General features: G+C 21.6%; 1 protein-coding gene across 1 annotated transcript; it reads left to right on the forward strand.

The window, feature by feature from the left end:
- Positions 1-30108: 30108 nt before the first annotated feature.
- On the forward strand, positions 30109-112901 carry 5-HT2B (5-hydroxytryptamine receptor 2B). The gene is made up of 5 exons (XM_011500872.1): positions 30109-30268; positions 32638-32933; positions 43429-43672; positions 48163-48366; positions 111972-112901. The coding sequence occupies exons 1-5, from the start codon at positions 30137-30139 to the stop codon at positions 112692-112694; spliced, it is 1599 nt and encodes a 532-aa protein (XP_011499174.1). The 5' UTR covers positions 30109-30136; the 3' UTR covers positions 112695-112901.
- Positions 112902-144179: the final 31278 nt, after the last annotated feature.

The following is a 144179-nucleotide window of genomic DNA, read 5'->3' on the forward strand; positions in this document are numbered from 1 at the left end:
TTATTACGTCTATATAAATAAATGTTAAATAAATGTTTATGTTTATGTATATTTACAAAAATTTAATAATTTTTTATTTTAATTTTAATTATTATTTTAATTATTATTATTTAAATTCTATTTTAATCTTTTCAAGTTGTTTATTCACTTTGAATACATTCTTATTACAAATATGTATAAATATAAAATTCCCTGCAAACATTCATAACATATGATTTCACAGGACTTATATAAAACAGAATACATCCACTAAGTTTTTTCAATACGATTTTGCCAAAAAGGTATATTTTAATGCTGGTATTTAATAATATAATTTTCGGAAAAAATATGTGAAGCGTTTTAGACTTATAAAGTACTAAACGAATATAAAGTTTGGGGTTCGATGCTAATTTAGTTAACTAGGATACAAATGGAAGTTTTTTTTACGATATTTTATATTTATATTAATTCACGTTTATTTATGCTGTCAAATAAGTTTTCAGACCAAACATCTATCAAATTTTCTATCAATTATCTGTTATTTTTCCGATAGAATTTCTCTTGAAGCTTGAAAAATTTTAGCTAAATATTTTTATTATTTCTCAGATATTTTATTTTAATTTGGAAATGATTTATTTTAATTAGAATCTATTATAATTTTGAAATTAAAATTTATCATCATTAATTTGTGTCTGTATTAATGATTATACATCAGATTTTAACAAATGTTAATTATTAAATTGAAAAGTAGTTACAAAAAAAAATCGAATGAGCTTTTAACAATTAAATATGGAAACATTAAAATAACTTTTAAAAATAATTGTATTGAATATATACGTCATCAATTTATTTAAACATTTTCCAATTTATCCAATCATAATTTTGTTTAATCTTTATAACTGCTTATTGCTTGAAATAAAATCAATTTGTGCAGTTTTTGTTAATTCTGAAAATTAAAAAATAATTCAAATAGATATTAAGATAATTTTTCTTATGAAAAACTGTTATAAAAATGGATAAAAACAGAGAATGTTGAGGATAATACACAAATGAGGATTCCCTCGTATAAATTGCTCTATGTGCACTATTATAAATACAAATATTTTTGTTTATAATTTCTATGTCATTGTTTTACTCATTTAATGTAAACAGTAAATTATATTTATAAAATACAAGTAATTATTCTTTTTAATTTTAATGATATTTTTGTTAAGAATTAAAATAATTTTTAAAAATGCTACATATAATAATGGCACTTATGTAGCCATATAACAACTAGCTTATTATTAAAGAAGTTAATAAAAATTCTGTCTGATTTTCTTTTGGAAAGCCTTAAAAAATTACTTGTATATGTACATAATGATACTCATATAAATTTGAAAGAGATATTAATCTCATTAAAGACAGAAGTACATATAGAATTTTTGAAAGCATTTAATGAGTAAAGAAAATAATTAAGAAAGGAACCAATTGTGTAATTTAATAAGAATTGTATTCAAGGAATCACTATTATATTAAAGATATCTTTGAAAACATATCTATTTATTTTTATAATTTTACTTAGTAATTTAATTTGGAATTAATATTACTTGTACCTTATGAATATTTATAATTTCATATGAATCTTCATATGAATGTAGGGTGTATAAGGCTGACACTTGTTCATTCAAAGTTTTGTTCCCATACAATTCCTATTTGTATATGCATTTAATTAGAGATTGCTACATATACAGAATATTTACTTTGTAGGGCTATGGAGTATCTACGCTATACTATAATACAGATTAATGTCAAGAAAAGAAGAGAAGGAAGATCGGGACGTATACACAGATATTCAAATGTGCGTTTTAGCCTTTTTCGTAAAGTTATAATGATATTACTGATAATTCAACAATAGACTCATAATATCACGAACCATCATATACAATTAAGTACCAAAAAATATTAAAAAAAAACGTAGTGCTAACACCACTATAGAAATTATCTTTATCAAGCTTATGAAATAATTTATATTTGATAATTGTAAATATTTCAACAGATTAATTTTTAAAATGAAATCGTTAACAACAATTTTTGTTATATTTATAACAAAAAAAATGTTAATATCTTACTTATAACTGAAACAAAATCAAAATAGAATTAAACTCAGTAAAGTTTTACTTCATTAGGCTCAATTATTTCGAATATTCTCATAATACTTGTAAAGTGTTATTTCTTTTAAACATTTTAATTGCACTAATGATTTTTTTGAAAATTCAACCTCAGTATCACGTTTACTAGTGTAAATTACTTAATATTTAATTTGAAGCTAAATAATTTATTTTAATATTTTCTCTGTTTACGACACCAATCATTGATATTTACACTACTTTCGTTTATGTTTTATATCAAACTACTCATAAGTTTAAAACATTGAAAACATGAAGGTTATAATTATATATATTTTATACACATATTTCATTATAATACATTAATACGGAAACAATATATTATATATTTAAACAGCAACGTCTCATTATTTTAAAAAATATAAAATGCTATCTTATAATATTATTTAATTAAATGACAATTATAATATTTAAAAATAATATTTCTTATAAAGAAATCAATGCGCCAGTTTGAGATTCCAGTATTTTGAAATTAGTGTTCTATAGTTGTGTTTTATGACATATTCGTTATTGTATTAATATACTTGTAATTTTTTTTCAAACTATATTATAAGTAGAATATAAAAAAAGTTTTTTAATATTTTATTTTCCAAAAAATTAATCTTAAAATATCTTGTATATTAATTAGAATATTTATTTGTTAAATTATTAATAATAAATTATCAATTTTTATACTTTTTATATATCCTTAAAGTGTGTTTACAGTGTAAAAATTTGTTATTTTATAATTTTCATCAAAAAGAGAATTTTATCAATTAAGAAGAGAGATTTCTATATTAAAGATTAAATTTGAACTTTCGATTATGTTCTTTCATTTTATAAAAAATAAAGATATAACGGCATGCTACTATAGATCTATTTAGCAAATAAAAATTGAATAAATTCAATATACATATATCATAAAAAATTCTAAAATAAATGATAATAACTTAAATAGATTATACAAATAACGAAAAATAATTAATAAATGAATTACATATTAACGGTATTATTTATTTATTTATTATTGTTAAATATTAAATCTAAATATTTGTTAAAGTAAAAATATGTAAATTTAAATGAATTAACTAATATATTAGATTTTTCTTCATAATACGTATAACTTATAAAAATAAAATTACGAAAAAAAGTGTTTTAAAGCTTTAGACTATCTTATGAAATACTTTGAGTTTTAAAAATATATTTTTGTGTACTTTATTTACTCAATTATTTAATTATTTCAATAGTACTAAACTATATACCTCTTTTAATCATTTTAGAAAGCCCTTTTTTAATAAAATGTAAAATTCACAAAATTTATAAATCTTTATAATACTCAAGGATGACTTGAATAGTAAATCTATTTGTAATAGAAATGATGGGTGATTTAAATATATAATGTAATAGCTTCATAGACATATATATACATATATATATATATATATATATATGAAAATTCGTATTTGTTTAAAATGTACACATTTGTTGTGTATATGTATCTAAATTTTATAGAAGTAATTATGTAATTATACATTTATATATATAATATAATTCTATAGATACGTATATTAATAGTTATATATTTTGATATCTATATGTGTTTTTTATTTTAATTATACATTAGTAATATTTATTTTATATTTTAATACTTATAATATAAAATTATTAATTATACCTCAATATTTATGAAAGCATTTTCTAAAAATAGGAGGAATATATTATATAAAATATGTAAAATAAGTTGAGTATATTTTTAAATAAAATTTTTATAAAATATTCTGTTAAATATAAAATCTATTCTATAGTAAAAAGAAATTATATATTTATAAGATATCGATAAGTATTTCAATTGATCTTATTAAAATATTTCGGTTGAATAGATTTTATTGAAATAAAATAAGAATTACAATTCAATTCATTACGCTTTCGTGGAACAACAGTGTAACAAGTAAGGCTTTTTTAATTTGTTATATCTTACATTTTTTTTAATTAAAAAAAAATTATAAAGATAATTTTAAACTTTATTACATATTTTATAGTAATTATACTAATAATTATTGATTATAAATTACAGTAAAATTAATTAATCAAGCGAAGAAATGTAGGTAATTAAAATAGAAATAATGATTACAATATATATTACATAAAGAATAAATAAATATTAATAAATGTACTACTTAAAAGAAGTGTGAAATTTTTTTATTGTTTTCAAATGTAATTATAAAAGTCTTGTATTTCACATATATTATACTCTTTTAAAAAATAATATTTTGAGTTACTTTGTGACAAACTACTAAACCAAGTGCATCCTCCCATTGATTATATTCTTTCAATACCAAGTTTTATGTATACAATGAAACCTCAAAAATGTTTCGATCCTAAATTGAAAACTTGAAAAAGAATGTGAAAAATAAGTAAAAATTTAAAAATAAATTCTAAATTGCATGTGAAAACTTTTCTATTATAAGTATTTAAGATATTAATCTCAATTTCTCAATAACATTATTATATTGAGTTTTAAATTATTATTACTTAGGCATAGAATTAAATTACCATATGCTTGTATGTTTTCCTTTTTATAATGTTTCATGCTTATATATAATAAGCTAACTATTATGCATTGCTTTTCTGCTTGTTTTAATACTTAATAGATGTGTAATATCCTATTAACTCTGAAACAGATACATACATAACTAATAAGTATAAATAAATATCTCAATACTAAGGCATATTTATTGTAGTAATAAATAATCATAAATACAAATCAATATGATAATATAAATACGAAATATACATAGATAGTACAATAAAAGTGTATATGATTCTAGAAATATATTCTGATATTGTGCATTGTACATTTGTAGTGCCCTTAATATAATGAACAAGGCATCTTGTATGTGCAATCGAGAAAATCTAAAAGACATAAATCAATAAAAAATCGATATAATACAGATAACAGGCATATATTTAGTGAATATAGAAGGGGCAGATCTATAAACTATAAACACAAATATCTCTTATGTCAGTTTATAAAATTGTATTTAAATATAACAAAACTGATTTCTAATTTACGAAATTTTTGTTCTCTTCTGATTTAAGATATAAATAGTATACAACGATGAATCACAATTAACATGTCAAAATTTTTTTAGAAGCCAAAAATCAAGGATAGAACTGCTTGAGAGAAATTATATTATTAATTCTATAATTATATCGGAATTATAGTGAGTTGCATTCTGCATTTAGATTGTTTTGTATACAAAACTTATTAGCGAATGACAACAATTTTAATTTTACAAAAAAATGAAAATATTTAAATTTCATATACAATACAATAAGCATTTAATTTTATTTGAAATTATTAGTAGCACAAAGAACGCTGACCTTTTGCACTCGTTTACGTTGCGTAAATCATAATATTCGTGATAGAACTTTCGCTTCTATATGCGTTATCTACCATTTCACCCATTATTTATCACCCTTAAGCCTACTATCATAAATTAGGTAATCAATTATATTATGTTCATACAAGCTGTAATATTTAAAAATGAAAAATATAATTGACAAACCACAAAAACTATAAATATTACATATTGATCATATGTGATCAGAAAAAGCAATGAACAACAAACGTAATTATTGATAATATGAAAAAATTCTAAAAATTAATTTTCCATGACAATACAGTAATACATGCAGGATTTTCGTGTGATTGGCAATAAGAAGTGCCTGGATCTTGTTTTTATAGTACTGACCAGATTACTGCAGAAATAATGTACCTTATCACTTATCGAGACGGCTTCACTCCAATCGATTCTGTTGTACGAACTTTCAAGTATAATTATACGTTTTCGAAATTGTTTACCACAGATACGTATGATACTAAAATATATTGCTTAATCATTATAGATAGTTAAAATTATACTATATTTTATTAAATTTCTTTAAGGTCCTTTAATATATATATATATATTTTTTAAGTTTTTTACTCTAAATTTTTTTTTATTTATTAATCAACCGTCGTCGAATAATTATTATTTTTACTTTAAAAATTACGATGACCAATTTTCCTTTTACAATTTATTTCTTTTACATGCATAAATACTTTATAATAAATCGCTACAATTTATAAGATGTTTATTTAAATTTGAACTTTAATAATTTCTCTTCAAATGTTTAAACCATATATATTAAATTTAATTTTGATAATTCACATTATGTGTACAGAATTTAATAATGAATTAAATTTACGGCACTATATTAATTTGCATAAGTTTCATACAATAGGGTAGTGCGTTAGTTACTAAATATAATATATAACTTGTATCTACTTGGAGAACCATCTCAATAAATAATAGTTTCTACTATAAAATTATAAATTTATTTTGATCCTAAAAAAATCAATAATATTACAAATTTTAATTTTGATACAGCCTAAGCAAAAATCATCTAAGCTTGCTAATAATTAAAATTCTAATGGAATCTAATTAAAACTTTTTACGCATTATTTTATTCGTTAAAATTAAAATATTTAATAGTGAGAAAATGTTTGTCGACTTAGGTATAAATCTATATTTAATTATTATAATTTTAAAAAGACTAAAAAATGCGTTGAGACACAAATAGGATTATATTATAAGTAAAGATAAAAAATATCGACTATATTTCTCATTAATTAAACAAACATTAAATAAATCAATGTTTCTAAATCAAAAAGGAATTCCTAAACATATGATAAAATCATACAGTCCGAAAAACTAAAACATCTCAATAACACATAAATAGACTTGTGATTGACTATTTTTTATGAAAAAGATACTGGATAAGTACTTGTGCAAGATTTACTCCGATAAGATTTATTTAAATGATAATACGATAAAGCCTTTTTCTTTATGCATAATTAATGGTTGGCTTAATTTTCTTTCATATTTTTATTTCTATAAAAATACACGACAAACGACAATTAAGCAGTGTGTAATGAGAGACAACAGGCCCTCTTAGTGAATATCTTAAAAATTTAACTGTTCGTATATTAATAAAATTGAAATAAACCATTATCTTTAATTATTATAAATATATCTCAATTAAATGAATAATAATATTACATGATAATAAATGGCCAAAATCGTGCAATAATAATAGAAATTATTTCTTATTTCTATCATATATTTATACGTTTGATCGATACTTTATTTTGTAAATGTGCGTCTTTTTTGGTTTTCAGGATATCTGTATAAAACAAATAAATATTTAAACTAGTCGTTGAAATCAACTTTTATTTACTTATAAATTACATCAACAAAATTGGTATTGTACTTTGGTATAGTACTTGTATACATATAGTAGACGTAGTTTACATTGATTTTTATTACTTGAAAAACATGCACTACAGTGGCGAACATGTTACCTTTTCGAAGGTCAAGGACAAACACTCATTTCCCGACCCACACTTCAACTCAAGTAGTGGAACAAGCATTTAAATCTCTATAATCCACCTTATAATCTACATAAGAGTTTACTAATATGCTTTGAAAATAAAAATGTAGTACACCTTAAGAAATTAACTGTACTCCATAAGAAAGTAAAAATAGGTTAAAATATAAAAATATAATTAGTATGTAAATATTAAAGTTAATTTATTTTTTAATTAATGCACATTTCTTAATTTGTTAAATATAAATTAACAATACTTGTATTATATGGGGTAAAATTATCCATAAATAGTGATTTTCATAATATTTATTTGAAAACCAGTATTTTTTCATCGTGTATACGCAACATCCATCATAAAAACATTATATATAGAAAGGAGGATATTTTAAAAATTATTCTTGTAGATTTTTAAATTTATTAACTTGAATGAAGGATTATTTTTAGTAACTTATAGACTAACTAATTTATAGCGTAAAATGTTTAACTTTCTAAATTTTAATTTATTTAAATATTCATTGTTCAACGTTCAAAATATAAATCATTATAATATTATTTGTTTTATTAGACCGAGACAAAAATTGTAAATGATTCTTAATATTTTTATGCCTAACATTTATATATTACATTATTTCAATAATTCAATAAATATTGAATAATTCTTATATGTAATAATGTAACAGTTAGTATTTTTACAGCCGCTTAATTTCAATTATAGATTTTTACATCTTATAAATTAGATTACAAAATAAATTTTATATTCATTTATATTGTTTGTGAAAATCAAGTAATAATATCAGATTACTTTATCTTATCCAGTTTTTAAACTATTTTTAATTTAACGCAAATTGTATTTCAACTTATATCAATTAGTACACAATTTGGATTCCAAAAAATGTATGCGCTATAATTATTATGGTAAATAACAATTGCATTTGAGTTATTTGGTAAATACAAATATATAAAATATTTCTTGAACGTTATACATGTATTGAAAAATTAAATAAATGAAACATTATCCTAACTTTAATTATTCTTATAATGTAATCGATGTATTATTTTCTAGATTGAATAATAATATTTTAATATTGTAAAACTCCGTTCATTTTTTCATGGACAAATAATATTATTTTTAAAGAATTATAATTACTAATTTAATATTATACAAATAAAATATAATAAAAAACAGTGAATTTTTAAATATAATCAAAAAATTCTGCATTATATACAAAAATCTATGTAACCCCTGTTACATGTGTGTAGTTAGTTACAAGTATGTATATTAGAAATAATATTAAGTTAGTATGTAAATCTTCGATTTTTATCGGAGATTATGATTTAGAACAAGCAACGTTTACGAAATTAAATGTATTTGACAATTTTTAATTATTTATAATTTCTTAATTATAATGTATAATTTCTGAACTATTTATTAATTTATATGTAAGTATATTTAATTCGATGGTATAAAAAAAACCGACGAATTTGTTGTTGAATTGACATTTGAGGGATAGATAAAATAATATTTTTAGATGAAATTCAAAACATGATTTGTAAATTCAAACTTTAAAGAATAATTTTTATTAAAAATTAGTCATTTTTAGTGGACAAATATTTTTAAACTAAATATTGAAATTCAAATTTCTCATACATTTCATAATATAAATATCCAGATATTATTATATAATAATATTTTTCTGGATATGAAAAGTAATTCAGATATTTTACTTTCTTCAAAAATAATTATTTTTAAGTTGATGTACTTCGTTTTAATAATATAATTATTTTTATTTCATTAATGATAAATAAGTTTCAACTTTATCGATTTTCTATAGCCATCAATGTTAAAATATAAAGCTATTATCTCTAAAATATTAAAGATATATTAGAGAAATTGAAATGTACTTTCTAGCAAGATTAATACTATTAAATTAGACAATTTATTATTTAATTTATATAATTTTTTTGGATAAATTTTAAAAGATTTTGTTTTACATTGATATATATGGCATTACTTAGTATTTTATTATCTAAATAATGTTGGGATATTTCTTTAACAGATATATTTGACCGTAACTATACCAACCGTATAAATATTACTACAAACGTAAAATTGTTATAAAGTATACAAATAGATTTAAAATTTAATAATTTTTGTATTTTAATCTTAACAAAAACATAAAAAAAAATTTGTTTTGCATATAATTTTGTAGTTTTAAAAATGCCATAATTTGTATAAAAACTTTTACCTATTTTTATTCGCTTAATTATATTTAACTGGCCATGAATATATATGAGTGGAAAAATTCTAAGCGCGGAATGACATTGGATCATAAGAAAGCATGACAGGATGTCATAGTTATTTTTTTAATCAACTCGTGACACCGTAACCTATTCTGCATAGGTGTACAATGTCTCAAAAGAAACACCGTGGCAACGCCAGAAACCAGGACAGCTAGTCGACAGAGCTGACGGTCACGTGATGTTCCGGTCAGCATTATAGGTCAAGAGAAGCCGGGTGAAGCTATAGGGACTGCTCATCCCGATTTCAAAGATGGAAGGACCACTACGTAGGGTGATTCCGTATAATATGAGATCCAGATAAATCGAATTCGTTGAGGTCCATATGACCATGGAGATCAAATTAACGTCTAAGTCAAGAAGATAAGGCGATGGTTAATCGATATTATAAGCCATTTGCCTGTATAAAGTGAAGAATGAGAAGTATCTAATATGTTGATCATTAGATAAATGAAATTATTAACTGGAAAACTGCGATCGCTCATAATGGAATTACGCAATTCAATAATCAATATGATAATTATGACTTTTATTTTTTGAATATTATTATTACTAAATATGGAGCAATGCATTTAGAAGTATAAAAGTTGGTCCCAACATTGGAAAATACTTCTTTATTCTGAGATTTACCATTTCGTATTTTACGATTGTATTTCGATATAAATATTCTATATTTTTAACACAATGCATTCTAAAAGTGTATAATTTATTAATTTGATGTTTTTCATGATTGTCAATGATTTGAGACATACATAATTTATATTTATTAACACTCATTATCATCTAAATTTTTTATTGATATTTTGTTAACTTTATATACGAATCCAATATTATATTCCTCTTGCAAAGAAACAAATTATATTTTAAAATGTGAACAAGTTTACAATTTTCTTCTTTAAAAGCAAACCATGTATTTTGACAAGGAAAATAATAGTTAAAATATTTACTTGGTTAATATATTATTAATATTAATTTTACATATATCAACTTAAATTATAATTCTATAAGTTCTAAAATGCTATGTAATTCTTTAATTAGTGTAGATTATATATATTAAGCACAATTTAAATTCATAAAAATTAATAATTTCGTAATAATAATATAATGTAGTTTATGTTTAAATAATCAGTAAAAATATCATACGATGAACAATTTACCTATAATATGCACGTTTTTTTAATCCAGTGTCATTACATATGAATATATTACATACAAATATATTAGGCCTTAATATTTTGTGTTTAATATATTGATTTAGTAAAATGATATGACACTGTTTTATTTTTCTAATACCTACTTGATCAAATATAAATATTTCAGCTTCTTCAAGCTATATTCTAAATAATAATTCAATAATTTAACAAATTGATTAAAATTTAAATAATTTATAATTATAATCAAATTTATTTAATTTTTTTTATTAAATCTAATACCATTCCATTAATATGAGCTTTACAATTTCATCAGAATAAAAAAAAATTTTTATATATACATTAGGTATTTTCACATTCTTTATTAAATGATCATAAACTACCAAACATTATTCGTAATATATAATAGATATTTTTAATTTTTAATTTCTATGTAATTTTAAGAATATAGTTTGTAGTTAAGTTTATTTTCCTATTAACTTTTTCAAACATGGATTTGAAACTTTTAAAACATTTTAATTAAAAATATTCTAAATTGATTATGTTAATATATCCTATACTTTATATTTCGTATTATGCACAATGGAAATATATATGTGTACTGACATCCACCATATTAATCAATAATAAAATTCTTATTAATCAATAACAAGAAATTAAAAAAAGATAAGTCATATATTTTTCCAGTACAATATTTTTACATACTTATAGAAGTATATTCATTTTATAGTAAAATAATTTATGTATTTAATAAATATTGTATTATCTAATAATAAGATGCTTAAAACGAACAAATAATATGCAATTCAAATTTCTACAAAACTAATTATGGATAAGTACGTTTACAGATCTCAGATTTAATAATGTTTGTATTTGATATGGTTTTATATTGTTATTTATATTAATTATATTTTATATTATTTAGCGGAATAATAAATAATATTCTTATAAAATTAATTTTTTTCCTAGTTCATATTTATTTGAAAGACTATATGGTATATTTAAGTCATAAAAAATTGTAATTAGAAAACAAAATTTATTTATTAAACTGAATTTTTATTTTTATTTGCTAAATTTTTAGTGAATAAAATTAACATTATTTTTGCCTGTTTTTTAACTTTTCAATAAATGATTTTCGTTATTGATCTTATAAGCTTTTATTTTAAATAAAATCATTAGTCCAACATTTCTGTAATAAAATATAGAGAGAATAACATAAAATTGTGTAAATTTTAACGATAATGCCACAGGGAAATTATGTGTTAATTATATGTCATCGTAATAGATAATAGTCTATCAGAGAGATATGTAACCTTTTAATCGAATACGCAATTCAATGTTTTTTAAATAATTCCAATATTTTGTATTAAATAGACTTTCCATGAAACACTATATTGATTTTATAAAAATAGTTTTAAATTCTTGATCGCCATTACTGTGAATTTTTTTATCAATTTAATGTAGATTATATATTGGAGTTGCAGCAGATAATATATTAATAAATTGGGATTTAATACATAAAGATACAGCTTATCTCTATCGTACTCTCTTTTAATTTGAAAAACATTGTTATATTTTAATGATAGTAACGATAAATTTATTAGATTAACTTTAATATATGCGATATACTTCACTTATGGAGTAATATATTTTATATGCGTGTTTCTATATACATCTTCTAGGATGTTATATACACTAATTTAAAAAAAAAATTAATAAAACAAGAAAATCATAGTTAACAACTAAAAACAAATAATAACATATGTTTTGCTCTATTTCTCTATACAAGAAATAATAGACCTGAATCTGTACGAGAATTCAAGGGCTTCTGGAACAAGCACAATTGGATACGCGATGTAACCTCAGTGTCTCACAATATTATTTATATCCAGTAATCCTTTAATTCCCGTATAAATTAATCCTTAATTCATAACAAATTCCATAGTACAATTATTGTAATTAAAATTCACAGTGATTAATATAAGGATAAAATATGCTCGTAAGAAAAATGTAACAAATCAAGAATAAAAATGTAATAAATCAAGTATAACAATGTATTTGTATTAAAACTTAAATAATTATTATGTTATTTATATTTTATTAAGAAAACATAAGTAAAAAATTATATGCAGAGGTTTTAAATTAAATATAAAATAATACATAAGTATACTCATGATACATTTTGCACAAAATACCATTATTAAATTTAACCTAAAAATATTATGTGTTACTTTAGAAAGAATTAAAGTACCGAAATAATACTGTAATATCACAATATCATATTGCACTTTACGTAATCATCACATTTTATTATCAAATGTATCATTTATAGCATCATAAATCACCCACCGAATGTACTAATTATCAATTAAATAAATACAATAATTCGCTTAAAAAAATTGAAGTGACACAATGTATACAATTAATTATTACGTCTTTGGAAATATTAATTTTTAAAAAATTTTTTTTATTCCTTTCATTAATTAATTATTATTATGAACCGATTATAATAATAATGTGAAATTGCAAAATGATCATATATATTTGTAAGATATATCAAATTTTACACTTTAACGTATAGCAGAAAATTTATTTAAAACTTATGTATTATAAAATTTTAATATTCCGAATATTAATATTTTTAGTACTATATTTTAATAAAATAAAATTTTCATTGTAAGTTGTTAGCTTGAATAATATCTATTTATCATAAACTGGAATTTAAACGGTCTTTGATATTATTTCTTTATTCTACATTTAATCAAAATAAAAATGTATTTGAAATCATAATAATGTACAGTATATGTAAATTTTGTTTAATTTACGTATAAAGTAGATAAAGTTAAATGGAATATATAAACGGTAAATTTATACAATCAATTGACTATGTATTAAAATAAAACTATTTTATTTAGAAAAATGAACACAAAAGGTCTAATTTTTCCTTGTATTTCTAAATATTCACCAAATCATAAATTATCACATCTTTACATGCTAAAATATATCGATCAATCTAAATTATTTCTACGGTAATATACCGATAAAAAAAATTAATCCAAAATTACATGAAATAATAATATTAATAAAATTAATAATTTAAGTTACTTTTAAATTTAAATGATAATTTTATTAGTACGATCAATAATCTCAACTTATAACAATAATCACATTACCTATTTAATTATATACAAATAAGTAAAATATAATTAGTAAAAATAGTTTAACATATTTAATTTTTTTTATATGAACATTTATTAAAAACAAATCGATTTTTAATAAGTTTCTATGAAAATTGAATTTTTTAATCCGAAATTTGTACAGTTATAAATCGAATATTTTCACACATGTTTATTTAATATTGTTTGATATTTTAAAAAACCCTAATATCTTAAAAAGGTATAACTCACTTGAGTATGACATCGTGATATGAATAAGTGTGCCCAATATTCGAACATGCTTATACTGTTATTACATTTCAATAATAACTATTAACGTAAATTAAATCTTTCAGAAGTTTTAAATTTTAAAAAATAAAATGATGTAGTTCTTAATACTATTGCTTTAAATATATATCTCACTATGTTTAATCTTCAAAAATAGAATTCATGATTTTATAAAAATTACTTATAACGTAATAGAATATATTCGATTAAAAAAGTTTTCTTGTTCAAAATTTTTTGGTACATAATTTATATCAGTTCCCCTATATTTCTCACATTGACTATTTTCACTTGTTTCCTTAATTTTATCGGAATTCACTTATCAATGCATACGTAAGGTTTACAGCTAGAAAAAAATAAGTTGGAGCAGTTATAAAAGTTGTTTTACTGCGCTCAGGAATAAACGTCGCGTTTAACGAGCCGAGAGTCTTTTATGTTATACGAAGGACAAAAATATTCTTCTTATATCATATCTCTTTAAAAATTCTTATATATGCATAGGATCATTCGTGTGTTTACGTTCATTCTACTATACCGTGAAACTTTTCTGTATCTGTTTTTTTTTGTTTTTTTTTTTTTTGTTTTAAATTATTCCCACCCTGTAAGTATACATAAATAAGTATGCTCAGAAAATAAAATATAAAAGGACCGTTATTACATTATAGGTGATTTACAGATTTTCAGATTTTATGTTAAGAATTATTTTGTCTAATGAAATATTTAAAAATTTGAATATTATTCTATAATTGAAAAACTTTCAAATATCGAAAAAGAATCAATTATTAACGGATCAATTATTTTTATCATAGTCTTTAAATTACAAAATTAATATATATTTAAAATAAACTTATTAAAAAAATTAATTTGTCTATATACAAATTAGATAATACTTTGATTGTATTAAAAATCTTTCAATACTTAAATTAATCATTAAAATTTTTTCTTTTATGAAGTTTTTTTTAAAATAAATTAACAACTATAAAATGCATATAGAATTTAATCTATTTTTTTTTACTTTTTTTAAAGCAAACGACAGAGAAATAAAAAAGAGTTTAAAATGAGCTAGTTTAAAGATTATATTTCAAGTACACTACTATCGGACAAGTTAAAAAATGGACATATTATGCGTTAATTTAACCAATGAAAAATGAGGGCTATAGTTAAAAACAAGAGGCAGAAGCTAAAGTATAAAGAAATACACTCATGAGCGACGGACAAAGGAAGTAATAGTAGAAAGTAAAGTAGGTCAAGGAGATTTTCCACGAATGAAAGAGATAGAAAGGGAGAGAAACAGAGAGAACAAAAGAAAGTAGATCCGTTCTGGCAATAACGCACTCTTATACTACTCGTGTGCGCCATCTTATATTATCTATCAGGGCTCCCTGCCGTGGCTTGACTTGTACCACTGCACGCAACCCGTGAGAGTCTCTTGAGTCGAAGAGAATAGAGAAGGAATGGGAGAGAGAGTGAGAAAAAGTTTAGCTGGATGGCGTGTGTGCGTCAAGTAGTTAGCATGTCATGCCTGTACTTAAATTCGCACTAGAAACTGACAAATTTACTACGTGATCATTTTTACTTCATCGCTCTTTGCTAGATGGGACAGTTGACTTTTTTTTAATTTATATGGATATTGCATCAATTAACATAGTCTGAAATCACTCACAAAATACTTTTCTGAAGTAACAACATTATTGAATTTGCATTTAATTTACCGAATGATTTCTTATTCACTTTGCTAGTCTTCATCGAAATTTTCTTAATAAATAAGCTTCATGAGTTTTTATGTTGGGTAAACTTTTTATGTAATAAACTTAACTCTTTTAATATTATCATAAAATAAAATTATAGAAGATTTTTATAAAAAAAAGAACTAATTAATTTCGTAAAGATCGTTAAATTTATAATTTTACTAAAGAATAGTGATTAAAAAATGCACAAACTTTTCTTACCAAGTTAAAGAAATTTTAAAGGATATAAACACGGTATAAAACATAAATAATAATTATATGTTAAAATCTTTATAAATACGAATTTTTAAACGATATTATCTAAATTCTCACTTAAAATACACCTATAGGATTTCTATTAACTTATGTATAAATATATATAAATAATATATTATTTTTTTACAAAATATTTGCAGGTAATACATTAAAAAAATTTTGTTAAAATATTATAATTGTAAGCTTTTGAAAATACTATATTATGTTTATAAAATTAAATATTTTCTTTGCTCAATAAATGATCAATATAAAAAAATTCTGTTGTACATAAAGAGATTTTTTCTAATTTACTTATTTGATGATTCATAAATCTAAACTTGTAAATATAACAAAGATATTGGATAATCTATTTCTGTCATTCTATCATTGACTTCTATTTGAACTAATTGCTCTTACATAAGTGTTATACGTGACCGATTTTCCTATTAAGGGTAAATGAACAGAACGCATTGTAGGTGATTTAAGTAGTTTACCTTAATATTTGTTCTAAATAAAACAGCGTGTAAAAAAATAATAACACTTTTAAGATAGTTTATATCACATTATCTATTACTATAAGAAAAGTATTTTTAAGAATTATAATGAAAAATTTTTAATTTTAGTATAAAATTAAACTACCTTAAAAATTGCAATATAGTGAAAAAAAATCTTCTTTATATTAAATCTATTATTATATTTATAAAATCAATGCTATATATCAAATCTCAATCAACTAGATGTAACTATAGAAATTTTATATAATTCTTTAATATATCAATGTAAAGAATTAACTAAAAATGAATAAATACTTTGTACGTTATTTATTTAAAAGTAATAAAAAATGAAATAAAGCTTATTCTTGATAAAGTTACCGTCTAACGTAATAACGTTGTATTTACCAAAATAAAGTAAATATTTGAAACATATAAAGTTTAAATGAAGTTTCATTTTCTTTAATAGTAAGGTTAACTTTAGATATAAAAAATCTTAAATAAAAGAAAAAATTTTTAAATAAAAAAATTTAATTTAATTAATTTGATTACATATTTAATAGTATAAAAAGTAAATTGAAAATTCAACTCAATTTTTCAAAAAAGTTATATCTCTTACTAATTGCTGTCTGATGACATCATTTTAATATATTCATTAGAAAGTTCATCAAATTATTTCATTTTCTCTGCTGTAATTAGAAAAATTATATTTTTAAGTTGTAATATTCTAGAAAACCGGAGAATTAAACTTCTATTTTGTATTCCAAAAATGACTAATATCTTTAATAAAATTGAAATAAATCTGTAGAGTTTATACTACCAATATTTAACAGATACATTTCAGTATTTTTAAAGTAATAAATAATTAATAAATATATCACAATTTTATATACAGGATATCACATGAAAATTTAAAATTAATTACAATAAGAAAACATTGTTTAATAAAGTTTAACTAACTGTTTAATCAAACTTGTTTAATAAAACAAAGATTATAATACTACTATATGGACTTTAAATTATTTTTAATACTAATATAATATTAATGTTGAAATTTATTTCAAAGTAATCAGTAAATTGTGAACAAAAAGTAAATATACACCATAATAAATAATTATTAATATTTTACTTTATTGTATACTGATAGAAGTGTATAAATACTCTGAAATAATGATATAACTCATACATGGCAACAACAATATAATTTTTTCATGAATTTCAAATGCAATTTATACCATGAATAATTATAATCGATTGCAGCTGATATAAATATTTTTATTATGAAACAGAATCAATTGATTACCTCAAAAGATAAAATATTATTAAATTAATATTATTTATATATTAAAAATTAGATATTTTCTATAAATATATTAAAATCTACAAAAACTATTCTAAAAAGTCGCCTGGAACTAAGAATCTAAATCTACAATACATACTCGATAAGTTTTGAAGTTTAATGAATTTGAAAAAACAAATTATACATCAAAATTTATCTCAATTCAGTTTGAGTAAGTGGAAATTAGTAATTTATGAAATATCAGAAATTAATTATAAATGATAATAATAATATTATTACGACTGGTTTTTATTTAATCAATATGCATGATATTTAATATGATTATTTTCTAACATTTATTCATTATTTTTATTTTATTTTATTTCATTATCTGCGAATATCCTATATAATATGAACTAATCAGTAATTAGAATAACAAGTAAATAAAAAAAACGATCAAGTACTTAATATTCGTATGCAAATTTAAAAAGAGCTAACGTTGTAAATACGGATGAGTAATTACAACTTTACAATAAAATTTTACTAATTACCTTAAGTTTTTCTACTATTTTTTTATTATAATACTATGAAACTCTTTTTTTCTTTATTTTATAATTAGCTTTTGTTATTATATTTCTTTTTTACATATCCATCTAATAACGTTTAATGTAAATTTTTTATTCTTATTTCGAATTTCTTATTTCGAATATCATAGACACTATAATATTATAAATTAATAATTGCCTTGCTTGTCTCCACCACCGTTGTATATTAATCAATTATAAAGATGTCAGCAATCATTTCATGTTCAAATATATTTATAATAAACGGTTTTATCAAATTTCTAATCAATAAAAGAATAGTTTAAAGAGCAATTCTATTTTTAATATCATAATTATAAATTAGTTTGTTTCATAATTTTTTCATGTATATCTTGTAATTATTATAGAATAAAGTATAATTATTATATGGTACAATTGAAAGTTATAAACTTGATATTAATTAAAAGATTATTAAACTTCATTTATGTCAATATAAAAAAAGTGATAATCTAATGTGAATAGAATTGTGATGATTAATCGTGTGTAACAATAATAAGATCGTTGTGTTACTGTAAAAAGCTTTGAGTTAATATTTTCATTAATACTATGTAAAACTGTGAATTACTGCTAATTTATATGTAAAATATCTTACATAGAATAAAGAACGTTTCTTTGTAGAATTCATTTTTCCATCCATTTTTTAAAAAAAATGTCCATACTAATCTATATAATCTAGATGTTGGATAAAACAGGCTTACCACATACCACATCACTTACAGCCCTGATTGTTATGACTTTGAAACAGTCTACTCTAATAGTAGAATAGTGAAGTCCCAAAGGAAGCATTACAAAGCGTAACCACATAACAAAAAGTACACTGCTAGTTCAATGCACATAGACATTGCAAACTAACGAAGTTACTCATACTACTTGTGTAAGCATTTATAGGCATGACATGAAGTTTTCATAGAGAGTCGTGCAGCTCATGTATCGACCGAACGATAATCAGGCACGTCACTAAAAGTGTGGGAGAGCGAATTTCTGTGTTCTCTCTCTCTCTCTCTCTCTCTCTCTCTCTCTTTCTCTCTCTCTCAATCTTCCTATGAAACTATCTCTCTACCTATCAAGGTTGTGGTGACAGCCGTTAATGTCGTGACGCCTGGCCTTTGTGCATATCCGCCATTAATCCGATTTCCGTCTTCCTCCGAGACATCTTGCCTAACTCAATAGACACTCTGTATATGGGGAAAGCAGGTTGACTTGTTGCGCAAAGCAACTTTGAAATGTATGCACGCGACATTGGTGTATCGCTCCTGTGAACTAAAGCTACTATTACACGAGAATTACGTACGGAAAGCAGAAACATTTCAACAACACTCGAATTTAAACCAGAGATGATTAAACCTTAAGGACAAGTATATCTCTTAAGTAAACTGTGACTTATCTACGGTTTCTTTCTACCCCATTTAAAATGTTCTTAATAAGGTTACAAAAAAATTCATGATACTTAAAATGTAAGTATCTGTAAAATGCAAATATATTATGATCAATAATTTGAAAATAATTATTAATCATATTTCTTTTTTATATATACATCGCGATATATAACTGAATATAATTTATTTAAAACATTCGTAGTTACACTTAAAGGTCAATAGGTCATCCATATAAACGATAGTTAAACTGTTGAAACATTATGTATTTTAAATCTCCTATTTTATCTTTTAATTTTAACACCTAAATACCGACCTTTTAAAAACTCGATACTAAATTAAATAGCAGATAAATCAGAAAAATATTTAATAAATCTCAATTAAAATAAAATTAATTAAATGATACCAATATTATGATGATGCTAAAATAAAATTTCTAAGTAAAAATGATTAATATTTACAAATGTTTATTTATGTAATATAAATATTTATGAAGTCTTATTACTATTATAAAGTCTTTTTATTAAAAATATATGAATTTATACATATAAAAATATAATAAATATTAAAATACGTATTTCATGGTCCATTAATACTAAATTTAAATATAAAAACAGTTAGAATTATTAACGTTATTTTTTATATGAATGCTTACATTTAAAACATTATATGCGATGTAATATTTTAAAAGATTTTATAGCTTTCAACAAAAATAAAATTTAAAATGTTAATAGCACAAAGTAACATATCGAAACATATTAATTAAAATGGTCAGTTAGTAATTGGAACAGTCCATTTAATTTTAAATATTTGTTTTTAAGGCGCAATCCTACAGATTTACAATGTTTTAATGTATAAATTATATTTCATTTATAAGTTGAATCTTTTATACAATTACCAAGCTGAAATATAATTATTGGCAACTTGATATATTTTTAAAGTATTATGTAATACATAGCGTTAAACAAAATTGTGCCAATCGCTACTTAAAAAAATGAATGGTCTTGATGTATGAATGAAAGAGATAAATATTTTAACTTAAAGAATACGTATCTCACTTACATTCAAAAACAAAAATTGTAATAGACAGTATTTAAATTTAATAATTTTACTTATTATATTATTTTCTGATTAATCAATTGTCATCTTTTTAGAATGTAATATAAATGTTCATATAATACGTTTGTTGCACAAAAATAATCTATTTTGTATAAAAACACTTATTTTAGCGATAAAAATTTTTAATTTAAGATAAAAATTATCTGTTAATATTAATGAACTCATAAAACTATAAGTATTACTTTTAGTTATTTGAGGAATGAAAATGAAAAAGATTTATTGTTAAATTTTTAAGAACGATTTATGTTTATATCACGAACATAAAAAAACAAGTCAGTTGCTATTTATTGTATAAAATTCTTATATAATTAAAATAAAATGTATTTACTAAAAATTTAACCATATAATTTAGAGTCATAATTACTTTCTATATTTGTAATTATTGTAAAACGTTATCTTATAATATATATAATATATTATATATATATAATAATTTGACAAATAAAAATTTCTTAGAAAGTCATTATTTCAAATCTCATAAATTTAACAATAAGTTTTAGAACTAATGAAAATTACAAAGAATATTATTTACCGATTTGTTATATAATAAATAAATTAATCTAAATATAAAAAAAAAACAGAATAAATTGACAAATTAGACATATTAATAATAAATAAATAGAAAATTATATAATAAAATTTATAATTTTGTGAATATTTAATACATATTTCAGAACTTCTAGGGGAAGTTCACAGGGACACGAGTAAATTAGGTATAGTAAATGTGGTATAGTGTGGTACGTTTACGCTGAGATATAACATGTATATTGCTTGTATGGCTGCAAAATTGTGCAGAACAGTAGGTGTACATACAAAATAAAAAAAAAATAAAAAAAACAGATAATTTGAGAAAGAAATTACCTAGCAAACTAGAGGTTATATTGTTTTTATCATAACAATACTAGGATATGTTGCGCCACCTTAGCAACATACATATCCATTCGCAACTACAAAGAGTTTTTTTATAATTGCCCATACCTTTAATTTTCAAACACGTACCCCAGCTATATCAATTTACTTTTTCCATGTATTTGTAAACATATGTGGTTTTTATTTATCGCATTTTATTTACTGCTATAAATTATTATTTTTCAAAATACAAAACCCCTGTGAGTATGACGAAATTGTCTTTTATTGTAACGATGAATAGCCAAAGCTAGTATCTGTAAACAGCAAAAGCGAAGCAAGAAACTCACGATAAGAACAGCGGATTTCACGATGCAAGGTTTCATGCATTGCATTTCACTTTCACGCATTGTACTTATATGTGCGATGGGTGAAAATATAAGATCGACGTTGCTTGCCAAAGCAATCATCAAAGTTAAGAAGGAAAGTCCTCTTACAGCATACCTGTATTATTCAATATGACATGTATGTTACAGTGATGAAAGAAAACATAGCAATACCGCCAAAACAATAAAATACAAAAAACATTCTCTCAGTTATATTGTTTCATTTAAGTATATTCTTAAAATAAAAATATAGATGATATACGTGTACAAAATTCACAAATTCATTGATTTATATACAAATATAAAAGCAATGCCTTATTGAAAATAAAAATTGCAATAGGATTACATTAATTACTATATGCTCATTTATTTCAAATTTATATCATGTTATTGTATTATTTGTTTATACTAAAAAGTACTGCATACCACAATAATAATATTAAAATAACTATTTATATATAAAATATGTTATATGACAGAAAGATAATACTTTTTCAAAATAGCTATTAGAAATAACAAATATTAAATTTTTAAAAATATAAAATTGAGTTCAAAATTGTTTCTTGTTATTAATGAATCTCGAAGTACAAAACGTTAATACATATATTTGTTAATTATATTTTTAATTTTAACTATACAAATTTTATTCCTAAAGACTTAAATTGACTTATACTGTATAATTTAAATAAGTTATATTGTTTAAAATTTTTATTTAAATTTCAAATCATTTAGATCTAATCAAAATCCAATTACAATAAAAAAAAATTATTTATTGAATCCTAAAATATATATTAATTGGTGGATATAAAGAATACAAAAATACTTAATCTATAAAAGTTTGATTTCATATACTCGTATATAAATAAATTTTACTTTATTTAATATTATTTATTTTTTTTTTTTTTAATTATTTTAATTTATTTAATTTTATTTTATTTATTATTGTTGGAATAAAATTTTATGAGTCCTTAATTTTGAAAATTATTTAGACTTATAAATGTAAACAGATATAAGAACTAATAAATGCAATCAAATAAAAATATTCTTCATTTTTATTCGTGTATTTTAATTTGTTTCGTTATACTCATTCAGCCAAAATGTAAATCAAACCCAGTTACTTTAAATTAATTTTAATAATAGAAACATATGTATGCGGCTAATAATATTCGGCTATCTTGATACAACTTGACTGAACTATTCATAATTTATATGTAGATTCTTATATAATTAATTGTCAACTCGTAATCACAGCACCAAATACGATAATTGGATACTTTACGATATACGATAATAATATAATTTACGTTATATTACACATGGAATTAATGGTTTAATTAATTAGGAATTAATTTGACTCCAGAATTGTAAAGGGAAAATAAATATTTTTAATTATTACGTAGAAAATACACTATAATTCGAAGAACTATTATATAAATTTTGAAAATTTAACCAATCTATTCAATCACATGATGTCATTTAAAAATAAAGGTTGTTAGGGCAACTATTTTTCAATTTTTTCTACAAATTACATGCTTTTAATTTTTATCACATAGTTTAAATTATGAAAGATGCAAATATTTTTTGGTGAATAAAGAAGTTAATTAATATTTTTCATTAAGATACAATTTATATCTTCCTACTTTTATCGAAATTAAAAAAAAAATTAGCTACATATAATGCACTATGAACAATTATTATCTATTGTGTTGATGAGTAAAGAATAATTTTTTTTTTAATTTCATAATTTTTTTTACTGAAAAGAATAAGATATTTTATTTCCATACCAAATAGCAAAACTTTCTGAAAATGAGAAGTCGAGGTATTAAAAAGAAGAAAATTATAACAAATACTCTAGTATATACGTTATTATGTTCTTCTCTAATCAAGAGAAATAAAAAAAATTGATATAAATAAATTGAACTCTAGCATATATATTATTATATTCTTCTCTAATCAAGAAAAATAAAAAAAAAATGAGTAAACAAACACCAATAAACATTACTGTTACAACTTCATCTCGACATAATTTTACACATGTATAACACTTTTACATTTACACACTTTGCTCTACGTCAAATGTTCCAATATTTTATCATTCATAAAATTATAGTAATACAGCTGGATAAAATTTTAAATATAAAAAATACTAAATAATTTTTAAAACTGAAGAAAAACTAAATAACACATATATTACAGCATTTATTCGATCAACAATATAAATGTTATTATTTGTATTATAAAAGATGATTGTAAAAATTACAAACAAATTTATTATTAGTTCAATGGGACTTAATTGATATTATTAAATAATTCAAGAATGTGTATCGATTTTAATTTATTAATTCAAATTAATTTTTAAAATTTGTATAATACATAATATCGAATTACAAGTTGATTGCGTAAAATACACTGTTACAGATACGTATAATTCAATTAAAAACTAGATTATCAAATCGTTTTAAACATTGATATAATAAAAATAATCATTGTTATATTTAATATTTTTTGTTCTCTTCTAATTCTGAGCTATACAATTTTTTTGCATACATTATTAGATATATTTAGATAATGTTTTATTTGACTAATATATCGATACTTCCTAATTATAGAATATTTTACAGTTGAAGTTTAAAAGAATAATAGGCTTTTGTCGCTTTTCCTAAAAAAGTATTATTTTTCTTAATAATACTGTTGTTATTATTTGTGTTTCTCTATTATCAATATATTTAAAAGTAAGATAAATTACTTTTGAAAACATTATCTTTTGTATATATATTTATAAAAAAAATCTAATACTTAATTATTTATGTAAATAATTCAATATTAAGTTCATATGATATATGAAAACATTGTAAATATGATTATAGCCACAGAATATAAAGATAATATTAAAATACAAGTATTTTCATGAAAATAAAAAAACAGTGAATAATAAATAATAAGATTTTATTTTAATTTATTGTACAAATGAATTAAGCCTCATGTACCAACAAATAATATTTTTTGCAATAGAGTTTACCCTGATGAATAATATTTAAGTATATTTTAATGTGTAATATCTTGAACACTCTACCCATACACATAGTTATTCTTAAAATACTATGAAGCTTTTAATGGAAATTAAAAAGATATTTTTAGAGAAGTGTCAGCTCTATGTAAATTTAAAAATTTAAAAAAATGCTAATATTAATGTAGGCTACTTTCTAGTATGAATAAGCTTTATTGATTTGAGTCTAAGAAATTATAATAATTGATTTCAATATCTTCAGTCTTTAGTGTATATAAAATATATTTGGATACAAGAAAAAATATTATTGTTTCAAAATGAGAATTTACTCATTTTTATACTATATATGTTATATAAAGTATTAAGTTATAGTTATAGTTATAGTTATATTAAGTTATATTAGTTATATAAATATATAAATACTATATAAAGTAACTTTAAATTTATATTTACTTTTATTTTCTATTTTTTGTTTTTTTAATCGTATTGATCATTAACTACAAATTGAATGTTAATTTTAAAAGAAATTGCAAATTGATGTTTGAAAATGTAAGTTGTAAATATTAAAGGATAATGTGAATTTTTAATTAAAATATTAAAACGAAATTATAAAGAAATTGATTTATATAAATAAATTATGTATACGATGAAATTTGCAAATATTGTTTTTGTTTATAACACATATTATAATATATATAACTTTTAAATATACTCTACACATTTATAATATTTAATATAAGTTAGTTAATTATGAAATATCAATATATACAATAATTTTTCTATGTGTAAATGTAAATTAAAATTTATTTTTGTGTACAAAATATTCTTGTAAAATATTTTAGTAACCGATATCCTTTTAATATATTTGTTTTAATTTGTGATCTACTTGGAATGATCTAATTTCTGTATTTCTATTTGTGTATATATATATATATATATATATATATATATATATATATATACACAAGTATTTATAATTATATACATTTATTATATATTATTTATTGTTTATTATATACATATTTATATTTTGTATTTATATAAATTTGATATCTTTTCAATTTTACTATAATTTACGTATTATTATTATTATTACAAGTTAAATACCTACTCAAGTAGTTTTCCTTAAAAATAAAAAACCATAGAAATAACTGTGATAGTTATAATTACACGTAGTTACTAATTCCCCACTTGCCGTTTTATAAATTGCTTTAATGCTGATTTACAGTCACATCATTTTCTTGCTTATGATACCATTAAAGAATATATTTCACAATAATTAATCATATCCAGTGATAGGTAATTAAAAATAAATTTTATTCATATAAAAAATTTTTATAAATTTGATTTTATATAAAAAAAATAGAAAATTTCTATTGTATTGTATGAAATATAATTTTTTCTTTCTTTCAACTACACTTCTTATACAGCTTGTTACATATAAAAATTGTATCACATCGAAGCAACCGAGGAAATTAGCTAAAAATGCATGAAAAAAAAAATATAAATAAATTAAATACTGTATGTGGAGTAAAATACCCAATTCCTATTGTTTCACGTTCTATTGTAATTAGTATATCTATGTTTTTTATGGATTTTTACTTGTCATGACACGTAGGTTTAACTGCTTTATTTCTATTTCCCTTAACTTTAGCAAGCCATTAGTTATTGGTGATCACTGATGTCGAATATTTAGAAATTATTGCCATTTTTACGAATATGAATAATTTATTAGTGCAAAATTCTTCGATTTCTCAAACAGCAAAATTGAATTATTCAACAACTTAATTGCATGTTTATTGTCTCATATCCTCGGTGACTTAGTCAGTCAACACTTATAATTAGTGATCATTGAGAGTCGAGTGTTCTCAAATTAGAGAGATATCGATTCGTTACTCCTTTTTATTCGGTTAAGAGAAACTCGAGATATTTTATTCATAATATTCATGAAATGTCAAGTATTCGTCAAGATAGAAATATTTGATGTTACACATAATAAGATCATCCATAATTATTAAAAAATTAGTAACTATTAATAATAAAGTAAATTTATGAATGCACTGGTAATACATATAAGTTATAAGATATAAATTATAAAATAATTTATATGTATATACATATACATAGCTAAAATATATAAAATAATTTATAGGAAAACTATGTTACAAAGAGCAAAGTTTAATTAATCAATTTTTCATATTCCATTTTTTTCCCACATTATATATTGAATTTTGTGAATAGTGAATTTAATCGTGTGCTCTTGACAAAACACTTTGAAAATTATTCTACTTTTAGTTTAAAGATAAATTTATGTTTTTTAATATTATAAAATAAAATCATTTATTCATATAGGTAATTTATAGAATTTATATTTAGACTCTTGAGACTAGAGGAAAGAAAATGTCATAAATATATGAAAATAGCTCAAAATACTTATTTAAATACCACTATTTTTCGATTTTCAAATAAGTTTTCAAATAATTTAAAATAAAAAAAGTCTTAACCTTTGTTATTTAGATTTTTCAGGTACCTTTATATGTTTGCAACTATAAATTCTATATATTACTTAGGAAACTTTATATTATTTTTATATTCAAATCTTATTTTATTTTATTTTCAAATTTTGTCGTGTTTTATTTTATTTTCAAATTTTGTCGTATTTTATCTTATTTTCCAATTTTGTCATACTTTATTTTATTTTCAAATTTTGTCGTGTTTTATTTTATTTTCAATATTGATTTTCAAAAATAAATAAGTTTCGAAATGTAAAAAAGCTTATTAATTAGAAACTAAAAAGAATTTGAATATTATATTTTTTTCATTTATGTACATAATTTCATTCCTAAGATTAATGTTTGAATACTTTTATTCCATTTAGTCCACAAAATTCTAAGTAAATATTTTTAAAATCATAGCATCATTTTATAAATTTTTGTCAAGTCAACCATTTAATAGTTTACAGTTATTTCACTGTTATTTAACTGTTCAAGTTTAATTTTACTTTATTTACATAATATTATTTATTTTTAATATATTATGTGACTGCATTGTGTGAATTTTACAAGAAATATTCAAAAAATATGTTTAAAAAATAATGATAATACACTATATTGAGTGTACTTTTCTTATATGGAAAATTCGTACTCACAAATTTAGTATTTCGTAAACAAAATTTTACAATTAGAATAGATACTTAATAAATATTTCCCAATATATTTAATTAATAGTTAATAAATTGGAAGAATGAAAGAGCAGGAAAGGGTTACACACATAGAATAAAAGAAAAAGAAAAGTGAAAAACAAGCGCATACAATTTAAATATACAACACAACCATATGATATTGATTCATGTATCGATTACGTAACCTACACATATTATATACGGAATATTGTTAGCAATAAAATCTATTTAATAATATCGATGAACATTTTTTCAAAATATGCTCAAATATATTAATTGATAGAAGATGGCGATATAAGAAAACTTTAAAAGAAGAAAATATTTATGGGTAATATATATATATATATATATATATATATATATATATATATATATTTCATCAATTATAAAGACTTTTTACATATTACTAAGGCTTTATATTTTCACTATTCATGTAATGAATTAAAATTTTTATTCAATATTAACAATAGTAGCTGCTTATTTTGCTATTATTTTAATTCTAAAAGTGACTATGCGTATTATTGTTTTATAAAATATTTGCATTCTTAAATGTATTAATATTAAAATCAGTAATATCAAATAGTATTTTCATTCATTTTCGAAAGAAATTTATAAAATATAATAATATATAAAGAAATTCGGAAAATTTAATGAAATATAAATATCTTAAAAACATGAAAGGGTAAGAAATGAGATTGTAGTTCCAACTTCAATTTTCAAAGGAACTAAGAAATTCATATATTTCTCTGTAATATTTGTCAAGTGCAAGTAGAAATATAGTAATTCTTTTAAGAAAAATATTGTTAATAAAATTTTTCAATTTTCTCCTATTGATCTCAACATTATATCCGTTAAAAATAAATTCCTATAATTTTATATTACCTTTTGTTTAATAAATTTGATTGCCTTACGTCTGCTTTTATCAGCGATACTATTCAAAACATAAAAATGCAATTTTGATGTATTAAAAATATCTTTCTAACGTGGCTCTTAAGGTACATATTGTATAACGAGAAAAATTAGAATTCATCAAAATAATTTGAATTTTTTTATTAAACTATTGAGCTCATCAACATAGGTGACAATTATATGTCATCATAGATGACAATATTTATGTCAATTATTGCAATTGAGATGCAATTTTTTTCGGGTTTCAGAATTAGTTAAGTTCAAGTGCATTAGAGACACCAACATAAGGATACGAAAACACATGCCGTTGGCGAAATCGTTAAAGTTACGGGATTCGACTTGTGCTCTAGGACGGGGTTGAACTACAACGGCGTGTTCTCGCATCAATGCCCATCAGTAGCTTGCTAGCGAGGCTCGTCGTGTCGTCTTGGCCAAGATGCCGCGGGGGTACAAGGGCTGATGAAAATGCGCTTAGGAGCCGTTGGGATGCTCCAGTCATCTGGTTAGAATCGTATGGAGGGGTCGGAAGTAATAAGTACGGAGAGCACCTGGTTTCTGAACCTGACGCCACCGAACATCGACCACAGTCCCGACAGCTTCTTCCGGGGATTCCCCGGCAAGAACTCGCCGTACACTACTACAAGGGTATGTAAATAATAAACTTATTTATTTGTAAAAGATTTTCAACATTACTTACTATCGAATCACAATATAAGTAAAGTTCGTAAAGTTTTATTCCTGAAACTATTCGTTGTACTTTTTTTTTTTTTTTTATAAGTATTATTATGTAGGCTAATGTAAGTATAAAATTTTCGCTGTATGCGCCGTAAATTAATACTCAATAGGTACTTCTCATGTAATTTTATCGATAAAAATTTAAAAAGAGAACATTTCAAGTATTATTTTTCATCGTAATTCAAAAATAAATTTTTGAATACTTATTACACTTGAATAACACTTTTCTACACATTTCTATGATTATAAGATGAAAAATGTAAAATCATTTCAGATATATTTATTATTATTCACGTTTTTCTAGTTAAATAGTTAAAAAGTATTATCGAGTCACAAAAATACAAAAATTCTCATTTTTACTAAAATCTTAAATAGAAATTTCCTCTTAAATAGAAATTTCATTAATGATTCCAATCTCCATAGACCTGATTCTCACAAGATTTGCTTTATACATACTATAATAACATGGCTTCGCTACGGCTTGCGAAACTGTTGAAAAACATCATTATACAGTAATGAATATAGGATGAATTAATAGATAAAATTTATATTGATGTACAATAGATGAACAAACATAAATTTCAGTGTTTTCATATTAATTGATAATTTTAACTCAAATTACAATTAGCTCTTTCATTAAAAATCAATTTTATATTTTATATTTTTTATAGTGTAATTACAATTATTTTACGATACACGCACCATATTATTGAGTCAATATATCTACCACAGATATAATATTAATAAATTCTATTTAGTAATAAAAATTTTCTGTATCGTAATCATTTTCACGTAATTTTATTTTTTTGTCTATTCATGCAATCCTTTCGAAATGTTCGCTTCATCACTATGCAATAAATAGTCAGCACATCGATTTATTTATTTTTTTTCTAATTTTTAATCTTCCGACTTAACATAATTTTTTTTATTACTTATTATAAAATAATACATCTTTAAAAAACATGAATTTTTTAAAACTTTATAGCGGTTTAATTTTTTATAACAATGCAAATATCAAAAACTTTTATAGTAACTCAATTACTTGAATTTATAATATGTTCAACAGTATGTGCGGAATTGATTGTTATTAAGTATTAAAATACTGAATTGAAAAAAATAGCTTTAAAAAATAAAATAGAATGTATAAATACTTTTAAAATAAAATTTTAAGTGCCAAAATATTAATTTTATTATTATGTTTCATATAGATTTTTGAAATTACAAAAACAAATCCCGGCTAACATTTCCTTTTCAAATAAATGTTCTTATAAGTTCGCATGAGATTTAAAATTAAATTAGCATATAATATTTAAAATTTTAAATACACTAATAATATACGAAAAAAAAATTATTCTATTATGATATTGCCAGTAATAAAAACACAATTTCAATCATGAAATAATTCTTTAAAAACATTTTTGAAAATTAATTTATTTTTTATCGCATCCCTATTTTGATGAACAATGTTTATATATATATATATATATTTATTTATTTATTTAAATTTTATAGGAATAAATCTATTTATACATATGAATATATTTATATTCATTTTTATAAGGCATAAATTTTGAAAATTAAGGATAAAGGTAAATTATACAGAATAAATAATTTATATTAACTAATATCAATAAAAATGCATACATTTCTTATAATTTAAATTTTTAATTTCAATTATTATAGTTTTTATTTTCATCTAAGACTATATAGATGATTATAATTTTTATAATTATGTAATTTATTGTAAGTTGAATAATAAAATGATTTTCATCTGTCAAAATGTAATTTTGATTACAATATAATTTTAAATATTTTATTGATAACAAAAGTATTTGTATAATCTTATTTAATAACATATTTTATAAACTTGCATTAATTTAAGTGAAATATTTCTTGATATACAATTTAATTTGGCAAAAAGGTAAATATTATTTTATTTCAAAATTACATTTCTTCTTCTTTTTTTTATGTAATATTTAGAATAAAATTTGCAATATACTGAACAACGCAATGTCCTAATTTTGCAATACTTAGATATATTTATCTAAATAGACTAAATTTTATTTAAAAATAGTAGGCTAAAATAGTATTTAGAAATATATTTATGAGTATTACAATATATAATAATAAATCTTTGCCAATTACATTTTTATTAAATTTTTATTCACAACTCCTTCTATGCGCTACATTTGATTGATACGACGTTTCAATATTTAATGACATGCACCTACCTGAGTGAGCAAGTCACCAAACTACACCAATTTCTTATCTGATTATAGGCAATACTGCTAGCACTGGTACTTGGAAGTATAATAATCGGCACAGTAATTGGTAACATACTGGTTTGCGTCGCAGTATTTCTAGTGAAGAAGTTGCGCAAGCCGTGCAACTATCTACTGGTCAGCCTCGCTGTCAGCGATTTCTGCGTCGCTTTGCTGGTAATGCCAATGGCGATGCTCTATGAGATAAAGGGCAATTGGTCCTTCGGACCTACCATGTGCGAGATCTGGGTCAGCTTCGACGTACTTAGCTGCACAGCCAGCATTCTGAATCTCTGCATGATATCAGTCGATAGGTGAGTGCTCATATTCACTTAAATCTTTGACATTAGCTGCGATCCATTATACATATACTTTTAGACAGTATGAAACTTAAAAGCATTGCCTATCAAATTGTAACTACAGACCATTTATTAAGGATATTATTATCGCATTAATCCTCAAATTTTACTATATAATGTCAAATTATACTTTATCATTAATCAATGCAGATTATTTAAGATTAATTTGAGCAAAAAATGCAACAAGCCAACTAGAAATTTTTTATAAATAGACTTTTGTCAACAAAGTATTCAAAAGTATTCATATTGTTGTAATATTCATATAAAAAAAATTACCAAGATATTAAATATGTATGTATAAAAATGTATCAAAAGCTAAAATATTCTTAATTATGAAGAAATTTGTATAAATACGTGCAGCCATAAATATTTATTGTCAGATAAATATTTTAAATTATTCTTTTACTTAAAAGTTAAACAATATATAATGATTATTACCAATTGTAAATACCATTATATTTATATACTATTTATCACTTTATGAAGTCAATTTTTAAACTCAAAAAATGTATATCCAACTTCTGTGATAAATATACCCAATGTAATTTTACCCATACACGTACAATTTTAAATAAATTATTTAAATTTTGATTTCAAAGAATATGTATAAAAACTTTTAATCTAATTTTAATAATTTCATTACTATATAAGATATTTTTATTAATAATACAAGTATTATGTTTTTATATTCCTATTTAAAAATTTATTGTAGATACAAATTATTTTTTGACGCTAATATAAATAAAAACTACATTAATAAGGAGATTTATAAGAAATTATAATACTTAGATACAAATATTGTGTTACAATTATTAATGTACTATTAATTTAGGAATTGAAATTTAAAATTTTAAAAATTAATTTTCATGAGAAATATTCAAACAAGAATATCAAACATAAGGTATAAACACTATAGATTCTTAATTAACAAAATTTAATTACTTTCCGTTTTTCATATTTAACTTGAATTTATAATTAAAAAAATTTCACGTCTTAAAAATACCTAAATGAAATAGAAGGCTAAAAAAATTGGTGTTTTAGACTAATTAAGATATTAAAATAAAAAATACTCCCTACCTTATTTATAAATAAATATTTATTTTTAAATATTCCAACAATGAAATAAATTTTAAGAATAAAATTCAAATTAAAAATTTATTTAACTTTTATTATTAGTGTAGTATAAGTAAGATTTAAATGACATTATAAAAAAAAAAAATAATTACGAAAAAATAATTAGAGTTTATACGATAAACATTTAATATTTGTACAGCAATGTATTACATTTTATGGTACAAACTTGATATTGAAAATAAAAGAAAATATGATATTAGTTTATTAAAATTTATTTCACCTTAAATCTGATTCAAAACCAAGATGAAAAAATCGATCGTATAATAAATAAAAATGATTTACATAAATTTTCAAATAAACTTTGATCTCTGATTTGTATCCTTAAAATATATTTTCATTTGTTTCTTTTTCATATGAAATTTAATCCATTGTGAAAATAACTAATAATCTGACGGTATATATTTATATTTATAATCATAATTTAAATTTGTTAATACATTTTTTGTATTTGTAACGCTAGCTGGTATTTGAAGGAATACGGAGACCAATTCACATATGATATAAATCATTTGTCTGAGTAACTCTTTGCTTCTAACAGTTGTACTACTCTTTTGCGTGGACATAAGCCACGAATTAAATACTTATTGAGTACAAAGCTATTCGGGTCAAACGGCAATTTGAGGGCAAAGCTTGGACTACTTTTACAAATATGTTTCCGCCTCGAATAATTGGTTGTTCCTGCATGTATGTATTGGCTAAATTTACAACAATGCGTGTAATAGATTTTTAGCGATGTAGTGTATGCTTTGTACGCGCTGGTACCGAGTTTTCTTTATCCCTTTTTCTTATTCTTCGACATTATTTGAATTTTTAAGAATAACAAGCCCAACAATCAGTTATATTTTATAAAAATTAAGTTCCCATAAATGTAATACATAAGTTACAGAAATTATTTTCCATTAATGTACATTAAAGTTTTTAACAACAAATTTAGACATATAAACAAAAATATTATAAAATTAAATACAAGAAAATATTTAGTTTTTAAACTTAAATTAAAATCATATTAAAAAAATATTTAAATACAAAATTTTTTATAAATTATTGTTGATTTATTTACATAAATCTTGACATATATATATTATATCCTACCGTAGTGAGTCTGAAATCTATAGATATAAAACAAATCCAACTTTAGATTAAAAAATATAAAAAAATTATACAGATACATACGTAGAAAATAGGATGTTAATATAATTAAATCGAAGTTCTTGTTAATTTGATTTAATTGTACTATAACAGCATACTAAACCCTCTAACATATTTTTCAAATGATAGATTTGTAATTACTTTATAACATATGAAAAAATTTTACATCAATTTTAATGATAGATTAAACAATTGATTGTAATAATATAATATAATAATTATATTTTATTTCACACGATTTTGGTAACATTCCAATATTCTGCTATTCATTATTTTGAATTGATTGATGAAAAAAATCATCTTAAATTTTTTCTTTCACATAATCATAGCGACATAAAAATTGAAATTTATAAATTATGTTTAAGTAAATATTTAATTTCTATTATCCTAAATAATATCATTCTTTGTAATAATTATATAATCCTATGAACTATAGAAATTAAATTATTATATCACAATATCTTACAAATTTTGTGCAGTTAAAATGATGAATTATTTTATAAGAATACTTTTTTATAAATATTATAATTAGTTTTATTATAAAACTCTATATTGATATACTAATTTTAAAAAATCGAGATAATTTAACCTATAATTCACATCTGTTCAAATTTTATGAAACAATAAATAATACATTAACAATAAATTACTCGTTTGCAAAATATCATGTATTTAAAGATTGTAATTTAAGCATGAAACTTCTATTGAATGTAATAGATGAAAAAAAATAGTTTACGATTTTCTTTGAATTAAATTTTTCAGAATAACTTAAAATGAAAAAAATTAAGTATTTGCATATGACACACTTTTGTTCTAATTGACCTATGTTGTCACACTATTCTCATATTTGTATTAAAAAAATTCAAAAATTATATGTAAAACTAGCAATAAATTCATCATAATTACAAAAATCAATCTAATTTTTTCAGTGATTGTGTTAAGTGTATAAGTTATATATTGGTAAATAAAATTATATTTTAATACACAGATAAATTGGCACTGAATGTATATTTTTAAATGAATATTAATATGTTTTTGAATTTATAGTAAACGTTTATAGCAATAGTTATAACTTTTTGTTAACAAAATTAGGCTTCTATTTATTAGAATAACTGTTTTAAAACTTTGTTATTTTAAAATATATTAATTTATAATCATTCTCACATCGATAATTCAACATTTCAACACGCAATATTTTTTTCTTTTTTACAATTACACTATTATACAATTATTATGTCTTATTATTTATTTTTTATTAGGTACTAAAAACATAAATTTAATTATAAACATATAAATTGTAAATTTATTTTTCTTAATTCATGAAATCTTCAACTCTGTTACTGGAAATGAATAGGAAGGAAATTTTAGTCTTAATTATTTCAAGTCGTTATACTAGATCATTATACTATAGTAAGTTTCTATATTTACAATTATTTTAGGACTTCATATGCATTTTCCTATTAAAAATAACAAACAAAATATAATCTTTTTAATATCTAAAAATAATTATTATCCATGAAAATAACCAACGGATTAATTTATGAGTGTCAGTTTTACGAACAATTTATTTAATTGAATACATAAAAATTCTGAAAAAGATATAAAGTCGTTTAATTGTTAATTTGCGGAATAATAAGACTAAAAGCATTTTTATCAATATCTTCTGTAAATATATGAACTTTATTAATCCGTCCTAGTATTTTAAATTTTATATTTTTAATTTTAATTTAATGTGTATTTAAATCACGTATTTATAACAATAATTATTCAAATATGTTAATATTATGTTTGAACACATAAATTAAAAATTGCATGAAAAATAAATAATGTTAATTTTTATAATTTTATTATACGATCTTTTATTATGAATAAAATTGTGACGATTCATCAAAATGATATTTTTCGATTATAAATTTTTTTTAAATTAATTTATATGAAATTATTTTAAATATGTTTAAAATTTCTAACAATGTATCTAATAAAAAGAAAACAAATTTTCGTAATATTCACGCTAATCATTTTTCAAAAAATAAATTGATATTTAACAGAAACTTTTGAATATGATATCAGATTTCGAAATCAATATTTCAATATCAATCCAAATAGATTTCTTCGGCTTCTCAGATTTTAAAGTCTATTTAATGGAATTTGACTATTTCTCTTTATCTTCTATATAGCATATATTTTTGTTCATAAATCTTTTTAAAAAAATTTTTATATCTGTTCCATCGTAAATCTATTCGAAACTATTTTTCATATTATAAAGGTTCTAATTAACTTTATAATTTTTTTTTCTATCCCCACCAGGTCTAAAGCCAACAATCTTCCTTTATTCGTAAAGTAGGAGAGCCTTTTTTCTCAACGTATTCAATTTTTTCTTTAATTATGGATATAATTAAGATAATTTTTTAACTGTATATATTTTTATAAAAATACTTTAATACAAATTATTTTTCGCATTTAAATAATATTTTAATAAATAACAGTAATATTTATGTTATATACTCCGACGAGTAGATACTAGAATTGAAAAGTGTTAGAAGTAATCCTCAGCATTTTGCGAAAATTATTTCAAGTATTTTAAATTATTTTACGTATACAGACAAATATTGAGTTGATTATACAATTCAAATATCGAAATAACTTTTCTTTCGCAATTTAACCACTCAATCATCATAGACACGGAATGATTATCAAATTTACCCTACTTATTGCTATAGTTGGTTAAACACATATATCCGTACCTCATAAATTACTTTTTTACTGTTTTTATTATTTTTTTTATCATAATTTATTGTTTTCATTATGCGATTTCATATGTTGAAAAATGAATACCAAATATACAATAATATAACGACTATAAATATTATATTTTTTTCCTTCTGAGCTTCATTACTGTCTAAATATAAACAGTCTACTTAAACAATAATATTTTTAATTATATTAAATCCATTTGTTTATATTTTCTAATATATACCATAAAATAGCTTTCATTTCGAATAATATTTAATAGCACTAAATATTTATTTAATTAAAACGTTAAATGAAATAATTAATTAAAAATCAGAATTGATACCTTTATTTTTAAATCAGTTCATATATATGTAACTTATTTAATATTATTATTGAAAGAAAGACTATTCTATATAATTCAGTGTGTAAACTTACCACTTAGTGACTAAATATTATAAAAAAAATAAAGCTGACAATAAGCAAAGACAAATGCTTATAAAATGAAATTAAATTATCTTGAACACATGACAATATCTCTCATAAATAGGTTATATTAAAGGCAAATCTAATATACATCTCTCGTTTAATTAGCTTAATTTTAAAATGCCAGTTATATTCTTCTCAAACTCTCAATTCATGACTTTAACTGTCTTAATATAATACGTGAATTGAGTTTACCGACTCGAGCATTATGCACAGAGTGAAATGTCAATACCATCACGTCCGAAGTCGATTTCAATTAAGTCAAATGGAATTGCAATGCTCATCTATCTTATATATTTAGTATGTGCACCATTCAGTAATTATTATTACAGAACATAAGGATTAATAATGCAATAATAATGAAAATAATAATGGATTGATTACTTTCATTATTTCTTAGATAACTTTCATAGATGTTATAAAGGGTAATTATTTATGGTAATTTAGGATCTAATTTAAAAAATATTTTTTAATTTATTCAATAATTGTATTGTTATTTTATTAATTGTCACAGTTTAAATTTATTTAAATTTAGTTACATGAGTTTCCAAGCACAGGTAAAACAACCTGATAGATAAGTTAGTAGTAGCAAATGATAGTAGATACTAAATAATCCATTGATGGAAGTAAAGTACTACTATCAAAATCCTAAAAATGAGTAGCTTTAGAAAATGAGATATATAATATATAAGAATATTATATACACTAACTTAATATAACTAAATAAAATTTACAGATTGAAAAAAAATTTTTAAAAAAGCAAAATTTCATATTGCAATATAAATCATCAACAAATAATTTGAAATTATCGTATTTCAATTTTCCGCACATTTTGACTAATTTATAATTGTTCTAAAATTAACACCACTCTGCATACAATTTTTATACAGTTATATAATTTCATTATGAGGAATATATTTAAAAGCTTTGAATCCAATAAATAAAACTAATACATGTTAATTTTTAAGATTTTAAAACTTGTTATATTTCTTGAAAGACCATAAACCATAAAAATTATATAAAAATTGTAGTAATATAAAAAAAAAGAGTTTTTTGAGAAAAAAATATGATTTATAAATTTATTTAAAATTTAAAAATTTTCTAATATTTAATCAATTAAAGTAAGATCATATACTTAAAATTATTCGAAATAATTCCAAACGAACTTCTTTTTTATAATATTCTGTAAAATTTACAATGAGAAATTACTTTTATAGTTTATATTCTAATACAAAGAAAATATTTTTACAATATTAATAGATAAAAAAATCAGTTATTTTAATGTAATTTGCAAATAAAATGAATTTAAAAATATATTCATAATCTAATGATTTTTGTAGCAAAAAATCTTTGAGCATTGACAACTTAAAAGAAATGATATATTATGTCTATATTTGTATTACAGCAGTTACGTTACATTCAATGTATACTAACGTATTACAGTATTGACATTTGTGATAACTTTGATATACAAAAACTGAAAATACTTCCGCAATATATACAAATGTCTTTCTACTTTACAAAGGTTGATGATATATTTAGCGTATAAATCTATTTCAAAATACATTTTTATCTCAACATAATTTGAAGTCAAAATATTTTATATAAAAAAAATATATAATACCATTTGAAATATATTTCTTTTTTTTATTTCTCTTTATAAACACTTTAAAAATAATAGGATTTTATAGTTTAATAACATTTTAAGAATGATATTCTCGAAAAAGCGATGAAAATTAAATACTTTGGTTAAGTACGATAAAATTTTGTAAAGTACTGACACGTAAAATAATTGGTCTAGAAAACTTTTTAAATTATAGGATTTCATTAAACAAATAAAAATAGTCAGTACGCTCATGAAATGTTTATTAATCTATCAAAATTTCTGAATGTTCATTCTTTCTAGCCTACTAATAATAACATTTATACTATAAATATAATTTTGGTTATTAATTGTTGATAATATCTATAAAACTCAAAATTTATTCATAATAAAATATTTGTAATTATTTATTTTTAAAAAATCCAAATTTTTTCCCGAACGAAATCATGGTTAATGAATACTAAATTATTTATTTATTAAATATAAAATAAATAAATAAATTAACATTAATATTACTACTAAAAATTACACATCTACATAATGAAACAAATAAAATATAAGATAAAACAACAATAGATAATAAAATGTGTCTAAAGTTATTTAAGTTCGCTTTAGTAATTGAATTGTACAACTAAAAGTGAACTACAAGGATCTCAATTTATAAGAAAACTAAATAAGAAATTGGTGTTAAATAAAAAAAGAACAAATTCGAAATACGTGGTGGTGACACTCTCAAAATTTTTTTTATAAGAAATATGGTAAAACAGGTATTTATATATATATTATTAAAAACAAGCTTAGGATATCTTAAGATTCTCAAATGTAATAAGTTACTATAAGATTATATCACGAAAATAGAGTTCGTATTTTTCTTTTCTAAAGTAACGATGATACTTAAATGCGTTTCATTAAATTTTTTATATCATATAATTAATTATATTATTTTAATATTGTTTTAACATAATAAGAAAAAATTAATAATTATTATTAAAGTTATTCACATTTTATAGCCTATTATTATAAGTAATATATCAATGTAAAATTAAAATTTATAATGTAATATAAAATGCTATTGAAAATAAAATAATGTAATGTAATAAATAAATAGTAAAGAATATTTTTAAGAATATGTTACAAAATTATTTAATAGACCTGATATTACTACTATCTTTACTATTTGGACTAATATTTGGAATATTAGACATTATTAATTTACATGATACATCTGAATGTTTATATTTAAGTTAACAATTTAATAAACCAATTCCGAATATCATTTAATAACACTATATATTATTTTATTATTCTTATAATAATTAAAACATCATTCATACATTTTCCTATATTATAAGAATGTATTATTATTTTATAAAAAATAAATTCTGATTTATAATTTATATCTTACAATATTTAAATTATAATATATATAATACTTAAATAAGTGTCGATCTTCTAATAATCCTTTAATATGCTTAGAATGTACATTAATTATTAAAATAATAATTTAATACAAAGTACAATTGGCTTTTTAGATTTGTCATAACATTTTAAAATAATTAAATATTATCGTAAACAAATACATATCATTGTACTGATCATTGTGCAATTTTATAAAATGTAAATTATTCAAGATACGTATATTTATCGAAAATTAATTTAAATATGTATGTATGTACATGAAAATTCTATTGACTAATCACTGAAAAATGCAGAAATATACTGAAAAAATATGTCTTCACAAACACAGAAAAAATTATTGAAAATAAAAAAAGGGATTTTAAATACATCAATATCATTCATTAACTAATAAATATATTTTGAAATAAACTCGACTGTAAAACTATTTTGGTAAATCATTTTAAAGTTTCAAAAATAGTCTGTATTCACTATAAAAACTTTTATTGAAAGTTTATTTAGTTAATTATATTTTAGTTTCATTAAACTAAGAAGCTCTATGATAATACATTTCAAAATGAAAAGTTTCCATATGAAAATGCTAAACAGTATGATAGCTTATAATAAACTTTCGTAATTTAAGATATAATTGTTTCTTCGAGATAAACTGAATTTATTACATTATTAATAATAAAATATGTTCAATAAAAAGTACTTACTTTTAATAAAAGCAAAAAAATAATAATTAGCTAAATTTTAACACTTTAACACAATTGTATTTACTTAATTCCTCATAAAATAGACAAACTATTTAATACAATTAACATGTTAAAACTTATTTAAAAGACACATCTGGCAGATACTTTAAATTCTTGAAATAAAAATACAGAAATAAATTGAATTATTTTTCAAAATATTGATATTTACATAGAGGACAACGTAGAGATTTAATTAATATAATCTGAAAATAATAATGAACATTAAAATTATACTAGTTTCTGTTCATAAAATTGACGAACATATATTTATTTAGGTAAAATTATTTTGAAATTATTTAATTAAAATATATTTTGAATTTAATCCTTATTTGTACATTATTAAATTGTTTTACTTTTATTGTAACAGGCTTTATGATTTTTATTATTTTAGTTTGGACTAATTCTATCTAAAATTGCCTAATTTTTGTTTAAATTTTATAGAATTCAGTATATATATATATATATATATATATATATATATATATATATTACAGTACTGGAATTCTTAACTTTATAAGAGCTTAAAATATTTGGGTTATTCTTGATATGATATATATGTATATATAAAGTATTATATATATACATAAAGTATATCATTATTTAAAACTTGTAATACTACCAATCTTCCCAAAGGGTAATTAAAAATTTGATTATCTTAAAAAGAACGCAGAATGCTAAATATTATTCATTCATAAATTTATATGTTATCAATATAATAAAAACTCTTATAATTAAAAAAATAATTGCTATATTCTGAATGTATTGTATTAATTGTCCGCACATACTATAATGTTGATTTATTTTTCAATTTTTTTATTCACTTTCTAAAGTTGAATAATGCATGGTAATTATTGTTGAAGAAACATTTCCGTATTAAATAGTAAATATATCAATGCGAGCCATATATTCAATACATCTTAGATAAATTTTATTTTCGATTACTCATTTGCTTGGAAATATTAAGATTGACTTCACACTTTATCATAGTAAAAACTTCGAAACTCAATGTTGTGAATATTTTAAAAGCACTATATATTTTTTAGGACCTTTTTTTCATTCCGCTTCCATGGAATTACAAATTTACATTTACTATGCAAATTACAATAATGATAAAGTCACCTTTCAACATAATATAGTGCAATAAAATCAGTTTAATACTGAAAAGAGCAAAAAAAGTAATATGCATTTGTTTTAGATACTACGCTATTTCCAAGCCACTAGACTATGGTGTCAAGAGGACGACCCGTCGCATGATCTTTTACGTGGCCTTCGTATGGCTGGGAGCTGCTTGTATAAGTTTGCCCCCACTTTTCGTTCTCGGAAATGAGTACACACAGTCTGATACGGGGGTGTCACACTGCTCAGTCTGCCAGAACTCGGGATATCAAATTTATGCAACCCTCGGTAGCTTTTACATCCCGCTCTTCGTTATGATTTTGGTAGGTATCACATTACTTATACAATAATACGAAAATTAATTAGTATAAAATTGTAACTAATTTTCGTCCTGATCTATGCAATACATGTTTTTGACCAAAGAGACAATTGTCACATATTTTATAAATCACATTCCAAATAGAATAAGTTTAGTAGAAGTATCATTGTCTTTATATTTTTAAAATTGTATTTCAGCATAGGAAATTTTAAGTGCAAATATCTTTTAAAAATACTAAAATTATAATAGCATTTCCATTTTAATTTCTCTTGAATATCTAATTTTATGTAATATTGTATATTTATATATTATATGTAATAAATTTATTTTGCATATAATTTATATATTTATTTAGTTTAACATTGGATAATTATTTTTTCATGTATTAACTATAATTTAAAATATATTACCATATTGGTAAAAGTATTTCAATAATTGTATAACGGTGTTAGCCATTAATTAATATACAGCAAAAATAGGGAAAAGGAATCATATATAAGTTTTTAACGAAAATTTTAGGGTATACTAAAAATAATTATATTAAGAACATAATTTTAAATATTTGTGTTAATTGTTCTAAATAAAGCAAAAATTTGGTTGATAATGAAATATTTTAAATATTTATTAATTGTTGCAAATGTTTTTAATCCCGTTACATTAAAAAATACTTTCGGGACGATTAATATAATTGAACATTAAATAAAAATTGGTAACAATTATCGAGAAAATAATGGTTAAAGTAAAAAATAACGTGTAATAATAAAAAGTAAATTAGAAAATGTTTTGATAATAAAATGTGTTTATTATTGGAGCCCAGCAGGTATTTATAAACCATAAAAATATAACAATTATAAATCTACAAATATCCCTCTTAAATCATTAACATTATTTAGTACAAAGTAAATTATAAATTATAAATTTATTTTATATCTTGATTTATAAAAAAAAAAGAAGTTTAACTAACGAACATCAATGTCTTTACTCTATAAATAATACTACCATTCGTCCATACTTATCAAACATTATCAGTGATTTTTATGAATTTCCGTAATGCAATAGAAAATGATGAATAACCAATGATGTAATAGTTGTCTTTAAATGGACCATACAAATCTGGTACTATCGTTACTTTTATATACGTGCACATGTTACGAATTTTTTATTAAAAAATCAATACGCATTTACTTTTTTAAATTTCAACTAATAATTACTAATACCTACAATAATAATAAATAATACCTACAATTAATAAGTAAATTATGACATTGCTATTTATCATATCTTATAGCTTACATTAATTAATTTAAACATACATTTTAATTGTTATTATTCATTGTATATGTACATAGTGTAATTATTATTGGCTGTATGTATACCTAACAAAAAGAATATATGATTATAAATTTACATTAAAGGATTATTTATAATAATTTATAAAAATAGAATAAATACAATAATTTATATGAAATTCCCAAAAATATTTTATATTTAATATATTATAAAATAACTGTTACAATATTTTAGCATTATTAATAAAGAAAATTTATAATACAATTAAAATTGCAACTTTACAAATTAAAATGGAAATAAATTAGGACTCAAAATAAAAAAATGCAAATATTAGAAATTAATTCCCTTAAAATATATATGATTTATACTTCATGTAATACTAAAATTGCAATTAAACCATTCAAATATAGTCTTAAATCGTATATACTGAAAATATAAAATAAAAAATATCATATACGGCCTTTGACTATAGATGCTTTAAAATAAACTTTAAGTAAGAGTATGAAGACAATATCAAACTAAAAATTAAAAATTTCTGTAATAAACAATTACTCTTTAAGTATTAGTACTAAATAAATTAGTATCGCTTTGTGAATCTAAAGGTATATATTTATAATCGAAAAATATATGATTAATACATAAGATTTGTAATTCTTTTGAATTTTTCGCTTTTATTTTCTTTTGTGTATTTTACCTCGTGCATTCTTATTCATTTTTCAATTTAATGAAAAATTCTGTAATAATTCAGAAAAAATATTAACTGATCACTTTATTAATTTTCTCAAAATTTGAATTACGTATGATAAATTAAGTTTACCAGATAATTAATATCTAATTAATTGTTTATATCATTTTTATTCGAAATCTTAGTAAATATTAAAGATTTAATATTTTAAAAATAGTCCAACAATATAATATTTGTTCAACATATAGATGTACACATATTAGAAATGATTGAGTGAATATATTCTCATCCTCCTTAGAATACAAACAATAATAAATCGATGGCATGATGTGCAGTCTACGTAAACGATCCTAATCCGTTTTGGATAATCGTTTTGTGATCTGTTAATTCCACATTTCTATATATATGTATCCAATGATTATTCATATATCATTAATTTCTAATTATTCATAATGTTCTGATAATATCCATATAAAATAGGAAAAATCCATAACATATTAACGTAAAAGTATACCATGTACAATTAAATATTTACTAATAACAATAATTTAAACCTATACGTAATTATATTAAATTATAATACTACCAAAAGAAAAATATTTCGTTAGTTAAAAGAAATAATTGATTTTTAACTATGAATATTCGCTTTGATATAAAAAAAAATATTAAACTCAATATCAATTACAACGAAAAAGTGTGGAAAAATAAATTTATGATATTTTGAAATATAAATATTAAATCAAATGAAATTGTAAATTATATATATCTATGCAATGAGATTTATGGCTCTATATTAATAAGCAATTAATATTAGTAAGTGAATAGATATGTGTCTATAAAAGATCTTCAGATATGAAAAACACAATAGTCAATAAGATTAAGCAAATTTTATTTTAACAAATTGTTGATAAATTTATTCATTTCTTGCATTATTTATGTCATTACTAATTAGGCTCTTCAGTCTTATTAAATGAACTATGTATATAATGAATTTATTTATATAACGTTTATTTCATAAGCAAAACAAATTACCAGTAAATAGTATAAAGTAATTGAAATTATTGTGGTGGAAAAATAAAAGTAAAATAAAGACTAATTTTAGGAAATATTACGTAGTCTTTTCGTAGAATTAATATAAATACATAAATAATAAAGACCGAGTCCTTAACATAATAAAACATGTTCCATTTTATATTAAAATTACGGGATACAGATATAATTGATACACAGCCAAGTTTATATATAATAAATATAAAATAAAAGTATGAAAAATCTTAATGATAAATAGCGACTGAAAATAAATAAATAGTCAAGGCCAAAAGCTATTGGCTTTTATATTATTGACAAAGTTTACGTCGGTGTATAACTAACGTCTCCATACAGAAGTATGGATAATTGTTATATAATATAAATAATCGTACTGCTTAAAAAGTAGTTTATTATTGAATATTAGATTTCGGCACTCGTGTAATTGGATGCCGTGTGATCAGTTTTTGGCAATGACAATACAAATAATTATAACAGAGCTGAAACCGAATAAAGGATTTCAAACTAGAGACAAATCCTAATAAATTTACTGTGGTTTCAGTTGAGTAGAATGCGTATACCTACACTCACCATAAATATTATAAATGACTAAAACATTTTATTTTGATCATACATTTCCCTCTATTTCTCTACAATTTTCATTATTAGTCTCTACTAACTGTTAATTAAAAATTTGATGGTTTAATATAAAAATTATCAGTATATTTTAGGTATCTAATGCCGTATAGTAAAAACTGTACAATATACGAACTTAATTATGTAAGGATAAGATAAGACTTTTAATATTTATATATCATATTCGTATTTTATTATAGATAAAATAAACTTATAAGTCACATTTATCAGTTTAAAATAAAATAACCAATATAATGTTTACATCAAAAGATAGATTAAATTTTTCTGTGAATTATAAATCATTATAAATTTGGTACGAACACATAACTAATAAAAAATATTGAAACCTTAATAATTCATCGTTTCAAATATTATATCATGTGTTTAAATAAAGACATTTATAATGAATTGATCCATCATATTTTTTAAATGTATAATTTATCAAATTAAATCATTAATTTTCATTATTACATGAGCACATATCGTAACCAATTATTATGAAATTCCTTTAATAAATAAATTTTAATTATAAATAGTTTTAATTTTATAATTAAATTTGTTTATAGTTTTGACAGATTTATATACTTAATTGCTATATTGTTTGCATCTAAAGTGCACTGCGGAACAGCTTTAAAATTAATTAACGTAGTCGATCAATTATTTCGGGCAACCAAATATTGTTAACAAAAGAATACTGTTGACATTTATATTTTACTAAATATTACTAAATAAGTAATAAATATTAAATATAACTAAAAACTTTAAAATATGATCTTATAATAACGTATTAGAAAAATTTAATGTAAAAATTTGAATTAATGACTCCTAAATTTCTTAAACTTTCTTAATCTTTATAGGTTTATTATAAGATTTTCTGCGCTGCTCGTAAGATTGTATTAGAGGAGAAACGTGCCCAGAGTCATCTCGAAGCGTATTGTCACTTGGACATTGAGCAACAGCTTCCAGCACCTATTCTTCACCAGAAGGCCAATTCTGATATGCAAACTACTCGAGGAACTTCGCCCATCGAGCATCACCGAAGCTCCAGTGCGTCAACAACGGTAAGCTTCGCTGAAATTTCAACTGAAATAATAAGATAGAAACAGATAATGTAATCTTCAATCTATTTGAACCTGTTAGGAACCTTAAGATTTGTTTCAGTTCTATAAGCATATGTCTACTATTGTTTACAATGTTATTTGCCTCTAAAAAGAAATTGCTTATAAGTACTGGCGGTTTAATCAATTTACTTTTGAATTAAATTTTTTTAAATAGTAATAGTTAAATAGAAAAAATTAAAAATAATGGATAGAAATAAAAAAAAACTTATTATTAATAATAATAAAGCAATCCTTTTTCAGTTCTAGAATTTTATAAATTTGAATTTAATAAAAAGTTGGGCTAATTGGGCAAAAACGTTTTAAATTAAAAATAAATATTTTTAATAGTATAGCTGTATATTAGAAAAAAATATGTAATAACACGAACAGTTATCTAATAATTTAACACGTATTCATATGCATTAATGTCAAGAATTGATACACCTGATTCACTCATATATAATCTATTCGTTCAGTTCTTTAGCCCTGAAATTATATCTAACGTTTCAAGTGTTATGCCTTAATTCGCCAGGAAGTTGAGAAATGTAACATTGCAATCTCTCCCACTCCTTTTTCTCTTCTTCATCACATTTATCCTGTTTGCTTTCGCCTTTGTCTGGTCGAAGACACGCAAACACGATTGAGCGTCACAAGCACTCAGCGCTATCACTTTGGAGCCGCTCTTGACAAACACACAGTACACTAGCTTCGGTATGAATATACTAGACAAACGAGGCCACTTCTCTTCTCTCTCCACAGCTTCTATAAGCGTTAGCACGGGATCGTACGTACGGTGCAAGTTCAGCGAGCGCCAAGTGCAAATTCAAGAGCTTATATGGTAGCGTTATATGTGATCGCGTAACATATTATTATTGATTGTATAAAACTTAATTATGGCTAAGTACATAATAAACGAAATTCTTAAAGATGACAGTCTTTAATCACCTAATATATTTAAGTATTTAGTTCACGATTTTGTCCCACTTGTACGGCAAGTAACATAAATCACTCGATTCTTTAACTTGAAATGCTTTTTAATAATAGTATTTATTACTTTTAATTATTGAAATCTTATAATTGTATGCTTTAAAAATTGTAATACTTTAGTCATCCTTCGGTCAAACATTTCTGGTGTTTTATAATCACGCTGAACGATGTATTTAATATGAATTTTCTACCTGCTTATATTTAAATATGTGCCAAGTATACTTTCAACGATTTTATTAAAGTATTTGAATTTTTTTTATTAAAAATTTATAATTTCTGATATAATGAATAATACTGAATAAACCATAAAATTCTTGCCAATTTGAAAAAATAACAAAAAACATAAAATCTGATGTTTACACTTTATACGTTAACAAAATAATAATAAATTATTCGACAAAATTATAGAAATTCGTGGTGAAAATTCAAATTTTGAGAAAATAAAATGAGAAGAAGAAAAACAAATAAATCGAAAACATGCATTGTAAACCTGTCCTCAGTTTTTGAAATAACTTTCATATACACAATTCAGAATTGTTCTTGACATTTTAAGAGTCGTATACCAGTACAGTTAGTTTCTTCATACTTCCCGAGGTTATTGGATTTTGGTGCAGTTATACGAACGAAAAGACTAAGGCTTCGAGAGAGTATCTTCGATGGAAAAAGTTTCATCCGTATTTTCTGCATAAATGCCGATTTCCCTTCCTTTCCTTTCATCGCGTTAAACCTTTCGATCTTTACTTACTTCTCTTATAGACACGTGAACACCACAAACTCTTTATAAAAATCTGCCCACGTTATTTTTCTCATTTTCCACTCTTGCAAAAGACATTTACGACCAATAAAGAATAAAGAGTTTGGCATAAGAAAATCAAAAAAGGAAAGACTTTCAAATTGATGTCATTTTATCGGCACTCTAAAATCGACGGGTAATAAAATTTTTTTATCTTACATACCCACGTACGTTTTGCCAATGATATAAAAGAAATAAGCTGGATGCATTAGTGAACTAATGTTGGTTGAGCGTTTACCTTTACTCAATATCTAATCGATGCGAAATATAATTCTAGTTACGTAAAATTGTTATTTAATAATATTTCACTAATAACATAATAATTATTAAAATTATTATGAATGATATAATTTTGTCAAATGAATAAAATATCTTATCAGAATTCATTAAATAATATCAAATTAAACCATAAATTAAACAATAAAAAATCAATTAAGCAATATAAAAAATCAGAATCAATTAAACAATAAGGTAATAAGAGTTAAGATGATTTGTGCCTTGAATCCACGATAAATAAAGTAAAAATATTCGTATTCTTCTGATTCATATATAAAGTTTTTAAGTATCACACTACGATAAAAAATTATTAGATATAGCGAGAGTATTTTTTCAAAAATAAAAAACATAGAACTATTTGATCAAAATTTTTATAGCTTATACTAGCAGTAATAAAAAAATCATTAAAATGTGTCTGTGTTTGTTTGTGTGCGTTCGTGAGTACGTGCGTGTGTGTTTGTATACTTGTGTGCGTGTGTGTGAGAGGGGGGGGGGCGAGAGTCTGTCAGTGCGAGAGTGTACGTGTGACGCCTTTGAAATAATTATGGAATATATGAATCGTAATATTCATTTTCTATTAATTTTTCTATGGTATCTTGCAATGTATATGTTATAATAAAAAAAAGTAAATATTTGAAAATTGTTTAAGAACTTAAGAAGTACTGGAATAATTCATAAAATCAAATTGTTATGAATGAAAAATTTTAGTTAATCGGATGGGTTGGTTTAGTGGAAGAAGATTTTATTGAATATGCAGTAATAAAAATCATATTCAATGTATGAAATTTCATAAAACATGTTTTCAAGCAATACCACGTGATTATAAATAATATATAAATAGTATATAGATAATAAACTAATAATACCACTCTATTTGTAAACAGCATTTTATTATGTTCATATGTGCCTTTATTATCTACTACAAAAATCAATTCGTTAATTTTGCTATTTTTTTCTTAAATTCTGTTTATAATAACTAATTATTTATTGAATAGAATAAAATATGGAAATTTACCCTATAAATATAAATAATTATTCTTGAATACTATATTTTCATAACTTAAATAGATATTTTTATTGCTAAAATATTCAATATAGAAAAACTTATATTAAATATGAATAATGTTTCATTTGAAAAAAGCAGATCAACTGATAATTTGGTGACTATTATTATTGGTTTTATTATACGTCCATTTTTGTAAATATAGGCTTATTAAAAAATTAATAAAACAATAAATAATAAACAATAAACAATAAACTTAGTAAAATCCTAAAATGCTACTTTTTAAATAAATTCTTCGCCATATTTATGCATAATATATGTAGCCATTCTTGTAACGCAAAAGATTTTCCATACATCACTTTTCTCAAAATAAATAAATATTATATGATCATTCGTAGCAAATACAATTTATAAACTATTTTTAAAATATATTCAGGATAAAATGAAAATTTTTATTAATAAACTCTAATAATATACGTATTCATATTAAACTGAATCATATAATTGATTATTTTATTTCTATAGAATACTATTTTCGTTATTTTAACATATATTATTTATTGAAATATTTTATTTTTTCATATATATGTATATGAATATACATATTCAATTAGAAATATGTTGATGTTTATTGTCAAAAATTTGTCGACTAAATATATTAATAATGATTGTATACAAACAACTATATTAAATTAACGATATAAAATATTTGTAATAGCCGACTTCAATCACGAATCCAAAAAGAATAAAATATTTCGCTTAAGTCAACAGTGGTATTCTGTAAACTCAAAATAATAATAATAATAATAATAATAATAATAATAAACAGCATATATATATATATATATATATATATATATATATATGCATACACATATTTAGATATATTGCTTTAACTTGTAAGCGTTACATAGGAATCAGCAATAGAGAAAAATAAATTTCTCAAGTACAGATTCCGAATGAATTTATGTACGAGTAGCCGTTTGAATTAAAATGTCTACATTATAAGGCCATAAAACTCGAAGTTTCAAGCTTGCAGTCATTCCAATCATTACCTTGAGGGCTTTGTACAGTTGCGATAAGATCTTGCTTATTCAAGTGTGATTCTGCACGGTTACGTTCTCAAGCTCAATAAGTTCTCGTTTTCCCAGCTCTCAATGTATCCCCACTTGAATGCAATAATTATTCATTTCATTTACTAATCGAATCTTAATAACATTTTGTAAGCATTTTTAATTTCGGTAACTAATTTCTTTATGTTTTTATTAATAATAGATAAATGAAATATATGAATAAAAAGTATGGTGAAATAGATGCTTCAGTTGAACGAAAATAGATACGTCTTTTTAATTAGGAAAAGATAAAAGAAAAAATTTTCAATATCAAGATAAACGTTCTTTTTTAATACTTTAAAATGAATTTGTTCTTTAGGACAACAAATTCCTTCTACATTCCTTTTCTTTCAGTTTTAATTAATTTTTTTTCAGTATAAAATAATATTTGTTTTTATTATTATGAAATATATATATGTATATATATATACATATATATTACTATAATAATAACTTGCCCACCTTAAACCTTAATATGCTAAATATATTTTGAAAGACAATGTTTCTAAGGACAAAAGATCTTTACATTGAGCTTGTAAAAATATTATCATCGAGTACTTTAGAATTTTAATACTATTCAAAACGTTTTCTTTCTAACTATAAATACACACTTATTCAACATATAAACGAGAATAGATATATTTTAATATGGAAAAATTATATTTTTCATTTCAATAGTTCGTGATTTTTTAGTTGAAACTTTATATTAATGGTTTCATTTTGATTTCTTATCATCTAATAAATATTCATTTAATTTTCATTATACACTGCATTCAAAATATGTATCAAAATTTGTTTACTAATATGACAAACTACTTGGTAAATATGATCAATACCCATAAAGTTAATAGAAACAATTTATGAATGAAATTACTGAAAATTATTTTGCTAATATATAGAAAAATGAGCAAATAAAAAGTAAAAAAACTGTAATAAGTATAAACTTACAAATGTATACTTATATAATTATATAAGGATATTATATAAGATTGAGATATATTTGAAAGTGCAAAAAGAATTTAAGTTTACGTATTTCAATTCACATTGACCTACTGAACTCATCAATGAGTTTTTTCTGGAAAAAGCAAAGATATATAAATTAATTTAAAAAAATTAATTTAAAATTAAAAAAAGTGAATTCTTTTTAATATGTTGAACAGATTATTAAATTTTTTATATTTTCTCATGCTGTTTTATCATCAAAATCTAAAATGAAGCAAAATATTTTAAATGTTCATAAAATGAATTCTTAAAATCTCGGATATCTTTACCCGATTGATAATAAAATCTTATCCTTTTGCTAATATCTTATATTGCATTTAAATGCATATAATAATCCTATTAGTATTATATAAATAATATATAATTTATATAAACCTTCAGGATCATAAATAAAATAAATATAACTTTATTAATAAATTTATTAATGAAATTCCCGAAAAAGAAACGATTAAGATAGATCAGAGATTTGCATTCGCCTATTTATATTAGAAATCAGTATTTATAATAACCATTTAAATATTTATGTACAGTTTATTTACTCTAAAAATAAAATTACATATAATAATAATTTTATATATACTTTTGAAATATTTATGTTCTGTATTTTAAATATATAAAATGATAACATTTCAAGGGTTTTATAAATAATTTTTAGCCTTTATATGGACATTCCTGAATTAATAATTAACACATTAAAACTTGTTCTACGTATCAATATGGAAGTCCATATAGATTTAGAAACTAGATTTTTATATATTTTATTACTTTTCATGCTTTTTATAGTTTGATACAATTGACTATGTACAAATAAAATATCATAAGTATTTTTTTTTGTATAACAACATAATATTGAAACAAAAGAATCTGACAATAAACATACAACGTATATAAAAAAAAAGTAATTACACATTATCCATTTGATAAAAAGGAGTGTTCAAGCTATTATAGCTATTTATGACAATCAATTGTTTATTAATAAATATCATATTTTCTATTCCATAAATTTATTCTTGCAGTTTGGTTTAGATCACTCAAAAATATAAGATATCAAACGCAGATTATATAAAACAAAAACCAAGTAAAACCTATGTTCAAGCATTTCCTTAAGCTATCTAAGATATAAAAAGAAAATTAAAAGAAATAATATTTATTAAATAGAGTTTTCAATTAATGATATATACTTCATATAGTCACACAAATCTAATAATTTGTAATTTAATATAATTAAATATATTTGTTGTTTATACTAATTATTAAATATTAAATAGTTATTATCACTAGTCATAATATATTTATTCTGAAAAATTTATTTTTATTTTTCAATACATTATAAATTATATTAAACAAATTTGAGATGAAATTTAAACAAATTTACCATACAAATGTCAGAAAGGTTAGATATTATAAAAATAGATAAAATTTAGAAATATTAGAAAAATTTAAATATATTAATTTAATAAGTATAATAGAATATTATTCCTATTAATTAAATAATGTATATAATATATTTAATAGGAAATATAATTACATTAATTTTATTATTATATTAAAAGAAAGTTACAGTCTATAGACTACACAAGACAAACACTATGCAAATAACTATCATAAAAATCAGTCTTCCAAAGAAAGAGAACGAAAATAAAAAATTCCAATACTTAAATCATGTAGTTAAATATATTCTATACAATAAAATAAATATATAAATTCATTTATTATGAATATTAAAAAAATTGTTGTATTAAGTCTCATTTCTTTTTTCTAAAAATAATTTCTTCGTGTAAGAACATTATTAAACATTAAATTAGAAATAAATGAGAATATAAGTAAACCTACAGAATTAGATGATTACTGTTTCTATATTATTGTCATTAAAGAAAATAGGAAGAAAAAACATCTAATTGGAAAAAAGAAATGTGCAAATAACGAAAAAAAAAGAAGAAGAAAAAAGAAGAAAAAAAATTGGAGTACAAAAACGTACTAAAAGATACAGCACATGACTTGACTGTAATAATCTGCAGAATCTATGTACCCTGTTTTCTTTTATTTTTAGCTCACAAGCATTAAAAGTTAACGATATCGTACAGTCGTTTTTTCACCACAAAGGGATTGAACCGAATCATGATGCCTTCACTAAATACAAGAATATATGGATATTTTTGTATGTATTGTATCTTTGTCTGTATTAATAACTTAGAAATCTTCTGTGGATTCTTAGATACAAAAGACACAAAATAAAAAAATGAGATGGAGTAAATGAGTATTAAAAATGAGAGAGAAAATTATATAGAGAAAACAGACTGGTGCTGGAAATAATAACGATTGATAACAAAACCCGTATTATTAAATGTAATTATTGAAAGATAATTTATAGTCAAAATGTCTTATCACACTTCCCGTGAAATATGTGTTTGCAAGCAAGAACATTTCAACCATTCATATTCGATCATCATTCGATTATTCATTCGCATTCATAGTATAGAAAACTTAAACATAAAGATTCGATTACACATATAAGAGAGAACTAAAAATAAAAATATTTAAAATTATATGTTCTAATTTTTATAATCAATGCATCAATGTTTAATTAATCCTTTGGTATTTAGGCTGTTAGTCTCTGTTTTATTTTGATAATTATGTTATAAATTAAATTTCAAAATAGTATACAATATAATTATCATAGGAAAGTATCAATATTTTAGAAAAAAATTGTATTTTTAGAATAGTTTAATTAATTTTTAATTTTTCTGGTTGCTTGATCTAATAATTAAATTGAAAGTAAAATTTACGATTTTTAATAATCACCATATCCAAATTTATCTCTTTTTTATTCTGCAATTAACTTAGCGTAAATGTGCGATGTTTAATTATTTTTAATAATGAAATAAGATTTAAATGTACTATTTTGTATTAATTGTTCTTATCCACTTTTGGATAATACAACTTCGTATAGTCATAGAAAATATAACATTGATGAATATGCTCTGCCGCGTTTTTATAAAATTATGTGTAAAGGTTTCATATTTATGCATTTATAAATAAAGTTATAATATAAATATAATAGATGTTAAAAATTATATAAATCAGTTCACATCTCTTTTTTACAATAATATATAAATATGCATTTTAATATATATTTCGAAGGTAATCTTTAGGTTTTCTTTAAAAAAATTAATTACTCAATGCGTTCACTTGTTCTCAATTTTACATAAAGCTTTTCCTCTTTTCTACTATGAAAATATTCTACTGAATTCACAACAAAGACATTTGTCGAAGATGATGATATTTATGTTTATTTTTATATTTATATGTTAGAACATTTATGACTAAAAAATTTCTTCAATATTTATTTATCTTTCATCATCTCGTCACAATTAACTTCTCAATTCATCAACAACAACTGGCATCCTTCCAATTTTCTGCTTGACCCTTTACTCTAGGTAATCGTGTCTTTCCCTAACATATGCTTACATTCCTTCCTGCCACCCTCTGAGCCCCTTTTGAGTGACTTCCTTCTCTTACATACCCTCTCTACAGCTCTGCTAATTCAATTTATTTTAAAATTAAAGTACATAATATTACGTTTTAATAAAGAATTATAAGATAATTGGATGAAAATATAATTCAATATTATTCTAAACAATACGTAATTTGAAAACATTTGTTTACGAATTAATTATGTAAATAAAGTAATAATATTATATATTCACTAGAGAATAATAAAATCACAAAATGTTCTTCTTTCATGCATATTATAATCAATATGATACGTGAAATCTGTGTAAATATATATCAACATCATTATCTAAATATCTGTAATATTTATTATTTCCCTATCATTGTAAGTATTGTTTAAATAAAATACACAATTAAAATAATAATGATCATAATTAATAATTAATTTATATATAATTGTAAATATAATAAAACGAACATGCATAAATTAAAAATACAACATTACAATAATTATTATATCCACAACAAAAGTATTACTTTTTAAGTATACATTTTTTTAAACATTTTTTCGTAAAATATGTAATTTCTTTGTTCTACGCCTACTATCTACTAAGTAGATAGTCAACATTAGTTAATTTACTGATTATATATATATATACATATATATATACGCATATATATAAATATACGTATTTTTTTATTGAGATTTATTAGAAAAAGTTGAATACCATATTATTGTGCTGTATTAATTTTTTTTATTAGTATAAAAACAAGTAAACATCTTACGATTTGAATATTTTCGCATTCGTCTTTCACTTTTTTTACTTCTCAATCTTTTGATGGTAAACATCTAGAGTTTGAACATGATACTTAAAGCTCTATTAAACATATCTCTTTCGAGTATTCCGTTTCTTAATCATATAATTTTTTCTCATTTTCAAAGATCAAAGGGAAAATTCATTGGATTAAGAAATGAGACGTAATATTTCAATAAAAAAGGCTATCCTGTGGTTATTTTAAATTCACTTTGTTTTGAATTAAATTGAATTATTAAACACTCGTAAGAAATGAATAATATGTTTTTCGATTAGTCAATTAATATAAATTTTATATAACAGATGATAACTAAAATGATAAAATTAAATCAACGCTCAATTTTAACTGAAATCTATTATTATTTATAACATTCTTTATTAAACTGCAAAATTGAAAAATTTATAGTTTGCGACAAAAATAATAATATAATAATATAATCCACAGAATTATTCAGAAAATCTCTGAAACACTTGTAATAAAAGAGATTTAACTCGAATAAAGTAGTTTAATCTAAATTTAATGTTCTTTAATATAAAAGCTGAAATAAATATTATTTAATTAATATTCAAACAATACAATTACGATGATACATTTTGTTTAAATTTACTATAATATTACTCAAAAAAAACTATTTTTATTTAAATTATATACTTATATCTGCTCATAGTAATTGTGCATAAAACGTTAGACGTGTTTTGAATTGAGGCACATACTTGTGTATCCAACTATACTAGACCTACAGCACTATGAAAATCATTGCTTTATAAAGCTTAGCTGCTATATGTCACTTCAACTACTTCTCCTTACTTCAACTTAATGCTGCATAATGGAGTAAGTACTCTCTTCCTTTAATTACAGATTAAATTCGAGATTTATTCGAGAACATGTCAAATAACTTCGTAGCGTTTGATATTTTGTTAAGGTAAGAGATGCATACTTACATATCTTACTTCCGCACAACGTCCTGTGCGGGTGAAAACATTTAATGCAATAAGGTGATTGAAATTTTCTATCCTATTTGTACTTTGCATTAAATAATGAGTGGTTAATTCAAGTGCATTCCTTTTTTATTTTTAATCTACAAATATCCTTCGATATTTCGAAAATGAAAGCTAACAGGAAATATTACGTGAGTAAAACTTTATAATACACGATAAGTTTACTAAATTGTAATGATCATAATTATTGTAACACATATCAAAATAGAAAATAAATAAGAAATAAGACTAAAAAATTATAGAGTAATTTGCACACGATTGAAAAGTAAAAGCAATAAATTAATTTAAAATGAGAGAAATAGATCAAGTACGATTTCAAAAATTCACAAAACAATTCAATAAAACTAAAATAAAAAAAAGTCGTTCTTTGCTGAATTTCAAATATCTTTGTGCTTATTTTTACCCATTTAAAATCGATGCTTATCTTTCCTTATGAATACTTCTATAGTTAATAGATACATATGAATTCTAAAAAGGTTCTGTAGGAAATCGATTCGTAGTTATCCAGATTATTTTTATAGTCAAATAAAGATATCTTATTCTTCTTAGAGATTCAAACATTTTTTGAAGAAATACCATCACTTTAATATGAGTTGTTGGCATTTATTCATTAAAAATAATAATTAAAATATAAAAAATGTTATATATTGTATATTAAATAGTGGCTAATAATACAATAATGTTTGATTTTTTAATAAAATTTCCATATAATTTAAAAAAATATATTCAACGTTTTATTATGCATTAAACAGAGAATTATGAAACTGAATTTCATCTGAAATTTTAATATTTATTATTTGAAATTTAAGTAGTAATGACGCAATAATTAAATTTTTTAATTTATTCTGACTTCAGTTTGCATATTCTTTTATATAATCCCTTTTATTGGAAATGAAAATTTTTATTTAATCTTTACTTCAATATTTTTCTTAAATAAATTATATAAAATGTTTAATATATAATAACAAACTAATCAGAGATAAAATAAGCGATATATCATATAATTAATTACAATAAAAATTTATTATATTACGAACATGAATTAGTTACTTTTATGACTAGTTTGGGTAATGTATTATTTATTATTTACAATGTTTTAACAGTTTTTCACTATAAATTTTTTCAAAGAATTTATAACATAAATTTTAAGTAATTTTCCAATTACTTGCAAAATTTTCAATTTCTCTTTACTTTGAATAGATAAATAGAAATTTATCAAGTAAAATTAAAATTTTATTTCTTTAAAATATATATTTTTATAAACTAAACAAACAAATTTTTAAATCGAATAAAAATCTAATGTTAAAGTTGAGCTTTTTATACGAAATATTAAATATTAAATAAATTAGATTAGTAACAGCTAATTTTATGTTTGTAAACTATCTAAGTACTCATAAATCGGCTCCTTTATTCTGTAAAAGTTTCATAAAGAAATCTTTGGATAACATGATTAAATATAATTGTATTAAGTATTTTTCCAATGAATTGAATATTTTATTAAAAATTAAAATAAAAGGGATACAAATTAAAAAAAGAATTCTTTGAAATTAATAAAGATTTTTTTTTAATAATTAATAATATTTGAGTAAATTCTTATTAATTTCATTGTTATAATCATATTTATACTCGAACTACCCGTTTTAATATGTAATTATCATTCTTTCGTTAATACCTACATTTTAGATTTCATCCTGGTCAGTTACGTTCTATTTTAATGAAATACTTAAAATCTACTCAGAATAAGATTTACTACATATTAAATTATTTTTTAAATTCATTTAATACCCAATCTGTACTATATGCCTAAACATTATTTCCTCCTTTTTTGTTAATTAACATCTCTTTTTCTATTAATTATATCATTCTTGTGTTTATTAATTTCGTGATGCATATGTATAATTTTATTTGACACGAGTACAAATGATCATGTCTTCCTAAGTATGTATATTTCCAAGTATATTTTTATGCGGCCGCGTCTTTCTAAAAATACAAAAGCAGGAAAATATATATTCATTCGCCTTTATTATTCTTCCTTTCTCAACTTTAGTGAATATAGACGACCTGCTTTACTAAAATTGTGTGCGATATGTTTAAAAAACTTTAACAAGATTGTATACCTCACAAAGATTTAGTTTCTATTTTAAGTCCAAAAATACTGTCTGCTAAACACGATAGCATTTTTATCAATAATACTCTTTTTACAGATAAATTTTTAACTATATAACTAATAGTTCTATAGCATTTAAATGATAATTATGAATGAATTATCAAATAATTTATAATCCGATTATTATTCGTAACACATACATATTACCACAACAAAATTTATTCAAATTATGTACATGTTGCTTAAAAATAAATTTAAGCTCAATGTTCTTGAATGTATATTGTATACATATAAATCATGTTTAAAATTAATAAATAACTATTTTTAGTTGTATTTATAATTATATCAAGTAATAAAATAATAAAGTCTTAAAAATTTAACTTCGTATAATATGGTAATAAAGTTTAAATGTTAGGTTATATATAAATTATATATAATTTTCTACGATTTTTGTATGCACATGATTATATATCTGATACGTAAATCATAGAAAATATACATGTTAGAATGATGAACATATATTTTATAATAATGAACTTTAAATAATAAAATAATGGAATACTTTAATAAAAATATTTATAATATTAAATACAATTAAAAAGATACAAATTATTTAATTAGCTTTTTATACACATGAATAAAGAGATTTTAATTATTTTGTTATCACCACATGAATGTTTACATTCAGTTAAACGAAATAGTATTTGGAAAATAAAAAAATCTTAATTTTTAAAGGAAACCTTACAACTCATCTAATTTGAGTAATGATGATAATGAATAAAATAAATTGTAAAGAATTGCTATAATATAAGTATAATTTTCTTCGATAAACCAACTTTAATATCTTTTCATCTTTATCGATTAGAATGTTTAATACTTTTTTCTTTGCATTCTCTTTTCTTTTACATTTAACATTTAAGTAAAGTTTCTTACTCGGTAATCAAATAATATATCTTTTGCACTGTTAGCTGAATCGAAATGTAATTTAAAGAAACAGAACTAATTTTTATATATTAAATTCACATCAATTTAATAATTATAAAACTAGACTGATAATGAATTTTTAAGTGATAATATATGAAAATGTTATATTTTCTATCTTATCCTTTTGCAATTTCTATTAATGTAAAATCTTATTTTAAATATAATAATAAAAAGCAAGTTTTTTCCAATTTAGTACTTTAAGTATTTTATTTATTTTCTATAAGTATAGTAATTTAATAGTGTAAAATGTTTTCATTCAATTTTCTAGAAACTTATTTAAGAACCTTTCACTTATAGAAATTTTAAATATAATATAAAAGTTGCGTTTAAAATTACATTAAATTGCAGAACAAATTATAATAAAATGGTTAGATAGTTCTATAAATAAAATTTTATTTACACGCTTATCTATTAAAAATAATATAAAATAATATATTTTTTACATGTGAAAGTATATTGAGTACTTTATGCTTTTAATATCAAATTAATAGATATAGTGTAGAACTTTAAAAATCGTTTAACTGAGTACAATGTTTTACATTTAATGTAACTCAGATTCTTTCTCTATTAATATCGAATAACAAATAATTTATTATCACTCATTCTGTAATTAATATACTATATATATCATATTATAATCTAGATACAATATTTAAGCGGTATTTATATAATTTTTAACAATTATAAGTTTTATAATAAATAAATTCTACTTAAAGAAAATAATTTATATTTTTCATATTACTAATGAACTCAATTTCATTTTGTATTACAAAATTATGTCATCAATGTGCTTTCTTTTCTTATTTCTAACATCATATTAGAATATTATTCATACATTCTATGAATGATATCAAAAACCAAATTTAACCAAATTTAAATAATCAAATTCCATAGATTACGTTTATATTCAATTAAAACATTAATTTAATTGCTTTAATATTATTAAAGAATGTTAATACTGAGTTATTACTAGGTTTTAAGCCAAATGACTTTTTAAGTTTTTTTATAGGCATGGTTCACATATATTTATTTAATACAAAATATTTACCGAGAGGCTATAATGTATAATAATATTTATAATTTATTTCTAAGAAACTATAACTTCATGTGGTAGTTTTGTTTACATACTTTAAAAATTTGTTATTAAGTAAATTTTAATTATTACATTATTTAATAATATACAATTTTATATTTATGAGTATTTACAAATTAATAAGATAATAAAAAATAATGCAAAATAAAATATAAATTAAAGATATAAACTTCACTGCTGTATTTCAAATGATTCTACTGATTGATAATTTAAGGCTAATATCTTCATGTATCGAAAAAAATTAAGAATAACAAGATATAATTTAAATGATGAGGTTCATTGTCAATATATGTATTTCGAATTTTTTGTACATGCACAAATTCAGTTGATGAATTCATTAGTTAAGAAAAATTACAAATTCATTCAACTGTATGTAAAAAATAATGAAAGGTATGAAAGAATCATAATTATATTCAATGATTAAAAAGGCTTAAGATAAATTAAAGATTCGGTCACAATAACGAAAATTCATCTCGAATAATCTATTGTTAGTTAATGAAATTCCAGAAAATACATTGTCAGAACAGACACGCATACCCTTGATTTTATTAGAATTTATCAGACGTGAAGAGTGCCACTGTGATTCCAATATCACAACTGTATAGTATAAAGTCGCAAAAGAGACAATAAAAAGGTTGTAAATGATGTTGTTGAAACCTATTTAATTATTTTTATTTATTCACAAAGATATTTTTTATATTACTTAACATATAATTATATAATTTCATAAAAAAAATTATGTATTATTTAATATGTGTGAATATGTGAATTAAATTTAATTACTAATTCTAGCTAATATTATTAAATTATTTTATTCTAATCAAAGAAATTTTGTACACATATTATTACTTGTACAGAATCATTAATATATTATAGCATATACAAATTTATAAAATATTAACATAATTATTTTGCTAAATTTACTTTGACCCCCGTATATATATATATATATATATATATATATATATATATGTTTTTATATATTAGACATTAGTCAAAGTTAAAAAGTTTTTAATTTATTCTATGTTGCATGGGTTATTATTGGATATTATATTACTCTATGTAAAATATATAATTATATAGTTTTTAAGATTCTGTTTACGTTTTATAAAATGATTATAATAAATATATTCCGGTAATATCAGAAGTATAATTATGCATATACAAGATAGTCGGAAACACAATTATATATGATCGATAATAAATACATAGACTTTGACACATGTTGAAAAACCAATTTTTAATATCATAATTATTTATCAATCATTGAATAATGTTATTTGAATGAGATTTAATAATTTATTAGGTTTTCGTAGAAATTGTTTTAAAGCATTTAAATCAAGATGCACATAATTAATAGATAATGAAATCTAATATAATTGCTTACAATCATTTATGATGTACTCTGTTATCCATAATAGAAAATTTGTTGTTCTGTATTCGCGTATTTTTATATTTCTTATACTGTGTAAAAATAATAAAATTATGCGCCATTATAACCGAATCAAATGACTTAAGAGCACTGAAAAATACATATAATGCAGCGTTATTGCATTGCCATTAATTGAATTTTCTCGGTATTGCATTCAAATATAGGTAAATGTCTATAAAGCAGCAAACATTATTCGAATGGTCAATAAAAAATGGGTGGCCTTTTATGTCAATGTCGGCTTTCCTTTACAACTATGTATTGATTTAAATCATTGATACTAAAAACAATGTTTTGTGTATTATCTATAGTTAATTAAAATATAAAATCAATCAAATAGTCAATATTTTCTTTTTATTTTAGTTCAATATATATAAATTGTTTTAAAAAAACTTATTTTGTTTTAGATACAATAATACAATTATATTAAAAAGAGATATAATAAAAATATTTTACTAGTACTGGATAATAGTAAACACGGAATGAAATTTATCTGATAATTTATATGAAACACATAATCTAAGGAATTATCGATGACAATTAATTTAATAAAATCTCTGATAAAATAGAAAGTTTTCGACGTAACTGATATGAAGAATTATACTCTGGATAATACTGAATAAATTATTATTCTTATTCTAGGCGATCAGTTTTACATACACAAAAAAACCGAATCACAAGGTAATAATAATAATTAAAATACACCTCACACCTTTCAAAATAATAAAATTCAATTATTTTTAAACGTAAAAGTCAGTTATAATTAAATGGCTTATAATTAGTATAGTACAAATGATTTAAAAAAAAGGAAACTAAATAATCTTTATATATATATATATATATATATATATATATATAATATACATGTATATGTTTTAAAAGAATGTTTTACAAGTTAGTATAAGCATGTTATTATTTTTAGACAAAATCATTTATACCGTGTATTACAAGAAAAGTAAAATCATATACACGATAAGAAAATATAAATCGTTTAACTTGTATAAAAAAACGTGCCAAATATCTTCAACAGTCGTTCAATTGTAATTGATTTCCTTTCTTAGATAAATGCAATAAAATCGATCTAGTATCACGATCATACATATTTTATATATTCGTAATTTTGATGAAAAATACAATTGTTTTTTCTTAGCAACAGATTAAAACAATGTAAAAATTTTTAATTATGAAACATTCAACAAACGCTTCATCACAGATATTGTAATTACAATATGACTATTAATAGTTAGTTACATCATTTAACTATATATATTATATATATCATTTAACTATATATATACTATAACTATCATGTAACTATAAAAACGTATATCACAATTGAATACATTTATTACTTTCATCTTCTATAAATCAGTTATCTTTGGTATATGTTTGGTTCTCGTTGATACACGTATTTCAAAATATGAAATCACTGATAAATTATTTTATCAATTGCATCATTTATTAAGAAAACGTAAATTTACGAAAGACGATATTTTCAAGAAAATGAAAGTGTATCATATTATTATAAATATTCAAATCTAATCGATAAAAGATTTTAGTGTAATCCATACGGTTAAATACTTCATATGGCATAGTACATCATACTATGTAATATTGAAAACCTAATCATTTTTTGTTCATAATATTTTATTAGAAAATAACTCATAATAAAATCAATTCAAATAGATAATTATTTTAGTGTTAAATATTTTACTATGATTACTGCTGTTACTATTACTATTATTATTCTGTAATTGTAGACATTACAATAATATTAATTAATCCTAAAGCTTTGGAAAGATAATTCATTTATTCCTAGTAGATTAATCTCGATAAAACTAGGCTCAAAGAGACCTTCACCATAATATATAGGCCTAATCAAGCCGTAGGAGACAAAATTTAAAGAGACGATAAATGGATCGATTGATTAATCGGTTGGAAACTTTGGCTAATTTTCTTAATGACAAGTAAAATTATTATTTAACGTAGATATTGATGAAGAACGGTTTTATATTTTATCCAATTTGCTATTTATAAGTTGCCAAAATCTATCTTTATTTTATACGATCTTTGCTTTTTTCAATATTTTATTCTAGAATATATTAGTCTATAGACATTTAAATGTCAAGGAAAAAATATTAAAGAAACGTATATAGTATCGAAATAATAAAAGTAATAAAACAATTTACTTATCGTAATATACAAAATGTACAAAATACTATACACGAAGGTATTTATTTTCTACAAAATAATACCTTGCTAAAATACAGCTGCTTAGTAGAAAATATATTAAATATAATATAATAAATAATAAAAAAAAATCCCGGAATTATAATAAAAATTTTAATCCATGTGCCAAATTATAGGATTTATTTAAAACAATTCTTTATTATAACTATTTAAAAGCTTTTAAATTTAAGTCAAATTAAATTGGTATTATAATGAAATTCCAACTTATATTTCTGCGCTCATTATTACGTAAGAAAAATTTTTTACTTTTTATTTTTTTAGAAAATTTCCGTTTTCATTCTAATTTTATTACTATAAATTTCAGTTCGCAAAGTACTATTGCCTTATATTATTCAGAGAAGTATACATTTCATTATCTTAAAAGTATGAAAAAATGTTAAAAAAAAAAAAAAAGTAAAGTAAAATAAAATGCAAAAATTGATTGATCAAGATATATTTCCAATATTAATATATTAAATATTGACTTATAACTTCCATAAAACATAAAATTTTAATATTAATATTACATCACAAAGTGTATTTAAAAAAAAAAAAATATATATATATATATATATGTGTGTTTGTGTGTTTTTGTAAGTTCATTATTTAAATTCAACTATTGATTGCTTTCATTTTATATAAACTCATAAAGTACTTTTAATCTGTCGATGATCAGATTTAGATTTGATTTCATAACCTATTAGTACAACTATTTCATTTTTCTGTTTCAAATACAATGTTGATATAATTTATAATGTTATTATCTATTTCTATCTGCTTTTATATAGTTATTTAAGTATTAATGTAAAAAGTTATTTTTCTTATTACTATCTAAAAATTTACATTTGAGAATGAATTTTTAAAAAATTATTACTTGCATTGTAAGATGTATATATTAACAATTAATTTTATATATAAAAATATGATGATTATATAAATATACACATAAATACATATGAATATACAAGTATATATTAATTTAATTACATTTCTAAAATTTCATACAGAGATATTAACGTACATATTTTATTTCTACTTCATGCCATATAATTAATTATATATTGGAATAAATTTTCGAATTTCTAATTTGAATGTTTGCTTATACCACTATATTTTTTTTTTTTTTTTTTTTATAGATATGATATTGTTGTGCTTAGAAAGCTAATGAATAAATTTATACGCTATTATTGTTGAATACTATTTCTATTGTTTAATAAATACTGCAAGGTGTATCTTTAATATTTTTTAAAACTATACAATTATTACACTGATAAAATTAATATATTTTCAGTTTATTTTTATCTCTCTTTACTATTTCTTCATAAGATTATTCTACAGTTTTATTACCAATATGAAATTACTCCATAAATTAGAGTATTTTTAATTAGATTAATTTCTAGCTTCATTTATATTTAGCCATATTATTGGTATAGGCCGTGCTTAATAATTTTATAAAAAATATATATTTATTTCTTAGTTATTCCATAACTATTAATATAAAATTTGCCATATTTATTGAGCAACATATTAGGAACAACAGAATGCACTTTTGCATGACACAAAAGAATAAACTTACATTTAAATACCAATTTATATTTGAAAGTAAAATTTTTAATAGAAAAAAAGTTGTATTTAGATGAACGCGATTATAAAATATCTTGTTTTATTTTACTTATAGTTGTACTTCTAATATTTTATTTGTATTTTTTGGTTTATTTTTCTTTTCATCAGATATTTTATCTGTTCTTACTCACTTTTTATGTTCTTTTTTTTTTAACATTTGAGAATAGTCAGCATCTTCTTTTCATTTTATTTTATTTTTTTCTTTTACTTTTTATACTTACCTCTTTTATTTTTTCGTTTATATAAAGCTTTACTATGACTTTTTTGCTTTCTGTACATAGAAAGCAATGATTTATTTCAAGACTGACTACATTTTGTATTTCAAAGAAGATATGCATTCAAGAAATAACTTGAGCTTACAAAAGCTTTGATAATTTTTTTTTATAATTAGAGATAGACTCTGCTTGAAATACGAACGAGCCTTTTAGTAATTAATAAATCTTTATTTTAATTAAAAGACAAAAACTTTTCATCTCTCTCTCTCTCTCTCTCTCTCTCTCTCTCCTATCTCATACTTTTTAATTTACATTGCCTGCTATTTCTAAACATTACATGGTTTTGATATTCTTTTATAATAAAGAAGAATATAGAAAGAAGAAAATATAGCTACATATTATGGTATTGCAAAATTCAATAATAGAAAAAAATAATATGAATTAAAATAATGTAAACCTTTCATTTATTTTTAATAAATATATGTTTATTTTTGCTTAGAATTAACACGATGTACTTTACAAAATATATTTATATTAAACATGTATCTAAAAATATTTTTTTTTCATTTTATTGACATAATAATTAATATTATAAAACTTTTATTATAATTAATTATTTTCACTTATACATTATGTTCTTTATGTATACTAAATATTAAAATATATTTAAATTAATGTCAAAAACAAAATTTTAACGATATAATTTTATATAATAAAAACATTGTTATTGTTAATACACGTAAATAAATAATATAGTAAAATATATAATTATATTAATAAAAGTTTCCATATATCGTTAGAATTAGACTAATCTTATCATTAGTCAAAATAGAAAATAAATATTTAAAACTAAAATAAAGTTTATGAAAATATAGAAGTTAATTCTATAAAAAAATATTGTAATCAATAGAAAACATCGACATAAGGAGCAACTGTCATGTATTTTGTATACAATTATATAACTATTCAAGAAAATATTATACATATATGAAACTGTAATAAATTTATCGTAAAACTTCAATATTGTTAAATAATTATAATAATAATAAAATATAGTATTGTTTTTAACTATAACAATAAATGTTTTAATTAAATGTAAATTAAATTGAATTTTCTAATAAAACTCTTTTATATGTAAAACTCAATTTGTCATTCATCTTCGTACAATTGCCTTAATTTCTTGTTACGACTTACTCTAACCAGTTAACTTAAAATTGTATTTAAGAAAAATACTTCACTAATAGTTTAGAGAAGACAGTATAAAAGGGTAAATATATTTTCTACATGATGATCAACAATTAAAATTACAGTGATGAAATATGGTATATGAATTGAACATATTGCATATGAATTAAACATATTGTATATGCATTAAACATATTGTACGACTATCAAATGAATAATTAAATACAAAATGCTAATAGTGAAATTACATAAGAATGTTATCTAGACAATCAAATTTATGAAAGAAATTATTGAAACTCAACTTTGTATAGAAAAATGATGAAAAAAATTTGTCTAAATTTTTCTATATTTACTTTGAAAACTAAATTTTGGTAATATCGTATATAATTTCCTTTATTATTTATTAAATAACTTATTAAACAATAGTTATATTAATATTAATAATTATATTAATAATATAGTTTTATAATAACAATATAATTACATAAATATAATGTTTTTATTCTATAAATAAGAACTTTCTTCTATAAATTTGTACAATACAATAAATTTTTATATTTTGAAAAAAATTCAGGTTTGTAAAAAAAATTTTTAAAAATCATCGGCAAGAATTTACAATGATTTAATAATTACACGATTTATATAAGATTTTTTGTTTATTCATATCGAAGGAAGATTATTAATATATATTAGTAACAACAAAATTATTTTTAGAAACCAAAATATTTTACGAAGTCAATACCACGTACAATATCATTAATGTTTACAATATAATCTTATTAGTTTGCTTAATTAATAGAATAATTATTTTTAAAAATAGGAAACGTAAAGAATATTATGAAAGTACATCTATTAATAAAGATGATTTTAAATATATATATATATATATATATATACTATGAACTCAACAAGAAACTTAGCAATACATAAAAAATTTGTTTATATTAGTATAAATTAACCAATAGATAATATAGATAATTTGAAAAGTTCCAAATCAAAGCTAAATCATTCATTATTTTTAAATCACTCGATATTGAAAATACAAACTATAAAGAATGATAAATAAATCTTATAACAAAGCCTTTTATAAATTCATGATGTATATAATAGAAGTTATAAAATATCGATAAAGTATCGAAGATAGAAATAATTATTCTTTTAATTAAAGTGTTGAACTTTCTTGAAAGATTTCAAAGACCAATCAAAATCAAAATTATACCTATTTATCAAAGGTTTCGAAGCTGATAAATAAATTTTCACCTACTATTCACAACTATATAGTTTTGTTATGCAGCCGCATACAATTCTAAATTAGAGTCGACACGCAGCCTTGTTCGCTTAAGCTAGTTTAAGTCCTGAAAGTGCCTGAGCACATCGGTGAACCGCACAGATTTCACTTGCTAATAAAACGCGCAGCCAGCTGTATAACAAAAAATCGATACTAATGAGCATTAACCTTCGTTATATAACTCCAAACACATACATACATATACTCTCCCTTTCTTTTCAACTCACTCCTTCATTTACTTATTCACGCCCGCATATACACACACAATATACACACATACATAACCGCGATGTAAATGCAGACATAGGTTAAATAGTAAGGGAGATGCCAAAAGGAGGAAAGATTCTAAACGTTGATTAAACATAGAACGAATTGAACTTACCTTGAGTTTTTTCCAAGAGTTTACTGCAAACCAGACGAAAACGAATGACGTAGAAAACGGAAATTCGAGGAAAAATCATTCGATAGTTTCACTTCTTGCTGCTCAATTGCAAGTAAAAGAATCGATATTCTTGATATGTTCACCATTAAAATTTCTAGAAAAAAGAATCTACAGATATTTCATTCTGATATTTGTATCCTATATATAAAATAATATTGCATGGAATATTACATATAGGATGTAATGGAGATAGTACAGATGACTTGTATTTAAATTTATAAATAATTTACACAAAAGAAATATTGTTATAAATATTATATATTTTTTTATAATTTATGTTATTCTAAATTAAAAGTTTTATTATATATATTTGTATAATTAAAGCTGTATTCACAAAATATATCAAGAATTTATATTAAAAAATATAGTACCACAGTTTTGAAAATATAATTATTAAAATACAATAAAAATTTACTTTGATAAATGTTACAAATTTGAATTTTCATGCATGATACGCATTTCATTTTCAGTCAATATATGTCAAACAGAAATTTTGGTAAAAAAAGTTTAAATACTTTAAAAGTCATCTTTTTATGTATTCTTAAGTAACTTTCATACTTTTATTTCCTTCTACGTTATGCATAATATTCCACCCAAAAATGGATATACAGTTACGATGAGCAGATGATACTAAAGGAGAAACTTCATAATCGCCAAGTATATACTTATGTACGTGACTCTTCTATCAAATGGAATTTCGTGCAACGACAAATGAAAAGTAGATAATTTAGTTAATAATAGATTCTTAATACTTCTTATAATTTAATAACTAAACTTAGTCAAATTCGTTTTATTATACAATATTTAATGCTCAATAATTTTTTGAATATGCAATAGATAAGAATTACTTAAATTTTAGTCTATTCTAAAAAGTTAGTAAAAAGTCTAAAAATTTATTCTAAAAAGAAATGCACAACAAACCTAAGAAATATAGGAAAAATCTTTGGCCAATATATAAAATTTTACTTTTATCATATTGAAAATTGTAAAATGCTAAATTTTTATAAATTATTTATCAGTATCTAAATATTGAATACGTCAGAAGTTTATGATCAATGGAAAGAATTTTCTTGAACAACCATTTATTTAAAACTATATTAACATTAAAATTATAAATGGGAGTAAATAATTTTAAAACAAATTATATCTAACTATTAATACAGCGAATATTCTATAAAACAGATTTAGTAAAAAATAGATTTCCTAGTACCTATTATATTTACAGTGAATACAAATGTATAATTTTTAGTAATTTCATTGGCTTTAATAGATACTTCAATGAAAAAATCATATAATTAAATTATATTATTACAAATTTTTATAATAAATTTTTCTAATAAACAAACCAAATGTATTATTTCTACCATTAATATTAACTGATGAGATAATACACATTATCATTATAATAAGATTACTAATAAAAATAGAATTAATGAAAAAAATAATTAAAATGTATTTATTAAATTTATAAGAAACACGAATAAATTAAAGAAATATAATAACTAAACTAATATAAAGTTCGTAAAGAATTAATGTTGAAAAACTAGTCTCCAATTATATTATAAAATTATGTATATATGTTGATAAATTTATAACTCTGCATATGATATATTAATATAAATGGATTCATACGTTGAACGAAAATCCGGTTAAATTATATTTTAACATAAAATTCATTTCCTTATATTAACTTCCAAGTTTTTTTTTATTTAAATTTTTAAAATCTTTATTTTAGGCACAGCAAAGATAAATACAGATAAAACTTGTGGTTGATAACATACACAATCAACTGAATTAAAATATTCTTAATTAGAACCTATAAAATCATCATAAACTTTAAGTTCTAATTTAGAGATGAAGTTTTAGTTAACAAGATATAGAATGGTATTCGCTATTATTTACAAATCAGTGCCAAAGAATAAGAAAATTTAATTAGTAGTAAAAGAACAATTAATTAATTTGATTAATTTAAAACAAAAATGACTATTTTTAATACATATAATTTATCACAGAAAATCACAGATTGTATAAAAAATTTCTCCTAAATACCAGTAAATCCTTGTATAATTACTGTTTATGTTATTAAGTCAATAATACATTGACAGTAGGTTATTAAATTAAAAACGAAATTCTATAAAATCACTTATGCCGTCATTATTTATTAATCAACGAAATGAAGAAATTGTTTATAAAGTTTGATACCATTGATAAATAATATTAACATTTTTCCATAATATATCTATTTATTCAATATTCTGTTATTCCATTAAATATTATTTAAGGACCTAATAAAAATTATTATTTTTATAAGCTTTATTTCGATTCATTGACTATTAACTATATTAGTAAAATTTAAATAGAATATCTCATAATTGATAAAAATTCAATTCGGAATTACAATTTGATTTATTTAACTTATCAATTAATAAATTAAAATTAAGAATTTAAAATTAACTTTTGAGTTGATTTATATAGAATTAGTTTTCTCAATTATCGAATATATAATAAAATATGATATATAATGACTTTTCACTTCTATTTTTGTAACTATACAGTCTGCATTTCAAATGATAATTATCTGCTATTTCAATAAAAGGATATAGGTTAATGTTACTATTTTTTAAGATAACAGATATTGCAAAACCTTATATTCTTGTCTGTGAACGATTCAAAATAATAAATCGCTATAATTAATATATGAAAATAAACTTTAAGAAATGTTAAAAGAAAAATCTGTATATATTTCTACTCAATGACTAACTGCAAATATTACTTCATAAATTTACGTAATTTTAGTTTATGATAAAAATATTTCAGGTAAACTATAAAATGCTAATAAAATCTCCAATTTTAAGTTTTTATGGATAAACCTTACACAAAAATTCTCCTCTTCTTTTTTATAAAAAGTTTTAATTTGATGGAAAATACTACACATAAATACGCATACAGAATAAAATAAAAATTTGAATATAAATATATTTTTATCGAAATTCGAACATAATTATATAACAGTATTTAATACATATATTTGTAATCAGTTTTCTTAAATTCATATTATTATACTTACTATACTGATGTATGTATAATATTTTGTTTTTTTTTTTTAAATTTATTTTGTAATAGGTTTATTTATATATTATAACTATTATACGTGTTTAAATTAACATTATAATTAATTAAAAAATTTTAATTTGAAAATTGAAAAAGAATAATCTCCAATGTCCTTTAATAGCTATTATCTAATTTATCTTATAAACAGTAAAATATCAAAATTAGTATAATTTTGTTATAGATTTTAAATTATACTGTCATTACTCTTTCTCTTTGCATTTATAAATACTTTGTCTAGTTTACGTGCATATATTTTTTTCAATTCATTTTATTATTTAGAAATATTCAAAAATAGAATATCAAATTAAAAAATTTAACGAAAAATAGATTTCTACAAAGTTTTTAATATTTTTTAAATAGTAAATTATTTAAATATATAGTATTATCAATTTTTTATAAAATAATTATTCTTAAAATATTATTCATAACATACTTATTAAAATAATTAATAAAATATTACATAATTTACTTACTTCTTTTTTTACACATACTATTTCAGATTGATATTTATTTCTACGTTCTGTGATAATATATTATTTTTAATTAAATTTAGAATATTTTAATTTATTGAACATACAATAAATTTCAATACATAAAATATTTTTCCTTTTTTGTAATTTCAGTATTATATGCTTCTCAATATCTATTTAATCATTGCAATTGGTTTAATTAGAAGCAATCATCATAACGTATTTGAAGAAAATAAAACTTTCATATGTGTCACTTACATTATATTTTATATTCGTAATTTAAATTAGCAAGTTTTAATAGTTTCTATACGTTTAATATGTAAAATAGTAATATGCGTATATAATTTATAACTTATAGTTGAACAATAAATTTACTCTTATTTCTTAACTTACATTTCTGTTGTGCAATAAACTAGATTACTGCTAGCTTTAAGGTCTTAAAAAAATAAATAATCTTGTATAATACGTAGTTACTTTTCATATAAATAAGATCACACATAAATATAATTTTTTAAAGTAAAAATATCTAAAGGAAATTTATATTTAATACATAAAATTTATTACAAAATAATATTTCCCCTCTTATGTTATAAATACAAGTTTTAAAATAAATAAAAATTTACATTAACTTGAGAAAAAACAAATCAGCTGAAATAGGTTTATGAAATAAAGGGATAGGGAATCTCACTTGCATTTAAACTGAACCTTAAATAAAGCATTTTACGCGTTTCCGAAATTTCAGCTGCTGACACGCTAATAGCATTTCAAAGCAATAAAAAAGGTATTGAATTAAAGGGTGAGATAAGCAACCGTGAATCCAGACGTATAAAGACAAAGCAGTTGTTATAACTATATCCGAAAAATCTAGGTTACGATGTACACCTGCCACTATTATTGACAACATATATATCAAAATTTATAAGATGGACAAAAATGATGAGTTATACACATATATACTAAAAATTGTAAAAATGTTCTTATTGAAATAACTATAGAAAGGCAAAGAAAAATAAATATATTGTATTAAGTACATTTGTTGTTAAGAACAATCATTTGAGGAAAATGAACTTGGTACTTATGAATATTAAGTTAAAAATAAAAAAAATTTGTAAAAAAAAACAAAAATGAAAGTTATTCGAAAGTTAATCATAACTTAAATGAAAATTTAACATAATTTATTCTACTTTCCTACTTTTCTACAAAATTTTCTAGTATTCTACTTTTATTACAAAACATCATTAAATATTTTATACACTATCGAATTTATTAAAATATATATTAAAATTGTTCTCCAAATTTCCCAAATTATCCAAATTATACAATTTTGTATAAGTATTTTCAAAATTTATAACAAAAATTCTAAATCATATCTCTACGTATGAACCATTATAAAACAGTCATGTATAAAAACACGTTTAATTTCTAAATAAGAAATATTTATTGAATTAGAAAATTGTAATAATACTAAAGGAATAAAACAAATAATAAATGTATTCAATTCAACATTAAATAGAAATTTAAGCCTTTGCTCATATTAAATAATATTACTCTCTGAAATTTTTCTATTAAAATGTAATACGAGATAATTTAATAAATATTTTTCTGTCTCATGAAAGTAATTAAATACAAAAGCAATTAAAAAAATTCAACAAAATTAAAACAATTGCCATTTTCTTCAATAATGTATTAAACCGCATAATAAATATTTTAAGATTTTGTTATTACCATACATTGAATCAAAGATATCAAAACTATAAATAACGTATACATTATTTTCACTATAGTATTCTGTTTATTCGTTCTTACGTAGAATAATTTATTATTATGTAATATATTTATAATTAATTAAAAATTAAATGTAAAGCCATATAAATTACAAAGAAATACACATAAAATCATATTAATTTGCTTCATAAATGAGTTTTGATTAACAAGAGGCAAAAATAATATAAAAAAATATTTATTAAGTTATTGTAAGTCATATAATTTTGTAAGATTAAATAAGAACTCAAATAAAGATTTTTTACGAGGAAATAATTTATTCGGTTATAAAAATAATTTCACTTATTTTTATATACAAATCAATGTATAAACTAATAAAATCTTATTAAATTTCTCATTGACAATCTTATTATAATAAGCTATTAATTAAAATTTTATTTGATTAATATAATTATTAGTCTATCTTTTTTATTGCTATAACAGTAGATTGAAATACCCAATATGCATTACAAAAAATAATAATTTTACAACAATTTTAAATTAAAATTAGAATAATAAATATGAATAATGTGAAAATATTAAAGTAATATATAAAATTTATCAATTTATAACAGTTTAATTAATAAAAATGTGATTCAGTCTATGAACAAGATCCCATTGTAAATAAAATTAGTTTTTTGAATAATAAAAATTCTAATTCTTAAATTACCTTAGGTAATTACTATAAATTCCAAATTATTTCAATTATACATTCTTATATATGTAATAGATTTGTTTTTTGTATTCTAAAACTGCAAGCCTAGAAGTATTTCAATTGATTTACGTTGTTTTAATATTTTATTTGATTTTATATGTTTTCATTTATCTAGTCACCACTAACTTATGCCTAAAATATTTAATCTATATACAGTTTAAGTTCCCGGCCTCAGTTTGTACATACGTAGTTTCGACTTGGAGTTTATGCTGTTCAGGCGGTGACAGTTTTGGGTAATGAGAAACGGGTGGAGAGAGATAAATCGATGAGACCTGAGCGCTTCGAGTGTGCCCAAGGAAATGAAAGCAACTTAAAAAGAATGAACTCTAGCTGTCAACATTATCTTTTACACATATCATCTCCAAAGTATCATAAAAATTCACTGAACTATAACTGTTGCCTTCTTCAACACTGCTATAAAATAACAGACGATGGATTATTCACTTCTTTCTCTTGACATCGTCGCGACTAAATCTATTTAAATTATACTACTCAACTGTGTATTTTTTTATATACTAAGTTAATCTTTGTCTGGCAAAATTTTTTTTGTAAGATTCATTCTTTTCTTGTTGCAACAATAGTCTTTTTCACATAAATTCTTAAAACTTAAACTAAAAAATAATGCTAAAACCAATTAAAACCAAAGATTCGTTTTTTCTTTTCTATCTATTGCCTCGTTATTGTGAAAACCAATCCTCTTTGAAATACTGGCTCAGAAAATGTTTCTCCTGTATTGCGCAAATTAAATACAATAACATATTCTAAATATAACGGATTATAATATCTTTTGTTTTTATCTTTTGGTCTTATTTGATTTTATTCATTTGAGATCTCTTAATACAAAATAGGTGATTTAGATATTTCGTGCATTTTAATAATATAGTATTTATTAATTGATCTACAAAATTCGTTTAATAAAATAAAGATTTATAAATTTTTCACAGTACATCATCGTATTATTCAATTTTAATATTATATATCATTTACTTCAAAAAATAATAAATTAACAACAGATATTATATAGATATATATATATATATATATATATATATAAATTCTACATACTCGCACGCGTAGATAATTATATACTATATGACCTTATTAACATATATATATAATTACTTTTAATCATAAGATAATTCAAACTCAAATTTATATATATATATATATATAAATTTGAGTTTGAATTATCTTATGATTAATATATATATATATATATATATATGATAAAAATAATTAATAATAATTCAATTTAATAAAAAACAACCGTTTCTTTCAAATAAATGAATAATTATTTATATATAAAATATATTTAATGTGTAAACTATTTTATAAGATATTAAAGTTCATAGTTTTATTCATAAGGCAATTTAACATATAATATGAAGTAAAATGTAACTTTCTCCAGCAATAAGCTAAGAAATATTGTTTAAAAGAATAAAATGTATGCTTTGAACAGATTTATTCAATTATATTATAGATTCATTTCATGTGAACTGTATATTTGAAAATTTTGTCAAGTTTAATTTTTAATTGAACAATTTGATTTTATACATAATAATAATTTTTTTTATTTTAATATAATATCAAATATTATATTTCTTTTATAATATTCGAAATTTACTTTTTATACAATATTTTAATAAATTCCTTATACTTTTATCTGAAAATTATTCATAATTTGTGCTGTATTTATATAATATTTTAATATCATATTTATCAAAATGCTGAATTTATGATTAATTCAGAGTACATTCTCTTATATTACATTTTTTATTTTCTTATTTTTTAAATCTGATAATCAGTTCTACATATATAATGACGATTGGATTTCAAAGTATCATGATCGAATTTGTGAAAGTAGTAGTGAAATAAAGAAAGTCAAGTGAAGTCACATAACTTCAAGACGCTATGCATTGGTGTAAAATTCACTTAAGTCTCTACGCTTCTAGAATTGTGCACAAGTTTTAAAAGCCTCTAATTTAGTTTCAACTTTACTATGGCTTTATAGCCTCGGTCTTCTTATTAATTTTCAGTTACTAAAGAAGAAATATATTGTTAATCACGGAATTTATTTTATTTATTACTCGAAAATAATTAAAACAGTAAGATTTTAAAATTGATATAGGTAGCATAAATTAGCAAAAGTAATACAGAATATTTGTTAATTCCATATTATTTTAGCAGCGAGAAATAAATATGATTCTTTCTTTTTTCTATTAAAATAACATTCATTTATTCAATATGAATTAAAGAATAATTTTTAAAAATTATTTTCAACATCGATTCTACTGTAATACAATACATAATAATAATTTTGACTTGTTTTTAACAGTAATAGAAAAATTTAATTAGCTCTGTATGTAACTTTTTATAATATTTTATAATATGCAGTTTGTAAAATTTATTTCGATATTTATTAAAAATTTTATTTAATTAAAATAAAATAAATTTATTTTATAATATGCAGTTTGTAAAATTTATTTCGATATTTATTTTAAATTAAAGTAAAATAATATTTGAAAATTATTAGACAATAATAGGCTTTACTACTTTACACATTTATACATATTTGTCTCGTGATATTAATCGTATATGAATATTTTCAATTTAATATTATTTAATATTTATTGAAATGGAATAAATAAAAATACATGTCTGATATCAACTACTAATCGAACATCTTATAATATAATAAAAATATACCATATTAAATTATAAATATTTACATTAATATTTAATATTTGTAACTATATTGTTTGTTTACACATTGCATTGATGAAAGTACCATATTTTTTATTGCATTTGTAAAATAAAATATTGTTGAAATTCTATATATTCACTATATAATAGAATAATATTGAACTTTTCTGATAAAATTCGTCATTATATAAGTATTATAATTTAATTTAATGATAAAAAGTGGAAGTAATTCAATATATCATCAATAGAAAGTATACATAAAATAAATCAAATCTAAAAATGAAATTATCAAGCTTTATTATTTCATAGTTACGAATGTCACGATAAAAAAGGATATCGATTCGTCATTAAAGACTAACAGCATACAATATTATTGCATATAAATAATTAAAAAATATCAATTTTAATTCTGAAAACTATATTTATGATTTTTTTAACATTTATGTAAATTATGTAAATTATTAAGTTACAATTATTCACTAACTATGGCTGTCAGTGAAATAAACTTTGAATTTTTAATATTAAAAAGTTCTTTATTTCGAGATTCTAATTATATCTAAAATAAATAATAAAAAAACCAAATTTATATGAAATTAACAATTATTTTTATCCATCTACAATATTTTAGATTTTATTATTGTATATATCTGTAACATTGTTAATATAAAAAATATGGTTGATACTGAATTATTTATTATTTTATATTATTATATATAAGTTAATTAAATATTATCCCAAAATTTGAATTCAATATAAATAATTTTATATAGAATATATATATATTATTAAATAGCTATTTAAAATTTTATATCAAATTCTAACATTTTTAAAACGTATTTAAATTTTAAAATGTAACACTTGAATAAAAATTTGAATCTGAAAAAAGGACATAATCACAATGTATATTTTGTGCAATGCTGCGTTTTTATAGTAAAATAAAGTAGAGCAGAATAACGTTGGTAGTTATGTCTACTAGTATAATGTATGGAATGTTTTGTGTATTAACTAGCTGCTAATTTTTTTCTATTATTATCTCTATGTTCACTGAAATTTAATCTCATAAAATTAAAATTAATTATAAAATAAAAAATTATAAATTATAAAATAAAAATTTATTATAAAATTTTAAGTCATAAAGATAAAAATAAATAGCAATTATAACAATCAATAATGATTAAAATAAATTTATTTATTAAAAATAAACTAATATGTATATAGAGATCTTATAGATTTAAGATTATGTCGAATTATTAATGCTTGAGTATTATTGACATCAATTAAATTTTTTAAATAAGTAAAGAACTATTTCTCGAATATATGTTGAATGGTAGTTATTATAAAAATGCATTAAAATAAAAATTTATTTATACCTGTATAAGTTTCTTTCAGAATTATTACATATACTAGCCATTTATTCGATTATAAATTAATAATATTCTGTAGTGGTTATATAAATATATATATATATATATATATATTCTAAAAATTAACACTAATCTAATAAAAATATAATGTTTAATATTTTATCTCTAAGATACTCACTTTTTTCTGTTATTAACAAAGATAATTTATTTGATATGCCTTCGAATAATGAATCAATATAATAAATAATTATTTAAAAATACTATTATAGAACAGATTATTTTAATATAACTAATATATCAGTATTTTATTAAACTAAAAAAGTTACTTTAAATCCACAGATATAAATTGAAGCTGAATATCTATCATCCCTTTTTCATTTTTCTGAAGTAAATATAGTTCATCCAGAGCGTTGGCGCATCTGTGAGAACTCTTCATTCTAGATTTTGTTCGCATGGTTCTTCGGATTAGAGCTTTAACTCTGTTCGTTTTTTTCTATCTCTCCCTCGGGGATTACAGTATAGTATAGAAGCTCACACGTGAGAGCAAGTTTTGCGCTTACATTGAACGTGACATGATGAATCGACTATGCGTGCCGTATAAGTTGAAACTGAATGAGCCTTATCTCTTTCTTACTTGTATTTCGAATGCATATAAATTTCATATCTTACAATATTTCTGCTCATCATTTACAATTGCTGCTTATATTTTGTAAATTTTTTTTCTTTTAATGCAGGTAACGATTACACCTGCATACCCATATTCTGAATATATCTCTCATTTCTTATCTACTCCAGTAATTGAGTAAAGAGAATCAATGAATCACTACATGATTTTTAAAAAATTCGAGTTTTTTTAAAGTAAAATATATAAAATTTTAATTTAATTAGAATTGTAAAGTTAGTTTAAAAAATCATTTCTTTACATCTTAAAATATTTTATAAATTAATCTTTTGTTTAACCAACTTATAATCATATTACATTAGTAAAGGAATAATAATCTTAATATATTCAGGGACTAAAACGTCAATAACTTGCATATGTCATTTTTATAATTCTTTTACAATAAAACAATAACATATTCTTTTATAATAATAATTAAAATTATTTAACCTTTTTTTCATATATTAATTTTTGCATTATAAGAACTCTAATTTTTAATTTAATGCAAAATAGCTAATGACAAAAAATTATATGTAAAAACAAAGTGCTAAAATATAATTATATGTCTTAAGAATGTAAAATGTTTAAAAAAATGAACTCATATTGAATTATCCTTTTGTTATTATTATTAGATATTCAACAAGATCACTTTCAACTATCAAGCATTTTCAAATTTATATATAAAATAAATGATAATTTAAAAAAATATGAGCTTAATTCTTTTCAAACGATTGGTTGTTTCTTCTAAATATATAATACTTCCTTTTTATCTATGATCTTATTAAAATAAATTAACTTGTAGAGATTTTGTAATTTAATTTTAAATTCGATGTAAATTCTTTTTAAAATTTTAATAATTTTTAAAATTCATTTCACATTATAAATTGGAAAATGTTCAATTTTTAATGTTTAAATGAAAATTTGAGTTATATAACTTGATAAGATTTATAAAATTTTATGATCATCTTTTTATTATAGTTTTTTTTAATCATTTATACCGATTGAGTACAAATGTTCATCTGGTTTAAACAAGGTTATATATATATATATATATATATATATATAATAAAAAATGGTGAAAGAAGTTATTTAGCAGTCGTAAGAACATCTCTAAGATAAGTAAAAATAATTTTCGTTCTTAGATCGAAACAGCTAATTAATCCTTGAATAAGAGATAAGAAGCAGGTAAAAGTCGAGTAAAAGATTGAGAATTAGTCAGACAAAACTACAGGTAAGAAAAGGTAAAGAAACCTCCATAATTTCAACTACCTGTTGGTGCAAATTACCACTTTCCTAGGGATCTCTCCTCCCTCACCCTCTCTGTCAGACTCTCTCTCTCTCTCTCTCTCTCTCTCTCTCACTCTCATTATCTTCCTGTCTTTCGCTTCTTTCCTCTTTGATATTTCTGTGGATACTCTCTCTCTCTCTCTCTTTCTCATTATATTTCTCTTTCATTTCTTTCTCCTTTAGTATTTCTATGGCTATTCTCATTCTCTTTCTTTCGCTCTTTTAACGATCTATACTTATATCTCTTCCACCATCTCTTATTTCTCATACCTATTACCAAATACAACCTCGTTAGAAAGCCAAACTGAAACAGCATAAAAACAATCAGTGGGAAATTGGCTTCCACTAAAGAATAGAAGTCTAATACTTTTTAATTGTAAAAATGCTCCTTCTTTCTAAGATACAAAATGGAATTTACTTTAAAAGAATTAAAAACATCAAAACTATTAGAGACAGACAAACAGAGAGAGAGAGAGAGAGAGAGAGAGAGAGAGAGAGAGAGAGAGAGATACAGACAGACATAGTAGAAAAGACTTGTACTTATAGAATATTTGTAATTGTTAAAACATTCAATATTATTCCTTAAGCACGTAAAAAGAATCATTTCACATAAATCAATAAAAAAAAAACGATACTCCTATAAGGAGACAATCTATTAGAAAAATGATAATCGACAACAAACAACTCTTTTTTAAACTTTTTTATATACTGTTTTATTTTTCCATTTTATGCATCATGGTATTTCTATTAGAAGATAAGGAAGAATTTTTATGTAGCTCCATACCTTTTAGTAATTCCAAATGCGAATTCAGCTAAGAATTTTTCAAATAAGAATTTTTTATCGATTTATACATTACGTTAATGAAAAAATACATACAAAAAATTAAATATTGTGTATGTATGAAAATTACAAATACATAAATAGTTCTTTGAAATATTATACTTAATTATATATTATACTGATATTCTATAGATGAATTTATTAATTATTTTTCTGTAAAAATTTCTTTATTCAATAATACTTCGTGAACAACATCTGCTATTTTGTCATCATTTTAAATATTTTAGACTAGCTTAGATCATTAAAATGTACTATGAATTAGTAGATAATACAACTAACGCAGATGGCTTAAACATATAATATAAACAAACTCGATCGATTCCGAATAGTTACAATAATGTCAACGCTACAAATATGGTATTGTTTATCTGATTTTATTTAAAGTATTTAAATTTTTAAATAAATTTAATTGTTTTTATTGATTTTATCGTAAATTAAGGTTTTTTTAATTATTGATCATTTTTAATTGATGATAAATTATATAATTACACCAATTTCACAAAAAATAAAAGACTTGAAGCTTATTTTTAACTAACAATAAATTAAAATTATATTAATACAGTGTTAATATGGAAATTAATATTTGAAAATTAATATTGTACATGGCATATTTATATTTAAAATATTTTATTATAGGATTGGTATATTCTTTATTAATGTAATTATTGAAGATAATAATTAGTTAACATTTTTAGACCATATTAAGCATTTTATTATGTACATAATCTATCTTCGTTACTGTTGCTTGCATACATATTTAATATTTTTATGCGTATGAATTTACCCATTTTAAATTAAAAATACTTGGAGCTGATTTCGTCAATAATTAATAAAAATTGTATTATGATTTCATCATTTTATAGTCATGGTATTAGTTAACTTTATAATTCTCTCGTTTATATTATAGAATATACACAATTATTCTCATAATAAATTCATATAGAATAAAATCTTTCTTTTCAATAATGAATAACCTGATTAAGATTGTATGTAAAGTCAATTTTCGGAGAATAAAATAGAATATTTATCTTATATAAAAACACAATTTTTTCATGAACATGATTTTCGATTTATGGTAAATTTAAATAATAATTTTAATAATTTAAAAAATGTTCATTGTCTCAGATTGTATCTATTCTTAATTACATAAATATTTTAAGAAATATGTATGTTTTTTAATAAATAAACTTTATAGTTTATAATTTATGAATTTTTTACTGTAAACAACAATAAAAAATAAAAACATAGATTGATTTTTTCTTAATTTTCACATACCTAAGTATTTTATGTTTCTATCAGTCACAAAATTTATATAATACCACTAGCATTAAATGATATGACAGTTTTAAAATCATTTTATGTAGCTCCAAATACAAAAAAAATATTTCATTTCAAGTCCAATCTAATTGTATACATGAAATTATAAAGTATTTATGATTATTGTTTACAATTATGATATGTAATAGACATTTTTTATAAATTAAATTTATTTATTGAAGAAAAGAATTGATAAAAAAGATAAATAATAATAATGTAATAAACATATCTAAAATGTAATAAAAGAGTGGAAATGAATGAGAGAAAATTTATTTACTTTTAAACTTCAGAAACTAAATCAACGTTCTTTTACTAACAATGTGGAATAATCAAAAGGTAAAATAAGGTATGTACTATAACCCTTTGAAAAGCTACCTTTATGTTATTTACCTTTGAAAATATTTATTATGATTCAGTTCCTACTTTTATAAAAAAAAAATTAGTCTATCTTCAAAGCGAATGTTAAATTCATAAAAAAAATATTATGAAATTATTTATTTATAAAAGTTCTTATTAATGAAACTAGTATGGAGTTATTGATAAGCTTATAATATATTGCTGATAGCTTGAAATGTAATTTAAATCATATACTATAAATGGAAATATATAAAAATACTTTAATTTATTACATTTGTGATAATTATTTCACTTTTGATTTGACAAGGTGAAAATAATAAAAATCGAATGAAGGTACCTTCATTACATTCGATATTAATATCATATTGGAACTCCATATTTATTTTGTAAAATTAAAATATTACTATTACAATATCACAATGTACATTTACCTCAAAATAAAAGTATTAAATAAGTAAGTTATATATTTTGTCATAATTGTTATTAATTAATTTATTAAATATAGTATCTTAATTGATATTTATATTTCTTTTACAAATATTTGGATATATTACCCTCCAATATCTATTATTGTTACAATATTTTGTTTAAAATATTTCTAGATTATATTATTTTCTTTTTATCAAATTGATTTACTAGTTGAAATTTCATATAATTTACTTGTTATTAATGCTAAACTTATTTATTAAACAAACATTTTTACAGCCTTAAAAATAATCTATGATCTTTAGAACACAAATTTACACAGAAAATATTAATATAATTAAACAATAATTTTACTAATAAAAGAGATGAATATAATTCGATTGCTCTTTCTTTTCATTATATGTCTACAAACACCGTATTTAATTTAATTTATTACTCAACTAGTTTTTTTTATCTAGCCTTCAAGATTATTGAATATTTATTTAAAACTATAGTTTTATCCAAACCTTATAAAATATTCAAACTTATTATTCAACTTAATATTTATGATCTTGTAGAACAGAAATACCATATTTGATCATTCAGAAAAAAAATTTATATATTCATTGAGTTATATCAAACTATATTTATAAATTTTATTATTATTCTATTTTAATATATTATATGTTTCAATAAAATATTCCTTTCTGACTATATACCAAGTCTTAAAGTGTATGGTACTATTAATACTTTCTGAATATTCAATAATGCACAATTTTTATTATCTTATAAATATAATATACTTTTAATAATTCATATAATCTATATTTTCACTTAGGCTTCCCTCATTCTAATATATTTTAATTATTTTTCTAGAAATTTTATTATAGAACAATTTAAATTTGTTATTATTATAAATTATGAAATTGTCATTAAATCTTCTCAAACTTTATTTTAACACTTATACATAGTTATAAATAATTCAATATTCGAAAAAGACTACTTTTTATAGAAAATTAAAATAAAAAATCGCTTACTTACATAAATTACTTTTAAAAAACTTTACCTCACTAAAAATGATAATGTCTACATTATCTTCTTTTATATCAATTAAAGAAATATTGATTGCCTTTCTTTCCTGGCAATAATGTTTTAAATTTTAGATTACATAATCATAAAAATTATTAATACGAACCATTAATGATAGTTTAAAAATTGTTTATATTTACTGTTTTTAAACTTTACCTTTCGATTTTGTTGCTACATAATTTAAAAGTCTTAAAGAATGAGTCTCAGTCATTTTTTTATTTAATATTTCAGTGCAATTTATACAAATTAAAATATTTAATTAATATAAATTTCTAATACATTATATGAGTCATTCTCTATCGATTCATTATTACAGAATTCGAAAATTGGAAACTTAAAATTAGACCAAACTTCTAGCGTTTAAAATATTTATAATCAATTTACTTCATATACGTTTTGAAAATCTACTTATTCTTTATATTTTTGTAATTTTTTTTTTAACTCAGTAATATTATAAATTTTTTTTACTCGTGTACTGATTTTAAATTAATAATAAAATTGTATCTTTATTATTCGATCGGATAGCTACTAATACAAAATTTATAATATCTGATTTAAAAAAGTTTCTTTTATTCATATTTGATAATTCACCGTATACTATATATAAAAAATATATAAATTATGTACAATTTTTATTATAGAAAACCTTTAATATGTGTGTAGTGTGAAGTAATATATACAAATTAAAAATCTAAGTAAAAATGTAAGTAATAAGTACACAACAAATAATTTAATATTTTTTTAACGATATTTCACTATACATATTTTATATGTACTGTATTTTATTCCAAAGTAAAATAAAATCAGAATACATTTATTTTTTAATTGATTCCACAACGAATCAATTATAGCCATAAAAAATAGTGTTATAGTAAAAACATATATATCGAGTCAACATATGTAATATTAAAGTGTGATATCAATAATTTTATTAAGGAGAAAGGATAATGATATTTTTTAATATTTTATCTGCATTTATATTATTATTATACTTAATTAAATTTTTTTAGTATAATTTATCATACAAATTAAACAAATAATATTTATAACAAATTTTTCTTTTTATAATCAAAAGCTTTTACTTACAATTTTTAAAAAATGTTAAAAAAGATTACAAACAATTAAATTTAAATACTCGATTAACTTTCAAATACTAGTAAATACCAATTAATATATAGTATTCTGTTACAAGCAAGTATACCAGATTAAATATTTTTAGATGTATTATAAATGTATTTTTAGCTGGATTACAAATAATATAATTAAATATAATTAAAATATTCATTTGAATTATTTATGCAAATTATTGTCTTTGATCAGTACAAATCATTTCTCATCTATAAAAATATTTGAAACATCTAATATCTTTTTAAATCTAGCTCTTAAAATAATCCGTAATAGAGCTAATAATAATTCAATTTTAAAATGTTTTTAAATGTTACTAAGTCTGATCATAAGAATTTGTTTCAGTCTACCTTATCTAAAGTATAATAATTGATTTAAAAATTATATTAAAATGTGTATTTAATTATTAATTAGAATAATAGTGTTAATTAATCACAGTTAATATGAATTTAAACGTAAAATTGTATGTACATCGCAATAATCAATATTTCATAATGGTGAACATACAACATAGAATTGCTAATCTATTTTTAACTAATTAATAAAGTTGATAAATAATTAAAGATCGTTATTTATTTAATGATTCATTGTATTTTTAATGCAGTCGCATGAGTAAACTGAATTTGATTGGTTGTACTTATATATATATATATATATATATATATATATATATTTATATCTATATTAAATTAAGTATATATATGTTATTAGGCAAATAACTTTAATGAATATATTATGAAATATAGTGAAATAGATTCATGAAATTTAAATCAATATTTACATATTCATATTATTCAAGTAACATATGATGAATGATAACAAAGTGCAATATCATAACGCATACACATATATATATACAACTCCTCGTTCTTGATGCTCCCGTAGTTTACTTCGGCATATATTAAAAAAGTATTTTTAAAGAATCTAAATATGGACTTTTTCTTTTCATACAAAGTTTTCAAATATCATTATATATCTAAAACTTTTAAAACATAATTAAAAATATTTGCAAGAATACAAGCTGTAGAACAGGAAAATTAGTAAGACAAGACACGGCAGTAACCGGAAGCTTTAAAAAGTTTTTCCTAGAAATTGAATATTCTGATTTGTCTAAATGTCATGATTATACAAAAAATTAAGTGGGTTATCAATTAAATTTGAATTTAATTTTTACAGTATCAAATAAATCATAAATAAATTTTAAAAGCAATTAAAAGATATTATGAAATAATTTTTATGAAAATTATTAATATTCTACGTATCCTTAGTTCAGCAATAATAAGCATTTATCAAAGTTTGAAATATGACTAGATTTTAAGTTTTATATAAAAATTACGAGCTCTATCTTTCTAAAAAATTTCAAATTTCAAAGGATAATATTAGCTAGGTAATAACACTTGCAATAACACTGACATTTAATAAAAATTTAATTGATATTTCGACTCTTTAAATAGTTTTAAGAATTGATAATAATTACATTCAATATTTTTTATTAAATAAATATTATTCTAAATTTTTACTAAACGTATTTTAGCCTAGACCGTCTAAGACTTTTTCCAGTAAGCCACATAAAAATATATAGTAAATCCCATAAATAGTGATATTTTATAAAATAATGAGGTGAAAATATACAATGAATTGAAAAACGTTTATCCCATCGATAAATATTAACGGTTGCAGAAAGCTCTTTAAAAATTGGTTAGGAAAAGCCTCGATGACATATTAAAGTATTCTCTCGAAAGCATGAATCATCTCGGACATTCGTTATCACTCCCGCATGACTAACGTAAAGGCTGTGTGTGAAGACTCATTGGCTACTCGGAGCAACGTCGTCCGTCGATTAAGATAAAGTGGCAATTTGCTATTTTGGAAATAAAACTTCCACACGCCGTCTATCATTGTCCTATCAACCTTTTGAATAATACACATCTTCGTAGCGGTTAACGCGTAAAGACTGTTTTAATTAATCCATCGTGAAATAACAAAAAAAAACCGTTTCAAAATCTTTCTATCGCTTTTGCTCCTCTTTTCCATGACTTGGAATATTAAAACCATTTTTCAGAACGTGAGTGTCTACAAGAAAAATATGGGAAAGACCATCTTCCACCATCGCTTTACTTACCTACGAGTCCGACCTGTAAGAGGAGCAAATCTATCCTTGAATTGACCTCAATTGCCTTACGAATATCCCTGACTATCTACTCTTCTTTTTCATCTCGTGTTTCTAATAAGAGACTGACTAATTGCATCCCTTAAAATCCGGCCATATCAATTTTCATCCTATTTTATAACTTCCAATGACAATAAATATACTACTGTCAAGCGTACTATAATTACTATATAAAATAGTAATAGTAAAGCTATCACAATTGAGTATTGGTTACGGGTATTGCAGTTTTCCACTATTAATAATTATTGTGAAAGTCAAAATCAATTCATTCGCATAATATTTGCCGAAATCATCTTTCTCATAATATTTAATTACATATCAGTTTTTATTGTTTGACATTTTTACCGTATTTATATTATAATAAACTCATTTCTATTTTATGAAAAAGTGAAAAAAGAAAAAATGGTACATAAATTTATTAAAATTTTATAAATAACTTCCTGAGAAGGCATTTTTAACTTGAAGAAAATCTTTGAATAGTAATCCAAGAGCAATTAAATAAATAATAAAAATTAATTGTATTTACAATAAAAAGTATATTTCCTTATTATTTATAGCAAGTAATCTCTGTATTATAAAAAAAAAACGAAGAAAACGGCATATCTTTCGTTATGCTCAATAATAATTTCATACTATTATTTACCAGTCACGCATACACCCTTATAAAGGCATAGCTTTGCTCAACGTTCTCTAAACGATATTTCATATGCATATACAACATAAAGAATATTTACATATTAAACTATACAATTTATCTGAGTATTAACTATAATCTCTATAATATGTGTTTAATATGAGCTGACGTTCTCTAAACAATTAATACTTCATTGATTATTTTTACACTTGCCCTTTGTCTAAAATATAATTCAATTTTATAACATTGTTAAAGTGAAATTAAAATCTATTGGTATATACCCTTTAAAATAGAATTTCTGAACGATATGCCCTTACTGCAATTAATTATATGTATGAAACAACAGAGAACAGCATTACCTTGCGAATTTACACTTGTAATATAATTATCTAGCGTAATGCGCTATCTTCATTATATTCGCTCGATAAAAAAAAATTTGTACTTATACATAATTTATCACGTATTTTTTGAGACCTTGCAAAATATAACTATATCAATCCATAAACTTTTGTCAACGTCACTTTATTGTATACTATATATGTATGATTTTACTGTATGTGACACGTTCATTGCTTGCATTTGAATTACTGGAGTGAACCATATGCTTCTACATCAACATTTCAGTTAAAACGTAGGTAACATTAATAATTGAATCAACAATAGATAATATTATACATATTTTTGTCAGATAATACAAATATGACATTAGTACTTTTCACAATATTTTAAACCGGTTTTACTTTAGTATAAATAAAGATTAGTATTTTAATGCAAATTTAAATATAAGCATTAGAATTTAGAAATGTGTCATATTATTTATGAATAATATCAGCGTTTAGTGCACGTTTTTTAAATTTAAATATACTATGATAAATTAATAAATTTTAAACCTTACTTCTAAATATAATATTTTTTTACTAATCTATTTACTAATCTATATATCTATAACTACTACTATGATTGTTTATTATATATAATGTTCTCTAATATTTCATAAAGATATGAGTATATATTTCAGAAAGTTTATAATATTTTCTAAGATATCATCTTCTCCAAATTTTAAATAAAGTTAGAATCATTATCCATATTCTACATTTTTTTAAACAAAAAATAAAAATCCAACAATTAATTTATTATTTGTCAATCAAACATTGTGAAAATATTAACTAAATTAAATTTAATATGTGTACATTTATGACTGTAAAATAAACGACATATACATGTAGTTACATGTCATGCTCGTGACCAGCTCAATATAATATAACCTGTGCACTGGACAGAAAGAAATACCAATGCAATAAAAAGTTTTTTTTATCAAATATTTGCTAAACTTATTGATTATTTTATTTATTAAAATAGAAAACTAAAATATTTTCTAAATTTGAGAGATTCTCTTTTCTCCATTATGTCTCAATTGCTTATTTAGTAAAAACAAATATTTATGTTTTATATGAAGTTCTCATACATTAAACTAGTGAGAAATTATGTATTCCATAAATGAGCTTAATACCAAAATTTATTATAACTTATATTACATATTAATGTTATATATAACGCGAAATCAATTGAAAGCTCAGTACATACGAAGAATAAATTAAATCGCTTCGTGGTCAGAACTTTTAATTATCTTAAAGTTCAGCAAACATAACAAAGGATTCAAGAGATACAGGTTGATTATTGCATTTGTCTATATTAATAAATTAATAGAATCATTAATTTAAAAAAATTCCTTACTTTTTGGTTTTAAAAGGCTAAAATAAAGTCGATATTGAAAATCACATTGTTGAAATAAATATAAAAATTATAAATAAGAACTGTATTCCTTAATTAATCATTTAGTATTTTATGTATTTTCAAACTATTATAAATGCATATATATTTTCAATTTCAATAACAAAAATTTATCAATATACAAAAATTTAATCAATACATAGAATTTATACGTAAGATGAAGTTAATATTTAAAAGATTTTCAATAAAGAAATAAATAATAATTAGTTTACAACTATATAACTCTACGGTAATGTAAAAATTTCATTTAATTTTGCCGATCTTAAAATAGATTCAAACATTGACACCATAAAATATATGTAGAATTCAATGGCGTTTAGATTTCATTGTAATTAAATAAATAGAAACAAATAATTTAAAATATCACGGACGAGCTTAAATAATAAAAAATATTATTATTAGATCCTTCAATTTGGAATCGCGAAAAGAACTTTATAAAGCCTAGATAATCGACAATCCGACCCGAAGAAATAAAGCATACAAGACGCAAATCTGAATGTAAGATCTAAGTCATATGTTTTTCATTTTCTTACATTCTAATTTAAAATAAGCTTAACCACGACCATCCTATCAATCTATTTTTTTTCTTTTGTAAAAATTTCATAGTGTTTTATTTACAAATACTTTAGCAGACGATTCAAATTTGTATTATCCATAATATTTAATGCATTTTCAAACTTTTAATCATTAAAATGAATTATTAAATAACTGATATCTGTAGATAGAAAAAAGAAATTATCCAACAAATTATATTTAAATAATCTGTTAATAATTAAAAATAAATACATACATAAGCTTAATCAATATATTTCAAAATAGATTTGCTAGAAAATATAATTTTATTAAAAAATTTTAAATTCAAACTCTGTAAAATTGTCACACCATTAAAACTTAAAACACAAAATTAAAACAAAGTGATCAAGTGCCTAATATTTGCATTTTATTGTATATAAGTTAAAATATATACACATACATATATATTTATCTATTTATAAATATCCAAATAGACAATTTACTTTTAGATTTCCAAAATATATTTATATTGCTAAATAAAATTTTTTACTCTAAGCCTAAATGAAATACATAAGAACATATTTACTCATCTTTGTGTTTATGTTCATATGAGTATGTGTGCTCGCGCGCGAGTTTGTGGGTATTTTTAGAAATATCCTTATAATTTGGAACAATTATTAAGATTTTTACGAGACTTTACATCTTTCCACCTTTTGAACAGGATGAGGTATTAGATAAGGCAAAGCACATTCATACGCTCACTTTCGTTGGTCTCTTTTTCAAGTATTTTGTTGTTGTGACTTATTCCAATAGTAATAAAAGTTCATTCACAAGGTAGTTAGGTGTTCTTCTGTGTTCATTTTGCAATTCTTCGTGGCTATCTTGACTGGTTCCTACTTTCTCCACGCTTTCAAATAGCATGACGTGATACATCCTTAGTAATCTTAGTAATCATTCTTGCTGTATGTACTCCAGCACAGACCTTTTCTACTTTTTTTGTCTCGTGTTTCATTAGTCTGTTATACCTCAAGTACGAATTTTTTAATTAAATTATCTACTGGCAACGCCAATATACCGTATTTGTACATCATTATCATAAATATGAGCGCGTAGCCAGGACTAAAACTATTATTAAGATTATTTTTAACAAAGGCATTGATAGTTATATTCAATCCTTATTTGAAGTATTTTTTATCTCTCTTCGCTGAACAGTGAAAATTTACTTTACTTGTTTTGACTTGACAGGCTTTGGCAATTTCTGCTTTGCGAACATGTATTCGTGAAATAATATTCACTTAAATATTTTTGTAAATAAATTTTTGTTCAAATTACGTTAAGAATGAGTTCATCGACAATAATTTCCTTTAATCTTTTAGTAATGTTTTTGTTAAAATATTTTAATATCTAAAAATTTAGTTTCTCACAGTTTCTTTTGTTTATTTTATTTTATTATTTTTATTTAGGATTTCAAACTTTTTAGATTAAATAAAGGAATTTAAATTATTCAATCTTTATTCATTAATTCGTAGAATTCATTACACACAAATCACTTCATTTTTTGTATTTCAAAGTAATGAAATTTCAAATATAAAAGATTAGATTAATAATCATCATCATTAAATATAATATAAGTAATTCAATGTATATGGATATTAAATATTAAATAATATAAAATATTATATGTATCATGGATTGAAACTTTAATTTTATTTACATATTTTTAATTTATTATATGTATAGTTCTAATTTTAACATAATTTAAGTTATATTAATATAAATTAACCCATTTAAATTTTAATATATATCACAATAGTTATATTACAGAATTAATATTTACAAAAAACAAAAATAGAAATACATATTTAATTTCTGTATTATATCTTAATAAATATTATATCTTAATGTATAAACTGAAATCGTTAATATAATTAACAATTTTTTGCTATAAAAGTATAAAATTAAAAATAAGATGAACAGATTTTTTTAAATAACGAATATTGCGTTATATGTTGCATGAATATCTTCCTATTTTAAATGTACACTTAATAATAATAAAAAATAATAATGAAGATTAGGTATAAAAAATTATTATACAATATATTTTTTAACTTTTAATTAAATAAAAAAAAATTTTTTAAGGAAAAAATTCTTCAACACTAAATATTTATTTATAAAAATATTTATAAATTAAGGATAATAAAATATTTAATAATTTAATCCTACTTCTCTTAGATTTGATATTATATTTTCATAACCGAATTCTACGTAAAAATTCTTCCATAAATAATTTGATATTATCTGATGTATTAATCTAAAATTGGTATATAAATTTAAAATATATACAATAATACTGTAAAATCTCATTATCAAATTTGGTGTTGGTTATTATCTTTATTACTTTATAGCCAAGTCATGTCTATACAGAATAAGAATAATCATGTCAGCTTCATCAAACTTATAATTATATTTATAGATATATAATATAAGGATAAAGCTCGTAGAAAGTAATATTATTAATCAAGATATTTTACGATCCTTTGAATAGAAGTTCACATAAGAATTTTACATTATAAATTTAATTAAATATTATAATATTCAATTGAATTCTTATTATAGAAGCTTACAATAGTAATAATATTTGAATTGTAATAATATTTGAAATAATAGTAATAATATTTGTTGAATCATTCTAAAATATCAAAAATTTTACCCGAGTAATTATAATTTACATAAAATAATAAAATAACAATCGTGATGAAATAATTTAATTATGTCCAGTAGCAATCTTTAATAAAATGTTTTTATCAATGTAATTAATTTAGTTGAAATAATTGTTAATATTATAAATTTTAATATATTAATTACGTTGGCAGATTAATTAATTTTTACGCTTTCACATACGTTGATTAAAATTAAAATTAAAACGTTATAGTTTTAATTTTCTAGTAAAAATCAATTATTGACATATCTTAATTTAAACTTTTTTCTATACGGGTTTATATAATAAAAATTATAATTAAATAAAAAATTATTACACATATAATTATTCTCTAAACTGGGTTTTATTTATTACAAATATGATTTTTCAATTACTTATAATTAATTTATCTAAAATTCAATAAAACTATTTTTAAATAAAAAAAATGTAGTTTAGAATATATTTAAGAAAATTGTGTGTGTGTGTGTGTGTGTTTGTGTGTGTGTGTGTGATTTTAATAAAAAATATATTATATGGTTTAAAAAAACTGCAAATATTAATATGTTGTACACTACATCAAGCTAATGAAGTAAATTAACATGTCATAATATGAGATAATAGAGTTGATGGTTTAAAATAAAGTACTTTATATTTAACTTTCATAGGTGAACTTGGAAACTATGCACTATTAAATATAAGAGAATAGGTAAAATAATATTCTTCTACCGATTTCTTCTTACGAGATTAGTTGTAAAACTATTAAAGTATATGATCACAAAACTTACCGCCAGAGTAAATTTACAATATATTTTGCTCGATTCATAACGCTGTAGACTGCGAAATCAGTTTAATTCTTTTTATATAAGTTCTCTCTCTCTCTCTCTCTCTCTCTCTGACTCATTGGATACTACCGTTTTCGTCAAGCTGGCTAATGTCCCTGAGAAAGTAGTTAAGTCAGCGGCTCAGGTTAACTTGGAAAACTTGACGAGCATAAGCTAATACTACTTTAAAGTATTGTTCCAATCCAAAGCTGTAAGTATCTGTCTATATGCAAATATACTCTGCGTTCATAACAGCATGTGATGGGGCATGAATCACGCACAGATAAAAATGATTATGGTAATAATTAGTTCTCTTATAAAATTGAACACTTAAATAATTATAAAAATAAAATATATGCTACACTATCAAGGTAATGATTTAATCGTATTATAATATATTTATTTAAACTTAGATACATTAAATAATGACGTTGCCGTGAAAATAATAAGTAAAATTTAAAAGTTTAGAATAAGTTTAGGGTGTTTCCTTTACATAATTAATTCGTCAGAAAAATTATGTGAACAAAGATCACTTAAAATACTTTAATAACGTTATTTTATAAAGACTCTTAACGGATATAGGATACTTAATTTAATATTTAAGATATAAATGAATTAATCAAATTTAATAGTTAATAAAGTTGACTTCTTAATTTTAATAATAATAGCTCCATATTTATAACTTGAAAATGTAAAATATATATTTAGCAAATAATCCATAACACAAGAACTATTTAAAAGAAATTTTGTATTTAAAATTAGTACAACAGATTCAAATCGATTAGTTCAAATATTTTTAATATTGTTTTTAAATAAAAATTTTTAAAAATAATTTATAAATAAATAAAAGTATAAGAATACCCAAAATATTTTGATATATAGTTTAAAAACAGCTTTCCTAATAATATGCAATACTTTTATTAAATATACGATTAGGCCAAGTTGTGGCTATTGTTATATCACTGTATGATGCTAATAATACTGTTTATATACTTGTTTTAAAAACAATGTTATAACAATACAATTAATAAGTATTAATTGAGATTAATTTAAAAAATAATAATAATAGTAATGATAAAAATCACTTGACTACAACTACAACTTAGCTTTAAATTTCACCCAATAACTCGTTCTCAATTCAAGGATTAGGTATTTCTGACTCAATAACTCTAAAAATTTCAATCATAATTATGAATATTTAATAAAATTTTTCTTATACTACTAGTAAAAAAATCTAAATAAAAACTTTTACAATTTCTGAAGTTAATCACTGAATTATACCTATTTTATTAGTATTCATTTATTATTCAAGCAAATTTAATAAAAATTTGTATTAAGTTATCATTATTCTTTCATCAACATACATGCAGAACATGAAAATCTCAAAAAAGAATCGCTTATTCAAGCATCAAATTATTATTATTCAGAATCTATTTTTTGTATTTAAATTTTAAAGCAGATAACCTTGAATAACCATATAATGCATCTATTTAACTATTTCACATCACTATTGTATAAATCTGAAATTGTATGTGCTTGTGTAATAAAACATAGACATTTAGACTTTCTTTATCGCAATGAAATGAAAATTGTGGGAAATCAACCATGAAAAATACTAAGCTTTATGCATGTATTGTTTTATATTGACTAATTTATTATTGTTAAAGATATAAAAGTTCTCATAATTCAAAGCATTATATTTTAGATTTAGCTATTTATATTTTTATTTTTAGTAGTAAACAAAATATTGATTCGTGTATAAAATTTAATTTTTCATTTATATTTTGAAGTATCATCTAAAAATCTCTTTATACAGTTTTCATATTTATATATATAAATTAAAATGTATGGTTATGAAATTTAATATTTTTATAAATTTTAATCTTGTTCCTTAAAGAGGAAATATATAGTTTTAACCTCATTTAGTAATTTTCTAAAACTATATTCATTTTATTTAAATTTCGCTTATTTCCCATTTAATTACTTACATAAAATTTAATGAATTGTTATGATATCATAAGGAATTGTAATAATTTTTATCAAATTAGTTTGTCTAGTATTATTTAGATATTTATAATACTTTAAATTGCACATAATAATACTTTAATATAATTACAAAACATTATAATACACAAGTAATATTATTTATTTTTCAATTAGCATATTGAAATGATAGGCGAGTATCTGAATTATATTTATAATTTGTATAAAATCTGGATATATTTTCTGGACATCTTCTGAATGTTCTCTGCTATTTCGTATTTTTATTTTTTATGTTCAAAGTATATAAATAAGTATATTTTATATAAATATTATTAATAATATAATGAACTAATCACTTAAATTATTATATATTTAATTTTTTATTACTTAATCTGCATTTTATTATTTGATTGATTTACTTCCAACATCTTTTTTCTTAAATATTTCGAAATATTTAATTTTAATTTTATCATTATCAACTAACATAACATTATGTATGTATTATAAGATACGATATAGATATTGATTAAATTTTTCTATTTAATCTTTATTTCTTTATTCAATATTTTACTATTTATCGCATTTTATTATGCATTCTGAAACCAGACTGAATAAGTAAAGTAATAGTTCGTCATTTTGTTTGAATCCATTATGAATACTAAACAAGCCTGACAAATTATTTCCTATTCATATTCTACAATTACTGCCATTAAAGCATTGTTGTATTAAACAATTCACTTTTTATGGTATTAAGATAATCTGAAATTCGACATATTATCTTTTTATTATAAAAGCATTTAAACTTTTAATTTTTTTATGTAATGCATAAAATAATTTTAGCTTTAAATTCTGGTTATTCTTAAATTTTAAATACTTAACTGCCAACAACATAAATATACTCAATAAAAATTCCATACTAATTTCATTCTTAAATATTATTTATATATATATATATATAATAAATTAACAGTAGATGTAATTGTTTAATGTTGAAATTTTTTTGTTTTGCTTAATTGAATGATAGTATGTCTATTCTAGCTTAACTATTAGTCCATGGTGCCCTTATATCCAATTATAATATCATTATATTATTATTTTTCTGTATTTTTTATATTGACATAAATATATAAAAAATTTTAAATTTATTTTAGATAAATAAAAAAATATTGGATTTGAAATAGTACACAAATATATAAAATAGTGTAATAAATAAATCTAAAAATTTCGATAAAATATTAAGGAAAAGGACCTACAATAAAAATCATTAATAATATTAAATCCATCCATTTCTGTTTATATTTTAAAAAAATGTACTAAAATGGATTGATGCATTCTAATAAATAAAATGTATAATTTATATATAAAACATTAATGGAAAATAGAAACATAGATTTATTAGATATAAAAATAAAAAATTTTGAAACAACACATAAATACAAATAAATTATATAATATAATATGCATAAGATCTCTTGAAATTTCATTTTTGTACGACAAACTGATTCAAATACTTTAAATTCTTTTTCTAGATGTAATCTTATATATTTTACCCCATACCAACAGTTATATACAATTATTAGAATATTTTATATTTATTAGGAAATTTTTTTTAATGAAACTGTTCATTATTATTAACTTTAACTGATATATTGACTAAAGACAAGCAAGTGCATTTTAATACTCAGAAAAACCAAAAAAATATAATTGGAATTCTATCAATCTGATAAAGATCTCGCATAAAGTCAATCTCTATAAAATGTTTCTAAAACAGGTTTGAATGACAATAAATTCCTGTATTAATTATTGCTATATTATATTTGAATTAAACATATACATTTTTTGATATGGGTATAACTTACCTAATATGGCATATAATAAATGTTTTATTAAAATAATGTTCTAAATATATATATATCAGATTTAATTTATATGTTTTTTAATATACAAATAAATTTGGAAAGATTATTGTTTCGTTTTAAAATTTCAATAAGAAGAATTTAAATAATTATAACAAATTCAAATCTATGTTTATAGAGTAATAAAAGCAATATGAAATTATATGTTGTTACATTAGTCATAAATTGTAAATTATTAATTAAATAAGAAAAATAAGTAACTTAATTATTATAATTTTTATTATGTAAGTTTAGTTTCAATTATTTTTAATAAATAGTAGTATAAAGTAAAATATTAGTAATATATTATAAATTTTTGAAAATGAGAAGAAATATTGTTCGTGAGGTTAATAAAAATTTCTGATAAATCCATATATCTTCGGTAATTCATTTAATAGTTCAATTCAAATTTCAGTCGTTCAATTGATTAAAATAATATTATATATTTATTATTTTCTTAAAATTATCGCACTTATGCTACATTAAATTCTATGTTAAGGTTATTTCTGGTCATTCTTCTAACAAAATAAAAATCAAATTATATTTTTCACTTCAATATTTGAATATGTTACTTGTTTGCAAAACAATATAAAAAAATAGCAAAAAGGTATCTGGTCTTCATTAATGCAATGCATCAAATCAAACAGTCTTTCGTTTGTCTTACATTCAATTGAATTGTAGACGAAGTTATATACGATATGTTTCAAAACTCACCGAACTGTAAATGCAGTCATGTTGAATTGATGAAACGTTGATCCAGCTTTTTACGGACTCAATCGTCATGTTAATTGCATCGTCCTTCCGTGCTTTGACGCTTGCCTCACGCTCTTGGCTATTTCGCTCTTCGATATCTGCTTTAATTGCTTTTTTTGTTTCGCTCGACACACACTTTTTATGGTACATACGGGAAGTTTGACATTTTTTTCCAGACAGTTTTATTCTACAAGTTATTCTACAGCTTTTATTCAACAATTTTGTAAACTTCAGATGTTATTAAATGTTATATTAGAAAGTACATTATAATAAGCAGAAAGATTTTATTAACAAATTTTTGTCTTCTTAATTTAATTGAGTAAATTATATTATATTTCATACTATAATTTTGTATAAAAAGTATATCATATATGTCATCTTTCATTTATTTCAGAGTTGTAATCCATAAAAGTTTTTTCTTTAAAGTAGTATTACATACTTATCATATATATTATGTTTTAAATTATAATTTAATTCTTATAACATTTTGACACGAAAGCTTTAATTACAACTACATTGGCTAATTTGAAAATTCTTTTCTAAAATTAAAAAAAAAATTTTTTAATTTGTACATATAATAACGGTCGTTAAGAAAAATGATATATTTTTGTTTAAACTAAGAGATTAAACAATTGTAGGTTAGTCCAAAATATAAATTAACATATTAATGACAATAATTTATGTACTTTCGATCCACTAAATATATATATAAAATTAACTTGAATACTGTATGATGCATATTCGCCTACATTCATATCACATAATAATTTCTAAACACTATTCTACCAGTATATATTCATTTGTCAGTTTTATAAATTGTGTTTTGCAAAGTTTATTACATGTGTTTTACATTTATGCAACAGGTTTTTTAATTATTGTATTTGATCATATTATTTTAATCAAATGGGAACAATATTTCATCGAAATAAAATAAAATAAAATTATTTAAATAAAAAAAATGTAATACAATTATTTAAAATTTTGGTTACATTAAAATTTATTCTATAATTGAAAGAAATTCAATAATGATTGTTTCAAAAGATAAAAATATTTAAATTGTTACAAAATTTACAATCAAAATCTACAATTAAAAGGAATCTGGAACAATGCAATAACAAACAACAATAAAAATATTATGAATATATCAAATTATACGTATGTATCACATTAAATTAAATTACTTTAAAATTTGTTTAACTAAATTTATATACATATTTTCATTTGTATTCTACTATATATTCTAATAAATATGATATTTACATATATATATATATATATATATATATATATTTATAAATAAACATATCCAGTTTTTCTATCAAATTTGTATAAAGTAAACGTTATTTAATAGTTATATTTCTAAAATATATTTATATTAATTCAAAATATAAATAAGCTACATTGTATAATGAAAAAAACTTCAATTTTATTCAATTCTATTGAATATTTATTATAAAATACTAAATTATTTTTAAAAAAATAATAATTTTGTGCCTTCTATAAACAAATATAATTTGTAGAGTCTTTTTTGTACTGTTTTAAAAATTCTATGAATTTCAAGGATATGCCGGTTTTATACATAAAATTTAATGAATATTTTAGATTTTCTTTTAGAAACTCTATGAATAAAAAATTATTAATTTTACGAAGTTTTACGTAGATATAGTTCACTAATTCTCACCTTTTTATCTTTTCTGATAGGCTGTTACTTGTATTTTTCTTGCTATTTTACGCTTCTTTCTTTAATGCCTTACATTATTTACCAATATTTGTTACTTACTTCGTAAAATTAACTTTCTTTTGTACTAATTGTCATAAATGACTTAATGTTATAATCTTGTCACGCCCATTTTCTGCTTCCATGTTAAATATATTTATTTTATTTTTATATCATTAAAACTTTATAATGTATATAATATACGATTTAATTATTTTAATATTTATATCTCCTTTATATTTATCTCCATAAGTAATATTTATATACGTATCAGTATGATGCGGTTTGTGTGAGTATTCAGAAACGCAAGTACATTGGCGTATATATTCACGTACATCTCTTATTAAAAATTGTCTCTCTAATAAATTATACTAATAAATTATTACTATGTTGGTACTATTTTACGGAATTAAATATTTTTTTGATCAATCTCTTTTCTGGTAAATTTCAACTATCAATAAGAAACATTCTATACTATTTCTAATATAAATATATTTCTATTGAATTTATAATAAAAAATTCTATAATTATATATAATATAATATTATATATATATATATATATATATATAATCTATAACATAATCTATCATATTTTACTTAGTTTACATTTTTAAATTGTTCTCATATTTTAAATAATAAAATGTAAAATTTTTTAAAAATTATATTATATATTTTAAATACTTATTTCTTTCCTATTAATTCATTGTTTATCTTTTCAAACTTTAAAATAAATTATAAAGAAAAAAATTTGTTACATGTACCATAACCATTAAAATATTTATGTGTTTTCAAGTCCTCTGATAAAATCAAATTAATTATATCAACTGAATATATGTTAAAAAATTTTCTTATCTTTCATTTCTTTACCAGTTAACATGAAAATATATATAAGAAAAAATATATAAGCTGCTTTATTATTTATTAAATGATTATAATAAGTTTATAATCATATTACATTAATTAATTAGTTTGTTTTAAATCCCTTTATGCCATTACTAATTAAAGGGATATCGATTCATTAATACTTACACAAGAAAGGGTAGTATCCTATTAATAATTAAGCTAAATGGATAATCTAGACCGTGTATACACGCAATCAAATTTGATGAATGTGTATAGTAATTTAATTAGCCTTATAATATATTCTTAAATCTGTTATTTGTCTATTAATAATTTGTATATGTTTTACTTGTTAAGCTAATTGCAATTTTTGTATTTTATATTATGTGTGTATTGAGCATTTCAATGTCCCTCTATAATAGTATCCATATAATTTAATTTTCTAATACTCGAAAAAGATTTTCATCCTTTTAAATTAGAACATCTCAAGTAATCCTTCAAATCCAAATATAATGCAATCATTTTAATAACCAATTAAGTAAAAGTGTATAAAATTACGTCTACTATTTTTGATTGACTAACACCATTCGTAGCCCTTTTATTGCCATAGAGCAACATATGTTACATAAAAAATTGTCTCTAAATGTTTTTTTCTGAACTTGGATTTTTATTTATGTTTTGATATATTAAGAAGCGAGTTTAATTTATTTATTTTTTTTAAATTGTAAAAATTCATGTTTTCTTCAGCAAAAATGCTCTTAAAATAATAATCAAGTTCTAAATTTTCAATTAAATATAAATCTATATTCTATATTTATTAACAGAATTGTATAAAATAAATGTTCAATATATTCATCATATAATAATATAGTTATAACAAAAAATGTATTTACAATACAAGTTTGATATTATTATTTGATATAAATGTTTAAAGTACTAGAAAATTGTTAATTTACGGTATAACAAATTTTTTTTAACGTATATGTTTTGCATATATTTTCATTATCTTTTATTAAACTATATTCCGTACCTATTACAATACATATTTAAAAATTTTATCCATATTTAAAAATGAAAAATTGAATAATATATTATGAAAAATAACAATCCCTTAGTATCATAGATTAGAAGAATAAATTATATAAAATGAATTATATTAAGCGTTCTCTGATAAAATAAAAAATGTGTATTACCCTTTCAAATAGAAATTCTAATATTTTCTATCTGAATAAAATTATGATTTTATAATGGATAAGAAATTTATTTACAAACTTTTTAACTTTACCTTCACATATTTTATAATATAAACATTTGAGACACTTCTGTGTCAATTTGTATTCAATTTTATTTCAAATTTAAATATTTAAACTTTTTGAACTCATTATTTAAACTTAGAACGCTAAAATTATTATATTAGGGTATAAATATAATAGTATTATTTTTATTGACTTTCAATAAAATAAGATTTGAGAACCTTTGAAAAATCGACAGCTTCTATAGTTTAATTGCATACCATGCATTTTTGTTTATTTTAATGAAAAAATTTAATATAAAAACGGGTTTCATTGTATTAAAATCAAATAGAATATTTATGCATATACAAACATATCAATTTATTATAAAACTTAATATAATATAATATAATATTTTTTAATAAACTAACAAAATCTACCATATTGAAAAAAGAGAGAATTAAAAAGACAGAATCGGAATAAAAAGAAAAAAATTTAATTTATATCTAATAAAATATATAAGCCCTATTCAATTAATATTAATATGTTATGAAATCTACATTTTATCGTATTGATCAGTTAACCCTAAAGAAATGTAAGACACAACACGTGCCGATAATCTTATACTTAAATGTATTTGCGTAAGTATTTTGCAGTGAGTAGATACTTATATTGTATATAAAAATTTAATTTTCATGAGCTGCAATAATATATAAAATAAATATATAATGAAAACATAAGAAATAATATACAGAAAAAAATAATTATAGAAAGTCAGCATAAATAGAAATATTTGGAACAATTTTCTCTACATCACACATGCATGTAAGTACATATGCACATAGGCATACGTACATGTTGTTATCATATTTTATTATTTTAGAGCACCTTCAATAGTATTATGATTTCAATTATTGTTTATTCTTATTTTACCACTAGACAAATATAAACTTGAAACTGGAAAATATTTTATGTTGCAATATTTTCATTTGTGAAAAGAAAAAGTTTCTATGACAAAATATATAATTAAATATATTCATAAAATATCTAACAAATATATTATAAGAATATTAATATGAATAATACTGAAATTATTTTCTTTTTATTTAAACCATAATATTATAATATTAAAAGATTAAAGTTTATTTTTATTAAACAATTCTCTACGCATAGACCGATCGATTAAAATATTTCATTTATGATATTAATTATCTCTTATAAATTTATGATTAATAGATTTTGATTAATATAATATAACAATTATCTATAATGTATTAAAATCATATTTATAATAATTATCCATCATTATTATTTTTAAGTTTATATTTATAATATTATTATCGTTTGCAAGCTTTAAAAAACATATTTGCAGGCTTTAATCAGTTTATTATAATAATTTTCTAAGTAGCTAATATATATATACACTAAATATTTTCCAAAACATAGTATTTAATATTCTTACATATAATTGTATTTAATTTTAATTTTATTTGCCGCCCTCTCTTTTACTCAACTTACAAAGTAAAAACTTTCTTTAATAAACATATAATGTAGAATATAAATCTAATTTGATAATACTCATGAGCTAACTTATATACAAAACAACTATGATATAAAATTATGATAGCATGTTTCAAATAAAAACAAGTATTGTGTTATTCAAATAAAAACAAATATCAACAAAAACAACTTATTTAATTTAATACTCAATGAGTATCTAATACTTATCAACATTATACTTTGTTAATTTATTTTAAATATCATATTATAAAATTGAAAAATTGAAATTGTATGAAAAATTTCCTAAAGCAAGTTACACATAATTACAATTTGATCTTTAAAATTTTACGAAGTAAAATATATAATACATTTATAATAGTTTTTCTTATTGGAATTTTGTACTTAACTGGTCGTGCTCGAACAAAGAAAATGCAAAGGAAGAAGATATTTCATTAGCAAAGTTTGCGGCATATACATAATGATGTTCAACATTTTATATTTTACTTGCGTTTATATTTATTATTACTAATTTTTATTTGTTATAAAATTAATTACTTTAAACATCAGTACTTATCCCCAATGCGAAAAATATGTCTACAGTATATGTTCATAATTTTTATTTATATAAGATTTTATTTATATAAAATCTAAAGTTTTTGTGATTTATTTTTTATAGTTTTATAAATAAATTTTACGCGTATGTATATATAAATATTTTTTATAACTTGAAACATTTTGTAAAGTATAATTTATAATATATATTGCCATCTTTATATAATGAATATATTAATACAATAATGTTTCTTTTATTTGACAAAGTATTTATGGGTTCTAATTAAAATTACTAAATTTTTGTTTTGAAATTTAAATTTTTATATTTTTACACAATCGATTTTGATATATTTATTTTCTAACAAGAAATTTTTCAACAACTAATTTTATACGTTTATAAAAGTTTCCTTTGTCATATTATTCACTTATATAATTTAATATAAAAATTTTAAGCTGCAGAAAATTCTACAAAGTAATGGCTATGATATATAACAGAAAATAATATTTCTTAAATTCTCAATCTATCATTATAATTTTCTGGTTGTATAATTTCTTATTAATTAAAATAACTATGTTAATAAAAAATAAAGATATTTATTATAAAAAATCATAGCTATAAAATCTGATTATAATTTGTATAATAATATAATAAATAATATATTATATATTAAATTCTATTATTAAAAATGTCTCATATATAATGGAAAAATATAAAGTATGATTGATATCATTTTAATTGTTAAACGATATAACAAATTTCAAACAGCCAAACTATCAGTACAAAACTCAATGTTGCAATGAAAAATAACAAAACTTAAAATAGAAATCATATTTACTTCACGAATTTTTATACTGGGCTTCGTTGTAAATATTTGCTAGAAAAAATACGAAGTTCGTAAAATAAAAGGGATTCAGTGATTAGAGAAAACGGGGGAGAACTGATCGGAGCGCGCAATGTAATTTCAGTCTTGTATAAGATGTCGGCATGACACAAGAGAGCGTGAAACTTTTTCAAAAGCTCTTGAACGCGTAGCCAACTAACATTGAAACAGATGAGATGAGAAATAGAAAGAGAAGTAAACATTCCAACTGATAAAAGGTGATATACACAATCGCGTAAAGTCTCTCCAAACTGATCAATAAAACAGATAGCTGAAATGCTAGGGTCTGTAAAACACTGGGATTAGACACGTCTCTCTCTTATTCGCTTATTACTTTTTTTTAATTTATACACACTTGCAACAAATTTTACAGTATTTTAGGAATACTTCTTTGATTTCTTTCTTATTATGTTGTAAAATGTAATAATATTGATCTTTATGATTTTTTCTTTAATATATTAAAGTAAATTATTACTGGTCATTTAGAAATCAATTTTTTTCTCTATTTATATGCTTTTATAGCAGATAAAGCTCGTCATATACAAGCTATGTAAAATAGAAACATTTTTCAATTAAATTTAATTGTATGAATCTAAATTTGAAATTTTTACTATATAAATAGGCATGTACCATTCATACTAGCCAATAAAAAAGATTACAGACTTATACAAATGATATATCAAAGATTACGACATAAATTTATTATCGTTGAAATAACATTACTGATTAATTAACGCATTTATTTATGAGTTTTGTTGTTATTACTGTTATTGTTATTGATGTTGTTATAGTAATAATGATTATTATGATTACTACTACTATTATTAAGTGTCGAAATGATAACATTATGTTTTGATTATTTTTATAGAACTGTATTATATTTAAATTAGCATTTAGAATTAAAACTGGTGCACGAACAAAAATTAATAATAATAATGATAATAATAATAATACACGATCTAAGAAGGTATGGTAAACAGAAAATTTAACGCTTTTTTATTATATAGCGTGAAATATATTATTTTAAAAGTATGAAATAAACAGAAAAACAAATCTGTTTCTTTGTAAACAATTTTATCTTTGAAAAGATTGCAACATGTCCTTATCATATGAAGTATCTTTTATCTCAATACGAGGCATTAATACGGTCCATACACTCACGCGACTTATTCTACATAAATCTTTCCACAGATTCGAAAATTAATTAAAAGTCAAACCCATCCCATCATATCGAATCAATAAGATTTGATAGATTTTGCACCAATGTGTACCGAGCATAAAACGTTGATTGCTTATCTAAAGTATACCCTCAATGAAAAAAAAAAAAATGAATGATGTTCAACACACAGGACAGGAACGCAACATCAACTTCGGTAAGGATATGATATAAGCAACCGAATCTGTAACAATCGCAAATGAACTCTCATGCAAAAAACTATCTCCAACATCACTTTAACATACAAATAGTTACTTTACTTCAGATTTCAGAAAAACATTAACAAGGGTTTAAAAATTTTTCAGAATATGTCTCTCATTAAAAAAAAACTTCAGTTTTGTTTGAAAAAAAAGAAATTGAACTAAATGTATAGATTATGATTTATACCTGATCAAAGCTGTACGAGATCATTCAGCTTTTAGTGCTATCAATTGAAACAATTTCAATAATCAAAATTTACTCAGAGAGATTATTTATATGACAATGTTTCCTCATCTAAATTTCATCAAGAGTGGAGGTTAAAATAGAATACATTGTGTCCGCTTGGTACTGGTATCTATGACTGTTCGGTTTAATACAAATTATTGCATTTCAATTTAATCAACCAATTTTCATTTCAGTAGTCCTTTTATCTAAGGCAATAATATCATCCTTATCAATTACTGTAATTCATGTCTTATTCATATCTACACCGTAGTTGGATAAAAAAAAATAAAACTAAAATATAAATCTCACTAGATCCTGATGAATTTTCACATAATATTGCAAGAAGTCACGAGTTATTTAAATCATAATTTAATTTTTTTTTTTTTTTTTTTTTTTTTATTTAAAAAGTCATTATGATTATGCCAATAATAACTGACGATCATATTTATGGGAAGCTATCGCAATAAAACTTTCTCAACTTACATTTTACTACTGCGACAAAGCCAAAGCGTACTAATCTCCCATTGTTTATAATAGAGTGAATAGATATTAACACGAAACAAAGTAACTCGTATATTATCATGTATAGCCTATTAAAGAATGCTGATTTAAATGTGATTGATCTTTTTAGATTTATTCTACTTTGTGCCATTTAAATATTAAAAGAAAATCTACCTAGTATTTAGATATTACTAGCAGAATTTTTCAAGTAAAATTGAAATAAATAATGGACCTAACTTATTGGCATATGCTACCATATAAACAGATCAAATAAAGTAGGCAAAGCGACAATTAGGATAAAAAATATGACTCGAAGCGCGATATATATTATTGAAATGTTTGTCACACAGTCGCACAGGCGCGCGTGCACAGAAATACATTCACATAAATGCACGCATGCACATATGTATATATGTATATATGCATTTAAATTTGTAAGGTAATATACCTATCTTGATTAATTCCACAATTATAATATATGAATAATTGAAATTTAAAAAAGTATATTCGTATTAAAAATAAACATTAATAAAACATTTTCTATCCTCAGCTAAAGAAAATTATATATCTTTGTCAAAGTGTCCTTCATCGTTTTCGTTATTAAATAATATTTAATTAAAACTATATTTCAATTTAATTATGCCCTTCTGACATGTTTATATATTTTTATGTACACGTTATAATAAAATATAGCTTGGGATAAATAATGAATACTTTGATATAGGAGCTAACACACTCCTATCTATAAAATGTATCTTGTTATAAAGATTCTCAATTAATCAGTTTCGTACAAAAAACTATAAAAATGTGTTGAAAATTTATGATTATCATATATTGAAATATATATTGCGTGTGTGCGTACATACACATATATATAATATAGGAATATAATTTTTGTTTCTATTAACACATTATATTTTTGTTTTCCTTTGTTTATTTATTTATTGTTTTATAATTACTATATTATATAGTACCATACTATATATACTATACTATACTATACTATACTATACTATACTATACTATACTATACTATATAGTATTATATTTAATCAAATATAAAAGTTTCATGCGTGCATTCAATATAAAATACAGATAATATATTATTATTAAAATATTATCAATGTTTTGTCAATGCGAAGTCTTCATTTTTCTTTTACATAAGAATAAAAAATAAAAGATAGTATATTGTAATTACAGTGCAGCGGACACGCGGTAAAATGCTTCGCGGGGGGACCACGAAAAAGCAACGAGTCCCAATGCCCAATGCTACAGCCCTGCGCGGAAAAGCTGCCAATTTTAGTATCAACTTCAACGATGTCACCCCCAGTTCTATCTCATGGATCTTGTCGACCAGTTAGTAGCCGTCAACGCAAGCATGCCAACAGCACCAGCAGCGAGGTAAACTCGCCCCACAAGCAGAAGCGTCTTCGTCTCCAGCTGGCTAAAGAACGCAAAGCGAGCACAACCCTGGGCATCATCATGAGCGCTTTCACTATATGCTGGCTCCCTTTCTTTGTTCTCGCTCTCATTAGGATCTTTCTCAGTGACCCCGATGCCATACCTGCCTTTCTCTCAAGCATTTTCCTCTGGCTGGGTTATTGCAATAGCCTCCTCAATCCAATAATCTATGCCACGCTTAATCGTGACTTCCGCAAACCCTTCCGAGAAATCCTTTACTTCCGCTGTGGTAACCTGCAACACATGATGCGCGAAGAGTTCTATCAAAGTCAGTATGGCGATCCGATTAACAACTACATAGTAAGATCGACCAACGAGACGATCACAACCACGTCTGCAGCTACGGCGGCAGCCGTTAGCGCAGCAGCTGCTACAGCCGCTAATGCCACAAGGATTGATCAGCAGGATAACGATATAATCGATGTTACTTCGACTAAACCGCCTAGCGAAAGCTTTTTGTGATTCGACTGCGAGGTCGAATATTTAATAACTTTGTGAATTTACTTCTTCCGGCTTCCTCTGTTACCTTTCTACAATCGCATGTCAGTATGTCAGTGCACCGAAGCTTTTCATTGCACGGGATATTAGAAAAATATTTATTTCTGTAATCAGTAGTAATTTATTAGCCAATTATCCCACACATTTGTTAATCGTTACTAAATTAGTTATTACGAGCCTTTGAAAAATGTCATTGATAGTCAATTGAATAATCATAGTTTTTTTCAGCAATAAAAAAGAAAGTTAATTTTGTTAGATCGAGGTAAGCTCAAAATTTTATTGAAAAGTGAATCGGATTTATTGATTTAATACAGGAAATATTCAAAATTTCTAAAGTGACTTTTTTTATCTTCATATCTATCAATATGAAAAAATAACCAACTTGTACTTTAAAGTATTCTCGATATAATTAAAAATATATGACAAATTAAAATTTAACATAAAATCTATTTTTAATATTGTACTGTGCGATATAAATAATTATTTTGACTAATTTATAAACGTTAACTAAAAAAGATAATCTTTTATTTAATAAACATGATTTTTAATTTTAAAGATGTTAGTAAAAAATTATGAAAATATTTTGAAAATTATAATGCTATAAATTAAAATAAATTTGCTTCGACTATATTAGCATCGTGCAATATAAAAATTATATGAACCTAAAAAATAATTATCATTTTTCGTAAATTTGATGTGAATCAATAAAATAATTAATTATTATAATTAACTTAATAATCGATGGCATTGAATAAAATATTTTTATACTACACTAATTAGTCTGTATAAAGAGATACAATATGTGTGTAATATTTATACTTTTATTTAACTTACTCAAATTGAAAATGTTTGAATGCATTATCAAAGAAATTTATTTTTATTCCTTGAGTAACCGATTGAATGTAATTTTTATAAATATGTTTGTTCTTATTTAGTTAATTCTACTATATTTTATCCCATGTCAAAAAAAATCAATATTATCAACAAAATATCATCACTTTTAATTAAGAGAAAGTTAAATTACTGAAAAAAACATTAAAATTAATCAGATGTTATCAAATCCAATTAAGTAAAGGTTAGTTAAAACTCTAAATAATGAAATATACATTATTCAAGTAAATTATGTATTAATGGTATTGATATATTTTTATAAAAATTAATATTTCTCAAATAATTCAGCATAATAATGTTATTAAATTATCAAATCGTATCGATTCTATTGTTACAAGCATTATTAACCAATTCTAATATAAGTAAATATATCTTTATAATAATCCACATATACTTATTAGCATAAGAATAATTGATATTCTCCCTTATTTCTACATACAATTTATTAACATTTAACGAATACAATAAATTATTTGTTTGGCATTTTTAATATCAATTTATTAAAATTAGTTGAGCATCTTAAATTGTATTGAATCTTCAAATAATGTTTTTCATATTATTGTCATTTGAAAATTATTTGAAGGATTTATATATCACTTAAAAAAGTCTAGAAATAAAATAGATTTTTATACAACATTTTTTTAATTCATAATAATTTTAATTCGAAAAAAATAACATTCAAATTCAAATTTTTGAACTAATTTATTATTAAATTAGAAAAAAATTTCGAACATACACATACACACACATGCTCGTGCGCTCACACACACATACATGTTTATAAAATAATAAATATTTATTAGTATAATATTTAATTTTATAGTTAATTAATTAATTAGATATTGAATTATAGTGATCTAAAAAATGGTTTATATATTCGTACGTATTAATGTTAAATTTACAATTATTTATTGTGCTTGTAATTTTTTACTTATATATAAAATATAATAATTCTTCTAATATGAAAAAGGTATAAAAGATATACAAAAATTAGAAATAAAGATAAATATTACAGACTGAAAAGAAGATTAAAAATGATAGTATGGTATTTCTAATTATAATTTGAGTTGAATGTAAATGACGAAGTATTTTGTTAACAAAGATTATTGATTGTGAACATTATTTAATTCTTAGATTGTTAGTCTTCTATGTTATTTTTAAATCTTGTATCAAATTGCAATATTTAAAAAAAGTAATCTTTGCTCTATATTTATATAGATTTTATAATTTTAATAGATAAATTTATGAAAATGATAATTATTTTTTTGATTAAATGAAACATTAAATTTTTTAAAGAAAATTATTGAAATTTCAATATTAAATATAATTCAGCATCGACATGTTTTTCTATAGCGGACGTCCTGCATATGAGAAATGATTGATGCATGTGAGATTTTCTTCGCAAATGCGCGCAGTTCTTAGAAGAAACATTTTTCACAGATAACGATCGCATCAAAAAACTACAAGGAAGTAAAAACGAAAAAGAAAAAATAAGAAACAAAAACAAATATAAAACTATCGAAGCTATCTTCCGCAGCTCCTACTCATAATCACCTGAACCATGCTTCATCGAGGTTATAATGTAGCAAAAAACTTGTTATATTATTAAATAAGGAGACAAATAAGAAAATAGAAAAAAAAAGATAAGTAATAATTGCTTAACTAATTGATAATTCATTTGAAACTTATTCAACTGTTCCATTCGTGTGCTTGTTTTCTTTGTACTAGCGCTGACCGACTTTCTCCAATTTTTTTTCTGACCGTAATTGTGTTACATCCATATAGTAAAAGTTTGGAAATGTTTATTTGACATTAGACATTCGTAATATTTAATTATTTATCTGTAATATATTTAAAGTATTAACTTTATACAATAAGTATCAAGTTTATTTAAATAAATAAAATAATATAAATAATTCAAAAGATTCAAAATATTTACATTGTAAATTTAAATTAAACTTCTTAAAAATTATCAACATTACATTTTCAATAAATTTGTATATATTCATTGCTAAAGGAAATTATTTTTTGATCGGTTCATTAAATTGACGGTTTTTAATTGATTCACATACTCCAAAAATTAATATCAATATTTTTATATATTTTTACAATATTTTATTTTTTGAGGCTACTAAACTTTTATCCTTCATTTTCCTAATTTAAATTTTATATTCCAGTTGCAATTTACATTTATCTAGGAATTTCAAAAATTTTGGGACCTTTAAATATCCATTCATGTAAAATGAAATTGAACTTTCATATTTTGTATTGTCATTTAATAAAATAAATCATAATGTAATTGTAGCGGATTTTATTTGTTTTAATTATAGTGCTTAGCGACACATTGAAATTTTATTTTAGTATATAATGTTTAAAATTTCAATGTCGAACACTCAAAATTTCAGACGATCGTCTGAATCGGAAAACTTTCTAAGTTGTTCGTACATGTATGTGTATAAGTATTCACACATCTATGAATGTCTACATTCTAGCATAGCCACACACACAGATGCATACACGTAGTCTATTACACAGAGCACGCAAGGCCACATATGCATACTCACAGTTTCTATTGCTCTCTTTCCAAACTTTTCTGTAAATTCTTTTAATTTCTTAAAATAAAATTTTCTCCATAAGGCTTATTGTAAATATGCTTTTTGATTATCAAAATAATGAAGATGTAACCGACTATTTCAAAATATAGTGAGAAGTTCATTAAAGTAAAGTCACTTTAATGAAGGTAGTGAAACTTATCATAATTTTAAAATAAAAAAAGGAAGAATAACTATTGGTACTTTTTTGGTAAATGTGTTCTTTTTCATAGTATCTATAAAATTTAATAATAAATTATATTAAAAATATTTAGTATAAACTTAATCAAAAGACTGGTATTTATTATTTTTAAATATTTAAAATCGTAATAAGTTATTGTGTCATTATTTCTAAATTGTGGAAGAATTATCAAAGTGATTTTATAAATCGAAAAATTTCAATACGAGTTGCAGCATTATTTTGATCACGTAACTGAAACGTTTCATTAAATAATTCTCTATTTCTTATACACATACAACATTTTATGTTAAAATTCATATTTTAAATAATTGAAGTTAATATAACCTGCTATAAATATTTATAAAGTACATAAGTGACTCATGAATACGCGAAAAAATATTTATGCAGTATCCGGTTAACTTGAAAAATTTGGAGGCTATAATACATTTTGGCACTGTACCGAATCTTACTACCACTTCACATAAAGCAAAAAGGGTGGAGAGGCAATAAAGCCAATATAAAATGCGCACAGAGTAAATGCATATGGACTCGTTTGAATTTGTTATCAAATATAGAGTGCGTCGATTTTTATGTTGTCCCATGAAACGGGAATTCGAGCGAATGAGATAAAGCTGTGCATTAGGACAAAAAGAGTCAAATTCCACTTGACGTTGTTTCTATTCTTTGTAATAATGGATGTTAGAGAATGAAGTTAGAGAATAGAAGAGCGTAAAGGGAATGAAAGGAGAGAGAAAGAGAGAAAAGGCGGTTACACTGTTACTGTACATTTTTCTTCGCCCTTTCATATACGGAGGGAAATAAAATACCGACAGAATTAGTTTATATTTAAGTGTGAACAAATATTAAAAAAATATATAGGGGGTAGATAAATCTTGTCGATTCCTTAACCATTATGAAGGAATAATTTAAAGTATGATCGCTGACTTATTAATTATTTAATTTGGTATTTAAATTTAATGCATTTATATTGATCTTTGGATAAGTACTGGCTTATATTAAACACTAAAAACATGATGTAATTTTCTATATTATTAGAAAAGTTTTCGCAATCTTACGCATTTAATTTTTGTTTATTGTTACGATCATTTTATTACGGATATATGCACACAACTAAATTCATTTATATACACTATACGTAAAAATAATTTTACATTAAAAATTGGATTACGCATGATAATAAATCAAAATTAATACAATTTTTATATTTTGTACGTGTACATAGTAAACTACTATTCAATTAATAATAACAAGGAATTTTTGTTAATATTTAATTTGAATACAATTTTTATAATATTTGTACATAAATGCATAAGGCATTTCAATTTAAATTGAAACAGAAATAAATGAAATTATAAAATAAATTAAATTTTGGCACATTAAAATCTTAATTTTAATAATTTTTCTATATTACATAACATTTTAATTCAATTTTTTTATTATGTATCTTAATTAATAAATTATTTTCTGTATAATAAATTAATTGTTGTATTTTTATAATTCAATGGTGACTTCCATTCAAATTAAATACACTTAAACGTATAGATAGAATAAAATACGTACATGCGAGAGTTGATATGTGAAAAACCCTCTGTGGAAAATGCGATTTCACAATATATAGCATTGTATTTTTACAGGGGACATTCTTGCGAGTGAAAAGCAGCGAATGTTTTAAAAGAACGTTGATTTTTCTTCGTGAGAAAATATATCACTGTGCGATTCATAATGAAGAAATAGTGCGTTTCAAGTGCAATAGTTGTGAAAAAAAAATAATAAACGAAGAAAAAATCATAAAAATAAGAAACAAACATAAATAGCTGTAATATCCATATGTACATTTGAGAAAATATTAAAGCTCAGCATGAGTAAATTAGACGATCCATCCTGTATGAGACAATCTTGCAATGAAAGAAAAAAGCTAATAAAAAAATTATTATGCATTATGCATAAAAGAAATAAAATTATATGTAGTTCAATATGATTGTTATAAATATGATGATTAAGCTAAACAATAATATAAATATAATTATATACATATAAGCACAATATATGTGTCACAAAGAAAAGAATAAAATTGTGGTATGAGTGTCATAATGATATATCTATTCTGTAGATTTTCAGCAAGACGATAATCGATATTTCGCAATAAATTTTATTACATCGTTTATTACTTGTTTATTAAGCAAATACATGCAATTATATGTGATATGAAAGTGCACTAGATGCGACTATATTATATTTATTTCATTAAAAGCCAAAAAATGTCAAACAGTCAGAATTTATTTTTACAACTGATTATTGTTTTCACAGAGAGAATAATATAAATTTTCTTTATTTCAAAAGTATTGTTATACAATTACATGGTAAGATACGTTTGCTATTAGCAAATTGTCGTTAACAAAAAGTGACGTGCGCATTGTCAAAGTTTTTCTATTCTTTGGTATCCTCCATATTTTACTCTTAAATAAACAAACAAATTAATATTTAAATCACTAAAATGGAACTGAGATATAAGTTATCGATACTACTGTGATAGATTGAAAATTGTATTGACGTTAAAATAGCTAAGAATTAATAAGCACGCAATATCATGTATGTAAAAATTAAATGTAGTAAACAGTTAATATTAAATATTTTACTTGTAATAATAATTCACTTATAATTCATTAATATAAAAAATACCATTCAGTATGTGTCGTCAATTTATTTTTTGTTTACTAAATAATATTTCTTTTACTTAATAACGACTATTCACAGATAATGAAAAATATAATTTATGACTAACAAAATTTATTTATGTTAACGATTTTATTTTTCAAATCAAAATTGTAAATGTTTTCTAGTTAAATCATATCATTAAAAATAAACTAATATAATATTACAATTGAAATTTAGTATTATTTTTTTATTAAGTATTATTACTATAGTTTTATAAATAATAAAAATCTAATAATGGTAAAAAATAAAAATTAATTTTGATGTTATTCAAAATTATTCATTGAATTTAATATAATAAAAAGTAATATATTAGTTGAGAATAAACAAAATTATTTATATAAATTGTAATTAAGTAATACGCAAGTTTCAATAATATTATTTAATTATAAACGTATATTATAGAATATTCATGTACATCAAAATTTTATAATGCATCAATTATTATATATTAAAAATGTGATGAAATAAAAAAAATATTACGTTTAACTTCGATACTTTGACTGTGCGTGGATAATTAATTAAAGTACAGAAATAACATGTTTGCAATTCGTTAGATTGCAATTCGCTAAACACAAATGGCAATTTTGCACGAAAATTGAAATCTATTTGAAGAAGCAAACTAGCAATGCGACAAAGATCTCGTTGAATATTGTAACGTGTACGCCTATAAATGCATTTATCTGTTATAATTCTCAACCATTTTGTCGATTAATATTAAAAAATGTTATTAAGTTTGAATGATTCGAAAAGTGAACTTTGAAATAAAGAAATTTCTTGAATGTGTTATGTATTTATTTCGTCATTCAATCGTAATTATCATTCTCTTCGATATTTTTTTGCAAAAATTAACAAACTATGTTTTAAAAATTATTTGCTTAAAACAAATATTACATATTTAAAACCATATATTATTGAATTTTTAATTAATATACCATATATATTTAATATATTTTAAATTGAAATTAAAAAAAAATTTCTGATAAAAATGATTAAAATAATAAAATTAATTTTAAAATATATTTATTAATATGTATAATATATTATTTTTAATGGCCATGTCTTATTTTGAAACGATGAAGGTTTTACATTTTATTAATGTATTTTTAAATAGAGAATTAAAATAATTTTTTTGAAAACTTGATATTTAAAAAAAACTTATTAAAATTAATATATATAATATATATATATAAGAATTAGGTTGAAAAATTTATTATAACGATAGCATATAGATTTATTGACTTAATATTTTATACCCTACAGTGTAAACATGAACAAACATAACCTGAATATTAATATAATTTAATCAAAATATGATAATGAATGAATTTTCATTTGGTTGCCAATAAGCTTTTTAATTAAAATTTTTATATAAAATATAATACATATAAATTAAGATTATGTATTAAAAAAACTGATTGTATATTTCTAAAAAATTATTTTTAGAATAAAAATATATTTAAAAGCAATTAATACAAGAAATTCATATAATAAAAAATATATATTTTTTAGAATATAAGATGGAATGAAGATATTAATCGATATCACTATATTATAAATATACTATATAGCAATAAATTTCGCGACGATTCATAGTAAACAAAGTAGTTTAAAAAATTATTCAAAATCGTGTAAAGCTAACGTGAAACTTTTATTACAAATATTAAAAATATTATTTATATATAAAGTTCTGTAAATAATAATAGCATCGTCAAGAATAATATAATAAATCAGGTATGCAATTATCTTATAATACTTAGAAAAATTAATTAATGTCTTTAAAATAATTTAAAAATTCATATAGTATATTTATAACTGGTACATTATTTTATATTTATAATAAAGTTTATGAAACACCTAATAAATTTTGTATTTCATATATTCTGATTGATATTCCACTTAATCATTTATTTTATATTAAAACGATGAGTTTATGTGACATTACGCCATGAAAAAAATATTAATAATCATATATAAAAATTTGTACAGAGAATGTTTAATTGACTTCAATTAATATGACAATAAGTTTTAGCCTTTTGTAAAATTTAAATTAAAAAATTATTTTTCCGTTATACTTTTTGAAAATTAAAAAATTCTTATAAATTTTAATAGAAAGAAATTGTAAATGGCATTTCTCTTTACAGATATATTATGATCAAGGCGCAAAAAATGTTTTCATCTCGGATATTTGGACTTTCAAAATACCTGCAATTCCTTAAATTTTTCGAACCAAATTTCATACGAGATTCATTATATTTACAATAAAGTCTTCGAAAATTACATACGTTTCTGATAATAAAATTGTGTCAATGCGTAATATCTTTTTCGTTGGCAAAAATCGTTTCTACAGTCGCATCGTGACTTTTATTTATATCTTTTATATTATAATGAAAACTGACGTTTGGAAGCGTTGAAAATTAATCATCTTATGCATGCGGCAAACACAATAACAGACAGTCCGAAGCCTTGACAGCCTCCTTGCACGAATAATTTTTTAAAAATTTCTAGCATAACACGTTTAGCCATGAAAATCAAGTGCACGTATAACTAATTCATCCGATTAAAAATTAAAGTAACTTACATTATAGTAAAGAACAAAAATACATGAAATAGAATGTAAAATTTAATTCTTAAAGGAAACCGATAAATTGAAAAATATATAGTATAAATATATTATCATATAAATCTACATGTATGTTTTATTTGTTACTTAAATATTAAATTCATGTACTTATAAATAATATCTTTTCTTGTCATGTGCCGTAATGCTTTTCGAGTTTAAAACTGTTTCCCACATTTTCAAAAATTGTTTTTTTAAAAATAATAAATTATTTATTATTTAGAATACGTAAATATTTTTTTGTAATATTATAAATAATACTTGTTCTTTAACTTGTTTTTTCACAACTAATTAGTATTCCATTATTATTTTACTATTAATAGTAAATATTTTGTTGAAATACTATTTATTAAAATCAGAAGCACTTAAAGTGAACAAAATTTCAATCAAGAAATAATTAAAATATCTTTTCAATTTCATTAACATTCTGAATTATATAAGTATATATGTACATAAATATAAATGAAATTGTAGTGTAAAATAGAAAAATATTTTAAAAATCAAAATGAAATTTAGAAATTATTTTATTTTCAAATATTCAATTTTTACGTAGAATTCGTTTATCTTTTTAAAAAGAGAAATAATCTATTCAATGCCTTAGCATACGAAATTAAATACATCGAAGTACCACGATACTTTCAAAACTAATATGAAAATCAATCAACTTCATGTCTTTTAACGTATAACTAAGAGACAAGAAAAAGCGATGAAAAAAGATTCAAAGTTCAACTTTCAGTTCTCTTTATCTATTTTTCATGAATTTATGAATGCCAATTCGAAACGTCGGCTAAATTTATTGAACTAGGTTTTTCCAATTTTTCATATATTTTACATGATAATACTATGTACAATAATAAAATTTTTAATAATGGTATTTTTTTCTTAAAATTTTCAATGAAGAAAAATTAGATTATATTGAATTATATTGAAATATTAAATTATATAAGAGAAGAATTTTTTCTCTATATATTTTATATTTAACTCAAAATTCAATTTATTAACATACAATTATCTGTAATAAATTTGTTTTAAAAATTATTCAAATATTTATTTGGAAAGAAAAATTTATTTATCTAATTAATCAATAAGTTTGATTGATTATAAATTTAATATACATTATATATCGTTATATGCTATAAGATTACGAGTTGGCACTTTAATTTTGCATTCAATTATAGTCATTTAAATATTATCAAAAATTATTCACTCCCTATAATGAAATTTATTATAACATGTAATAACTAAAAATGTAAATATAATAAAAAATAATTGTATCTGATATCGCATATAGAACACAGCACAAGTTTTTTATTTCGTTTTGCAATTATGATAAGAAAAAAATTGGAAAAAATAAAAAATACATTAAACATATCGATATTCAAGGGAAGGAATCAATTTCATTAGTAATCGCAGAATAGAAGTATTGGAAGAAGCCTGCGTTACATTTTTTACATTCACTTCCAGTTTGCACAATGTTATTTCTAATTTTAAAAATTTGTTATAAAATAACTTATATTATTTTGAGATTAGATAAATATAAATAAAAATTTTATACATTAATAAATATAAAAAAATTTTAAAATATTTAAAATATATAACATTACTGTTTGAAATATGCAAAATTTGTAGTAACCCAGGTTAATGATACTTTTGATTTCATATTCATTCAAATTTAATACACGACTTCAAGTGCAACTATTATAACTAAAATATAGAAAATTTTCGACTATATACGATTTCAATATTTATTTCATATCCCTTAATATGCTACGATACTTAAGAGAATATGTAATAACAGCACCCGTAGTTAAACTTAAGATGGAGGGTAGTTATCCATCTCCAGTGTACTTTCATCGATGCTCGATCGGCAATCTTGAGATTCCCGAGGATAATGACTAGAAGAGCTTAGAACTCTACAAGAGGATTCTTGTGTGCGTGTAGGAGCGCACGAGTATTCACAAGTGCAACATCGAAATATACTAAAGGTCAAAGCGCCTACGATGCTGTATAAGCTGACTAATAGACGACAATAGCACCACCCAACGTGGAAGCGACCAAGTATCATACACGTGTTGAAGGACTGTTAATCTACATAAATGTTATTACCTCGAGAGACAGCTGATGATTACCATGATAAATACATACGCGCTCATAGGCATGCATGATTATATGAACGCATGCACGCTCGAATGCACGCACGCAGATACAGACGCCTATAATTTATAGAATTATATATGCCTATACATGTAAGAATGTAACTCAAGACAACGCAGCTGAAATAAATACATAATTGATATAAGTTATTGAAAAATTATTAAATGAATATCTTTCTAATTAATGATTAATTAAATAATGATATCCGTATGTGTTCATTTAAACATCATTATTTCTTAATATTATTGTTAAAACACCATTTGAAATTTTTATTTTATGTAAATGAATGACAATTTTAATGATAGGAAATTTAATTTGAAAAATAATGATTTTTAGTGTATATATACATATATATATATATATATATATACATACATCATATGAAACAATATTCTAAGAGTTCCCAAATGACTTTAAGCAGATTTCTGTATCTAACAAAGTCAAATCTATTATTACTGCAAAAAAAAACTAAAGTCATAAATAAGTTAAACACAGTTGCAGTTAATGATTTTGTAACCAAATTTATCATATACAATAATATATAAAATGTTTGCGGCTACATAAAACTCTATAACAATAAAACAAACGATGTAGTAGCAATAACAATAATAAATAGTATCAGACTAATAATTATTATCCTCAATCGCATATGGATTTCTTATTCATACTCATTGTTAAATATATTATAGAACATTAAGTAAAATTTCAAATTTGTGTACAATTTAAAAACATTTTTAAAACATAAATGCAATACTCTTTCTATTTTAATGTATTGTTACAGCATTTTGAAAACTATTATTTTAATACTACTGAAATATATATCAATCTATGAATATAAATGTAATTTTGAAAAAACGTGAGAAACTAGTTAAGGAGAATTATAAGATTCTACAAAGACCGATGGTTACATGCTCTCACAAGATACGGGCTACCCGACTGATCTATAAGTTGTTTCTATCATCAAATCGCCAATACCATGGAATAAATGATTATATCACTTAATTAATATCATAACATGTTGTAAACTTTTTTAAAGATAATTTAATGAAGTTATATTTAATACAACTTTACTTATAACTTTTCTGTCGACAACAATCTTTATATTTTATTCGATTATATAAAGTTCAAAATTAATCAAAAAGAATATAAAATGCCTTGACTAACGTTCACTGCATATGACTATTTAACTGATGTTAAAAAACTTAAACATAGTAAATTATTACGTAGAAGCTAACTAAAGTCACTAAAATAAAAAGTTCAATAAAAATTAAAGTGATATAAGACATGAAGTACCTGACAAAAACGGAAATATGTATTGATATAAAATAAATAGCAATACCAGAATAAATCTAGATTTTCTGGACAACGTTAAGAAAAGGGAGTTTGAAAGTTAGTGAAATGCACTGAATAATTCATTGCAAGGTGGTAAGCAATTCCCTATAGTATTAAAAATATTTTCTTCTCAAAAACGTATATGTAAATAAAAACAAATTAAATATTTTTTATTATTAATATTCCTTATTATATTATAAATTAAAAATCAAATTATTAAATAAAATTATTAAATTAATTATTAATTTAAATCATTAGTGAATACTAATAAATCTCCATTTACAGAAACTAAAAACATAGCTTTTATATTTTGAACTTTAGTTAAACAATTTTAAAAAGTGATTTATATTTTACAAATTAATTAAGAAACTATTTCAAAATAAATTAAAAATATTTTTGGCTTTATATTATAATCCACTCTTCAACATATAGAATATTAAATAAATCGATTAAATGATAAATTTTTATATCACTTTAAAAGTAAATAATAAAGAATTAATTTATAAATATCTTTGCATAATTATATAATTCTTACTCATTTTTAAAATGCAAGATATATTTTAAAAAATCTATAATTGTAATTTGTAATTCAATTACTTTATTTTCTTTGACATTTGATGTAGCCATATGAAAACGTGAATACTGATCAGACGTGTAAATTATTACAATTGTGGGATAATATAAATATTTAATTAGTTAATTTATTTATAGTACAATTTTTTAATTCAAATGGTTACGTGAAAGACGAGAATCAATTTCTTCTGTAAATATCATCTCTCTTAAAGTATAATGCAATTAAATTGCAGATGCAATTACAGAAAAATTTTTAATTATGAAAATATAAGTAGATAAATAAATAAAGTAATATGAGATTTTAAATTAATAGATAAAAATTTAATTATTTCATTGTTTTATGAATTTTTTAAGAATTCTTAATAAATATCAATTCGTGAAAACGTAATTATTCAAGATAAAATACAAAAATATATTGCAATAAAAATCTATTAATTAATTAAAGATTAATTATTTAAAATAAAAGTGAGAAAAAAATATAATAATCGATTTCAAAATGGAAATTTTGATTTAATTTTTGTCATATATTTCATAATGTTGGTGACTTATTGAAAAACTAATAATAATAGAATGATTAAATATAAAATTTAATGTAAATATCGTGTAGCAAAGCTAGAATGAAAGTTTAATTATGATGTTGTATTCAAGAATATATTTTAAAATCCATAAATTGTTCTGATCAGTTTTAATACATGAAATAATAATAATTTTAATTAATAAATTTACATCCGAATATAAAGAAAAATTGTTATTTGTCATTTTAAACTCATATGTTTTTAAAAGGCGATAAAATATTAAATTCAGAATAAAATATAATGTTAAACACGATTTATTAACAAGGAAATTAAATAGCTTCTTAATATTATATTTCATTTAAAATAATTTGTTGTCTCAAAATAAATGATTTTATAACTATATGTATTTAAATTTAATTAATATCTAAATTAATCTTATATTTTTATAAAATAAGAATTTGATTGTATAATTTTCATTTACTTACTATTATTTATTGATTTTCTATTATATTTTATTTAAAAAATAATTACCAACATATAATTAATAACAGGTTACAAAATTCAGTATTGTATATAAGAAAGATTTTGAAATATTTTTTATAAAGATAAAGCTGATATCACAAAAGCAATACAATATTTTTGAATCTTACAGTACTAAGATGGAAAAATGTCGCATCCAAAATAATCTAGTAGAAATGCTTTGAAAGTATACAATAGAAAACTTTAATACCTTTTTAATCATATCAGAAACTCCTTATAAATTTATCAAAACTTTAAAAATGTATTTTAAATTATATATATATATATATATATATATATATATATATATATATATATATGTATTATAAAAGATGAAATTAAAAATTAATTTATTTTAAATTAAATGTGAAATTTATATATAATAGTTTAAAATTACACGAACCGTTTAATTGATTGATATGGTTTGGCAAACTTCAGATAGAGTAATTATAATTTGTTGAAATGAAAATTTCTAATGGATGAAAATTAAAACCGCAAAAGTCAAATAATTATATGCTATATTTTATATTTTACAAATAGTATTTAAATATAAAATTTGCTTAACGTAAATAATGTAACTTTTATAAAAAATTTTATAACTAAGAAATTTAATTTAGAAGATGGAACTAAAATGTAGACTTTACGTATAAGATTTATTTAGGTAAGTGTTTTATAAAGTTGAAATACTTTCACGATTATATTCGAAAGTAAAGAAGAGAAATAGTAACCGAAAAACGAGCTTATTATTTCTGTGTAAAGCTATGTGGTAAACTTGAAACGGTAGGTCATGTAGTAGCAAATAACATTTCTGGTTGTATTTGTGCTAATAGATTGTCCACTTAAAAAAATAAAAATTAAAAGATTTTTGAAATTTTTAAAAACTATGGCTGCTTCCGTTGTATACTTTGTTTATAAAAATTGTACTATAACATATGAAGATAATATAATACTCTGTAGACCTGTTTTTGTATGAAAATTAAATATTTCTAAGAATATTTTTGAAAGTATAGTAAATTGTCAATAGTTTCATTTGTTCTTTTTATGAAATTCAAGTTAAAATTATTCGCAATTACTTATCAGCTAAAAATTACTGTTGCTAACTCGTATATAGTATTTACCGAATATGAATTTTCGATAATTTATTTTCGAACTTATTTCTAAATAAGGACAGAATTCATGTTACAACAATACAATTTTTAAGTAAATAAGTATAGATATGTGACCTGATAAGAAATGTAATTGTTTACATAAATGATTCATTGAATATAAATTCAGCTCTATATATAGTATAAAAAATTAATATATATATATATATATATATATATATATATATATATATATTGATTACAAAATTACGATTACAGATGTGAAACTAATTGAAAATGATTATCCGAGAAACGAAATATATTTAATAAAGTAGTAAACATGCTTAGCCTAAACATTGAACATTAAGTACTTATTTACATAAAATACAAACAAACTTAATTATTGTATAATGATTGTAAATTAATTATATAATTACATTATAAAAAGTTAAACATTTTAAAAATCACATTTTAAAAATGATTTATGTATATCAAAGACTAACAATTAAAAAAAAATATAAAATTTTATTATATTTTAGATATTTGAAGTTTGTAATTTATCTAAATAAAATTACCGCTTTACTTTCATAATTTAATCAAATTTATTTTTTAAAAATAATTTATTAAAGAAAAAACAATAAATAGTCATACAAAAAATTTTAATTTAGTTTTTTTTAGTATTTTCAAATTACATGCATTTGTAAATATTACTTGTGCTTATCTATTATTAATTAACATATTTTATAATAAAGGAATGTAATAAAATCAATCAATCATAATTTTTTTGCTTGTATTCACATTGTAAATTGGGGCTAAAAAAACTTATCTAATAAAATTATGATCCTATTTATCTAATATTTACTAACTACATTTAAATCGGAATAGCTTGAATGACTAATACATTTTAATCCTAATAAAATCTATTCAATGTAGCATCGATGTTTTAATTGCAAATGTATGATGAAAATGTATTTAAAAAAATATATTATCATAAGTACATAGTTTTATAGTAAAAAAATATTAATGAAAATACCAAGTAGCAATATTTTTTACTTAATTTATTCCCGAATGTATTGTAAATTGTATAAAGAATAAAATTTCAAGAGAAATATATAAAGAACATAATATTCATTTTATCTAACTGCTGATTTCATGCTTTAATATCCATGAAAATAAATAAACAATGGCAATGTCTCTATAAAAGACACAAAGCTATTTCAGATGACGAGAGCGCATCTTACAATATCAAGAAAAAAACAATAAGCAAAATGAGATCAAGAATACAAACAATTGATGGCAATCGTAATAGCATAAAGATTTAATAAATTTAACCATCCTTAAGATACAAAAATTTCGGAGATGCAAATTTTGCGTTACCAATCTATTACTTGATTGAATAGTTTATATGTAAAGTCATATTACTTATAATTAATATCAAACGCAGATAAATAAATATAATAGATCGCAGTAAGGATAAGAGACAAAATTTATATCCAATTTATTTCTCTGACTATGCAAGTTGATGTGAACGAAAAGTACCGAATAACTCAATATTTCTGCTTTTATTCCAATAGTGTTTTCATAAATGCAAACGAATACAACGGAAAAATTGAAAGTTATTTTTCTTGTCGCGTACGCGCATTTTACGTATCACAAAAGGTTCATATGTCAGCACGTACGCAAACTTGTTTTTGAAATAAATACTTGCTGCATAGCTAAAGTGATTTCGCCAATCAACAATACAATCCTTTGTAACATTTTTCTTACGAATAACTCTGTTTCAACTTTATTTTATTTACTGTTCGCATCATATAGCTCTTTAATCATTAATTATCTAATACAAAATAAAAATCGAGATAAATGTTAAATTTCATTGAATACTGATCAATGATTTCCTTTACAGCTTGACCAAAATCTAATAAAAATTAATATCCAAATATCATAAATTTGAGATCCGAGATCAGATATACTAGAAATATATCTGATAACCCTGGAGATACAATTAAAAGTCACATGTAACCACCTGCATCGGTAACTAGTAATTTAATGAACGCCCAATCCACTCTATATAAAGATAGATCGATGTTTTAGAGCAAACATTTCGACAATAAAAATTGCATTCGATTCTGAATTATATTATTATTTGTAAAATACTTTACTATAATTAATAAAAATTTTACTATTATACATACCAAGCAAAATTTTATATACTTTTATGTAAATAATGATTTAAAGAGAAATATTTCTATTTCGTAAACCAAAAGTCTTGTTATTAATTAAATAATTATTGAAATTCTTCAATAAATTAATGTATCATTTCTATGTACATAATAACGTAGATTTTCAATTATACGTAGATTTACGTATACTTACGTAAATGTTAAATTATGCGAAAAAATGACAATTTTATATAACTATATATTGGTTAAAAATTTGAAAACCGAATGTAAATAATATAACATATTTCTTGCACGTTAGTTATAATTGAGTTAAGTATTTAAAGTGATTACTCAAAAAAATTTTGATTCACTTGCTACAAAAGTGATATTTTTATATTTTACATTAATGTCGTTAGACTTTTCAAAAAACAATTCTTGATAATAATTTTTTTAAATATGAAAATTTAACACGAATGCTTCGAAAGAGTATATGAAAGCAGCAAATATTTTTACAAAATTTTTACTACTTTTTCCTATCACGTTAATCCAGAAATTATAAATTTTTCCAGTACATTTAAAATTTTTAAAACATATGTAAATTTAGTTTCTTGAAAGATATTTTCAAATAAAAGAATATAATGATCAAACAATATAATACACATTCGTAAATATTGTAAAAATCATATGAAAATGTTTTTCCAATTTCATTCCATTTTTTCTACTTTTAACCACTATTTTGAATTCATCGTTAAAAAATTTATATTCATATATAAATTTTACTGTCTAGTAAAAGTTTTAAATCACAAACTTTTCTTTGGACAGAGGTACACAAGATGAGATAGAATAACGCATAAACAACACAAAACATAAGATGAAAATACGATTTATTGAAACTTAGTACCACGATCTTTTCGAAATCAAGGAGAGAATACATGCGTATGCTAATAAAACTTTAAAGTGTTAGTAATAATATATTAATAAAAAAAACCATAAATATTTATATATTTTAAATTTCAATATATCATTTACATAATCTATATATTCAGCATTTTTAAATTATTATATTATAGAATTCTAAAAAAAGCATTAAAAAATCAGTAGTTATCTATTCTTACATATTATTATATAACATTGTGTTAGATATACTGAATTAGCTTCGATTCAATTATTCTTCTGTTGTACAAATCAAAGTTAATTTCGAATTAATTTTGAATATAATTATTTTATTATTTTTAAAAGTAAAAAAATTTGTTTGTGTTTTAAAATATATAAATTCAACTTTTAATTTACGATTTACACGTCTTAAAATATTTCTAAAAATAACGCTTTTGAAATTGAATCGTTAACAAATTCTTTTCACTATGATATAGTAGTAATGATAAAAAAATTGAATAATGATTATTCTATTTTATCATTATCTTCTGAAAGAGCTATATTATTTGTATACTAATAAAATTTTATGTAATAAAAATAATTAATTACCTCGCTTATAGGAATTATTTATAAAATAATTTATGGTAGTGATTTACATTTATGTAATTGAGATTTTTTAATTCTATTTATAAATTAGAATTATGATCATAAAATAAAGTTATAAAAGATATTTACACATACATAAGTCTGTAATTATAAAATATAAATATCGCCAAAAAATTGGATATTAATATGATTAAAACAATTTGTTTAAAAAAATATGAAAACTATAAGACTCTAAATTCAAAGTATTTATTTTAATAGGAAACTTCAATAATTAGATCCGAAAGTTAGAAGTAATTAATAAGATTTATTATTACAAAATAACTAATAATTTTTACTATATAAACATAATTACAACATATATACATTGCAACAAATTCATTAAATAAAAATGTTTATATTAATATGCAAATAAGAAATTTAAGAGAAATAGATTAGATGTTACATGTATATTTTAAAACGTGAATTTTTTATGTTTCTTTTTGATACATAAAAATTTTACTTAAAATTACTTTTATAATATCTTTTAAAAAATGTGAAGTTTTTTTTCCTTTAAAAATTAACTGATATTTTATTTATTAAATGATTAATATATAATTATAATAATAGATTCAACTATATACTAAATTTTAAACTCATTAATTATTTATGTATTATGCACTCTCATTTACGTAGTACGTTAATTTCATAAGTGTTCATCAATATTGATCAACTTTCGAGTTTTTGTGAGATAATTCACTTTTAAAGTTTCTCTTAGCTTTTATATTTATCAAAATATGTTATTGAAAATAATATTTTGTAGCTCAAAATCATTGATAATTTAAATTACAATTTATTTTAATTTACAAACAAATTCAAGACGTTTTTCTTATTTTTAATATATTAATTTATATTTAAGTATTATGTATTTAGAAAATATAATTAAATATAAATGTATATTAATTAAATCATTTCTATAATAATTTTCTTAAATAAACAAATTATTTGTTGGTCGAAAATAAATTCTTGTTTTTTTTGTATTAAAAAAAAAATGGATGCGTAGAGTAACATTACAACAATTTGAAGATTCATTATTGTACTTTAAATAAAAATTTAAATACATTCAATATTTGACAGTTTCTTGTTTTGAATATTTCTTTTAGATTTATTAATTAGCGTATATATTAACATAAAAAATCTAAATTTACTTAATGTTGGGTTTGACTATTCAGAGTGAATGCTCTATATGTTGTATATCAAGTGTCGTACTACATTTTTTATCACTGTCATAATTTTAACCAAAAATAAATAAATTTTATTGATAAATTATTAATTTTACGATTATATATTAAAAGTTAATAATCAATAATTCCATATATTAAATCAATATCATTCTTTTTAACCAGAAATGTATCTACTATGTATATACTACTTTTATTGTATAATTAGATATAGTAATAATATATAATAGGATGAAGCTGACTCTAATTAAGCGAATGCTTTGTCAATTACTGACGCAGTTTCAAAGTAACAGAATTACTTCGTGTCATAGCGAAGGATCGTAAATAATATCGACGGTCAGTTAATAGGTTAATGTTGCACGTTTATTCAAATATCACTCGTATTTCAGTTTACGTGTGCGACTAGCCTTGACTCTTCTCTACTAACCTCAATTTCAACCATTTTCGTATCTCATTCGCCTTCTGTTGATTCCCGAACAGCTTCTGTCACCGTTGCTACTAATAAATATATTAGTCAAACTACTAAGCTTACCTTTATGTAGATTGATAGACGTGATCTCCCAGCATATATAATTGAGGTTCTAATTTCTCAAATATATCAATAATTTGTCAATCCCCATATATCTCATTTCACTCTATTGGCCACGTAAAAAACAAAAATACATTCTAAGTAATGTCTTATGTATAAGAAGCATATACTTTTATGCATACAACACAATCCTGATTCTGCATTCTCATATTTCTATAACTCTGAACTATCGTAGAGGTGCTGGAACAAAAATGACGCACCAACACACTAATGATATAATAATAATGCCATAATAATTTATATACAATAATTATGTTTCAGAGCATTCTTTTTATTATACAGTTACTTCTTACATTATGATCGGTAATTAATTTCCCAAATTTTCACAATTTTCAGCTGTAGAAAGTTTATATTTTAGACATATTTTTATTTATATTAATATTGGTATTAATTATTTGTATGATAAATAAAATTGTTTCAAAGGATAAATTTACTATAATATATTATTTACAATGATAAAAATGTAAATTTATTAATTTAATTAAATTTCATAATTTATTAAGAAATTCTACGACATCAGGAATAGCTTATAAACGATTCCTGTCAATTTTGAACTTGACTTTCTCGATTATTCTTACGTAAGTTCTTTCGCTTGCTATTGTTTACGATAATACTGTTTGCCATGCTTTATTTACTTTTCTTTTAATAAATCGATGATATAAAAATAGTAAACTACAAACATTTATCTCTCTCCCAATCAAGTACGGTATTAGACAGTGCTATTATTTTATTATCGTGCATGTATCTACAAAAAATAAATCTTTAAACTAGATAAAATATTAAAAAATTATGGCAATATACAAAATTTTATTCATTTGTTTAAATTGTTACAATAATATGAAAGCTATGTGCCAATTAATAATTAATATATTAATAATAAAAATAGTTGGTATATTAAAAAATCTATTTATCATATTATTTATTAGATTACTAAAATTTATAATAACAATTCATTAAAACTATTGTGATGAGTTTCATATTTATTATTTGATATTTAAATTTTATTTTACAAATTATAAATAAATTTTGAAAAATCATTAATTACACAACAAATATAAAATATTTTTCATTAATATACTTCATTAATATATCTCACATTAAAATGTTTTATAATTGTTAAAATATATTGCATGTAAAAAAGTATAGTACATATTAAAATTTATGATGAAATTAATTTTACCATCATTAGTAATTTAAAATAATTGTTTTTAATATTTATTTAATTTATAATAAAATCTTCATATTTACACATTTTTTATGTATCTTTTCTATATAATCGGACCTACTACAATGCAATTCGTAAAATAAAATAGTTAAAATCTAAGTATTTATAAGTGTAAGTGTATTGTAAACTGAAAGTTTAAAATAACATTGAATATATAAAATAATTATAAAATAATTATAACAAATTTAATCTTAATATAATATAATATAATAAAATATAATATTGCATGATCGAATATACATTGAATTAATATATTAATATCAAAAATCATATCTGCTTAAAATAAAATATAAGCTTATAAAATAAATTTATTATTATAGTTTTCCTATAACAATAAATTTAAACTTTATTACAGTCTAATTAGTATAAAAATGCAAAGAATTTTTGAATATAAATTAAAAGTTTTAGTAAAATTAATTTTCTTTCTGTCATCTTTCAACTTTACAATAGCAAAAAAAAATTACAAATTCCCGAGAAGCCATTCAAAAAATCAATTTATTATACATTTATATACAAAACTTTAGATTCATTATTATTTTTTGTATGACAAATAAAAACTTCAAACAGTATTAAATACTATTTTATAATTTACTATAATTTAATAGATTCTATAATACTTCATAAATTTATATAACTTATATAACTATAATATTATATTTTGAATAGAAAAAATTACACATGCAAAATTTAGTTTAATTTAATCATATTCAATAATTAAAAAATTAAGTTAACGACTTTACATAATAATTATGGGAATAACGTTATTTTCAATTTAATTAATCAATAAATGGGCCTTGTTAATTTGCTATAATAATATTTATCTAAAAACAATTTAAAATAACCAATAATTTGATTATTTTATACAATCGTTAAAATACTGTGTATAATATTTAAAATACAAGCTTAAAATTGGAAATTTTTATATTATATTCTTTTTAATAATTTATAATCGGCTGCATACTAAGAATTAAAATGAAGTTATAAACAATGAATATATTAAAACTTCAGTTAATTTACACAATTCCATTTACATTTACATAATTTTTCAAACATTTACTATATAAAATTATATTTTAATTTTTAATCTTATATTTTGAACTATAACTTGTAAATTTACTTTGAATACTATTACGAATTATAAAGTTCAATTTGAAAGTTTAATTTCTTTAAATGGATATATGATAAATCGGCATAATATTTTTAATTTCTTAAAAATAAATTAATTCATATTAAGATTTAACATTAAAACTACATTTTTTAAATGAATTATGAAAGAATACCAAAAAATTTTAATTATATAATTTTTAAATCAAATAAAGTTTTTAATTTATGTAAAATATATGCAATAAACATAACTGATACTAATTGAAGACGTTCAATAGTTATTTTAAAAATCCAAAAGTTACAAAGTCTTGTTCGGAATAAGCTATTACTATTCAAATTATCTTCGAACAAAAACATTTATTAATATTGATTTAAAGTTTATTTAATTAATATTTTATTTATCACTCACTAATAAATTTTATTTCGTAATTTCGTTACTTTAACATGCAAATATTGAAGTAGGATTTCCAGTATTATTCTTATCTATATACTGGTTTGATTCACTATTAAATTAAATATAATATTTCTTTTTTAGTAGAATATTATCTGAATTTAGGCTTGAAAAATTGAATCCCTACACTAAAACGATCTATTTCATAATAACTGCTCACGCAAATACCATTATATATGTACTACAAGAAACGATGTCTTCTACTATAGTAAAAACTTACGATAAATATTCAATTAGAAATAAGTAAGGAAAGTAATAAATAAAATTTAAATAAATTATTAATATATACTTATAATTAATATAATTTTATATAATAAATTCTTTTCTGATATTTTTAAATATCATGTTAAAATATTAAAAATTAAAATTAATTTCAAATGATTGAAAACTATTCATACAATAATAAAAGTAAACTCAATAAAATAAATAATTTTCAAAACGAGTATCTTCCTAAGTAGTAAGTTAATTTTCAAGATACATCATTAATAAATTGGTGATTTATAAATAAATACTACAAAAAAAACATAGTTTATTATTATTAATTTAGCTTTAAGAGATTAGATTTATGTTGATTGATTTTATTATAATTGATATTAATTCGAAGTATAAAAGTAAGTACATAGAGACGATTTTCATTTACAACATTCTACATCTAATCAATAAGAAAAATACTAAACGACTTGTAAATATTATATTTATCTGAAAAAGGTTTTATAAATCTTCCACATTGGTCGGAAGTAATTCTAAAATTAAAACAATTTGACACATAACCATTAAAACACCATTATCAATATAATTCTAACAAAATAATTGATCTAGTTTTAAAAAATAGTGAATTTATTTCATAATTATGATCTAATTATCATTTTAATTATATTTGTATATTTAAATTTTCAATAATATACACTTTTTATTTTGAATTTAATTAAACACTATTAACGTTGTACAATTTTTTCTTTCTTTTTCATAATTTCAATTGTTGTGAAAAATAAAAAGTCGTATGATATTATAATTATTAAATAGCAGAAGAAAAATGCGATTATAAATTATTATAAACTTTTCTTTAAAAAAAAAATTATAAAATATTATAATACTATGAAAATAACTAATTCAAATTTTCATTTCATTAATTTTTAATAAAAAGTAATTCAGTCAATTAATTAATAAACGCTATACGGTGAAATTAATTTAAATATATAATTATAATAAAAATAATATACTCTATAATAATATTTATTTTAATTTATACACGTCAATTTATACACAATTTTGTAGCATCGTAAACAATAGCTTAGATTTATTCCTTCTAAAAAAATTTAAAAAAAAATAGGAATTAAAATTGTATACTGTATGTAGATAAATAATATCATTAATATTTAGAAATGGAAATTGTTAGTTCATCGTTAACTTTAAAATAAAAATAAGCACATTCTTAGATAAATGTGGATTAACAGTAGTGAAATCAAACCAGTTACAAGTGCTCAAATAGCAATTACATGTTTCACCCTTGTACTTGAAAAATATATAACTCGATTGGGTATTTCCAGTTAAGGTAAATGTAGAATAACACTACTTTTGATACTTATATACTATAAATAATTGTGATACTATAAAAGTATGTTACTACTACATTATGACTTATTTATTATAAAAAAATAAGATTTGTTAGGATTCATTTTCCAAATGTGCAATTACGTTATAAAACAATTTAAACTTTCGATTAATTTGTTTAATAGAAACCTTTTATATTTTATACTTTTTAGTTTTATAAAGTTAGCATAATTTTACTACGAAATGAGCTAAGTATATTTTTTTTAATCAATTTTATTTGCGCACTGTGACCATAGTATTTTGTTGTAAATCCTGTAATATTCATATTTTTCGCATTAATCTAGGTATTATCGTATTATAAGCATTATTAATTGACAGCATGCAAATTATAAGATTCAACTAATGATATTTTATACTGTTCTTATCGATAAAAATTATGCTACGTCACGTTCACTTGGATTTGACAGATATGACCAATTTGACCAAAAGATTATTACATATACAACACACTATCCACGTTTTAAGTTATACCATTTTAACTAATAAAATCAAATCTAGTTTATTTTAATTTATTTTATATAATCATTTTAATAATTCAAAATTCAAAATTTAGATTGGTCAATAATATCTAGAAATAAAAATATAATGATTCATAAGATTTTGTGATAAATGAACAAAGATAACGAAAAAGTGGTTTAAAAAACAGAAATGTTTTAATTTATTTTGATTCTTTAAAAAATACCAGTTACATAAGTCACATATTACATACATTTCACATAAAAATTTCTGATTTTTGTGCTCTTCCATAATTCCTCAAACTATAAAGTACAATGTAATATAAAACTCTATTTTATCTTTTTAAATAATATATAAAATAATATACTGCGTATTATAAACTATTATATTTAAATAATTTTTAAATTTTGTTTAACTTAATAAAATGAATACTATTATACAAATAATTCAGATAAAGGTATATCTAAAAAAAGTGGACGACGAAAAAGATTGTCTTATGCAATTAAAAAATATTTGAAAAATACAATTGTAAATCAATAGTAAATTCTTTATATATAGTTTGCCTGCATGAGAATAAAAATACAAATACATTTTTTTAAGTTAATAATAAAGAGAACCAATTTTTCTCGTTAATAAAAATTATTTCTGCATCAATTTGTAAGTTAATTATATATTAATTTAATATTATTAATTATTAGTTTATTAATAAGTTAATTATATACATACATATCAGAGTTATTCTTATAATTAATATAGTTAACAGTAGTCAGATAAATTTACTCGTTCAATCGAATTTTAAAAGACATCATGCTCTATTTTTATATTTTATTTAAAATAAGTTTATTAGTCAGTTTAAAAATGTGATATATTGATAGTTGCAAGTATTATATTTATCATTACTTACTCATAAATTCACTTGAGCCTTAAGTATTATAATTTAATATACTTATTTATATAAAATATATACGTGACTGAGCCTACTCAAAATTGAGTGTATTATATGAATGTACAAGTTAATTTTTTAGTTATAACTATTGGTAAATATTAGTGAGTATTAGCTCACTTTTATTTATAAACGAATATTTCAATTAGTGAAATATTATATATGCATTTGTAGAGTGCACGACAAAATAATTCTGTCTTACATACATTATGTTCAATAAGATAAACCTATAATACTAAAGTAGATAATCTTAAAAAGTATAGAAATTGTCCAATTTGATAATTCATATTCTCAATTTCAATTATTAAGTAGTAATAAAGTAACTATTATTTAAATTTATTTATTATTTTATATATTATCTATTTATATATTATCCATTTGTATACTTATATTTACGTTATTATTCGTGCAAACACACTATTAAGAAGATTTTTTAACTTGATTTACCATTTCATCTCTACACTATAGAGAAACTAAAATTATGGTCCTTCGAGTAGAATAATTAAAGGAAAATTACATATCAAAGCGGTATTGGTATATTATATATTTTCAATAAGAACACAGAAGCACTTCATAATCAATTTGTATAGGTCTTAATTATTTAATTTGCTGCCTTATGTTAAAATGATCTATTTAAATACTTTTCTATCTAAATAACTGTTTAACTATTCTTAATACAACCGAAATCACCTCTTAATAAATTTAAATAGTCAACACTAAGAATATTTTTACTTAATATCCAATAATAAAATTGAAATTGTGTAATACGCAATTGAATAGTTATTAATATTTACACGATGTATGTGATAGTTTGATTATAAGATAAGAAAAGAAAGAGAGTTCCAGAGAGAGAAAGGTCCAAGTGCAAACATGATAGAGGTTCACATACTGTATAAATAAAGATATTGTTAAATTTATTTGATTATCAATAAGTATTTTCAATATATCTATATATATATATATATATATATATATTTCAATTTAAAATATAAAAATTGACTTACAGGACATAATGATACCTTTCGTTAATTAGTTATATAATTATTAAAAAACTAAAGAAATAAATAAAAATAAATAAATATAACAAATCCGATGAAAAAAGTTCATATTAAACAAATCACAAATTAATTGTGGATATGCTCATAATATGCAAACAAATAATGGTCACTTAATTTATAATAGTATTATTAATAATATTCAAACGTATTATAATATATTAATAATCTATAAATAATTAGTCGTTATACAATAAAAAAAAAGCTTTGTTATAATATAATTAATCCAAATACAACAATTCGAAAATGGCTTATTATTCATTCATTATTTTTATTATTAATACTCTAATAATTTCTAATAGCCAAACTTATAAGTTTCACATATATATATATAATTTCCCTTTTATTTTTTCTGAACTTATATTAGTAAAAGTAATCGAAATTAGTTTCAACGCATATTTAAATCATATATTCTAGCTATTTCGGGTTTTGCAAACTCGAATAAACTCATTTTTTAACTGAATTAAACATTATTCCAACATACATGTTTTTCGTAATTTAACTATGCAAATTTATTTATAACAAAATGTTACATTTATTCAAAAAAATATCTAAAATATTGGAATTGGTACAACAATACCGTTTAGTTTTAAATATATTTCATTCTATTCAGACTTTACCTGCAAATTATAATAAAAAACTAAATTTCCTTGTAAAAAAGTAACTAAAATTTTAAGAATATATATGCATAGTAATAACTTTTTTTATTACAAATTACACATAAACTACACAATTTCATTACACACTGTCAGAAGGATTAAAGAAAAATTTTAGATTTTTATAATAAAATGAATTTGCATTATCAATAATTTATAGATTGGAAATAAAGAATATATAATAGGCAGAGTTTCAAAAATTAATTCAAATTATTATGAGGTGTTACAATTTTTATACTTAACCTCATCTTCAACTATCGTCGATTCGTTAAAACTGATTCAATAAAATATAAAATAAAATAATATCCTTGTATATATTTCAGGTGGAACCAACATTGATTTTTTTCAAATAATAAATCTATTGCTTTGTACTGCTCTGCCAAATAAATTTTTCAATTTTTGTGTTATGTGTTATGCTATCGTGTTACCCTATTATACTACCATATTACCATAGGACATTAAATATGTAAAAGTACACGGTATCTTCTCGGGAAATCCCCCTATTATTTTATTTTATTGTTTTGAAACGCTACTCCAGAAAATCAGTCATTTAGGCCAAATTATATATATATATATATATATATATATATATATATATATATATATAAATATATAAATTATAGATAAATTATAAATTTAATTTTGAACACATAGTATACATTCAATTATACTAAATTACTTTCAAAAGTAATTCGTTAAATATTATTAATTTTAATATCTGATTTATTTAAAGAACTATTTATTATGTACACAATAATAATCGATAGAAAAATTCTATTTTAATAAATAAAATTTTTTTAAATTCCTTTTATTAAATTTTTGGAAGTCAACTGTTTATATTTATTGAATGCTCGTGTCTGTGTAATGTAATATTATTTATAAACTGCATCAGTTGGTTATTTGAAAACATTACATTATAATAAAGGGGTATAAAAAGATTTGTTAATTATATTGAAATAGGATATGTGCTTAATTACTGATTGTTTTCTCTTTTACACCGTATTACAAAACTTTGTACATAAAATGATAGTTTTATTTGAAATCCTGGTAAATTTCAATTACCGCTTTAATCAATTTCTGATAAAAACAAATTAGATTTCAGAATATTAATACTTTTCGAATTCTTTTATATTAATAATACGGAATTAATATAAAATACGATAAAATGTACACAAATATGACCAAATTAAACAAATTTAAAAATTATTTATTTTATACATTATGTGCGTTTATTCCATTTAAAGATATTGTCATTTAATAAATATCTATTTTAAAAGAAATTAACTGGAAGACGCATAAATTGAAATCTCACTCCCCCTTACTGATTTATCATTCACTTCTACTTCCATTGCATTTTCTATCTTATCAGCAGCTGTTAATATCACAATTTTCAATACATTTTATTGATATCAAATACAATGCATAATACCTGATAATACTAAATCTTTTATGTGCAATAAAACTATCGAATTTTGTTTTCTTGAAACAAAGTGAAAATATAAAATTATAAAATTACGCATTCCGATTTTATACATTTAAAAATGGGACACATCTAGATTAATACTATAATGTTATAAATTGGTTTTTTTATTTCTTATGATTTATATTATAAATTAATTTGAAATCAAAATAAATATTAAAATATGGAATTACGAATATTAATGACTTTTTAACTTATAAACTACTACGATCGAATTATCAGACGACAAATTAAAATATGATCAAATTACTGTTGAAATGGAGTATATACAATATTATTTATATATATGTATAATATCATAACATATATACACACTAATACAAGTTAATATTTCAATTAAAATTAAATAATTAATATGCGTATACGCATTTGAGAAAAATAAGTTTTATATAAATATAATATATTAAGTTCATCAGTACTTTTCATAATTAAATTTAAAATAATAAAATTATTATCGATAAGCAAAATTAATAATAATTAATGGACGTATTTCAAAATGTGTATGAATTCTGCTATGACACAAAAACAAATTTAATTGTTTTTTTTAACATGCTAACTATTATCTAATAGGCTTGACAATACTATCATAGTTTTACTGTAATAAAATGTATTTGAGTTAAAATTGTATTCAAACTATGTTTGACAACTTAATAATATAAGTCCAAATAAAGATAAGATTTATATAGTCATCGAATTACAACAAATATGAAAATATAGACAATGTATCATTAAATTATAGTATAGTATTTGTTTTACGAAATAATATTAAAAGTATTTATATCTAATTGAATTTTTTATTACAATTTTTTAATAATAGCAAGAGTGAGCAAGGTCTCTCCGATAGCATCTTAGGTAGTGTTTTAGAGATTTGACCACAGCTTCCCACTAGCGAGTGGGTTGAATTCCCATTGAGTGTTGTCTTATGAGAACATATTTACTATTTGCTGATGTTCGAGGGTGCCTTGAATGAATAGTCTTTTGAGCGTTGCATCAGCTCCGATGAAAATTAACCACCATCTGAATGCGGATATAAAAAATAGGTTGTGTAGTCACTGACTCCTACGATATGTATCGCAGATGTAGCAAAACACACAAAAATGAGTTTTCGCTCTTAGACCCTTCCAGATTTTTATGGTTAAGGGGCCGGCATAATCCCGTTCACATTGTTTATCGTTCAATGTAGGCTGGATTGGCCATGACTCTGGTGATTTCTTCCAGTGTGGTCCGGTCCACCATAGTGGATGTTCTTAAAGTTAGGATGCATTTATGCCTCCTGCCGATCCGTTTCGTAAGGTTATTAATTTCCACTGAATGTTTTCCAGTCATGCGGTGATAACATATTAATGTGTTGCATACCATTTTGCCAATGTGATTTAGATCATCATATTCCTTCATGAATTGTTGATTCTAACGTTAGTATTCCTGGTTTTGCGAAAATTTCCTTAATAGGCACTGTAATCAGCGACGTGCTATGTTGAATGTATTACTGAGATGATTAGCAAATGAGCTTAGAGGAATCCGAACGATGTACTTCCCGGTTCTATCGCGGGAGTGAGTACTCTTGAAGTGTTCCTCGCACTGTTGTTCTTCAAGTTATACTTATGAGCGTCGCTTGATTGTATTTCTTCCTGAATCCAAACCTTCGTCAGTAATTCATGTTATATAAGTTCGTCATCCTGTCTTGATGCATCGTGTGCTGTGAACTTCCAAGTCTTTATGGAGTTGACAAGTCCTACCACGAGCCATCCAAAAATGGATAGTTGCGCCATTGGCATGGATGAAGAACGGGTGATGACGTGGGGCTTGATGAACTGCTCATACATGTCTACT

Source organism: Ceratosolen solmsi, unplaced genomic scaffold (assembly GCF_000503995.2).
Source record: "Ceratosolen solmsi marchali unplaced genomic scaffold, CerSol_1.0 scaffold27, whole genome shotgun sequence".
Classification (NCBI taxonomy): Eukaryota; Metazoa; Arthropoda; class Insecta; order Hymenoptera; family Agaonidae; genus Ceratosolen; species Ceratosolen solmsi.

What these genes read in the sequence shown, in the direction of transcription:
- 5-HT2B (XM_011500872.1), top strand. Translation starts at nt 30,137, where the DNA reads ATGGAGGGGTCGGAAGTAATAAGTACGGAGAGCACCTGGTTTCTGAAC. An exon ending in CGCCGTACACTACTACAAGG is followed by an intron (nt 30,269 to 32,637) that starts GTATGTAAATAA and finishes ATCTGATTATAG; the next exon opens with GCAATACTGCTAGCACTGGT. An exon ending in TGCATGATATCAGTCGATAG is followed by an intron (nt 32,934 to 43,428) that starts GTGAGTGCTCAT and finishes CATTTGTTTTAG; the next exon opens with ATACTACGCTATTTCCAAGC.